The 144,179-nt window shown below is 41.7% G+C and overlaps 1 protein-coding gene across 2 annotated transcripts; it reads left to right on the forward strand.

The window, feature by feature from the left end:
- The first annotated feature begins 12,543 nt into the window (after window positions 1-12,543).
- slc35b3 (solute carrier family 35 member B3) lies at window positions 12,544-82,872 on the forward strand. Of its 2 annotated transcripts, XM_069920850.1 has the most exons (9): window positions 12,544-12,970; window positions 13,107-13,228; window positions 24,231-24,385; window positions 53,793-53,900; window positions 62,496-62,593; window positions 70,315-70,407; window positions 78,104-78,215; window positions 79,909-79,978; window positions 81,493-82,872. In XM_069920850.1, the coding sequence occupies exons 1-9, from the start codon at window positions 12,773-12,775 to the stop codon at window positions 81,638-81,640; spliced, it is 1,104 nt and encodes a 367-aa protein (XP_069776951.1). In that variant the 5' UTR covers window positions 12,544-12,772; the 3' UTR covers window positions 81,641-82,872. The 2 variants fall into 2 exon arrangements, with proteins under 2 accessions (XP_069776951.1, XP_069776953.1); XM_069920852.1 differs by lacking the exon at window positions 70,315-70,407.
- The last annotated feature ends 61,307 nt before the right edge of the window (window positions 82,873-144,179 follow it).

Below are 144,179 nucleotides of genomic sequence, written 5' to 3' on the forward strand. Positions count from 1 at the left end.
CTACCCTCGCTATCTACAAGGGGTCCAATTTTATCCCTCACTAATCTTTTACTTTTAATGTACCTATAGAAACCCTTTGGATTTATTTTTACTCTGTCTGCCAAAGCCTCTTCGTGCCTTTTTTTGGCCTTTCTAATTTCTTTCTTAAGATTGCTTCTACACTCCTTGTAGTCCTCCTTCAAATTCTCAGCTCCCTGCTCTTTATACCTCTTGTACACTTCCCTTTTTCTCCTAACCAAATTTCCAATATTCTTCAAAAACCAAGCCTCGCTATGATTTCCAGCCTTTCCTTTGATCCTCACTGGGACATATCTGCTCTGTACCTTCAAAATTTCTTTCTTGAATATCCTCCATTTGTCATTTACATCTTTACCTGAAAATATCCTGTCCCACTCAATACTCCCCAAAACCCTTCTTATTCCTTCGAAATTTACTCTTCTCCAATCCAGAACCTCAACTTTAGGCCCCTCTTTGCTCTTCCCTAAAACTAACCGAAAACTAACAGAGTTATGATCACTAGACCCAAGTTGTTCTCCAACATTAATGTCCCATACCTGACCTAGCTCGTTCCCTAACAGGAGATCCAGTATTACACCGTCCCGAGTCGGTTCTTCTACTAATTGATTTAGAAAACAATCTTGAACACATTTAACGAACTCTAGCCCATCCAGCCCTCTAATTGTGACACCTAAACAATGACACCTCTCCTACATTTCCAAGTATACAATGGACATTCACCACGTTGCAGGCAAATCCAATGTGGTGGCCGACGTGTTGTCCAGACTGGCCATCACTGCCACCTCAGGAGGGATCAATGTTGCTCAGCTGGCCAAAGACCAAGCAGAGGATGCAGATGCCCAGGCCTACCTACCGCCATCAACAGCCTGAAGGTTAGCAATTTCTATCCTTCACCGGGGAGCCCAACTTCACTGTGCAACATGTCTACAGGCTTCCCTAGACCCATCCTACCTAAAACCTGGTGATGGCGGGTGTTTGACCAACTACACAGTCTATCAAATCCTTCCATAAGGTCCAAAGTCTGCCTGCTGTCTGACAAGTTAATGTGGCATGCCCTCCGCCGCAATGTAACACTGTAGGCTAAGACTTGTTTGGACTGCCAATGCACCAAAGTGCACAGACACACCAAGGCCCTGCTCCAGAGTTTCGATCCAGTGCAGCGCCATTTTAACCATGTTCACGTAGGCGTCGTTGGTCTACTCCCCGTGAGCCAAGTTATGCGGCATTTAATCACAGTAATCAACTGTTTTAGCTGTTGACTGGAAGGGATACCCTGCCCACATGTTACACAGAGACTTGCGCCAGAGCTTTCTTGTCTATTTGGGTCACACACTTTGGAGTTCCGACCCACATCACTTCGGATTGAGGGGCCCAGTTCACGTCCTCGCTCTGATCCAACCTAATCAAGTTCTGCGGCAGCCATTTACACCACACCACAGCCTACCATCCTCAGGCAAACAGCCTTATCGAACGATTCCACTGCCACCTGAATGCAGCCCTGAACATTTGACTACAAGGCCTGAATTGGATGCACGAACTCCCATGGGTGCTGTTAGGAATTTGCACAGCACCAAAAGAAGACCTACCAACATCAGCAGCTGAGATGGTGTATGGCTTCCTGCTTACCTTCCTTGGGAACATACACTTCAACCCTCCCAGCCCGCAACCCAGTGCTCTAGGTATCCTTCAGCAATTGAGGGAACAAACAGGTAGACAGAAACCTCCGCCATCTTTCTGACATGGCCCGGGGGAAAGCACCACTTCCATGTTGCATGCCGCTGGATGAGGAGTGATGCCACGACGTGCTGACATCACTTCCTAGACCAGCACGCCCCTCACAGGAAGTGAGGGGGTCTCCTCGAGCAGCTCGAGGAATTCAAAGTTCAGTTATTGGTTCACCTCGTGCTATGTGGACCTCTCTCATTTCGGTAGCACTGTATTTGATCATCTGTTGTTTATCTTTGTCCTTAAAAGCTTCAGTAAGATTCTTTTGAAATGTGTCCAAGAGAGATCATTTCAAAATGCCCACTCACCATGCTGAATAAGTATTCCTAAATTCATGTGGCTGTTTCAAAATCACAACCGTTTTTAGTACTTACCACGTCCACATTGCTCGATTAGGACAATTTCCGTTCAGTGTGGTGATTGAATGGTAATCAAGCAGAATGTGTGGTTGTGAAATTCTTAGGTGTTGCTGGAGCTGCACTCCATTGAGAAATGTAAATCCTACTCCATGGACTCAGAGTGTGAATTTCTCAATGCAAAACACTCAACCTTTTACCTGTGTTGCTCCCACTCTTTCTGAGCCCTTGGATCAAAATCTTTTAAAGCCTGTTTTTCCCAGATGTTTTATACTTTATAGACAAAACACACCTCTGTCATAGTCCCAATTACTGCTTGGGGTTGTGATACGCACTATAAATGACTCTAAAGACTGAGTTAGATCTCGGCAGCAGCAGTATATACATATATACACATCACTACAGGCTCCACACTCAACTCCTGGACTCCAAGGTTCTCTGCTCTTTATGAAAGTTCGTTCATTCAATAACACCTATACTTGCCATAGTCTTACTGGCATCAGTTCCATGTCTGACTCAACTAGTTTATGCTACAAAATCCTGTCCAAGCTGTTCACAAGTCTGCAGACACTGCGGTTGAAGTAAAAACACAATGCTGGAGAAATTCAACTGGTCAAACAGTATCCTTTATTACAGCAAAGATAAAGGTACGTAACCAACATTTCGGGCTTGAGCCTTTCATCAATCGAGTCAAGTCTGCCTTGGGGCAGGAGATCCACTCAAACCAAACCGGCACTGTTCCAGGCAGGAAAATCTCTGACAGCCTCGTGATGCTCATAGATACTACCACCTACATGCAGAACAGGGGTGTGGACACTTGCCTGGTCAGCTTAATCTAGGAGAAAACTTTTAACTGGATATCACACATGTACATGACAGTCATGCTCTCCAAAATGGGCTTTGGGGAGGGAATCTGGAATTGGATTAAATTACTCTACATGGATATCCGTATCACAGTCCAAATCAATGTGTGGGAAATAGATGGCTACCCCATCAAGTCTGGAGTCAGGCAGGTTTTCCGCACTCCCCAGTGCTGCATAGACCACTTTGCCGAATCCATCAGAAAGGATGAGGGCATGAGGAGTGACGTTGCCAGGCAGTGGAGGACTCAGGTTAAGGCCTCTCTGTAGAAGGATGACATCGCCATCTTCTGTTCAGACAGAGTCTGTACTGGGTGCCAGGTTAAACTGGAATAAGAGCAAGGAAATCCTCTTCAGTAAATTAACCTGACTATCTGAAGGTGTTGAGGATCTGGTTTGAATGGGGTGAGGCATGCAACAAGAATTAGTTGGAGCAGATCACAAAAGTCCACTAGAAATTGAGTCTGTGGGCATGGCGCTCCCTCTCAATAACAGTGAAGAGCCTGGTTATTAGGTGCAAAATGCTCTCAGAATTGTTGAATGTAGCACAAATGTGGCCCATCCCTTGGCAGTCACTAGAGCCGTCTTCTAGTTCATATGGGGATCCAAAATGGCAAGGATCCAAAGGCTTACCATGCTCAAGTCGTCAGACAATGGCATACCCAATGTAGCCCTCATCCTGATGACCACCTTCATGTGTGGCTACATCAGGCTGTGTGTGGAACCAAAGTGTGAGGGCACCAGGTGTCACCAGGTGCTGAGGTTTTTCCTGTCCCAGGTGTTGAGTTGGGCCTGGTCCTGTTTTTGTACAATGCCCCATCAGCTGAACTTTGACACATCACCTATCCTTCATTAAATTTTTTTTCTAAAGAAACACCTTTGACCACAAGGCCATCTGGCAGACACTGAGAGCCAAGGACTCATGAACACAATGTGTGGTTATCAGAGCAGACCATTCAAGTCATCAGGTGGAATACCTCATTGCTATTGCTCACGAACAAGCACCAAGACTTGGCCTGGCTGGTGGTGGGAGGAGTCCTCCCAGTCAGGTCTTTCCTGTACAATCAGAACATTACCCACAACACGCATTGTCTCTGAGATGATTTGTGATGGGGAGGAGATAGTTACCCACATCTGTGCAAAATGCTGATTTGCTAAGAGTGTGTGGAGAAGGACACAAGAGAACTTGACATGGTTCATCCCCAGCAGCATTATTACAGAGGACTCTGATTTACCTACTGCTCTGGGGACACACTCAGCCAGACATCCATAACTGTGGGAAGACCATCAATGCACTTTAGTCTGCCTGAAACCAGTTGGTCTTTCAACACATGGAGATGTCAGTGAGGGATTGAGGTTGGCTGGCACATTCCAGGCTGCAGGAGTATGTGCTGAAAACCGCACTGAGGCTTGGTGCAGCCTATGAGACTACAGGCTAGAGTCCTTCCATTACCAGGCATTGAGAGGCTGAGACAGAGTAGAATCCCCTCAAACAACAAAGTGGAGAGTAATGACAAGGCACCAAAGTGGTGGTAATGGTGTAAAGAGAAATGAATGTAACAATGAACAGTGAAAGAAATGTATGGATACAAAACTAAAGGTGGCAAGAGACTATGAATGTGTCTGCTAATAGAACCTCCCTCAAAGCTCTATAGAGATGCCTCAGGTTTTTCTCATACTACTCTCAATGAGTCCCCAATTATGTCAACAAGATTCACCCATTGATCAAAACTACTATGTTTCGCCTGTCAGTAGAAGCCCAAGCAGCCTTTAACAGCATCAAAGATGGCATCGCCAAGACAACCATGCATGCTATTAATGAGTCCACACCATTTCAAGTGGTGAGTGATCCATCTGACCTTGCCTTTGCTGCCACACTCAATCAAGCGTGCGGACCTGTCATCTTTTTCTCACGAAACTTCCAAGGCCCTGAAATTTGCTATTCCTCCATCGAGAAGGTGGCCCAGGCCATTGTGGAGACTGTACGCCATGAGAGGCACTATCTCACAGGGAAACGGTTCCCTCTCCTCACAGATCAGCAAGCGGTAGCATTCATGTTTAATAACAAGCAAAGGGGCAAAATAAAGAATGATAAGATCTTCAAGCTGTCCACTTACAATTATGACATTCTCTACTGGCCCGGTAAACTTAACGAGCCCCCGGACACTCTTTCCTAAGGAACCTGTGCTAGTGTTCAATTGGTCAGACTGCAGGCTCTTCACAATGACCTTTTCTACCCCGGAGTTACTCATTTTTTTCAATTTATCAAATCTCACAATTTACCATATTCCATTGAGGAAGTCCGGACTATGACTAAAAACTGTCAGCTCTGTGCCGAATGCAAACCCCAATTCTACTGGTTGGACAAAACACATCTGATCAAGGCTACCTACCCTTTCGAGTGCCTCAGCATTGATTTCAGGGGACCCCTCCCCTCCTTCAACCAGAATGCCTACTTCCTTACTTGATGAATACTCCCATTTCCCCTTTGCCACACCTTGCTTGGATATGACCATGGCCACAGTTATCAAGGCCATCCAGAATATTTTCACTCTCCTTGGGTACCCTGGCTTCATCCACAGTGACCATGATGCATCATTCATGAGTGATGAGTTGCGGCAGTACCTCATTTATAACGAGAATAAGTGTGTGTTCTGGACAGCACGGCTAGCTATACTTAGCTGCGTGGTCAAGAACGGGGTGTTGTTACGAGCAGGGCCACCAGCTATAATCCTAGGGGTAACGGGCAAGTAGAAAGGGAAAATGCCACAGTATGGAAGACTATCTTCCTGGCACTGAGTTCATGGGGTCTACCTATCTCCCAATGGCAGGAAGTCCTCACAGACACACTTCACTCCATCCAGTCTCTCCTATGTATGGCTACCAATAACACTCCTCATGAATAGATGTTTGTTTTCCCTTGGAAGTCTCCATCAGGGACTACACTGCCCACCTGGCTTATCTCCCCAGGACCAGTCCTGCTTCGGAAGCACGTCAGGCCATCTAAGACTGATCGCTGTTTGAGATGGTCTGCCTTCTCCACATGAACCCCCATTATGCCTACGTTGCCTTCCCTGATGGGCGCAAAGACACAGTCACGATCTGGGACCTTGCTCCATCGAGGGCCTCCCTACCATCATTGACTTTCAATAGACAACCACCCCCATCCCCCACTTCAACCTTAGGGGTCCCAAAGCCTGCAGCTGACCACCGCCTACTCCAGGTCACTGTTGTCATTGATGTACCTGCTCCACACTCCCCCTCCACACCACTTATCCCCACCCGCAACTAACGGTTAAAAGATCCATCTTACAACCTGCTCATGACACTATGATGGACCCCCCCCCAACCATTGCCACATCACTCACTGCAGCAGAGGAGACCCCCGATAGACTTAATCTGTAAAATATATATATGTATAGTTATTTCACCTACTCCTTTTTTCTCACTCCGCAGGACTCTTCTTAAAAAGGAGGGGTGAATGTGGTAAACCACATCTTTCCCCTTTTTGAAAAAAAAAACACACAAACACAATACTATGTCTACATAACAAAACTATCTACATTCCATGGCCAGTCTCTTTCCACTCAGCAGCTTTCAATCAGTCTCTGAGATGGTTTAACTGTCCTTTTTGGTCTGGTATGTGTTTCCACCGGTATATTGCTTGCATTTGCTGCGTTAGTATTTGTGTCTTCCTGTGAACTCATGTTCCTTTTCTTCATGTGCTGGCCCGTTTTGTGCACTGACAGGTGACAGGTCACAACATGGGTTGGAGCTTGCAGTCATAGATCTATGCAGTCCCTTCTCAGAGATGTCCCTCCCTTTGTCTGGATCTGGTAGGATTGTGGATCTATTTCCTCTTGCACATATCCTTGCATGGAACATGTGCCAGAATTGTGATCTTGGATTCGCACTTGAACTCCAGGATTCAGGACTGTTAGGCTTTTTGCAGTCTTATCATGATACCGTTTCTGTTTTACTTTCTCTTCCATTTTATCCTGTTTGACCTTGTGTGCTTAACAGATTTTCATGCATCAGCAATGGGCAAGAGAAAGGTCATTCTGTAGTGGCACACTCCTGTGAATCATTAGACTTGTGTGGAAATCCTCTCATCAATCATTTGCTTTCTTCATGAGGCTCTTCACCGTCTTGATAGGACTCTCTGCTATGCCATTAGACTGAGTAATGTAGGGTTGAAGTCATATGTCAAAACCCCTAAGTATTGGCAAAGGACTCATATTCACTGCTCGAAAATTTTGGTCTCTTGTCTGATACTACTTCACAAGGAACTCCAAGCCTCACAAACACACTTTTCATGAAAGTGATAACTGCTTTGCTAGATGTTGGCTGCAGTGTTGCTATCTCTGGGTAATTAAAAAAATAGTCTGTTACTACCAGAGTACAATTCCAATTACCTGAAATGATCAGGGCTGGTCTTAAGACAGTGTTCAGATTCTATCACCAATGTGTCTATGTACAGATTGTAGTGTAGGATGACTGTGATTGGCTGAGAGCGTAGCCATACCTACTGGCAGGTCTTAAAGGATTGCTCCTAGCCAGACCAGGTCATTCTGGACTGGTCGTCCAACTTGTGATATGCTCCAGTCTTTTAGTTAATAAAATTGTAGAGCGCGTCAAAATAACCAAAGACTTGTTGATCCAAACCAAGGCTTTTATTAACTAAAAGACTGGAGCATATCACAAGTAGGTCGACCAGTCCAGAATGACCTGGTCTGGCTAGGAACAATCCTTTAAGACCTGCTAGTAGTTGGGGCTACGCTCTCAGCCAATCACAGTCATCTTACACTACAATCTGTACATATACACATTGGTGATAGAATCTGTACTATCACAGACAGATAAATTTTTTTTTTCAGATAACTGGTTATATTTTAAAAACAACCCAGTAGCAACAGAAAATTACTGTAACAATGTTTCTTCTTCTTTCTTTCTTTGGCTTGGCTTCGCAGACGAAGATTTATGGAGGGGTTAAACCACAACAAACAACAAGGGAAGGTTTTTTTAAGCACTCTTCCCTCTCACATACCACCTTAAGCAATCCCTTACTAATCACAGAGGACCAATGGTATAGGGATAGGGATTACTTAAAGTAGTATGTGAGTGGAAAGAAAAAGGTTGAGAAGCACTGGTCTATAGGTAAGGCATATTTTGCATGAAGCAGTGGTCTGGCTTATGTCTTAGTTCATTCTTGGCCAGTACGTCACCTCTTCAGCTCTACGCTTGCATGTTTCCTCACCAAGAGATCTTTCATGTATCTTCTGGAGCATTTTCTTGCTTAGCAACACTGGAATCACTAACCTTTAAAGACCATATCTTTCACAACTGACATTTCATCTCTGCATGCGCAATAATCCCAAATACCCATTGGACAATCATTCTTAGCTGCTGGCCGTCCTTTCTGTAGAGCTCTTTCATTGTTTCATCAGTCTCTGTTGCTTTTATCCTGGGATAATGGAAATGAGCTGAAAATCATGTCAATTTAGGCCTGTATCTCCGCATTAATCTCTTGGTTGCTCCTTTCTTACTTGTCAACTGCTCGAGACAGTGCATCAGCTGCAAAGATGTATTTTCCTGGCATGTAGATAATTTTTACATTGTAGTTCTGCAGCCTTATCAACATCGACAGTCATACAGTGGTTTGGACATAATTGAGATCAATGGTTTATGGTCTGTCTCCACTTCAAGAGCTTGTCCATAAATGTATGCGAACCTTTCGCTGGTCAGAAGCTTTTTTCTATCTGTCCATAGCTGGCTTCTGCACTTGTTAAAGCCCCTGATGCATAGGCCACAGGTTTCCATGTGTCCTCATGCTGCTGTACTGCTCCAAGGCCATGTTGGGGTACATCAGTGGAGATTCTGGTGGATCTATCCAAATCATAAAATTTAGGCTCTTCTGTTAGGACTTTTTTGAGTGCCTAGAAGCACTCTTCTTGAATGTGCGACCAGATCCATTCATTTTTCTCTGCTCAAGGAGTGACCCAAGCGATGCTGACATTCGACAGACGAGGGATGAACTTAGCCAGGTAAGTCACCATCCCCAAGAAACATCTCACCTCCTCTTTGTTTTGGGGCCTTACAAAATTCTCAATGGCTGATGCCTTTCTGGGAACAGGTTTCACTCTCTGTTCAGATAAGACATCTCCTATGAAGGTCAGTGTTTTTACACCAAACTAACATTTGTCTTTATTTAATTTCAAATTGACATTCGGTGCCATGTTAAGTACCAGCCTTAGATGCATATCGTGGTGCACCCTATTCAATAATGTCATCCATCATGGTCACAAATCCAGGTATACTTTCAAAGATCATGTGGATGGTTTTATGGTAGACTTCTGGTGCAGACAAGATCCCATATGATAGCCGAAGAAAGTGGTATCTTCCTTGTGGAATCTCAAACTTAACTCATCAAGCTTCATCTGCCAATATCCCAATGACATGTTGAACTTGCTAAACCACTTGGCACCTGCAAACCAGGACATGATTTTCTCCCATGTCGGTAATTTAAAATGCTCTTTCTTGATGGCTTTATTGAGATCTCTTTGGTCTATACATATACGCAATGCTCCATTTTTTTTTGCACGATGACCAGTGAGCTGACCCAATCTGTAGCTTCTTCAATTTTCTGGATGACTTTCATCCATTCCAAGCATGCTAGTTCTTGTTTAAGTTAGTCTCTTAGTGGAAACAGAACTTTACTGCATGCATCTATGTGCATCTTGTATACATCAGGTAAACATCCAAACCCTTTAAAGACAGCTGCTTACTCTTCCATGAGTGTTGTGTGCACATCTTCAGTCTTTGAGGCCGCTATGAAAACTCTTTCACCAGGTCGAGCTCTTCACATGCACACAGATCTAATATTGGCTGTATTCTCCTTTCTACAATCAGTAGTTGTGACTTTAGATGCCACCCTTTGTGTTTGTGCCCCCTTTTACTAGAACATTCTTTCCAGTTTAGCCTGTCACTTTTAATTTCACAGGATAAATCTTGCTCTTTATGGTGAGGGTATTGTAATCATCCATAGATGACAGATTCACCTGGTCTCCAGTGTTAAGCTTAAATGTAATTATTGTCTCCTTCACAGTCACTGGAATGATCCATTCCATTTTACCAGCAGCAGCCTGTAGTGAATCCACAAAAAAATCCTCAATTTCTTCATCCACTCAGTGCACCTTTCTGTTGGTAGCACCTGCTTTGCAGCACTTTGCAAAATTATTCTTCTTCCCATATTTATTGAAGGACTTTCCATAGACAGGACACCTCTTTGGAATATGTCTACCAGTTGCTGCATTTGTTGTTTGAGCTTACCACTTTGCTTTGCTGTAGCTTTGGGAAACTCCTAGTGCTCTGCCTCTGTTTTCACTGCATGCACTATTGTGTCTATCCTGTGCAGCTCCTTAGCTTGTGCTCATGTGATCTCTGCTGCCCTACACATAGTCACACCCTTTTCCTATGTCAAATCTTTCTCACTTAACATTCTTTCCCATTATCTGGGATTCCGCAAACTATTCTATCTCTCAGTGTGTGAAGTTTGGCTAAATATTGGTTGAAACTCATACCTTGTTTCTGGTTACAGGAGAAAAACTTGCATCTCTCAAATGCGATGTTTTTATTTGGAACAAAATACTCCTAAAATTTTGTCATCAGAGTGTCCAACATGAAAACTGTTATAGATGTCCAAGGACGCTTTCTGTTTTTCATTGGTTTCTTCTGCTCCACTGAAGCGTTTTCAGTTATCGGTTAGATTGGTGGTAAACTGCATTGGTGTGGGAGAACTTAACTTATCCATGATGGGAACTGTTGTCTTTTCTTACTTACTCACATACTTTTAACACTGTTATGTTGGTTTTTAAATTTAACATTTAGACATCTTTTCTCTCTTTTCTTTCTCTTTGGCTTGGCTTCGCGGACAAAGATTTATGAAGGGGTAATGTCCACGCCAGCTTCAGGCTCGTTTGTGGCTGACAAGTCCGATGCGGGACAGGCAGACACGGTTGCAGCAGTTGCAAAGGAAAATTGGTTGGTTGGGGTTGGGTGTTGGGTTTTTCCTCCTTTGTCTTTTGTCATTGAGGTGGGCTCTGCGGTCTTCTTCAAAGGAGGTTGCTGCCCGCCGAACTGTGAGGTGCAAAGATGCACGATTTGAGGCGATATCAGCCCAATGGCGGTGGTCAATGTGGCAGGCACCAAGAGATTTCTTTAGGCAGTCCTTGTACCTCTTCTTTGGTGCACCTCTGTCTCGGTGACCAGTGGAGAGCTCGCCATATAACATGATCTTGGGAAGGCGATGGTCCTCCATTCTGGAGACGTGACCTAGCCAGCGCAGTTTGATCTTCAGCAGCATGGATTCAATGCTGTTGGCCTCTGCCATCTTGAGTACTTCGATGTTGGAGATGAAGTCGCTCCAATGAATGTTGAGGATGGAGCGGAGACAACGCTGGTGGAAGCGTTCTAGGAGCCGTAGGTGATGCCGGTAAAGGACCCATGATTCGGAGCCGAACAGGAGTGTGGGTATGACAACGGCTCTGTATACGCTAATCTTTGTGAGGTTTTTCAGTTGGTTGTTTTTCCAGACTCTTTTGTGTAGTCTTCCAAAGGCGCTATTTGCCTTGGCGAATCTGTTGTCTATCTCGTTGTCGATCCTTGCATCTGATGAAATGGTGCAGCCGAGATAGGTAAACTGGTTGACCATTTTGAGTTTTGTGTGCCTGATGGAGATATGGGGGGGGTGGGGGGGGGGGGGCTGGTAGTCATGGTGGGCACATTTAGACATACAGCACTGTAACAGGCCAATTCGGTCCTACAAGTCCATGCTGTCAATTTATACCCCGTTAACCTACGCCTCCAGTATCTTTTGAAAAGAGGGAGGAAACCGGAGCCCCAGGTGAAAACCCATGTAGACACGGGGTGGGGGGACATAAAAATTCCTTGCAGACAGTACGGGATTCAAACCCAGGTCCAGTCCTGATCACTGATGCTGTAAAGGTGTTGTGCTGTCCTTGAAGAACAATCGGGCGTGGCTTTAACACTTAAACAACTTTAATTTTCCAACAATGCACTTGGCTTCTGCCAACCAAGTGCATTGCCTACGGGGGGGGGGGGGCAATGTAGTACTTTTATATCTTTGGCTTGGCTTCGCGGACAAAGATTTATGGAGGGGTATGTCCACGTCTGCTGCAGGCTCGTTTGTGGCTGACAAGTCCGATGCGGGACAGGCATACGCAGCTGCAGGGGAAAATTGGTGGGTTGGGGTTGGGTGTTGGGTTTTTCCTCCTTTGTCTTTTGTCAGTGAGTATATTGCACTTCTGTGTATGGCAATAAACTCATTCACTGTTCCAGTTTATCGATCACACCTATGCTCCAGGACACGTCACAGAAATCTCCTTCCCCCAAGCCGGCGCCAATGCGCAGCCGCAGCTCGATGGCCGGGGGATCGAGAGTCTGCGTCGACACGCTCCCCACCGACGGGGCAGGTCCACTCCCAAATGTGCACATCTGCATGGCCGTCCCGCCCCCTTTGGCCGAATGCGCATGCGCAGCATCGGCCACCTCTGGCTTCACCCGGGTCAAGCGAAGGGAGGTGGGCATGCGCGGCGGAACAGCGCTGTTTCCCTGATGATAACAGTTGACAGGTGCTGGAGAACCAGCAGTCACCACAACATTTGTGATCAATAGTCAGGACGGCTGGTGGATGCCTCCGTGATGCGGCGGTGAATCGTGGGAAGGCTGCAAGCTGTATTTCCATTTGGTTCATTTACGGGCGACTTCGAGCCTGCGGCCTGCGGCGCCGACTGGATGGCAACGATGAATGCCTCCAGGAAATATATCTCCATCAGTGTTCCCGACAAACCGGACTCCATGTCCCCGCACATCAAGTCGGCGGAGGAGCTGCGGGTGATCGGCTTTAAACTGAGCCACTTCCCCAGACCCGTTCAGTTCCTGATCTGTGTGGTTGGGGTCTTCGTCTTCTATCTCGTCTATGGATATCTGCAGGTCATTGGCAAATTTAATCTACAAATATCACATGCTTTTCTACACAAACCTGTCCCATGTCACATTCCATGCAGATTACGCCTGTTCCATTACATACTGTCGCATTTCCATTAACTTTACCTCTCTTGATTCCCAGGAGCTCATATTCTCACTGGAAGGTTTCAAGCCCTTCGGCTGGTACCTAACTCTGGTGCAGTTTGCTTTCTATTCTACGTTTGGACTGATAGAACTTCAATTTACGCAGGACAAGATGAGGAGGTAATGAATCATTTGGTGGTGGGTACATGTTGTTGTAATTGCTGTGACAATTTAGTCTGAAGACATGAAATAGAACCTGGTATTTGAGAATTGCAAAACAGATTGGCGATGTGTGTAAATGTAACATTTCATTGAAAATGTTTTAAATTCCAAAATGGTCTCGGTGGGCCGAGTGACATCCTTTCGTGATGTTACCATTCTATGATTCTGTTGGGTGTGTTTCAAGTTCCGTGTTTGAAATTCCAATATAGTCCGTTGGATAGCTTACAGAAATATGAATGTCCTGTGACACACTAACTGCTGGTTATGTCTATATTTGAGATCATGAGAAAGTACATTTTCCAATTATTAATTCTTTTTCTAGAGTATGTAGACTTACACTAGAAATGAAAATCAAAGAGCTGGAAATGTGAACTAAGAGCAGAAAATACTGGAAACACTCAGCAAACCAGGCAGCATCTATGAAAATAGAAACTTTTCAGGTCTGGGGTGTTTCATTAGAACAGGGACTGAAAGAGAGTTTTCCGGAAATGTTGAAAAAGAAAGTCTGCAGACAATTGATTGTAGTTTATATAAAAAAGTTGGAGAAACTCAGTAAGTTCTTAATGAAACAAAGATAAAGATACATAACCAACTCTTCGGGCCTGAGCCCTTCATCAAGGTATGAGCAAAAAGCAGGCAGGTGCTGGAATAAAATGGTGGAGTAGGGGGATGAGCACAGGCCCACAAGCAAAAGATCAGAGATGGATATGAGTAAGAGGTCACAAGGGAAAAAAAGCTGAGAAGTGAGGGGAGGGAATAGCTCTCTGAATGGAGAGGGAAGGAGAGTTAGAGGGAGTGGCCTCACGGAAACAGGAGAAGTGATGTTAATGCCATCTGGTTGGAGAGTGTACAGACGGAATATTAGGTACTGTTCCTCCATTTTGTGCTTGGCATCAGTTTGGCAGTGCATGAGGCCATGGGCAGGCATGTCAGCATGGAGTTGGGGTGCAGAATTGGCCACTGGGAGATTTCCGGCTATTGCAGAGGACAGAGCGAAAGTGCTTAATGAAATGATCTCTCTGTCTGTATCCAGTGTCTCTGACGTAGAGAAGGCCACAAGGGGAGCACAGGATGCAGTAGATGACCGATTCATAACTGAACTGTTGCTTTACTTGGAAGGACTGTTTGGGCCCCTGAATAGTGTTGAGTGAGGAGGTCTGGGTGCAAGAGCAACATTTACCAGAAATGTAATTGAGGTGTTGAAGGCTGTTCCTGGGTCACATAAGGGTACCATTCCTAAAAAATTGTTCAAAAACTAATTTTCTATTTGTGAAATCTTCAACTTCTATAACTACCAATTCTATTAATCAAATTGCTTTACATGCATCCTAATATTAGTCAGCCTGAAGAAAACTGAGGTCCTCCATCAGCCAGCTCCCCACCATGACTACCAGCCCCCCCACATCTCCATCGGGCACACAAAACTCAAAACGGTCAACCAGTTTACCTATCTCGGCTGCACCATTTCATCAGATGCAAGGATCGACAATGAGATAGACAACAGACTCGCCAAGGCAAATAGCGCCTTTGGAAGACTACACAAAAGAGTCTGGAAAAACAACCAACTGAAAAACCTCACAAAGATAAGCGTATACAGAGCCGTTGTCATACCCACACTCCTGTTCGGCTCCGAATCATGGGTCCTCTACCGGCACCACCTACGGCTCCTAGAACGCTTCCACCAGCGTTGTCTCCGCTCCATCCTCAACATCCATTGGAGCGCTCACACCCCTAACGTCGAGGTACTCGAGATGGCAGAGGTCGACAGCATCGAGTCCACGCTGCTGAAGATCCAGCTGCGCTGGATGGGTCACGTCTCCAGAATGGAGGACCATCGCCTTCCCAAGATCGTATTATATGGCGAGCTCTCCACTGGCCACCGTGACAGAGGTGCACCAAAGAAAAGGTACAAGGACTGCCTAAAGAAATCTCTTGGTGCCTGCCACATTGACCACCGCCAGTGGGCTGATAACGCCTCAAACCGTGCATCTTGGCGCCTCACAGTTTGGCGGGCAGCAGCCTCCTTTGAAGAAGACCGCAGAGCCCACCTCACTGACAAAAGGCAAAGGAGGAAAAACCCAACACCCAACCCCAACCAACCAATTTTCCCTTGCAACCGCTGCAATCGTGTCTGCCTGTCCCGCATCGGACTGGTCAGCCACAAACGAGCCTGCAGCTGACGTGGACTTTTTACCCCCTCCATAAATCTTCGTCCGCGAAGCCAAGCCAAAGAAAGAATACTATCATAATTAAATGAATGGAATATAAGACATAGGAGAAGAAATACGCTATTCAGTCCATCAAGTCTCCCCCACCATTTAATCATAAGCCAGTCCATTTTCCCACTCAACCCCCTGTCCGACTTCTCCCTTTGATGCCCTTGTTAATCAAGAACCTATCAATCTCTGCCTTAAATACACCTAATGAACTGGCCTCCACAACAACCTGTGGTAACCAATTCCACAGGTATAATACCCTCTAGCAGAAGAAATTCCTCTGCATCTCTGTTCTAAGCAGACGACCTTCAATCCTGAAGTTATGCTCTCTTGTCCTCAACTCTCCCACCATAGGAAACAATCTTTCTACATCTACTCTGTCCATGCCTTTCGAATACTCAGTGAAGTCTCATCAGTTCCTTATAAAGCCTCAATGTCACATCCTTGCTCCTGTATCCTAATCCTCTTGAAATGAATGCCAGCATTACATTTGCTTTCTTCACTACCGATTAAATATGCAAGTTTACTTTCAGACTATCCTGGTTAGAGTTATCATACGAGGACCATTTGACAGCTGTTAGCCTATACTCATTGGAACTTAAGAGAACGAAGAGGGATCTGAAATATTTTGAATGTTGAAAGGCATGGACAGAGTAGATGTAGAAAGATTGTTTTCTGTGGTGGGAGAGTTGAGGACAAAAGAGCACAACTTCAGAATTGAAGGTTCTCTGCTTAGAACAGAGATGCAGAGGAGTTTCTTCTGCTAGGGCGTGGTAAACCTGTGGAATTGGTTACCACAGGCCGTTGTGAAGGCCAGGTCATTAGGATATTTAAGAGATTGGTAGACTCCCAAATACCTTTGAATCTGGGTGTTTTCAATTTTCTCCCCATTTCGAAAATAGGCTGCTCATTTATTTTTTTGTACCAAAATGCATGATCATACACTTTCCAACATTGTATTTAATTTGCCACGTCTCTTCCCATTCTCCTAATCTCTCAAAGTCCAGCAGCCACGCTGTTTTCTTAACACTACCTGCTCCTCCATCTACTTTCATTTCAGCTGCAAATTGGCCACAAAGCCATTCATTCTATCATTGAAATCATTAACATAAAAGAAGTAGCACCATCACTAACCCCTGTGGAACACCATTAGCAACAGAATATGATCCCTATATTCTGACTTTCTGCTTCCTGCCAATCAGCCAATGCTCTTTCAACACTAGTATGTTTGCTGTTATACCATGGCTCTTGTCTAGTTAAGTAGCCTCATGCATGGCATCCTTCAAAGGCCTTCCAAAAATCCAAATACACAACAGCCTGCTTGTCACTTGTTCAAAGAATTCCAATAGGTTTGTCAAGCAAGATTTTTTCCTCAGGGAAACCATTCTGGCTTTGGCATATCTTGTCATATGGCTCCAATTATTCCATAACCTCATCCTTGATAATCAATTCCAACATCTTCCCAGCCATTGATGTCAGGCTAGCTGATCTATAATTTCCTTTCTTCTGCCTCCCTCCATTTTTGAAGAATGGGGTGACATTCTCTTTTTCCAGTCCCCTGGGACCATACGAGAATCTATTGATTCCTGAAAAATTAATACTAATGCTTCCACAGTCTCCTCTGCTACTTCTTTCCAAACTCGAGGGTGCAATCCATCTGGTCTGGAAGACTTAACCATGCTTAGATGATTCAGCTTTCTGAGCACCTTCTCCTTTGAAATAGTAACTACACGCACTTTCCTTCCCTGATACCCTTTAACATCTTGAACACTCACTTTGTTCTATTGCCATCTCCTTCTCTCACATTATTATTTCTCCAGCATTGTTTTCTATTCTCTTCTCACCTCTCTTTTATTCTTTATATACTTGAAGAAGCTTTTTGATATTATTTGCTAGTCTACTTTTCCCTCCTGATGAGTGTTTTTAGTTACCTACTGCAATATTTTTAAAACCTCCCAATCCTCCATCTTCCCACTTTGGTGGCCCCTAAATTGGTGGTTGATATCGACCCCTGGGGGTCAATGGGACCATCCAAGGGGTCGATAAATGCCAGGGGGTTGAATGGGAGTCAATAACGCCGGGGGGAGGTCAATTGAAAATAGCGCCAGTGGCAGTGTTGACCAACCAGTCTCGAAAGCGGGCTTTGATTGCTGCCATGTTGTATTTGATTTTGCCCTTGAATTAATTCAGAACGCATGAAAGGATGTAAAGAAGTATGAGTTCTATGTTTTATTCACGTGTAATCGTCGAATTTTATGGACCACTTTTTGGGGAAAAAAGGGGAGGTAAACTTTTACACCAGTTAAACATTTGATCTCATGAGTACCTGCATTGTTCAAGACATCAGGAGATCATATGCCAGGACTGGGTGGTATGTTCATGGTTGGGTAGCTCAGATGGCATCAGGGTGAGGATCTGCAGTTGGGAGTTCGGATGGGCAGGCTTCAGGGCAAGAATCCAAGGTCAGGAGTTTATATGGGTGGGCGTAGGGGTGAGGATCCACAGTCGGGAGTTCAGATAGGTGGGTGCTGGGATGAGGATCTGCGGTGGGGAGTTCAGATCAGCAGGCATCATGTCAAGGATCTGCAGTTGGGAGTTTGGATGGGCAGATGTTGGGGCGAGGATCCACAGTCAGAACATCAGGAGAACGATGGGCATGCGGCTGAAGCCAAAAATAGGCAGTTAACTTTAACATGGGATCGACTATTATTCGAGTATATACGGTACCAATGTTAGCTCCCCCCCCATCCAATGTCATCACCCCACCTCCTGCTGTCCAGCACCGCCCCCACCCCCACTGTCTATTCTAGCACAGCCACCACCACCCCCCCCCCCACACCATCCAGCATCCACCCCCCTCTACAGTGTCCCCACGCAACAGCACCCCACCCCTACCCTGCCCAGCACCAGGATCCCATGCCTGGGGATCGATGAAGGACAAAATATTCCACGCAGGGGGTCGATGGTCTAAATATTTGGGGATCCCTGCACTAATTTTTGTCTCCTTGCATACACTCTTTTGTTTTCATGTTGGCTTTGAATTCCCTTGTCAGCTACAGTTGTGACATTTTTTTTGTGACAATATTTGAACATTTTTTTTTTGCTGTGTATTTATCCTGAACCTTCCTCATTTCATGCAGAAACTCCATCCATTTCTGGTCTGCCATCCTTCCTACAGGTGCTCCCTTCTAATCTACTTTGGCCAGTTGCTCTCTCATGGCATTGTAATTCCCTTTACTCCACTGAAATACTGATACATCCTTGTTAAATATCATTTATTTTATTTTGTAAGATGGTTTATATACAGTGAATGTTTGCATTTTGATACTGCCACAAAATAACAAATTTTGTGACATGTTCATGACAAATTCTGATTCTGCATTGAATTCAATCATATTGTTATCACTGCTGCCTTATGATTCCTTTTCTCTAAACTCTCTAATTACCTATAGTACATTACACAACATCCAATCCAGTACAGCTGATCCCCTAGTAGGCTCATCAACAAGCTGCTCTAAAAAGCTATCTCATAAGCTTTCAACAAATTCCCTTTCTTGAGACCCTGTCCCAACCTGTGTGTTTTCCAATCTACTTGCATGTTAAAATCCCCCATGGCAACCATAATGTTGCCCTTCTGACACAGCTTTTCTATATGCTGTTGTAATCTGTTGTCCACATCCCGTCTACTGTTTCGAGGTCTGTATATAACAGCAAACAGTGTCTTTTTACCTTTGCCATTTCTTAACTCTACCCACAGTATTCTTCTAATCCTATGACACCTCTTTCTAATGATTTAATGTTGTTCCTTACCAACAGAATCATGCCACCCCCCCTCTGCTTACCTGCCTATCCTTTCAGTCCCATTGAGCCGCGCCCGGCCCATAACCCCCCCCCCCACACCTCTCTTGTGCATATACCTATCCAACTTTTCCTTAAATATTAAAATCGAACCCATGTCTACCACAATGGCCAGAAGCTCATTCCACACTCCCACCAATCTCTGAGTGAAGAAATCCCCCTCATGTTTTCCCTAAACATTTCCTCCTTCAATTTCGATCTATGTCCTCTTGTTTGAATCTCCTCCACTCTCAATGGAAAAAGCCACATTGACCCTATATGTCCCCCTCAATTTTAAATACCTCTATCAAATCACCCCTCAATCTTCCAAGCTCCAGGGAATAAAGTCCCTGCATGCTCAACCGTTCCCTGCATGCTCAACCGTTCCCTGCATGCTCAACCGTTCCCTGCATGCTCAACCGTTCCCTGCATGCTCAACCGTTCCCTGCATGCTCAACCGTTCCCTGCATGCTCAACCGTTCCCTGCATGCTCAACCGTTCCCTGCATGCTCAACCGTTCCCTGCATGCTCAACCGTTCCCTGCATGCTCAACCGTTCCCTGCATGCTCAACCGTTCCCTGCATGCTCAACCGTTCCCTGCATGCTCAACCGTTCCCTGCATGCTCAACCGTTCCCTGCATGCTCAACCGTTCCCTGCATGCTCAACCTTTCCCTGCAACTCAAACCCTGAAACCCAGACAACATTCTTCTAAATCTCCTCTGCATTCTCTCGATTCTGTTTATATCCTTCCTATAATTCGCCACCCAAAACTGCACACAATATTCCAAATTTGGTGTCACCAATGCCTTAGACAACTTCAACATGAGATCCCAACTCCTGTATTCAATACTCTAATTTATAGAGTATTAACATACCACATTGGACATTAAGCTCCCAATAACATCTGTCCTTTAGCCATGACTTCGTCATGGCCACTACATCATACCAATGTGTAGCTGTACTACAAGGTCATCCACTTCATTTCTTATGTTGCGTGAATTTAAATACAAAACCTTTACCCCTGTATTTGTAACTTTTTTTGACTTTGTGTCCCTGTTGCATTGCAATTCATCCCAATGGCTGCAATTTCGCCCTATCTGCCTGTCGTTCCACATATACTACCAGTTGACTTGACTTGTGCGCCAATCACTACTTCCTCTGTCTCTTCACTTTGGTTCCCACCCCCCTTGTGAATCTAGTTTAACCCCACCCCCAACAGCATTAGCAAACCTCCCTGCCAGATATCCAGTAATTATTGAATGTCACATTATTACTGCTATCTTTAAAAATTATGGGAGAATTTATGAAAAGTCAGATTTCTATTAGTTGGGTCATTACTAACCTGGGGACTGACTGAACTTTATTCAAGCCTTCTGAGCATCCCAATGTGTATTACAATCAATGAAATAAATGAAATGTATTCAATTATATATCAAAAAATGTTACAATGAGTTGTAAACAATAGAAAAAGGTTATTTTAACTTGTGTGCATGTGTTTTTTTCTTCAAATTGTTAAGCAGTCATTGGGATCAAGGATGAAGTGTTTCCACTCAAGTTCTTATGACTGATAAGGTTAATGTGGGATTGGTGAAGTCTGTGCTCATTAATCATCTCAAACAAAATCCACACTTCAATTAGGAGAACTGTTCCTTGGCCACTTTTTTTCTTAATCACCTTTGAGATGTGTTTGAGCATAATACCGGCAATTACTTTCCCTGTGGCAGGTGGCAAGGAGAGATTTCTCTGTGATTTCCATAAATCACATTTTTTTTCCTTTTCTGAAGTTGCCAGCAGTCATCTTTTTCCCAGACGTGGAAGTCAAGACTGTGAACATATGGTGGAAGTTTCTCTCTGGACAAGCTTTAAAGCTTGAGTTGTAGGTGGTCTCCACAGTGCTGAAGAATCTGGGCATATCATGATTTATCAGCAAGCATGCTTTCCACCTACCATCTGTTGGTTTTGTGGATTTTCTTTTGGAACTGAGTCTCTAGATCTCTTCCTTTTTCATTGAGAATAATCACCTTATCTCAAGAAAGGTGTTGCAAGATACACTTGGTGATGTATTAGCTATGGATTCTCTTCAAACTAGTCTGGTAGAGAAGCCAAGAATATTCAGTGGTGCTCTCCAGATGCCTGTGAAATTCTGTCAAAGAACCTTCTTTAAGAGGACCTTGAGACCCCAGTATTTTTCTAGTTCCAATTTGCCATTGCTTCTGCTGCTCTATGACCAGGCTGGTGGAGGTAACAGAATGGATTTGGTAGTGGTCATTGATGTCTTTCAGCAGGGAAGATGAGAACATGCTTGCACCCTCTCATGTAGAAGAAGATATAATTTAACAAGTGTCATGCATGGATGAGGTATGTTTCCCACAGTCCTGGAATTCCCCTTTGGGACAGCATTTGTTGAAAATATATGTAACTATTTTGTTGGGAGGAAGTTAATATCTTGAATTCAAATTTACAGCTACAGTATCCCTTATTTGAAATGTTTGCAACCACAGTGTTTTTCCAGAACAAAACCCAAAACAACACAGTAGCATCAACTTCTATCAGCAGTTAAATAACAATAACATGAACATTCACCTAAAATAATGTTTAATAGGTATCAAAAAAAAACCATGATCTCTGCCACTGGCCATCTCCCAACCTCTGCTGCCGTTTCCTGACTATGGTCTCCACTCCTGCCCCAGACCCTGAGGTGACTTCTTCAATGCAGACGGCTACCAGCCCCCAACAACTTCCTACTGCCGCCTCTGGTCCCCAATTATAGTCCCCGCTCCTGCCCAGGAACCCGAAGTCCCCACTCATGCCTGGGAACCCAAAGCGACTTCTTCAATGCATGCAGCACCGCACCCAATGTTGAGAAGGGAATCGCCAACTCCAGCTGCAACCGATGCTGAAGACTTGGACCCAGCTCCATTTGGCATCTTCCTGCCAGAAGCAAAGACTGTGTGGTTTTTCTTTAACTGCTTCCAACAGAGTATCAGAGCCCCACATGGGCAAGTCAGGTCTTGAATTTTTTTTCCACTTGTGACGTTATGCCGGTGCTAAAAAAAAAGTTCGGATTTTGGATCTTTTCACTATTCAGAACTTTGGAAATGGGGTACCCAACTTGTTCCACAAAATTTGGCAATGTGAGGAGTATACAATTTATAGAGAGAAGTTAATGGGCAAAAATTAGCATATGGAGCACAATTTGCAAATTGTGAAGTATTATTGGAAGAATGATAAAAGAGAAAGATGGCGCAAAGCTGAAATACATAAGATTTGGAGATCTGAAATGTAGAAGGTCATAGGGAAGCCGATTAAAATGTTGTCTATTTAAATGAACTTGGAATTTCAAAGCAGAGTCTTGCTGCAGCTATTGAAGGCATTCGTAAGAGCCTATCTTGAGCACGATGGGCAGCTTTAATCCTCTTATTTTCGGAAAGGTATTTTCATTGTAGAACAGAGAACTTTTACTAGAATAATCCCAGATGGGGAAAGATTGTCATTAGCATGAAAGATTGGACAAATTGGCTCTTGGTTTAGAAGAATAAGAACAATCTTGTTGAAGCATGTAGGGGGCTTGATTGGGTAAATGCTGATAGTTGTGGGAGGGTCTAGAATGAAGGGATGTAGTTCTCCGAATAAGGATGTCAAAGCTATTGATGCTCTGTGAAGTAGGAAGCATCGCCCAACTCTAAATGATGAAATGAAGGTGAGCTAATTATGCACCTTTGCAACCTCCTGAAAAAGAAAATAGTGGGAATGTTGAGCAGACAAAGAATTGCTGGGGGAACTCAGGACGTCAGACAGCATCCAGGCATAGAAATGATCAGTCAACATTTAGAGTCAAAATCCATTATCAGTCTTGATAAAAGGGTTCTGACTCAAAATGTTAACTGACCATTTCAGCGCATGCTGCATGCTGTCTGACCTGCTGAGTTCCTCCACCAGTTCTTTGCTCATCATTTTACCATCTACAGCTTTTTGTTTCTCTAGTAGGAATGTTGCCTGGACTGGATTGGCTGGGACTATTTTCCAGGTGCAGCCTTATCAAGGCCAACATAATGTTTGTCTTTCTAATTGCTCAGTGTTTCTTACAAGAACATATTAGTCCCTCTGAAAGATCAACATGTCGTATTCTGTCATCATTTTAAAAGTAACTTCACTGTCTCAAAGGATAGGGCCATGCACTTCTGATGGACAACAAAATAAAACAGATACGATGAAGGCCACTGGCAATCACCCTTCAATATATATAATTCTAAGCGGATCACAGTGATCTGAAATACGCCAGCACTCCAGACCCTGACTCTAGCTGTGCACTCAGCCTGTGATCTGGACCACTGTTCCAGTCCATACTAAGCTCTCTGACTCTAAACTATGCTCCAGAGCCTGGCTCTGGCCACACACTCTGGACTCTGAACCTCACTTCCCCATGTGCACCTGGCCCGGGCTCTGAACCAACATTATTCATGCATGTTCCTGCTCTTTTGACGCCCTCATAATAAATTTGAATTTGGTTGGTGTTTACCGTGCAAATGTTCAGTTCCAGAGATTTACGAGAGCATAATAATAATGCACTACTTGGAAAGAGGATATTTAAATTGAATTTGACCAACAAAGATACTTTGACAAGGAACAGAAAAACCTTTAAAAATAATCCCATAAATATGAACTTAAAATAAGCATAATGCAGCAAAAGATATTTTAGGATACAAGTGGAATTTTATATATGATTTAAATATTTCTGAAGCATTTTTGATTGAAAGCCAAATGAACACAAAATTGTGGGAAAATGTAGTGCATTGCTGTAATATTTAAACATGCTGAACAATGGCTCCATTACCATAGTTTACACATAAAGCATATTAAGATCCAGAATTAACTTAATTTGATTCTTTGTGCCTTTATTTTACAGAATTCCTTGGAAAACATATATGCTCATTGCATTTCTAACAGTGGCAACGATGGGTTTGTCAAATACATCACTTGGTTATCTGAATTATCCAACTCAAGTAATCTTTAAGTGCTGCAAGCTGATTCCTGTGATGATTGGAGGAGTCTTTATACAAGGTATACAGAAAAATAGTAAATTCTAGAATATTCTAGTTCTTAAATTCCCATTTTTATGAAGCAAATCTTGAATGCAGATCATTTTTTAGTCTCCCTTAGTGAATAAAGCAGTATGAAATGGATAGAAATACAAAAGTTGTTTGAATATGTTTACACTAACCTGATATCGTTATGTCATATTTTTTACTTTGTCATATTGCTAGCTGGTTCAAACCTTGAATTTTGAGCTTTTGACTGACAAAAATGCCTTTGATTTACATTAGTGGTTCTCAACCTTTTTCTTTCCACATACCACTTTAAGTAATCACAGAACCTATGGCGTAGGGAATACTTAAAGTGGTATGTAAGTGGAAAGAAAAAGGTTGAGAACCACTGATTTACCCCATTAGTGGACCTCATTCTTTTAAATGTGACTTAAGAATTTAGCAATTCCATGCAAACCTTTAAATTAAGATATCAATTAATATAGGTATATGTCAGATTAGTGTAGTTAATTGTCAACTTAAGGTAGCCACTGAAAAACTACTTTTGACTTTTCTATCCTCTTACTCCAAGTTGTCAAACAAAATATACATACAGTGGAATATATTCTATTCTTGCTCTGAAGTCTTCCAATTAATAGATGTTATCATGTAGTCCTTTTGCAGACTTGGTTTATTTTTGTTTATTTATATAGCACAATTAAAACAATTTACATTGATTACAGGGCTGTACAGATCATAGATTATATCTCAACTTAAGCAGCTATTTTCAGTGCAGTAGAAAGAAAGTACCCAAGATTCAGAATTGTACATATAACATGGTAACGATCAACAATCACCTCAAAAGAGGGGATGTGGCCATGCAAAGGACTTAGACAGGTGTGTTTTGATTGAGCTCTCTGTGAAGAGTATTAAAAAGATGGTTAAAATTTTAAAATTAAGAATTTTTCACTAAAAAATGGGCAAAATAAGTACTTAGAAACCAAGGTAGCAGAAAACAAAAAATGAAGAAGTTTCTACTCAGCCATAGACATCGAGTGTAAGCCCAAAAGGGAACAGCGTAAGAGTGGCCTCAGGACCAGATTTAAATATTATCTTGGAGAAAATGGAACACTTGAGCAACCAAAAATGTAATGAGAAACATGACTGAAATTAAAGAAATCATTGAAAATTTAATGGAAAGAATGACCCAAGCAGAAGTAGACTTGGTAAAAACACAAGATAAGCTAAAAAGCTTTAGAGAAAGATGTGAAGTAATGGGCGTCAGTCAGACACAGTCTGCTGGACAAGATCAACAACATGGAGAATTTTAGCAAACAAAATAATAAACAAATTATTGGGCTGAAAGAAGGAGGAGACAAATTCAGAGGAAAAACTGGACCCAACAGAGCCAGTGGTCCTGGTAAGACTTTTGAGTTAACGGGAACGGGAGACAATTCTGGGAGCAGCATATGAATAGTCTAAGCAAAATAATGGCCCGCCTGAGATTGACCATGAAAAAGTACTATTTTTCTAAGATTTAAGTCCTACTTTGATTAAGCAAAGGAAGGAGTTTGATGATGTAAAAAGACAATTACATTCCAAAAACTTGAAATATACCCCACGACTCTTAAGGGTCGAAGTAGCAGAAGGTAATCGATGATTTTTAAAGACTGAGAAAGAGGTGGAAGATGTCCTCCAAGGTTTATGAAAAAGCTAAAGTGCCAAAGAGGAAGTCTGTGAAAAATGTATACAATGGGACTAAGTAGAAGTTGTATTTTTTTAAAAATTCGTCTTGTATTTATTTTTGAAAAGTACATTTAATTGAAATGTTCACAGAGAGCTCAGAAATTAGAGAAAACTTGGGAAAAGTAATAGCAAGGTGGAGGCTCCATTCTAAGGGGAAGAGTGGCGCCTGGAGAGGAGTATCTATAAAAGATGGCGCTAAAGGGAGGAGTTCCTCTTCCTCGAGAGATCTTGCGGGGATTCTTGTTTACTTCACCATCAGGGCAGGGATATTTTATGTGGTTTTTTTTTAAAGGGGAAAGATCACTATTATTCAAACAATTGAAAAGGTTCTATTGTTAATCAATATTTGTTTAAAAAATCAATATGGATAGAAAGTTAAGATTTATTAGTCTTAATGTTAATAGTATAAACGGGCTGGTAAGAAAGAGGTGGGTCTTGGCACACCTAAAAAAAATTAAAGGCAAATATAGTCTTTCTACAAGAAACTCATCTCACCAAATCGGAACATGCTAAATTAAAAAGAGGATGGGTGGGGTAAGTAATATCATTCACATTTTGCTCATAAGCAAGAGGGGTAGCGATTCTAATTAATAAAAATATAGCAATAATAAATAGGAGAGACACTGACTGACCAGGCTGGAAAAATGCATCAAATTATGACGAAGAAGTCTTTATGAAAGATATTTTTAAAAACAGCAGAGGGAAGACAAAATATACTGGTCAGAGGAGACTTCAATTTCTGTATAGATCAGAGGAGTCATGTGATGGAGTAGTGGCCGGTAGGGGAATACCAGCCCTCTCCAGAAAAGAAGAAATAAAGAGAAGAAAATACAAAGTTCAAGAAATACAAAACATAACAAATAAAAGATAAAGTTGTAGAGAAAAGAAAGAAAATGGCACCTAAGAAGGAAAAAGTAAAAACAAAGGGGAAAAAAAAGAAAAGACACCGGAAGAGAAAGGAGAAAGCCTTACCTGCATGAAGAAACAGGGAGCCGTCATGGAAAAGAGAGCCCGTTCTCTGAGGTTGGTGATTACCTCGCAGAGTCGTGACCCCCCCCCAACCGCTGGACTGCAAAAATGGCTCACTGAGCCAAACAAAAGTGCGCAACTGTGCATGCGCAGTGCGCTTACTAAGGAGAAGGAGAACACAGACGGGAGGGGGGCTCAGCCGAGGAGCGGGCAAACACAACGTGACCGACTGAGGGATGTCTGACACCCGGGCTCTCAGCTGGAAGAAGAGGAAAGCGACAGGAAAGGGAGTGAAAGGAAAGAACAGTAGCAAGAGGCCCAAAAGATGAGTAGCCCAGAAGAAGAGGACCAACAGCAAGAAGCCAACCAAGAAGAAGCCCAGCAAAGTGAGACAAGCAACTCATCAGGAAAGTCAGAAGAGACACAGATACAAGGAAGAGAAAAAGAAGACACAAACACAGGTATAGACACAGAAGAAGAGGAAGAAGAAGACAAAGATCTGCACAGAGAAATAGAAGATAAAACAGATGGACAGAATATAGATAGTTTTTTTTTCCAAGAACAAATGAGAGCATTAAAAGAATGGTTATCATTAGAATTTAGTGAATTTTTTTTTAAATGACAGAAATAGGGAAAAGATTAGAAAATGTGGAAGTGAATGACTTAAGAAGAAAATTGGAAGAAAGTGATAAAAATCTTGGAATCACAAGAGTTGTTCGCTCAGAAAATTGATATGTTGGAAAATTATAGTAGGCGAAACAACATAAAAATAGTGGGCCTAAAGGAAGATGAAGAAGGCACAGATATGAAGGAATTTATAAAAGAATGGATCCCAAAGTCCTGGGAATGACAGAAATAGAGGAAGGAATGGAAATAGAAAGGGCACACAGAACACAAGCTCCGAAACCACAGTCACAACAAAAACCAAGATCCGTTAGTAAAATTTTTGAGATATACAACAAGAGAAAATATACTGGAGTGGACAAGAAATAAAATCAGAGAAGACAATAAACCATTGGATACAAGGGTCAAAAAATATTTTTTTACCCAGACATAAGTTTTGAACTCTTAAAGAAGAGGAAGGAGTTTAATACAGCAAAATCGATTCTATGGAAAAAAAAGGTTATAAATTTATGTTAAGACAACCAGCTATGCTTAAAATATTTATCCCTGGGGAGCAAAATAGACTGTTCTTGGGTCCAGAGGAAGCACGAGAATTTGCAGAATGCCTGCAGGACAGAAGGAAAGATGAAGAGTTGTAACAAGAATGAAGAAGGCAAATAAAATATATATAAAGATGTAAAAATAATGTATATGTAAGAACTAAAGAAGGGAAAGAGAAGGGAAGAAAGGAAGTAAGGGGGGAAAAAAAAGAGGGTGAACTTTGTTAAATGTGTATATAAAAAAAAAAAAAAAAAAATTTCTGGGGGTATTGGGTGGGAGAGAATAACTGGCACTGCGAAATCAGTTGATGCTTGTGAGCGGGTTCGTAATCCAAAAGGAGAGGGGAGTTGTGGTTGCCCGGCAAAAGATAAGGGGCAACTCAGAGGGGGGGGGACATTTGGGGCTAAGGGAACATTGGATGTGGGAGTTGTTGAAGTATTTTATGTTTTAAATGTGTTGTCATACATTGAGATTAAAAAGAGAAAGCTGAGAGATGAAAATGGGGAAAAGAGGGATGGTGGTGGTGGTGAGGAAGCAGAAATGAGGTGTAAACAGGATATGAGATGGCCATGTTGAATTATATGACTATAAATATTAATGGAATACATAACCAAATTAAACAGAAGAGGCTATTAAATTTACTGAAAATAGAAAAAATAGACATAGCATTTGTGCAGGAAACACATCTAACTGAAGTGGAACATAATAAATTAAAGAGAGACTGGGTAGGGCACGTAGCGGCAGCATCATATAATTCAAAAGCGAGAGGTATAGCTATTTTTTTCTTTGGCTTGGCTTCGCGGACGAAGATTTATGGAGGGGGTAAAAAGTCCACGTCAGCTGCAGGCTCGTTTGTGGCTGACCAGTCCGATGCGGGACAGGCAGACACGATTGCAGCGGTTGCAAGGGAAAATTGGTTGGTTGGGGTTGGGTGTTGGGTTTTTCCTCCTTTGCCTTTTGTCAGTGAGGTGGGCTCTGCGGTCTTCTTCAAAGGAGGCTGCTGCCCGCCAAACTGTGAGGCGCCAAGATGCACGGTTTGAGGCGTTATCAGCCCACTGGCGGTGGTCAATGTGGCAGGCACCAAGAGATTTCTTTAGGCAGTCCTTGTACCTTTTCTTTGGTGCACCTCTGTCACGGTGGCCAGTGGAGAGCTCGCCATATAATACGATCTTGGGAAGGCGATGGTCCTCCATTCTGGAGACGTGACCCATCCAGCGCAGCTGGATCTTCAGCAGCGTGGACTCGATGCTGTCGACCTCTGCCATCTCGAGTACCTCGACGTTAGGGGTGTGAGCGCTCCAATGGATGTTGAGGATGGAGCGGAGACAACGCTGGTGGAAGCGTTCTAGGAGCCGTAGGTGGTGCCGGTAGAGGACCCATGATTCGGAGCCGAACAGGAGTGTGGGTATGACAACGGCTCTGTATACGCTTATCTTTGTGAGGTTTTTCAGTTGGTTGTTTTTCCAGACTCTTTTGTGTAGTCTTCCAAAGGCGCTATTTGCCTTGGCGAGTCTGTTGTCTATCTCATTGTCGATCCTTGCATCTGATGAAATGGTGCAGCCGAGATAGGTAAACTGGTTGACCGTTTTGAGTTTTGTGTGCCCGATGGAGATGTGGGGGGGCTGGTAGTCATGGTGGGGAGCTGGCTGATGGAGGACCTCAGTTTTCTTCAGGCTGACTTCCAGGCCAAACATTTTGGCAGTTTCCGCAAAGCAGGACGTCAAGCGCTGAAGAGCTGGCTCTGAATGGGCAACTAAAGCGGCATCATCTGCAAAGAGTAGTTCACGGACAAGTTTCTCTTGTGTCTTGGTGTGAGCTTGCAGGCGCCTCAGATTGAAGAGACTGCCATCCGTGCGGTACCGGATGTAAACAGCGTCTTCATTGTTGGGGTCTTTCATGGCTTGGTTCAGCATCATGCTGAAGAAGATTGAAAAGAGGGTTGGTGCGAGAACACAGCCTTGCTTCACGCCATTGTTAATGGAGAAGGGTTCAGAGAGCTCATTGCTGTATCTGACCCGACCTTGTTGGTTTTCGTGCAGTTGGATAATCATGTTGAGGAACTTTGGGGGACATCCGATGCGCTCTAGTATTTGCCAAAGCCCTTTCCTGCTCACGGTGTCGAAGGCTTTGGTGAGGTCAACAAAGGTGATGTAGAGTCCTTTGTTTTGTTCTCTGCACTTTTCTTGGAGCTGTCTGAGGGCAAAGACCATGTCAGTGGTTCCTCTGTTTGCGCGAAAGCCGCACTGTGATTCTGGGAGAATATTTTCAGCGACACTAGGTATTATTCTATTTAGTAGAATCCTAGCGAAGATTTTGCCTGCAATGGAGAGCAACGTGATTCCCCTGTAGTTTGAGCAGTCTGATTTCTCGCCTTTGTTTTTGGATCATATAATTCAAAAGCGAGAGGTATAGCTATATTAATTAATAAAAATGTACCAATCAAAATAGAGGAGGAAATAATAAATCCAGCAGGGAGGTATGTAATGATAAAGAGTCAGATATACGCAGAATTTTGGAATTTGCTTAATATATATGTACCTAATAAGAAGGATCAAAAGTTCAAGCAAGATATTTTTTTGAAGATTATATGCAAGGGAATATATTGATAGGAGGGGATTTTAACCTTAATTTGGATCCAATGTTGGATAAAACTGGACAAAAGACTAGCAAAAAGAATAAAGTCGTCAAATTTATGGTTAAATCAATGCAGGAAATGAAACTTATGGATATATGGAGGAGGCACCACCCAAGAGAGAAGGAATACTCATATTATTTGAGTAGGCATAAAACATACTCAAGGATTGATATGTTTTTGTTGTTGTCCCATATTCAAGGGAGAGTTGGGAAAACTGAATATAAAGCTAGATTGCTATCTGATCATTCACCCCTGTTATTAGCAATAGAACTGGAGGGCATCCCACCAAGAACATATAGATGGAGGTTAAACTCCATGCTACTTAAAAGACAGGAATTTAGAGAGTTTATTGAAGGTCAAATTAAAATGTACTTTGAAATAAATACGGAATCAGTGAAAGACAAATTTATATTATGGGATGCAATGAAAGCTTTCATTAGAGGGCAGATAATAAGTTATGTAACTTAGATGAAAACGGTCAACCAGTTTACCTATCTCGGCTGCACCATTTCATCAGATGCAAGGATCGACAATGAGATAGACAACAGACTCGCCAAGGCAAATAGCGCCTTTGGAAGACTACACAAAAGAGTCTGGAAAAACAAACAACTGAAAAACCTCACAAAGATAAGCGTATACAGAGCCGTTGTCATACCCACACTCCTGTTCGGCTCCGAATCATGGGTCCTCTACCGGCACCACCTACGGCTCCTAGAACGCTTCCACCAGCGTTGTCTCCGCTCCATCCTCAACATCCATTGGAGCGCTCACACCCCTAACGTCGAGGTACTCGAGATGGCAGAGGTCGACAGCATCGAGTCCACGCTGCTGAAGATCCAGCTGCGCTGGATGGGTCACGTCTCCAGAATGGAGGACCATCGCCTTCCCAAGATCGTATTATATGGCGAGCTCTCCACTGGCCACCGTGACAGAGGTGCACCAAAGAAAAGGTACAAGGACTGCCTAAAGAAATCTCTTGGTGCCTGCCACATTGACCACCGCCAGTGGGCTGATAACGCCTCAAACCGTGCATCTTGGCGCCTCACAGTTTGGCGGGCAGCAGCCTCCTTTGAAGAAGACCGCAGAGCCCACCTCACTGACAAAAGGCAAAGGAGGAAAAACCCAACACCCAACCCCAACCAACCAATTTTCCCTTGCAACCGCTGCAATCGTGTCTGCCTGTCCCGCATCGGACTGGTCAGCCACAAACGAGCCTGCAGCTGACGTGGACTTTTTACCCCCTCCATAAATCTTCGTCCGCGAAGCCAAGCCAAAGAACTTAGATGAAAAAGGACTACAATCGAGAAATAGAACAGATGGAAAGGGAGATAGTAAGTACAGAAAGGGAACTAGCAACAAGGGATGATATAACAGAAAGAAGAGAATTGGCAAACAAAAAAATAAAATACGAAACATTGCAAGCGTATAAGGTGGAGAACATAATGAAAATAAAACAAAAGTATTATGAACTAGGAGAAAAAACACAGAAAATATTAGCCTGGCAACTTAAAACAGTACAATGAAAAAGAACTGTACTGGCATCAATGAAAAAGGACAAACAAATTACATATAATCCAATGGAGATTAATGAAAATTTTAAGGAATTTCATGAACAATTATACCAAACTGAGAACGAGGGGAAAGATGATAAAATAGAAGAGCTTTTAGCTAAAATTGAACTACTGAAATTGCAAGAAGATGAACAAAACAAACTGATAAAACCATTTGAAATAGAGGAAGTACAGGATATATTAAAAAAGCTGCCGAACAATAAAACGCCTGGAGAGGATGGATTCCCAATAGAATTCTATAAAACATTTAAAGAGTTATTAATTCCTCCTCTCCTGGAAGTAATGAATAAGAAACACAAAACTTGCCAGATTCATGTAAGACAGCGATAATTACAGTAATACCAAAGACGGGGAAAGATCCACTAACACCAGCATCATACAGACCGATATCACTACTTACTTCAGATTATAAGATAATAGCAAAATTATTAGCAAACAGATTGGCTGACTGTGTACCAAAAATAGTAAATCAAGATCAAACTGGATTTATTAAGAAAAGACGAACAGCGGATAATGTCTGTAAATTTATTAATTTAATTCATGCAGTTCAAGGAAATAAGATGCCAATAGTGGCTGTTGCTTTAGATGCAGAAAAAGGCTTTGACAGGGTAGAATGGAATTATTTATTCAAAGTATTACAGAGGTTCAATCTACCAGAAAAATATATTAATTGGATTAAAACATTATATAATGGACCATTGGCAAAGGTAACAGTAAATGGATATGTATCAAACCAATTTAAATTAAGTAGGTCAACTAGGCAGGGATGTCCATTTTCTCTCTCACTGTTCGCTTTAGCAATAGAACCACTGGCAGAACTGATAAGAACAGAAAATAAAATAAAAGGGATTAAAAATAAAGGTGAAGGAGTATAAAATCAGTTTATTTGCAGATGACATCATAGTATACTTAACAGAACCAGAAATATCAATAAAAGAACTACATAAGAAATTGAAGGAGTATGGAGAAATATCGGGGTACAAGATCAACGCAAATAAAAGTGAACTGATGCCAATGAGTAATGCGGATTATACAGAATTTAAAAAAGAATCACTATTTAAATACCAACACAAGCAATCTGATACCTAGGTATTAGGTTAGATAATAATTTAAGCCACTTGTACAAATTAAATTATCAACCACTAATAAAGAAATTGCAGGAAGACTTAGAACATTGGAAATAATTACCGCTCACGTTGATAGGGAGGGTAAATTGCATTAAAATGAATGTCTTCCCAAGGATACAATACTTATTTCAATCATTACCAATTCCCTTAATAGAGAAATGCTTTAATGAACTAAAGAGAATAATAAGGAAATTTTTATGGAAATGGGGGAAACCGAGGACAGCGTTAGATAAATTAACAGAGAGGTACAACCAAGGTGGTTTGCAGTTACCAAACTTTAAAAAATTATTATAGAGCAGCACAATTAAGATATTTATCAGACAAGGGAAAAACCAGATTGGACTAAGATAGAGCTAGATAAAATAGGGGAGAGGTACCAGAACATATACTTTATAAATGGGATGAAAAGCTGGTAGGATATAAAATCTCACCAGTATTGCATCATTTACTCAATATATGGAAGAAGATTCACTTAGAAAGGAAAAAAAACAAATTACCAAATACCAAAATTATTAATGACGCAAAATCAGCTAATCCCTTTTACAATAGATAACCTTTCCTTTAGAAAATGGGAGAGAAAAGGGATTAAAAGAATAGAAAATTGTTTTTTGGGAAATAATTTATTAACATTTGAACAGTTGAAGTACAAATATGGAATAACTCATGGTACAATGTTTGCATACCATCAACTGAAAGCCTACTTAAAGGATAAATTGGGAAACAGACTAAGATTACTAGAAGGAAGCAGCTTTTAATATGTGATTACAGACACAATGATAATTAAAATATTTATAACAAACATGTACATCAAGCTGCAAGATAAGGAAAATGATGAAATAAGCTATAAACCCAAACAAAAGTGGGAAAAGGATTTAAACATAAAGATAAAAAATGAAACATGGGAAAAGTAATGTTCTGGAACTATGAAGAATATAATAAACACAAGGTTACGCATGATACAGTATAATTGGTTACATAGGTGATATATCAGGCCCCAAAAGTTTAAAAAAATGGGATCCAACATTATCAGATAGATGTTTTCGCTGTAAGAAGGAAATGGGAACAACAGTACATGGAATTTGGGCATGTGAGAAAGTGAAAAAGTTTGAGGAAGATCTAAATCAGATATTAAATAAAATCACAAAAAACAACATACCAAAAAATCCAGAGATCTTTCTTCTAAGTAATATAAGAAGTAAAGAATTAGGCCTCAAACTGGATGAACCGCAAAAAAGATTTATTATGATAGCAGTGGCAAAAAAATGTATAATGTCAACTTGGAAATCGGAAGAGAGCCTGAGAACACACTAATGGTACATGGAAATGAATAAATGTATTCCATTGGAAAAAATAACATATAATTTAAAATATAAAGTCACATTATTTGAACAAATTTGGGAACCGTACATGGAACATAACAGAGAGGGCTTGCCTCGGATCTCCACCCCCTAAAATGATAAGAAGACTAAATGACCTGATCCAGTGTGTAAAAGTAGATGACACATTTTTCTTGTTTATTTTTTATTGTTTGATGACATTGTTTAATGGTTTTATTGTATTGTATATGTTGAATGTTTATTGGTTTTGGAGGGGTTGGGAAGGGGGAGGGAAGGTAGGGGGTGAAAAAAGGGGAGAAAATGCCACTGTGTATATTTAAGAGGGAAATGTTTGTATGTATTTTGGTTGATATGGTTCACAGTGTGAAAAATAAAAAAATATTTTAAAAATTTCTGCATTGATCCAATACTGGATAAATCAGCCAAAGCAGTAACAAGGGCAAAAGCTGCAAAAACTGCACTATCATTTATGAAGGATTTAAATTTGATTGATATATGGAAGCAGATTAACCCTGTAGAAAGAGACTATTTGTTCTACTTAAGGGTACACGATTCACATTCAAGGTTTGATTTGTTTTTAATGTCTGCCCAGTTAAAAAACAGAGTGGTAAGAATGGAATATTTGGCGAGACTTTTATCAGTTCATTCACCATTAACTTTAACCTTTGCAATGATGGAAAATCAAGAAAGTGTGTATAGATGGCATCTCAATGCCACACTTGAAAAGGAAGGACTTTTGTGAATTTATTGAGACAGATAGAACTATTCTGTGAAACTAGCCTTCTACTGATAATAGCTTTTTAAATGGAATATGCTTAAAGCTTATCTAAGAGGACAAATTATTTATTTTACAAGAAATCTTTTTTTTAATAATTTTTTATTTCTCACACTGAACCATATCAACCAAAATATAAAAAAACATATCTCATTAAATTTACACAGTGGTATTTTCTCCCGTTTTCCCCCCCTTTCCCTCCCTCCCCTCTACCCACCCCCTCCAATACCCATAAATATTCAACATATACAATACAATAAAACCATAAAACAATATTTTCACACAAAGGAAAATAAACAAGAAAAATGCATCATCTATTTGTTACACATTCAATCGAGTCATTTTGTCTTCTTATCATTTTCATTCTCATTTTAGGGGATGGAGGTCGTAGACAAGTTCTCTATGATATGTTCCATGTATGGTTCCCAAATTTGTTCAAACATTGTGACTTTATTTTTTAAATTATATGTTATTTTTTCCAATCCAATACATTTATTCATTTCCATGTTCCATTGCTGTATATTCATGCTCTCTTCCATTTTACAAGTTGACATTATACATTTTTCTGCTATTGCTAAGGCTGTCATAATGATTTTTTTTTGCACTTCATCCAATTTGAGGCCTAATTCTCCACTTCTTATGTTACTTAAAAGAAATATCTCTGGTTTTTTTGGTATGTTATTTTTTGTAATTTTATTTAGTATCTGATTTAATTCTTCCCAAAACGTATTTACTTTCATACATGCCCAAGTTGCATGTAATGTTGTTCCCATTTCCTTCTTACAGCGAAAACATCTATCTGATAATGTTGGATCCCATTTTTTTAAACTTTTGGGGCCTGATATATCACCTATGTAACCAATTATACTGTATCATGCGTAACCTTGTGTTTATTATATTCTTCATAGTTCCAGAACATAACTTTTCCCATGTTTCATTTTTTATCTTTATGTTTAGATCCTTTTCGCACTTCTGCTTAGGGTTATAGTTTATTTCATTTTCCTTATCTTGCAGCTTCATGTACATGTTGGTTATAAATATTTTAATTATCATTGTGTCTGTAATCACATATTCAAAGCTGCTTCCTTCAGGTAATCTCAAGCTGTTTCCCAATTTATCCTTTAAATAAGCTTGCAATTGATGATATGCAATGAGTTATTCCATATCTGTACTTCAACTGTTCAAATGTTAATAAATTATTTCCCAAATAACAGTTTTCTATTCTTTTGATTCTTTTTCTCTCCCATTCTCTAAAGGAAAGGTTGTCTATTGTAAAAGGGATTAGCGGATTTTGCGTCAATAGTAAATTTTGGTGTTTGATGATTCATTTTTTTCCTTTCTAAGTGGGTCTTCTTCCATGTATTAAATAAATGATGCAGTACTGGTGAGTTTTTATATTGCACCAGCTTTTCATCCCACTTCTAAAGTATATGTTCCAGTATCTTTTCCCCTATGTTATCTCGTTCTATTTTAGTCCAGTCTGGTTTTTCCGTTGTCTGGTAAAAATCTGATAAATACCTCAATTGTGCGGCTCTATAATAATTTCTAAAATTTGGTAACTGTAAACCATCTTGATTATACCTCTCTGTTAATTTATCTAAAGCTACCCTTGGATTCCTCCCTTTCCACAAGAATTTCTTTATTATTCTCTTTAGTTCCTTAAAGAATTTTTCTGTTAAGGGAATTGGTAATGTTTGAAATAAGTATTGTATCCTTGGGAACAAGTTCATTTTAATGCAGTTTGCCCTCCCTATCAACATTAGAGGTAATTATTTCCATTGTTCTAAGCCTTCCTGCAATTCCTTTATTAGTGGCTGATAATTTAGTTTGTACAAATGGCTTAAGTTATTATCTAACCTGATCCCTAGGTGTCGGATTGCTTGTGCTTGCCATTTAAATGGTGATTCTTTTTTTAAATTCTGTATAGTCTGCGTTACACATTGGCATCGCTTCACTTTTATTTGCATTGATCTTGTACACCGATATTTCTCCATATTCTTTCAATTTCTTAAGTAATTCTTTCACTGATACCTCTGGTTCTGTTAGGTGTACTATGATGTCATCTGCAAATAAGCTGATTTTATACTCCTCCTTCATTTTTGTCTCTTTTATTTTATTTTCTATTCTTATCAGTTCTGCCAAAGGTTCTATTGCTCAGGCAAACAATGAGGGGGATAGTGGACATCCTTGTCTAGTTGACCTATTTAATTTAAAGTGACTTGATACATATCCATTTACTGTTACCTTTGCCAACGGTCCATTGTACAATGCTTTAATACAATTAATATATTTTTCTGGTAGATTGAACTACTGTAATACTTTAAATAAGTAATTCCACTCTACTCTGTCAAAGGCTTTTTCTACATCTAGAGCCACTGTTGATTTATTTCCTTGAACTGCGTGGATTAGATTAATAAGTTTACAGACATTATCCGCTGTTTGACTTTTCTTAATAAATCCAGTTTAATCTTGTTTTCCTATTTTAGGTACACAATCGGACAATCTGTTTGCTAATAAATTCCCTATTATCTTATAGTCTGAGTTAAGAAGAGATATTGGTCTATATCACACATGTCAAACACTGGCCCGCAGGCCAAATTTGGCCTGCGGTATAATTATATTTGGCCCGCAAGATCATTTCAAAAATGTATTAGAGGTGGCCTGCCCTGCAGCGAGAGCCGATGCTGTTTTTTGGTAATGTCACCCCCACCATCCTCCCCCTTCATTGCACATCCTTCCCCATTGTAACACGAGAAATTGTAACACGAGAAGTCTGTCGATGTCATCAGCCGGCAAGCCAGTTGGAAGGCTCCCCGCACAACCAGTCACTTCTCCCACCTGTCGAGCGGTGCGGCGGATGGGCGAGCGCCTGTGATTGCCTGTCGGCGCGACGGGCATGGCAGGCTGCGCACGGTCCCCGGGCAGCGTGAGCCCCGCGCGACTGGCACCGGACAGCCCTTCCACAGCACGAGCGCACTTCTCCCGGTCGCCACGGCCTTCAGCGCTTGCACCCGCATGGACCCCAGGGACGGCTGGTTCGGCCCTGCATGTGAAGAGAGAGATGGTGGGTGTCCGCAAAGGCTGATCGGCAGCGCGCTGGGCCTGAGTGGGTGGGTAGAGGGTGTAGGTGAGGAGTAATGGACAGGGGAAGTTATGGTGGTGTGAGGGGCAGTTAGAAGGAGGGATGAGTAGAAGGAGGGGTGGATAGGGATGAGGTAAAAGGGGAGGGGCAGGGCGAGTAGGGGAGGGGTGATTAGAGGGTGAAAGACGGGTAGAGGGAGGAACAGGTTGAGGGGAGAGGCAGTAGAGGGGCGTGTATAGGATGGGGTGGGTAGAGGCAGAGCGAGTGGAGTGAGAGGTGAGTAGAGGTTGGGTAAAGGACTGGTCAGGTAGAAGGATGGTGGGTCGAGGGTGAATAGAGGCCTAGAGCCTGAGGAGTGAGCAGGAAATGCTGAGTCCTGATGCAGGCCAAAATGGACACAGCCTGTGAATGCTGACTACATCTCCACAGGGACCAAATATGTTTCCCTCAGGTCAAGCAAAGGGTGAACTTGAGCTACCTACTCCTGACCTGTAACATTATCCTCCTAAAGTTATATTCTAAAGTTTAACATTCCCACCATGACTACCAGCCCCCCCACATCTCCATCGGGCACACAAAACTCAAAACGGTCAACCAGTTTACCTATCTCGGCTGCACCATTTCATCAGATGCAAGGATCGACAATGAGATAGACAACAGACTCGCCAAGGCAAATAGCGCCTTTGGAAGACTACACAAAAGAGTCTGGAAAAACAACCAACTGAAAAACCTCACAAAGATAAGCGTATACAGAGCCGTTGTCATACCCACACTCCTGTTCGGCTCCGAATCATGGGTCCTCTACCGGCACCACCTACGGCTCCTAGAACGCTTCCACCAGCGTTGTCTCCGCTCCATCCTCAACATCCATTGGAGCGCTCACACCCCTAACGTCGAGGTACTCGAGATGGCAGAGGTCGACAGCATCAAGTCCACGCTGCTGAAGATCCAGCTGCGCTGGATGGGTCACGTCTCCAGAATGGAGGACCATCACCTTCCCAAGATCGTATTATATGGCGAGCTCTCCACTGGCCACCGTGACAGAGGTGCACCAAAGAAAAGGTACAAGGACTGCCTAAAGAAATCTCTTGGTGCCTGCCACATTGACCACCGCCAGTGGGCTGATAACGCCTCAAACCGTGCATCTTGGCGCCACACAGTTTGGCGGGCAGCAGCCTCCTTTGAAGAAGACCGCAGAGCCCACCTCACTGACAAAAGGCAAAGGAGGAAAAACCCAACACCCAACCCCAACCAACCAATTTTCCCTTGCAACCGCTGCAATCGTGTCTGCCTGTCCCGCATCGGACTGGTCAGCCACAAACGAGCCTGCAGCTGACGTGGACTTTTTACCCCCTCCATAAATCTTCGTCCGCGAAGCCAAGCCAAAGAAGAAAAAAAAAAAAAGAAGAACATTACATATGTTGAAAGAAGCGAAAACATGCAGATGTTGTTGAAAATTTCAATAAATATTTAGTTCGGCCCTCGACTTAGTCCAAGTTTTTAATTTTGGCCCTCCGTGAATTTGAGTTTGACACCCCTGGTCTATATGACGCTGGTGTTAGTGGATCCTTCCCCGTCTTTGGTATTACTGTAATTATTGCTGTCTTACATGAATCTGGCAAGTTTTGTGTTTCTTATATCTGGTTCATTACTTCCAAGAGAGGAGGAATTAATAACTCTTTAAATGTTTTATACAATTCTATTGGAAATCCATCCTCTCCTGGTATTATATTGTTCGGCAGCTTTTTTTAATATATCCTGTACTTTCTCTATTTCAAATGGTTTTATTCGTTTGTTTTGTTCCACTTCTTGCAATTTTGGAAGTTCAATTTTAGCTAAAGATTCCTCAATTTTATCATCTTTTCCCTCGTTCTCAGTTTGATACAATTGTTCGTAAAATTCTTTAAAATTTTCATTAATCTCTGTTGGATTATATGAAATTTGTTTGTCTTTTTTCCTTGATGCCAGTATCGTTCTTTTAGCTTGTTCTGTTTTAAGTTGCCAGGCTAATATTTTATGTGTTTTTTTTCTTCCAGTTTGTAATGCTTTTGCTTTGTTTTTATTATGTTCTTCTCCACCTTATACGCTTGCAATGTTTCGTATTTTAATTTTTTTGTCCGCCAATTCTCTCCTTTTCGTTATATCATCCCTTTTTACTAATTCCTTTTCTGTACTTACTACCTTCCTTTCCAACTGCTCTATTTCCCGATTGTAATCCTTTTTCATCTTAGTCACATAACTTATTATCTCCTTTCCAATGAAGGCTTTCATTGCATCCCATAATATAAATTTGTCTTTCACTGATCATGTGTTTATTTCAAAATATGTTTTAATTTGGCGTTAATTAAACTCCCTAAATTCCTGTCTTTTAAGTTGCATGGAGTTTAACCTCCATCTATATGTTCTTGGTGGGATGTCCTCCAGTTCTATTGCTAATAATAGGGGTGAATGATCTGATAGTAGTCTAGCTTTATACTCAGTTTTCCTAATTCTCCCTTGAATGTGGGTTGACAACAAAAACATATTAATCCTTGAGTAAGTTTTGTGCCTACTTGAATAATATGAAAATTCCTTCACTCTTGGGTATTGCCTCCTCCATATATCCATAAGTTTCATTTCCTGCATTGATTTAACCATAAATTTGGCGATTTTATTCTTTTTGCTTGTCTTTTGTCCAGTTTTATCCAACATTGGATCCAAATTAAGGTTAAATCCCCTCCTATCAATATATTTCCTTGTGTGTCTGCAATCTTCAAAAAAAATATCCTGCATAAACTTTTGATCCTCCTCGTTAGGTGTGTATATATTGAGCAAATTCCAAAATTCTGAGCATATCTGACACTTTATCAAATCATACCTCCTTGCCGGATCTATTATTTCTTCCTCTATTTCGATTGGTACATTTTTTTGTTAACTAGTATGGCTAAACCTCTAGCTTTTGAATTATAGGATGCTGCCGTTAAGTGTCCTACCCAGTCTCTCTTTAATTTGTTATGTTCCACTTCAGTTTGATGTGTTTCCTGCACAAATGCCATATCTATTTTTTCCTTCTTCAATAAATTTAGTAGCCTCTTCCTTTGAATTTGGTTATGTATTCCATTAATGTTTATAGTCATATAGTTCAACATGGCCATCTTATATCTTGCATACATGTCTTTGCCACCTCCATCCCCATTTTCATCTCTTAGTTTTCTCTTATTACACTTAATATACGACAACACATTTAAGACATAAAGTACCCCCACAGTTCCCACATCCACAAATACCTTAACCCCAAAAGTTCCCCCCCCCCCCTCTCTGAGTTGCCCCATACCCCTTACCGGGCAACCACAACTCCCCTTTTCATTTGGGTTGCGATCTTGTTCGCAGGGTCCACTGATTTTGCAGTGACGGTCATTCCACCTCCATCCAGCCCTCTCCAGAAAACACTTTTTTTAACACATATAGCAAAGCTCTCTCTTCTGTTTTTTTCCCCCTTCTTCCCTTCCTTCCCTTCTCTTTTTCCTCTTTAGTTCTTTACATATACATTGTTTTTACATCTTTATATATACTTTATCACCGTTCTTCATTCTTGTTGCTTCTCTTCATCTCTTCTGTCCTGCAAACGTTCTGCAAATTCTTGCGCTTTCTCTGGATCCGAGAACAGTCTGTTTTACTCACCGGGTATAAATATTTTAAGCATGGCTGGATGTCTTAATATGAATTTGTAACCTTTTTTCCATAAAGTTGATTTCGCTGTATTAAATTCCTTCCTCTTTAAGAGTTCAAAACTTATGTATGGGTAAAAAAATATTTTTTGACCCTTGTATTCCAATGGTTTATTATCTTCTCTAACTTTATTCCTTGCTCGTTCCAGTATATTTTCTCTTGTCATGTATCTCAAAAATTTTACTAAGGTGGATCTTGGTTTTTGATGTGTCTGTGGTTTCTGAGCTAATGCTCTGTGTGCCCTTTCTATTTCCATTTCTTCCTGCATTTCTGTTGTTCCCAGGACCTTTGGGATCCATCCTTTTATAAATTTCTTCATGTCTGTGCCTTCTTCACCCTCCTTCAGGCCCACTATTTTTATGTTGTTTCGCCTACTATAATTTTCCAACATATCAATTTTCTGAGATAACAACTCTTCTGTCTCTTTAATTTTTTGGTCACTTTCTTCCAATTTTTCTCTTGTCATTCACTTCCATTTCTACAGCCATTTCCCACTTTTCCACATTCTCTACTCTTTTCCCTATTTCTGTCATTACCAGTTCTAACCTTTGCATTTTATCTTCTTTTCATTTTCCTTTTAATTGCATTAAAGTCTAATGACAACCATTCTTTTAATGATCTCATTTTTTCTTCAGAAATGACTTTATCTTTATTCTGTTCATCAGTTTTACCTTCTATTTCTCTGTGAAGATCTTGGTCTTCTTCTTCCTCTTCTATGTCTGTATCTGTGTTTGTGTCTTCTTTTCTTTGTGTCTGTGTCTCTTCTGTTTTTCCTGATGAGCTGCTTGTATCTCTTTCTCGGCCCTCTTCTTGCTGGGCCTCTTGTTGCTGTTCCACCCCTCTTGGGCTGCTCGTCTGTTGTGCTTTTTGACATTGGTCTTCTTGTCGATCTTCCCTCCATCTGTCTTCCATATCTGTTTTGTTGCACCCTCTTCTTCTGTCTTCCTTATCCTCCAGCTGAGAGCCCTGGTGTCTGGCGTCTCTCAGCTGCTTGGTCTGTGACAGCCCGCTCCTCTGCTGAGCCCCACTCCTGCCCGTGTCCTCTTTCTCCTCTGATTGCGCACTTTTGTTTGGCTCCAAGAGCCATTTTTGTAGTGCACCAGCTGGTGGGTCGCGACTCTTTAGGGCAGGTACTAACCTCGAGGGTCGGGTGCTCCTCGTCACCACAGCGTCCTGTTCCTTCCTGGAGGTAAGGTCCTCTTCCTTCTCCAGTGACGTTTTTAACTTTTTTACCAGCTGTTCTTACTTTCTCCTTCTTGGAAGCCATCTTCTTTCTCTTCTCTGTATCTTTATCTTCTATTTTTTTTTACTCTATTTTTGTTATGCTTTGCTTTTCCCTAACTTTTTTTCCTATTTCCCTGGAAAGGACTGGTTTTCCCTACCGGCCACTACTCCATTACGTGACTCCTCCCTTTTACAAAAAATCTTGAGAGAATATGCTATAGAGCTGGATGTTCGAGAGAAAGATGTAATGAAATTGGTGTGGTGGTGTGAGCAGTGGAAGAAACATAGCCACCATGTTGAGGGTCATTAACGACTATACTTATTCAAATTCAGCACGCCCCTTTAAAGGCAGCATAAGCTCAGTCACCTGGTGTATTGTGACATCATAATCGCTGCCCAAGGGATGCTGGAGTCAGAGAGATACCTCTGACGTCGCCATTTCCCCATAGCAGCCCCACCATGTGGCAATACAGGTGGGGCCGGTTCACCATGAGGATGTGCGCTGCCACACAACCCCCTTCCCAGAACCAGCTACGCGTCCTGTCGCTTTGGTGGGCGGCTTGGGCTCGGCCGTCTGCACCGGTTGTGATAAGTCCAGATGGGCCACCTTCAGGCGGTCCACCATAAAAAGTTCCTTTCTCCCCCCAACGTCCAGGGTGAAGGTTTCGCCGGACCGGTGCAAGACTTTGTATGGCCCCTCGTACGGTCTCTGTAGCGGTGCACCTTGTGATCCGCTCCGCACAAAAATGAAATGGGCCGAGTTGAGCTCTTTGGGGGGGGGGGGTGAAACGTCCAGTTGCCGTGGCGTGCCGGGATGAGGGAGCTAGGGAGGCCAGTCGCCTGCATAGGTCTGCCAGGAGGTTTTTGTCAGTGGCTGTGGTGTCAGGGTCTGGGTCCAAAAACTCACCTGGCAGGGAAAGCGGTGCGCCATAGACCATCTCCGCTGCTGAAGCCTGCAGGTCCTCTTTGGATCCCGTCCTAATCCCGAGGACCCAGGGTAGTTCGTCCACCCAGTCTGGTCCAGAGAGCTTGGCCATAAGCGATGCCTTCAGGTGTCTGTGGAACCTCTTCACCAACCTGTTGGACTGCGGGTGGTATGCTGTGGTGTGGTGGAGCTTGACCCCCCCCCCCCAGGAGCTTCGCCATCTGAATCTACAGGGCAGACGTGAACTGCGCCCCTCTGTCGCTAGTGATGTGCGCCATTGGCTAACCAGAGTCCTGGCGCATGTCTCGGCGGAGGCCTCCTTTATGGGGACGGCCTCCGGCTACCTTGTGCCCCGATCCATCACCATGAGGAGGTAACGAGCCTCCTTGGACACTGGCAGGGCCCAACAACATCAATGTGGATGTATTGGAATCTGCGAATCGCCGGGTCAAAGTTCTGGATGGGGGCTTGCGTGTGTCACTGGGCCTTGGAGGTCTGGCACCTGGTACAGTTCCTGGCCAGTTCCACCACCTCCTTCTTCAGCCCGTGCCACACAAACCGTTCCATGATGTTCCACACGGTTCTCTTTACTTCTGGGTGAGCGAGGTCGTGGGTCAGACTGAAGACCTTTGCCCTCCAGTGCGGCGGGACCACAGGACGCGGTGTGCCTGTTGAGACGCCGCAGAGCAATGAGTCCGGGCTGCTGGGCACCCGGACATCCTTGAGTTTGAGGTCCGCAAGGGCTGCGTCTTCGCATCGTTCCTCTGTGCCTGAGCCAGTTGCTCGTAATCTAGGCTTGGCGTGAGAGTGTTGATGGCTGGACGGGAGAGCGCATCTGCCACTACATTGTCCTTGCCAGCCCTGTGTTGGATGTTGGTCGTGAACTCAGACACGTACGAGAGATGGCGCTGCTGTCTGGCGGACCACGGATCCTTGCCCATCGCCAGTGCTTGAATGAGGGGCTTGTGATCCGTGAAGGCTGTGAATGGCCTGCCCTTGAGGAAGTAATGGAAATGGCGGATGGCCAAATACAGCGCCAGGAGCTCCCGGCAGAAGGCTCTGTATTTGAGCTCCGGTGGGCACAGTTGCTTACTGAAAAAGGCCAGCGGGAGCCATTGTTCATCAAGCCACTGTTCCAGAACACACCCCCTCACCCACTGCTGTAGCTGAGACGTCCACGGAAAGTGCCGTGTGCGCCTCCGGCCGCGAGTGCACCAGCAGCATGGCGCTGTTGTTGCAATGAAAGCTCTGTCCACTTCCTCTGACCACGATAAAGTCTTTTCTTTGGTGGCCATGAGTGCGAACAAAGGGCGCATGGAGCGCGTAGCTCTGGGGATGAAACGATGGTAAAAGTTCACCATCCCCATGAACTCTTGGAGGCTTTTCAGGGTGGAGGGTTTGGGGAATCGTTGAACAGCCGCTACCTTCTCCGGTGCCGGTGCAGCCCTAGCCGCTGAAATGGTGTGCCCCAGGAACTGGAGGGATTCCTTGCCGAACTGGCATTTGACCGCAATGACTGTGAGGCCGAAGTCCGCCAACCGGGCAAAAAGTGTGCGGAGGTGGGCTTTGTGTTCGTCGCGGTTGCGATTGGCAATGAGAATATCATCCAGGTAAATTAATACAAAGTCCAGGTCTTTTCCAACCGCGTCCATGAGGCACTGGAATATTTGGGCCGCGTTCTTTCGACCGAAGGGCATACATAGGAACTTGAAGAGGCCAAAAGGGGTGATCCATGTCGTCTGGATACACCGGGATCTGATGCTATCCCCACACGAGGTCCACTTTAGAGAAGACCGGTGCGCCGTGGAGGTTGGCGGAGAAGTCCTGTATGTGAGGCACTGGGTACTTGTCGGGGGTGGTTGCGTCGTTCAACCGACGGTAGTCCCCGCACGGTCTCCAGCCCCACAAAACGATTTCGGGATCATATGGAGTGGCGATGCCCGAATGCCAGACGAATCCCAGTTCTTGGAGCCTGGAGAACTCCCCCTTTGCCTGCTGGAGCTTCTCGGGCGACAGCAGTCTGGGTCTAGCATGCAGCGGGGGGCCCTATGTGGCAATGTGGTGGAAGACCCCATGCTGGGACAGGGCGGCGTTGAACCATGGCTCTAAGATGGCGGGGAATTCATGTAGGATCTCATCCCAAACTCGTCCCTGGTGGTGATTTCGGGCCTGCGGACTTCTGCTGTGTCCAGTCGGGTGGAGTGGAACGTTCGGGCATTAACCAGCTTTTTGCCGTTCATGTCAACCAGAAGGCCTTAAGCTCTGACAAAGTTGGACCCTAACAGTGCAGTGCCCACGGAGGCTAGGACTAACCTCCAGTCGAACTTCTCCTTCCCGATCTGGATCTGTGCCTTGCAGGTGCTGTAGGTCCTGATGGTTGGATCTCGAGATCGGGTTCGAGTTTCTAATGCTATGGGGGGAAGGACGCTGAGCTCAGCCCCTGTGTCGACCAGGAATCGGCATCTGGTGGATCTGTCCATCACATGAAGGAGGCTGTTTTTGTGGCCAGCCGTCGTAGCCATCAACGGCAGCTGGCCTGGTCATTTCCCTGAAACCCGCAGGGCTGGCGGCATTTATGGGCTTGCGCTCCCCAGTGCTGGTGGTAGAAACACAAGGTCAACTGGCCCTCCTCTGGCTTGGTCTTGGGAGTGGCTTGTGGTCAGCTGGCTCCTGGTCGTGCCACCTGGTTGAGGGCTGCCTCGTTCTCCCTCTTCGTGCGCCAGAGGGTATCCGCACGAGCTGCTGCTCTCAGGTTCGAGAAGTCCTCATCTCTGAGGAGCAGCTGGATGTCCTCCAGCATCTGTTCCAGGAATATCTGGCAGAAGAGAAAACAGGCTTGTGGTTTTTTGCCAGGGCCAACATTTCGTCCGTCAGTGCCGACAGACCCCAAGCCCATTTAACGGTCCCCAAGCCCATCTAGGTGAAGGAGCCTGGAAGCCCGTTGCTGGGGAGTTAGCCCGAAAGTTCCAAGCAGCAGGTCTTTGAGGCCGGTATACTTGCCCGTAGCTGGAGGGTGGTGGATGATGTCGTCCACCCTCACTGCCATATCTTGATCCAGAGCGCTCACGACATGATAGAACATCGTGGCGTCTGAGGAGATGTTGCAGAGTTGAAATTGTGCTTCCACCTGCCCGAACCATGTTCTTGGTCAGTGGGTCCAAAAGGGAGGAAGCTTGATGGAGACACCGTTAACCTCTGCTGAATCCATGGTGTTTTGAGTCCAGAAAAACGTCTGGGCTTGTCAGGATCACCACTGTGGCGGTGTGAGCATTGGAAAAAACACAGCCACCACGTTGAGGGTCGTTAACAACAGTTTTTATTCAAATTCAGCACGCCCCTTTAAGGGCTCAGTCACCTGATGGATGTTGACATCATAATCGCTTCCCCGGGTGCGCGCTGAAAGGGATGCTGGAGTCAGAGAGAAACCTCTGACGACGCCATTTCCCCATGGCTGCCCTGCCACATGGCGATACAAGTGCGGCCGGTTCGACATAAGGAAAACTATATCAATCAGAATTATTAGGAGATGAAAATGAGATTGATGAATTTTTAACAAATGTTGAACTTCCAAGATTAGAAGATAGAGAACGAGTTAATAAAGATGCCTCTTTCAAAAGAAAAGAAATCGAGAAAGCCTTGTGTACTTTAAAAGCTAATAAATCTCTGGAGGAGGATGGGTTTTGTCTCGAGTTAAAATTTGTTGATACCTCTTGTGATGGGTGCATTGGACCATGCTGTGGAGACCCAGACCCTCCCGGAATCTTTAACTGTTATAATTACAGTGCTATTGAAGAAAGGTAGAGACCTATTAAAACTTCATAATTTCGACCTACATCACTCTGTAATGCTGACTATAAAATATTGGCAAAGGCATTAGCTAATAGACTGGGACAATATCATCCAAAATTAATACATGCAGATCAGGTGGGATTTGTCAAGGAAGATACTCTTCAAATAGACCAAGTAGATTATTTAATATAATACATGTCGCAAAATCAAAGTTGAATCCAAGTATAACCATTTCTTTAGATCAATGATCATTGTGTTCAATTGCTGTTTTGCTGTGTTGGCCCGCAGCTTACTCCGTGGGTCACTACACTACCCCCTCCCAGAACCGGCGATCAGTACACTGTCTTTTGGTGGCCGACTCCTGCGCTGTGGGGTTGGGTGAGTAACTGGTGTGGTGGAGTCGAGTCACCAAGGCATTTGCTAAGGCAGTCTACATGCTGGAAGAGAATTGGGCCCTCGTCAGATGTTCGGTGTTTGGGGTCCCGGAAATGTGCCGCCCAGGTGTTCAGTAATGCCCGTGTACATGTCTCCATAGAGATTAAAGGTAGCAGCACCACTTCTGGCCATTTAGTCATCCGGTCGATCATGGTCAAGAAATAATGTGCACCTCTGGATTATGAGCCCCATAATGTCTTTGTGCACGTGGCTGAAACAACGGTGTGCTGGTTCGAAGGGTTGTGGAGAGTTTTAATATGGGTCTGGAACTTGGATGCCTGGCACTAAGTACATGTTATGGCCCACTGAGTGACCTCTTTACAGAAGCCATGCCAGACAAACTTGTTGGCCACCATTCTAACTGTAGTCCTGATAGCGGGGTGAGTCAAATTGTGGACTGAATCGAAAACTCACCTCCTCCATGCGACCGGAATGACAAAACGCAGTTTACCAGTTGAGGTGTCGCAGAGCAGCGTGCAGTTACCTGGGGTGATCTAGATGTCCTCTAGTTGCAGGCCGGCACGCCGGTATGTCAGGGTCTGCCTGCTGCCCATCTGCCAAGGCCACAGAGTTGATACCTGGGGCGGGATTGTGTACCGCTAGGATAGCCGGACGGGATAGGGCATCGGCTAACACATTGGACTTGCCACCGATATGTTCAATATTTGTCAAAAATTCAGCTATGTAGGACAGGTTCCCCTGTTGCCTGGCTGACCACGGGTCTGACACCTTGCTGAAACCAAAGTAAGTGGTTTGTGGTCTGTGTAAATTTTGAACTTACTGCCCTCCAGGAAGTAACAGAAATGCTGAATTGCCAGGTATAGCGCTAACAGCTCCCTTTCAAAGGCACTGTACTTGAGCTCAGGTGGCCTGGGATGTTTACTGAAAAAGGCCATCGGCTGCCACTGTCCATTAACCAGTTGTTCATGTACACCTCTGACCGCTGTGTTGGAGGTGACTACCGTGAGGGTGGTCAGGGTGCCTGTCCTTGGATGCACAAGAAGGGTGGCTTTGGCTAGGGCATCTTGGTTGCTTGGAAAGCCTCGGTCGCCTCCTTTGTCCTTTGAATGTCTTCACTGGGCACTGCCATGGGGGAAATAGAGGGCTCATGAGACAGGCCACTGCAGGTATGAAGCGATGATAAATATTGACCATACCTGAGAACTCATGTAGTCTCTTCACGGTTGATAGTCTGGGGAAGGAACAAATAATATCCACTTTGGTGGGTAACAACTTTACCCCATGATGGTCAATGCAATGGCCCAGGAAATCAATTGTCTCTTGGCCAAACTGGCACTTGGCTGGATTGATAGTTAAAATGAACTCACTAGCCTGGAGAACAATAGTCTTCAGTGGGCGGCATGCTTGGTGCAGGTGTGGCTGGCTATTAAATTGTCATCGAGGTAGACCAAGGCAAAGTGCAGATCCCAGTCTACTGCGTCCATCAACCTCTGGCAAGACTGAGCCACATTTTTCAGCTAGAATGGCATGCAGAGTAATTCAAACAGTCCAAATGGGGTTATGATGGCAGTTTTGGGAATTTCATCAGGGTGGACGGGAATCTGATGAAAACCCCTGATGAGGTCCATCTTAGAGAATATCTGTGCCCCTTGCAGATTAGCAGTGATGCCCTGGATACCTGCCAGGCGTGATGGCCTCATTTAGTAAGAGGTAGTCTCCGCATGGCCTCCAACCTCCCGCTACCTTAGGTACCATATGGAGGGAGGAGGCCCATGGGCTATTGGAGAATGGCAAGTTCGTCCATATTTCAAAAACCTCTAGTTTCTCGGGGGGGAGATGCTGCGTCCTTGCATAAAGGGGAGGGCCCTCCATAATAATTTGGTGTCTCACCCCGTGTTTGGGGTGTAGTGATGGGGGGGAATTCCACTAAGACTTGAGCAAATTCATTGTTGGCTGTACTCACTGAGTGCAGATGGGAGTTAGTAAGTTCAGTGCCCTTGAGCAAGAGTATCTGAAAGGTCCAGGCGTGTACCAGCCAACATCCCTTAATGTCCACCAGTAGCGAGTTGGCTCTCAGGAAATCGGCACCCAGTAACAGTTGTTGTATGGCTGCCACCGTAAACTTCCAAGTGAATTTTCTCCCCAAAGCAGAGGGGAATTGTACAGGTGCCAAATGTCCGAATATTGAAGCCGTTTGTTGCTGGAAGCTCTCAGCCCACCTTCCCACTGCGAACCTCTAGGCTGGATGGAGTGGGGGAAGATGTTGGACACTGTACTGTGCTCCGGTGTCCACCAAGAAACGTCGGCCCAACAGGAAATCTTGGATGTGGAAGAGGCTATGTAGTTGGCCAGTCATCGCAGCTATCAACGACGGCTGGCCTTGGTGTTTCCCTGGAACGTGCAGAGGGAGTGGCTTCGACAGCCCTCAGTACCCCACCATTGATGATAGAAACAGTACTGCCCACCTGTGGGGTACGTCGATTAGGTGGTCGGTCGGTTGGCAGGCTTCCTGGCTGGGCATTGCTGACTCGTCGGGGTCACCACTGTTTTTCGCCACCCATACCATGTCTGCTCGGGCAGCCACCCTCCTGAGATCATGGAAGTCTTCCTCTGTGATGAGCAGCCAATCTCTTCAGGCAGCCACTCCAGGAAGATCTGCTGGAACAACGGGCAAGAGGTGTGGCCATCGTTCAGAAAGAGCATGACACTCGTGAGGGTGGAAGGGGTCCTGTCCCCCAAACCATTAATGTGCAGTAGTCGGGCCTCCCACTCACGCTTCGATAGCCTGAAAGTGTGGGTTAATAGCTCCTTGATGTCCACATACTTCTCTTGCTCTGGGGACTGCTGGAAGAAGTCGATAATGCGGGCTGTGGTGTCTTGATCGAGAGCGCTAACCACGTAGTAGTAGCATGTGTCGTCTGCTGAGATCTGGAAAATGGCAAACTGCGCCTCAGCCTGTTGGAACCACGCCCGTGGTTGCAACGTCAAGAAGCCCAGCAGCTTTAACGCTACGGCTTTTATTGTAGGCCGTTCCTCCATCGTTGGGTCCAAAACGCTGTTTGGATCGGTTGGGGTCACCACTGTAGCGGGATTGCTACGGTTATAGCTTGAGGTCGAAAGAGACTCGAGCAACAAGGGACTGTAATCAACATTGATTTTATTGGGCTGCAGCTCTGCCTTTTTATAGGCAGCCAGCCATGTCACCACTGGGGCATGGCTTGAGCGAGGCCAGCTGCTGATTGGCTGTCCCAGATGCGCAGGCCCGGATTGGACCCTCCTGCTAGCAGTGATTGGTCGATTCGACTGCTATTCCTGTGGCCTATGGGAGCAGTTGTTTCGTCCTGCATGCTAACTACCCGATCATCATGTTTGACAGCTGTTTGCAGTGTCAGCCCATGGAGTGACAATGGAATATTTTCTCATCCAACCTTTTATTGATCTGGTGTTGAAACATTTTCACCATAAACTCCCTTTTTAAAAGAAACATCTTATCACAACCATCAAGTATTTTTACTCTTGCATAAGTTGAAAAACATGTTGAATTTATCTTTACATGTTCTCAAATGTATAAATATCATCAACAGGAGATGAACCAATCACAGGAGAATTTGTATAGAATTTTTTTTAAAAATTTGCTTCAAGAAGTGGGTTCCAAGGAGAAGAAATTAAGGAAGTATTTAGTGAAGGGATACAGGAGGCAAGAACATTGGAAATAGAAAGTTTAAACATGGTTGGTGAGGCTGCAAGAGGCCATGATGAAGAACTATACTCAATAAAGAACTGTAAACAAAGATAAGGTAGTCATAGAGTTTTACAGTAGAACACAGGCTCTTTGGACCACAAAGTCCAAGTTGCCATTTATGCAGTACTTTAACACTAATCCATTTGTCCCCATTAGTCCACACCCTTCTATGCCAGTCTACATGTCTTCTGTATCTGACTGCAGTATCACCTCATGCTATAAAAAAAACTTCTCCATCAAATCCCCTTTAAACTGCTTCCTCTCACCTAATGCCCTCTTGTTTTGATATCCCTAGCATGGATAAAAGATTCTGACCATCTGCCTCAAAGACTGGGCTGCCGAACCAGACCTCTGAGGGCACTGATGGAAAAACCACCCCCAGCCCCATTCTAATTTAAAATGGTACTGTACCATCAGATGGAGCTGGGCAGTAGGAGCCCATAGAGGAGTCCTGAAAATCCCAAGCCTCACTCCTTTTTCTTCCCAGATCCACACCAGCTGCAGTTTCAATAGTTACAGCAGTACTGCCATCTTGATTTTATTTTAAGTTTAACAAAATCTTTCCTACAGCTAGGTGACCAAAACTGCACACAATGGTCTAAGTATGGTATCATCAATGTATTGTACAATTGTAGCATGTTGTCCCTAGTCCCAGCTCAATACCCTGAGAGATAACAGCAAGTGTTTTAAAGGCCATCTTCACCACCTTGTCTACCAGTGTCACCACTTTAGTGGAAATAGGCACCTGCACCCCCCAAGCCTCTTTGTTCTACAACACTCTCCAGGACCCTCCCATTCACCATGCAAGTCCTGCCCTGGTTTAACCTCCAACGTGCACACGTAACACTTATCATGAGTTATATTCCCGTCACCAGTAGAATATCCCTGCTGTTCACAGGATGGACTGATGAAACTCTTCAAAAATTATATCAATTTTCCTTTGTTTGTGTATGCATGCTGTGTTCTTTATTAACCTAGATAACACTTTACAAAGTTTGATTTGGAAAGTAAGATAGAAAGATTTGATAACTTTTTTGGTATTCTTATAAGCAATATTAGTTACAATTATTTTTTTTTTCAGATTGAAACTTTTTGTATTGGTTAATTCCAATAATCTTGCATCAATTATCCTTCCACTCACCTTGGTCCTTTGAATTCCATAGGTTTTATGGTTAGAAGTTTTATTTTTATATATCTCACCAATGTATTTTCTTGGTAATTTCTTAATCAAACCATTTGATTTCATTTTAACAGGGAAACGCTACAATTTTATAGATGTTTCTGCTGCTCTTTGTATGAGTTTTGGTCTGATTTGGTTTACTTTGGCTGATAGCAAGGTGGCACCTAACTTCAATTTGGCAGGTAAGGCATGTCATTACTGTTGGAAAGTACTCTTATCAAATACTTGGCTCTTGCTGCTCTTTATAACACTTACAAGCATATTTTCCCTCACAAATGATTATGTTACAGAGTTTGATATCTAGTAGTTGAGAACTTCAGACAAAACCACATGCATCTAAGTTTATGCACTTTGTTTAAGCTAATATCTTTTGAACTGTTTGTGGAACTGCCAATTTTCATTAAATTGACTATTACAATGACATTTTACCATATAAATCTAGAAAACTGAGTCAATATTATGAATGAAATCCAACTTGTACATTTTAAAAGCAATGATGTGCATATGTTCTTGTTATAAACAGAATTGGTGTACAATTAAACCATTGAACATTTTTCTTGCATAAAATATGATATTTTTTTTTAAATAGAAATTTTTGATTGGGGGTAAAACAATCCAATTCAATATTGGTTGTGAACCTTTCTGGTGGCTCCTTGTAATTTGGAGATTATTTATATAAACTGTTGTGATATACTGAAAATTAAGTTTTGTTTGAAGAATACACAAGTGGTCAAGAGCCTTAGGGTTGATAAAGTGGCTCACACTCACTTCAAAGACTAAATTTACTTTACTAACATTTATTTGTAACTTTTTTTGTATCTCCAAGCACACAAAATAACACAAAAATACCTTGATTTTCATTGACCAGCAGTTTCCTTGAAGAAGTAAAATGTTCTGGCATTCATATAATCCCAACTAAATTTGATTTGTACTGAACAATTTTACCTTGAGAAGCAAAATTCTTTCTTTCAAGTCCAGTAGCAAAATAAATATGAGGTAAAACTAACAATCTAGACAAAGGTCAGTTGAAGCAATAGAAACTAGTTATGCTAATAGGTCAGGGAATTGCAGTCACCCAGAATCTGATTAAGTTCAAGTTTATTATCATTTGATGGTACATACACAACCAAACAAAATAGTGTTTCTCCGGACCATGGTGCACACTTAGACACAAAATACACAGCACATAATAATTACATATATACATAAAGATATAATTTAAAATATATATAACTTATTTTGGGATGATTTACTTGGTTACAGGATACTGTTCATTAATTTCATAGCCCTCAGGAAGAAGTGATTTCCCAGTCTGGCAGTCCTGATTTTGATGTTCCTGTATGTCCCCTTTGATGGTAGTGGGTCAAAGATTCTGTATGCTGGATGGAAAGTGTCTTCTATAATTCTATGACCATTATTTAAGCAATGCTTTTGGTAAATGTTGTCAATTGAACAAACGCAGACTCCAGAGAGTAAAACATGAAAGTCTGCATCCAATCAGTTATGTGTTCACCCTGGATAGGATCTAAAGGCTTCTCCTGTGGCAGCGCACATAATTGCAGCAGTGAACCGGTCCCGCTGTCACGCACAGTGTGCAGGGCAGCCGTGGCAAAGATAGCGTCAAGAGTCCTTCTCTTCCGGTACAAACTACATGATGCAAGTTCCGGGATGCGAGAGGCAGGCTCTGGACGGCCTTAAAAGCAACAGTGCAAACTTCAAAGAAAATCAGTTGTGCTAAACAAGTTCACAGCCTGCTGTCTCAGTTCTTTTACTCTGCTTGCACACAAACCACTACACTTCAACAATTCTACACAGGAGTTACTGAGGTACAAGCCATTGCCTTTTGATGAGCAACAAAGCCCACAATACACTCTTTCCTTGGGGCTAATTTGTTAACCTATTCCTGTATTGATCATCAAGCTCCCCATCACATTGGTCTGTCCCAGAAATTTAAGACATTTTCCCCACTTCTCATTTCCATCTAGACCCTCTTTCTTGTGTACAAGATCATTGCTATTTACCTTACAATGAACAATACACATCATGAATCTTATTTTTGCTTAGGAGTACTGATTCCTGTGCTTTGCTTTAGAACAAGAATTCTACCAAGTGAGAGATGTAACTTTCATCAGCAAACTGTTCAACATTCCCCCAGTCCTCTGGTACCTTTTGTTTTGAACAGCTTGTTGTGTTCATTTAATCTTGAAATTCTGATTCTCCATTCACAATATTCCCATGTCAAACTTTTCATCTTTTGAGTTCACTACCCACTATTCATGTAAACTATGTTACCTATGAACATGGCCATTGCTTCAACTTTGTCTTCCCTGATATCTCATCTATTCCCACTTCCTTCTACCTCTCAATCTATCCCCTTCTTTAGAGAACTGTGCCTCTTCTATTTTGGAATCCATTACTTCCTCAATCACCCCTAACCCTCTGTCTTTGAAATACTATAATCTTAATGCCTATATTCTCTGAAGCCTTAAATGCATCATGTGTACTTCCCCTGCCAATACATCTCCGATTATATCTATCCTTCTGCTCCCATTTTGAATCTCTCTATCCAGGCTGCAGCAATGAAAGTGCCACCACTTCATAATTATATCAGCTCACATTATCTGTAATTAACTGTGGTGTATTGTCCTGATGCCCTTAATACATTAATTGAACGCAATACTGAAATTTTCAACCTAAATTCCTTCTGACTGTGTTTATTTTTTTTAAGACCACCTTTAAAGCCTGCTTCTTTTACGGACCACCATGTTAAAAATATCTTGCTATTGCTTTCATTTTTGTCAGACTATAATTCTAGGAATAGGCTTGGGATATATTCTATATATATAGTTCTTTGCCCTTATTTATATGTGCCTTTACCTAAAATTTTAAAAACCGCAAATGTTGCAAATCTGAAATAGAAAATATTGGGGTACTCAGCAGATCAAGCAATATCTGTGAAAAGAGAAATAGTTAAACATTTCATGTGGCTGTTTTAAGCAGTAGAGAAATGCATAGAGTGAAGAGAACATCGTCTCTAACAAGATGGAGATCTAGAAAAACCAAGTGCCAAAGAGGTCATCAAAGAGAGGGGGATGATGGCAAATCAGTCAGGAGAAACATGGGGAAGGTAAGGATGGAGGTGCAAAAGCAAATACCGTGTTGCTGAAGCTAAGAAATGCAGAACATGACAGTCACAGGAAATCTGAAATACAAGTGAATGCTGAACTGAGCAGGAGATTAGGTAGCATCAATGGTGAGAGAGAGAAAATTGAGTTGATGCTATTGTTGGATGACTTTGCATTTAAATCATTCCCCTCCCACCTTATACCCATGTCCTCTAATTTTAGACTCTTCTATCCTGGGAAAAAGACTGTCCCTTCTGATTTTATAAACTTCAAAAAGGTCAGCTCTCTGCCTCCTTCACTCTGGGGACTCTCATTTTAGTTTGGGTAACATCATTATAATTTTTTTTTCTGCATGCCCTCAATCTTAATCACATCATGGTTTGGCAACCAGAACTGCACTCAATATTTCAAATGCATTCTCACCAAATTCCCAACTCTTTTCTGCCCAGACACATTAAGGGGAATTTGCAGTAGCCAAGAAATTTACGACCTTGCATCTCTTTGAATAAACCTACGAGGTTACAGGGAGAATGTGCCAGCTCCACAGAGACATCATCAGAAGTCAGACTGAACCCAAGTGACCGGAGCAGTGAGTTTGCTGAAGTCTACTCTACTAACTACACCACTGTTTTTCTTTCTTTGGCTTGGCTTCGTGGACAAAGATTTATGGAGGGGTAATGTCCACGTCAGCTGCAGGCTCGTTTGTGGCTGACAAGTCTGATGTGGGACAGGCAGACACGGTTTCAGCGGTTGCAAGGGAAAATTGGTTGGTTGGGTGTTGGGTTTTTCCTCCTTTGTTTTTTGTCAGTGAGGTGGGCTCTGCGGTCTTCTTCGGCTGCCCGCCGAACTGTGAGGAGCCAAGATGCACGGTTGGAGGCGATTTCAGCCCACTGGCAGTGGTCAATGTGGCAGGCACCAAGAGATTTCTTTAGGCAGTCCTTGTACCTCTTCTTTGGTGCACCTCTGTCTCAGTGGCCAGTGGAGTGCTCGCCATATATCACGAACTTGGGAAGGCGATGGTCCTCCATTCTGGAGACGTGACCTACCCAGCGCAGTTGGATCTTCAGCAGCATGGATTCGATGCTGTCGGCCTCTGCCATCTCGAGTACTTCGATGTTGGTGATGAAGTCGCTCCAATGAATGTTGAGGATGGAGCGGAGACAACGCTGATGGAAGCGTTCTAGGAGCCGTTGGTGATGCCAGTAGAGGACCCATGATTCGGAGCCGAACAGGAGTGTGGGTATAACAACGGCTCTGTATACACTAATCTTTGTGAGGTTTTTCAGTTGGTTGTTTTTCCAGACTCTTTTGTGTAGTCTTACAAAGGCGCTATTTGCCTTGGCGAGTCTGTTGTCTATCTCGTTGTCGATCCTTGCATCCGATTAAATGGTGCAGCCGAGATAGGTAAACTGGTTGACCGTTTTGAGTTTTGTGTGCCCGATGGAGATGTGGGGGGGCTGGTAGTCATGGTGAGGAGCTGGCCGATGGAGGACCTCAGTTTTCTTCAGGCTAACTTCCAGGCCAAACATTTTGGCAGTTTCCGCAAAACAGGACGTCAAGTGCTGAAGAGCTGGCTCTGAATGGGCAACTAAAGCGGCATCATCTTCAAAGAGTAGTTCACGGACAAGTTGCTCTTGTGTCTTGGTGTGAGCTTGCAGGCACCTCAGATTGAAGAGACTGCCATCCGTGCGGTACCGGATGTAAACAGCGTCTTCATTGTTGAGGTCTTTCATGGCTTGTTTCAGCATCATGCTGAAGAAGATTGAAAAGAGGGTTGGTGCGAGAACGCAGCCTAGCTTCACGCCATTGTTAATGGAGAAGGGTTCAGAGAGCTCATTGCTGTATCTGACCCGACCTTGTTGGTTTTCGTGCAGTTGGATAACCATGTTGAGGAACTTTGGGGGGCATCCGAGGCGCTCTAGTATTTGCCAAAGCCCTTTCCTACTCACGGTCTCGAAGGCTTTGGTGAGGTCAACAAAGGTGATGTTTTGTTCTTTGCACTTTTCTTGGAGCTGTCTGAGGGCAAAGACCATGTCAGTAGTTCCTCTGTTTGCGCGAAAGCCGCACTGTGATTCTGAGATAACATTTTCAGTGACACTAGGTATTATTCTATTTAGGAGAATCCTAGCGAAGATTTTGCTTGCAATGGAGAGCAGCGTGATTCCTCTGTAGTTTGAGCAGTCTGATTTCTCGCCTTTGTTTTTGTACAGGGTGATGATGATGGCATCACGAAGGTCCTGAGGCAGCTTTCCTTGGTCCCAGCAGAGCTTGAAAAACTCATGCAGTTTGGCATGCAGTTTTGCCGCCAGCCTTCCAGACCTCTGGGGGGGATTCCATCCATACCTGCTGCTTTGCCACTTTTCAGTTGTTCAATTGCCTAGACTGCCATACTGCAATCCACTGAAGAGGTACAGGGCTTCTCCTCCAGGAAAAACAAGGACTGGTTCGACGAAAACAACCAGGAAATCCAGGAGCTGCTGGCAAAGAAGCGAGCTGCCCACCAGGCTCACCTTGCAAAGCCGTCCTGGCCAGAGAAGAAATGAGCCTTCCGTTGCGCATGCAGCCATCTTCAGCGCAAACTCCAGGAGATCCAAAATGAGTGGTGGACTAGCCTCGCCAAACGAACCCAGCTCAGCGTGGACATTGGCGACTTCAGGGGTTTTTACGAGGCTCTAAAGGCTGTGTATGGCCCCTCACCCCAAGTCCAAAGCCCGCTGCGCAGCTCAGACGGCAAAGTCCTCCTCATCGACAAGATCTCCATCCTCAACTGATGGTCAGAACACTTCCAATCTCTTTTCAGTGCCAACCGCTCAGTCCAAGAATCCGCCCTGCTCCAGCGCCCTCAACAGCCCTTAAGGCTAGAGCTGGATGAGGTCCTCACCCGGGAAGAGACATATAAGGCACACCACTGTACTGCCTTGTTAATCAGCCAGTCTACACCTGCTTTAAGTGGAAGAGAGGATAAAAGCATGTGTAGGAAATGGGTCAGATGTATTTGAGAATCCTATCAACTATGATCTAAAGAAATGAATGTTTAAGGGAAAAGGATGACCTTTTGGAAGCACTGCTGTGGTGAGTTGATCAACAGCAGATATGACATAACTGGAGAAACTTTAAATTGAAATTTAACTTTTTTAAATTCAGACATACAACATGTTAACAGGCCATTTTGGCCCACCAGTCATTGCCACCCAATTAACCTACACTCCCGGTACATTTCGAACAGTGGAAGGAAACTAGAGCACCTGGGGAAAACCCTTGCAGACATGGGGAGAACGTACAAACTCCTTATAGGCAACGTGGTATTCGAACCCTGGTCCCAATCGCTGGTGCTGTACAGTCATTGCACTAACCACTACGCCAACCGTGCCTCCCCAATAATAAATTCTGAGAGAAGTTGAGAGAATGGAATGTAGTCCTTGCAGGAAGAAGGATACAAAGAGGATTCTGGGCTTCTCATGCATATTAGTCAAATAGCAAACCCCAAGGTGGAGGTACAAAAGGAAAGAGACAAATATGGACCATGTGAAAATGAGAGTAGGCTAGATGTTGGCAGAAGAGGTAGTAACATTTCTAAGTTCTGTACAAATAAATGGATCAGTACCCTTGCAATCATCATTGTGCTAGAGGAAATAATTGAGGGATGAAACCTCAGTGGGACAGAAACAAGGATGATTGCATATATTCCACAAAGCAACAGACACAACTTAGGTTTGTTCAAGATTCTATTTATTATTATAGTAATAAAACAGTGTCATATTACATAAAATTTATTTTTCCTTGCTGCAAAGCATACAGATTTGCCACCGGTAGGAATTGCCTAAGTGCCTATTACAGTCTTGCACTCAGACTTGCAGTCAGAGAGAGAGAAGCAAAAGAGGGTCCCTCCAGAGTCACCAAGTGCCCGTAGATTCTCTTCCAGTGCTTCAACAGCCACACAGAGTCCAGAGCAAACCAGTGGCAATCCGAGCTCCAGATCCGAACCTCCAACATGGTCAGGATCCCTTAAGTGTCCTCAGCACCTGCTCGCATCCCAGTTCCAATACCTGATAGCCCTCCAGTCAGTACGAGCCAGTCTCCAGCAGTCCGCAGCCCAGTCCAAGTCTCTCAACAGCAGTCTCCAGCAGCCCACAGCGTCCACTGGTCCCTCTGCCACAGAGCCCCCTCACTGGTTCACTGCCGTGGTCACCATCCCCACGGGTCGTCTCCTCTGCTTCTTCTCAGAATGTGATTTTTCTGTCCTCTGGTGCCCTGCTCAAGTCCTCTGCTTACCCGAAGTCTGCAGCCCTTCGTGGCTGTTGCCAATTAATACATGCCATCATCTTGGGAGCAGACCCACGGTCGCGGGATTTAAATTAAAACCACCATTGGGTCCTTCAACGGCTGCTTAAAGCCCAGGTGGAACCGACAGCACTCGAATGGGTGGCTGCACCCCGCTCTGCATCTCCTCTCCCTCACTCTCCGCGGGTCTGCACCAGTGACAGCGCTGCAGGGGGTCCAGCAACGTCACCATCATTTTGTGTGTTCCCGTAACTATACATTTGATTGGTATAAAAAAAGCAATGAGTGAAGTTAAAGGAAAAGTTGTTCAATGACAAGCAATTTGAACCAGGCAAATGAAGCTGATTTGAGTAATGGGACTGTTTGGGTCTCTGTTCAAAAAGAACTGAAAGGTAGTCAGAATAATCTGGATCAGAGTGGAGTTTTGGTGAAACCAAACCAGTTGGGACCATGAAAATGGAAATTGTCAAACAGGTGCGGGACATCTGATGTGTCGTGAATGTAGGTGAAGAGGAACTGTATAAGGGGAGAAAAAAATAAAGTCAAGGCAGGAAGATGATGAAACATGTGTTTACCAGATCTTGGGAGGAGGCACATATGGAATATGTAAGCCTGGGAGCTATGAGGCTACAGACGAAAGACTTCTACTTCGTCCTTGGGTGTTTCAACCAAAAGACTATCAGGCTTTTGACTCACAGATTGTTATTGATTTAATTTATTTTGGACAACTGTACTGTTTAGTTTGTCCCACAGTGACTGATTGGAAGGGTGACCATTATCATTTAAGTCATCTAGATACTCTTTGTCTCAATCAGATCATCCATCCTTCCCTTTTCTCTGCAACTTTAAAATATATTTTTTCTCAATTTTCCAGTTCTGATCAAAGCCATTTATTTGAAACATTAGTTGTTTCTTTCTCATGGTTGTTTATTGAGTTGCTGAGTATCTCCAGATTTTTTTGTTATTTTTTCATGAATCTATACAGGTTAATTAGTTTAGTGTCGAAGTGTGCAGTTTTTTCCATGAATATGACATAATTTTTAAACCTGTCTGTTCACGTTTATTCCCACAGCCAAGGATGCTAATTTAGCTGGACTATTTGCAGGCAATTTAGCCTGACCGAATATTAAATGCAAAATTAAATTAAAATTCTAAGTTGCATAAACATTATAAAGTCTGTTTTCGACATACTGAAAAGCATTGGTCCTGTCAATGAAGATGAGATGTATTAATACTTTCAGCTATTGCTCCAAACTGTTGCAATCTTGAAAAACTTGATCAAGTCATTCTTATGGCTTTTAATATCAGAAATTAAAAGATGCTCATCATACTTCTTTTGACATGGTCATTTTGGAAATCTGTGTTCTCTAGGAATAGCACTTATATCAATGGCGCTCTGTGCAGATGCAGCTATTGGAAATGTACAAGAGAAAGCAATGAAATTGCATAATGGTTCAAATTCAGAAATGGTAAGTAATTTCAATCACTTCTTTATTGTCCTGTTATATCAGTAGCTTTATAAAAGAATTGCAGTGCATATCAGTTTCAACTTTAATGAAATATTATTAAACTTGTATTCTGCACTTTGTTTTCTGACTAGGATGTGTAATTTAAAGCTGAAACACCCAGTTGGTTAGTTTTTAAAATCACGTTGTTGCATAATTCCCATTTTTTTCTCTGAAGAATTGTCTTTTTAGCTTATGATGTACAATTGAATATGTACATTCCATTAATAAGCTATAGTTCTATGAATGTTAATCACTGGATCAGTTTTTGCAGGGAATTGTTGGCAAACAGTCAAAAATTAATTGACAGTAACCATATTACAACTTATCTCAAGAAGTCTGTTACTTCATCGTCTGCTGTGTTTTGATGCTAGCCTCTTTGTGAAATTGTGTGTGGAGATGGAACTTGATCAAAATGCCCACTATTCATCTTGTGCCACTGAAGAATCCTCTATCAAGAAAATGAAAGGGCAACTGATCTTGCTCTCTTGTTTTCAATGAAAAATTAAGCCTGTGGGTCCTAGTTAAGGTTGTTAATACAAGAAGGCATGTAAACCAGTTTCCAATATAAAAATGATCTTTAATTTTCTTGTGTTTTTTAATAGATTTTGGGCAATGTAAATGAAAGTCAAAAAAGAGCACTATTTTTGTACCATTTTAGCCAATTTTCCCAGTTCATGCTGAAATTGATAATGTCACTTTCAATGCAGCATTCCCTATTGATGTGTTTGTTACAGGTCGTATCTTTGTTGGTTAACTCTTAAAGGGCCATGCCACATTACCAGCATTACTCCTACTGCTGCAAGGAAGCTTTTGAATGAATGAATATTGCAATAATGAGAGTGAGCTAAGGGAGTATCCCCAGGGTACTGAGAGATTTAGACAAGCTTGGGAAAAGCAGTGACAGCAGCTATGGTCTGTAATAGGATGGATAATTGTGGGCAGTCTGGTTGCTACAACATAGGAAGGATATGATTAGGCTGGAGAGAGTGCTAGGAGATTCACCAAAGGTTGCCTGGATTGAATGGCTTTAGTTATTATAGAGAGAGTCGATAGACTGGGCTTGTTTTCCCTGGATCAAAGTAGTATACTTTGGTATTATGTATAAAGATCATGAGGGGCATAGATAAAGTATACAGCCAAAATCTTTTTTCCATGATAAGTTTATCATTAACAATGTGGAGCAAGAGATTGAAATGAGATCTTAGAGTAAGTTTTTTTTTTACACAGTGGTTGATATCTGGAACATGCTGTCAGAGAATGTAGAACCAGATGCAATTACTACATTTAAGAAGCATTTTAATGGACACTTATATAGACAAGACATAGAAGGATATAGTCCTAACATGGCAAATGGGATTAGTGTAGTTATGCAAAAAACGTTAGCATGAACATGGTGAGAGAAAGGACCCATTTCTGTTCGATGACTCTGACCAAGAGAATCCAGATAACAGAAATGCTGCAAGTAGCTAACGCCAGAAACTGTCGAGTGACAATCCTGATAGAAAATTGTCAAGGAGTTCGCTGATTACATGTAGTCAGGTAAATCCCTTGATGCAGCCATATGCCTGTGTTTGTTCCTATAGGATAAAGGGAAAGAAGATTTGGCCATGGAGTGAGCAGCTGTTATCAGTAAATTGAAAAATGTGATATAGGTCTGCAGCAGACCATCTTGGTCTGATTTTGAAGCTTAGGAGCTAATTACTCCATGAGCAAACCATTCAAGGGGAAAAGTGAGGTTACCGGTATATTTGAAGTTGTGGGATATCAGAATTTTCAAAAGGAACAAAAAAGACTGAGTGCTGTCCCTTTCAGTGTACCATTTTGGGAAAATGGGGTTATGCTGTTAATAAATAAGAATGATTGTTTATCAGACTAGTGAGGTTAAACATCTCATTGCAGATAAATTTGTGTTTGCCTCCTGTTATGCATTTGGTGGAGAATTGTGTAAGAAAAGTGCATATTTTGGAAAATGAAAATCCTGCTGAGAAACGTCAAGATAAATTTCCATACTGGTACTGAGGCACCCAGTAATAAGCACTAAATTGCCCTACTCCAACCTAACTTAATTTTCAATAAAAAACACATTTTTTTGAGTTGTCTGAATGAATCTCTAGTTCCACATTGATCATTTAGCTATTTTTTTCTTAAAGGAGCATTTTTAAACACTTCTGAGCTTATCCTTAAAACTTTTTGACATGGGTACATCAGAGGACCAGATTTCTGGTATGATTTCCATTTTCAGCTTCAGAGATCTTTAATGGTTTTATTATGCATGATTAGGCTTTCTTAATTACAAAATACATGTAATCAATTAAGAGCCTTTTAAAAGTGAGATAGCGAGAATTCAGGGCCAGTATGCTCCTATTAAAGAGAAAGTCAAGGTTGCTAGGACACTGGGAATCTGATTGAAAAGTGATATTAAACTCTGATCAGGATTTTTTAAAAGGAAGCATATGTCAGCTATTGACAACCAGAATCAAACAAACCCTTTTTTGGAAGCAGAGGAGATCCAAGAATAGGCAAGAAGGAAATTAGGAGGGCAAAAAGAGGATGTGAAATATCCTTAATACACAAAAGATGATTAAGAAGAGAATATGTCCCGTTAAGGATCAATGTTAGGTCAATACTTTTCTGTATTTGTCGTGGAGAAGGTCATGAAAACTGATGAGTTGAGGGAAAAGAACAGTGGTATGCATAATCAGCTATGAAAGAGGATACGTTGGCTTGAGCACATTGAAAGTGAATAGATCCATGGAACCTGACCTATGTATTGGAGGATACTGTATGTTAGGAAGCAAAAGAAGAAATTGTTGGAGCCACAACAGAGATTTTTCCATCCTGTTAACCACTGGCAGGATACTGGAAGATTGGAAGGTGGCTAATATTGTGCATTTATTCAAGAAGGGCTGCAAGGACAAGTCAGGAAACTACAAAATGATTAGCAAGTTTGCAGATAACATCAAAATTGGTAGTGTAGTGAAGAGTGAAAAAGGTTGTCTTAGGCTACAAGATCAACTGGGAAAGTATGCAAAGGAATGACAGATTGGATTCAACTAAAACGAGCATAAAGTGATGCATTTTGGCAAGTTAAACTGGGACAGGATATACACGATAGGATATACACAATAAATGGCAGAGCTCAAGCGAGTAATGCCGAACAGAGTTCCCAAGATACAAGCGCATAGTTTACTGAAAGTGGTGACACACAAAAGCAAGGTAGAGAAGAAGGCGTATGGTACAAAAGCTTTCCTTGATCAGGACATTGGATGCAAGAGGTGGGATGGCATGTAACAAACTTAAAAGGCATTTGAAGTGGCTAGAAAAGGTTGAAGAGATCTAAGCCAAATGGGGCAAACCCAGGTCCATTGGTGACAATGGACTGTATGACTCAGACTGAGGGACATATAACCTCTCTGCTGTAATAAATACCTGCTATTCAGAACTAGCTATCTGTAGCCCGTACAGTTTCAAAATTGCCAAGGAATATTCTATTCATTAAAAACTAGAACAAATCCAATACAATAGTGTTGCTTCTTATTCAGCAAAGTTGTGCAAGGTGTTTTTGACTATGCTATCAGTGGTAATTACTTCCTCATGGTCTATTCATCAAGGCTCATTTTGGCTTTCACCTAGACTGCTCTGCTCCAGACTTTGTCATGCTATTAATCTAGACATATACGAGAGAGCTGAATTCAAGAGGTGAGGTGAGATTGACTGCTTTAGACATCAAGGCCATGTTTGGCAAGAGTGGATCAAGGACCTCTGGTTTTAAAACTGATCAATGAGAATCAAGGGGAAAGCATTCCCAATGGTTGGAGCCATATTTTGCAGAAAGGAAGATGGTTATGGTTGTTGGTGATCGGTCATCCCAATCCAAGGACATCACAGAAGAATTCCTTGGGCAGTTTTCCTGGAACTATTTTCAGTTGATTCATCAGTGATATTGGTAATGGTGCTGATGACTGCATTATAATCAATTCCATTCTCAGCTCCACACCAAATGAAGTAAACAACATTCAGGCACGAATACAGTGCAGCAACTTTCGAACAGCTTGAGATCATCCAAGATAAAGCAATGTGCTTGAATGGTACCCCATCTATCACCCAAAATCTTCATTTTTCCATAATTGCACACCCAGACCATAGTAAGTGCCATCTACAAAATCTGCTGCAGTTGTTGACATTCGCAGTGATTAATCTGATAGCACCTCCCAAACCTGTGACCATTGCAAAAACAATAACTGGTTTCAGGTTCATGAGAACACCATCCCCCTCCAAGGTGCAATCCATGCTGACCTGGAATTTTTTTGCAGTTCCTTGATCACTGCTGAATCTAAATCCTGAAACTTCTTCTCCAACATAAGGGTTGGAAGAAGTTTACCAGAAGGGCTGCAACAGTTCAAGGAAGAAGCTCATCAACATGTTTTCACTGTTGGTTAGAAATGACCAAAAACAGTTGGTCAAGCCAGGAAAGTACAGGTCTTTTAAAATCAATAATTAAAAAGTTAAATTGAGTTGACCAGAGTTGTACCATCAAAATCTGAGATCAGCCTTGAATATAGCTATTACAAGTTTCAAAGTAAATTTTTTACAGATTGTGGAAATGTGAAATAAAAACAAGAGATGATAGAAATGCTTAACAGGTCGGGCAACAACTGTAAAGGGGGAAGCAGTTAATGTTTCAGATTGATGTCTCATCGGCATTTAAAAAGGTTAAAAATTGCAGCGCCATAGCACAGTCAACATTACTGACGCCTAATAATTTTGTGTGTGGAGCTTTCCCTTAGGTGCTGGAGTTTCCTCCCATTATCCCAAAAACTTGCGAGATGGTCACTTAATTAGGGACTCTAGATTGCCCCTCGTATAGGTGAGTGGTAGGTGAATCAGAGTAGAGTCGATGGGCATTTGAAAGCAAAATATGAGAGGGAATGGGATTTTAATGGGAAAAGTAGACTAAGTGAGAATTACACAATATGATCAAATATGATATTCCTTGGAATATGTTATTTTGTTATTTTCAGCTAAGAGCCTATTTAAGAAAGAAATTAGGATCTGATATGGTTTTAGAAGATCTTTCAAATTTGGAGCAAATTGTAATTGATGGAATGACTAAAAAATTGATTTCAATAGTGTATATTTTGTTACAAGAACAAACACCTAAAGTAGGTTTGTTTAATTCAAAAGAAAGATGGGAAGAAGATCTAAACATGATAAAAGATCAATAGGTCTGGCAAAATCTACGCAAAGAAGTTATGTCTAATACTATTCATGTAAGATATAGATGACTTCATTATAATTTTTTACATGAATTGTTTATCACACCTCAGAAACTGAATAGATGGAGATCGAATTTATCAGATCAATGTTTTAGATGTGGAAAAGAAATTGGACACTTTTTTTTCATTCTGCATAGTCTTGTTTGAAGGTTCATTCTTTTTTGGGTTTCTGTTAGAACGTTTTTACAATTAATAATTTTCTGTGAAATCCTGAATTATTGTTGTTAAGAAATTTTGAAAGTATTACTCCTAAATTACTTTTGTCAGATTCTCAATTAAAATTTCAGTTAGCCTTAGTAATAGCAAGGAAATGTATTGCTGTTGCATGGAAATCTGATGAATCATTAACATTAGAAAGATGGCATGCAGAGATTCAAAGTTGTATTCCTTTCGGGAAAAAATTACATAACTTAAAGGGTAAATATTCCTTATTTCTACAAATTTGGAGCCCATATGCTAGAATTATGAAATTTAAATTATTATTTTTTTAATCCTCCTGATCAGTGAAGTTTTTCCTGAATGAATAATAGCTTTATGATATTTTTGGGATCCTTGAGTGTCATCTGATACAATCCAAATCAATATGCAGTAGTGTTATTATGTATTTTAGTTATGGGATTAGATTAGGTTTTGGGGGGGGGGGGCCGGCGGTAGGGTTTTAGGCCTTTAGTTTTGTTTCTTTTTAGTTTTTAGATTTTTTTCTCCTTTTTTATGTTTTCAGCATATATCTGTTAATATTGTGATTATTATCGTTTGGTTTTATTATCTTATAAATGTTGATTAAATAAAATATTCAAAAAAAGAATTAAACTTTATTTGTGTATGTTGCTGAGTAATGGAGGAAGGTCAGAGAGAACAAAAGAAAATGTTTGTGCAAGGGTGGAGTCTAGGAGAGACTGAATGACGTGATGTTGATTCAATTGAATGATTTATTGTGATATGTTCTAAGATATAGTGAGGAATTTTGTTTTGTGTTTCTTTACAAAATATAGCAGGAAGTGCAAGAATTAAAATCTAGTGTTACAAAAAAATATGCAAGGTCAAATTTCACAAAAGACAAATGTGCAGTATATAATGTTAAAGATAAAAATGCGGTTAAACAACCCAAGGCATTTTCTTATACTAATGGGAGATCCATTCAAGAGTTTATCACAGCTGAAAGAAGTGTTAAAGATGTAAATGGGAGGAAATAATTGAAGTCTGAAAACCAGAGAGTCAAAGGCTAATTCCTGGAATGTGAGATACAGGACTCCAGTAACTAATTATTTGAAATTGTAGCATTTTATTTTGAGTTCTGCATACTGGCATGTTTATCCATAACAATTTTATTGCTTTCTCCCCCAGCGCCCAAATTATACCTGTTGAATGCCAGTCTTGGACTTGATTCTGAATTTGCCGCTCTCCTCTAACACTAACCCACAATCATCAATGCCCACCTCTTCTAAAATGCCTGTTTCCATTGGGTAACTTTAACCCACCTCTTCTTCTCACTAACAACAAAGACATTGCACAAGATCAATTGGGCCAGCAGCTATTGACTCCCAGAAATAAAATTCTCATTTGTATCAAGCAACTGAAGTTTTCAGAAGGGACCAATGGTAGTAACCATAATTACATCAAAACCATAATGCACTGTTGCAAAAACACCAGAACTTCAGGGTGCAGGTATCGTATATGCCAACGTACAAGGCAATTCATGTATAAGGCATCCCCCTGAATTTCCACCTAAATTGTAGGTTTTGAGCAATACTCACTGAATAAGACTACCCCAAGTCTGGCACTTACCGCGCTGACCAGTGGAGTGATGTTGCTAGGCATATTATATTAATTCACAATATTTTAAAAGCAAATTACCCAGTAAAGGTTTAAATTTTATTAGCATATTTTAAAATACCCCATTGTTGGCTCCTTTAACAGGCCATTTAAAGCCTGTACTGAGCTGATGGCAGTGGGACTGAGCGGATGGACCCCACAAGGTAGTGCTGCAACTTTGCTTTTAAGGTTAGCATGTTACACATGGCGAGGGGGAGTGCTGAGACTTTGCTGTTAAAATTCTTATACTTGCTGTATAAGATGACCCTGCTTTTGGGTTAACATTTTTAATGTTCAGGCCCATCTTGTACATCAGTCCATTTGGTCATTTAAGATGTGATCTACCAGTTAAGCATAAATGTGTTCTATTAGTCATTTTATTCGTCAAAGTTCTATCCAAAATATTGTCCCTTGTATTTCTCAAGTAGCTCTTCCCAATATAGCTTTCCTGTACTTTTTTGCAATTTGACTTTATGGCCTCACACTTATCACTTGCACTGTTCTTTGGTTTATATACCAGTGTATGTAACTTCTTTCTTATTGTACAGCTGTGCATCCAGGATTGTTAATATACATGTTTTCTTTTGCTCCTAGGTTTTGTATTCCTATTCAATAGGTTTTCTGTATATATTAATGGGTTTGTTTTGTACCTATGGACTGGGCCCCGCTTTTGTCTTTTGTTCCAGGGTAAGTGTGCTTGGCTATATATATATATATGTGTCTGCCTTTAAACCCAAGTTTTTTTTTAAATGCAATGTTTATGTTCATCTGATTGAATACGCACAGTTACAGGAACAGGACTGCTCTACCCATCTCACATTTAAAGAACTTTGTGTTTCCATTCCAACATGTTTATTTTGGCTTACTTCTATGCAATATAATCATTGAGTTGGATTATGGATATTAGTTTTTGTTTAATTAGAATACATTTGTTTTGCTTTCTTTTCCCAGTTTCTGGTATTTAGAAACTCCCTACAGAGAGGATTGATGCACCATGGATAAAACTTGACAGAACAAGTGAATGTTTGAATTAGTTAAATTAATTGAACCAGTGATGCAGTGTTTTTCCCCCTTCAATGTCCTTCTAATTAACTCTCCTTTCTTCTGGTGGGCAAGCAGAGTTTTAAAGACTTTACATTTCTCCATTACTTTGCCAAACTGACCATATTAAACATACGAAACTTGGAGGTGTGTTTGGGGGGGGGGGGGGGGGAGATTTTCAGTTTGGAAACGATAATTGCCCTCGTACGTCCTTGTGCACAAATAAATAAACAGAATGGAAATTATTGTTGGTACATACAGATAGATCGTGCCGCCTTGTCTCCGTGTTTAATTCTGGTTCTGAACCATTGTTGAGAACTCTTGCATAGTATATTATGAGCCCCCATTAATATTTAAATTCAGATTAGGAATGCTTGTTCATGCAATGAAACCTTTAATGTTAGATTTTAGTGAGGGGTAGATTTGAGCTCAGACTAACCAGTGTGCAAACTAAGTTTAAATTAAAAAGGAAAATACTGCAGATGTTGGATACTCTTCTATGATATTTATTTCTGCAAAAAAGTTTCCTTTTTTGTGAAACTGCATATACCAATATTTTAAAAAAAACAATTTTTACATTTTCAAAAGAATAGATGTGTTTTAGTAATCTGTAATGCAAATGCAGTTTGCAGTCATTAAACAAAAGTAAATCCATAAGTTGAGATTTTAGATGACAGCATTCTGAAATTTGTTCACTTTTAGTGTAGAACTAACCTCCTATTCCTGTTCTCCTTTTCATGGTGTACAGAAATATAGATTATAAAAACTTGATTCTGAGTATCAAGTCTCTTAGCCTCTAAGTATTAAGTTTTTTGCATATACAGTATAGCAAAGGTTTTTTAAACAGCTCTGAAGATACCACAGGCAATTATTTCAAAGTAATTGGGTGAGGAGATTTGAGCTCTGATTTTGAAATTTAAGAAGTTCCCAAATTCTGCTATGGTTCTCATCAGAGTAATTTAAAAATAAATATCTGTCCTTGCTGAAGTCAAGTTAAGTTTATTGTCATCTGATTGAACACATACAACCTGATAAAACAGTGTTTTCCGGTCCAAGGTGCAAAAACATATAGACATACAACCAGATACAGACAAATAATACTTATGCAGGACAAGTATTATATCTATAAAAATAAATAAATATTGTTTTATAGAAACCAAGAGTCTCAGATGTTTAGTGTGCGCCGTTCCTTTGGTCATTCAGCATTTTCACTGCCTTTAGGGTAAAAACCTGTTCCTCAGCCTGGTGGTGCTGGCTCTGATCCTCCTGTATATATTCCCCGAAGGGAGCAGCTGAAAAATGCTGTGTATAGGGTGGAGGGGATACTCAATAATTTTGCATGCTCTCTTCCGACAGCGATCACGTCAGTGGAGGGGAGGGGGCTCCATTGATCCTCTCTACCACCCTTAAGATCCTGTGGATTGACCGCCGATCCATTTCTCTGCAACAACCGTACCACACTGTGACGCAGCCAGCCAGGATGCTCTCGATAGAGCTCCTATAGAAGGTTGACATAATGATAACCAGTAGCTTTACCTGTTTCAATTTTTCAGTAAGTGCTTTTGCACCTTCCTGACAAGTGAGGAGATGTTGAGTGTCCACGATAGGTCTCTAGTTAAGTGAACTCCAAGAAGCTTGGTGCTCCCCACTATCTCTACTACAGAGTTGTTGATGTGTACTGGAGGGTAATTGTTCCTGGTCCTCCTAAAGTCCATGATCATCTCCTTCATCTTGTCCATGTTGAGACTCCAGTGTCATTCTCCAGGTGGACTAGGACAATGTGAAGCGACAGAGCTATAGCATCATCTGTGGAATGGTTTCTTCTATAGGAAAATTGCAATGGATCCAATGTCCCTGCGAGTTCTGCTTTGATGTTTTCCATCACCAGATACTCAAAGTATTTCATAATAATAGGGGTCAGTGCCACAGGGCAGTAGTCATTGGGCCCTGTTATTGTCGCCCTCTTGGGTACCGGGATGATGGTGGCTGTCTTCAACCCTGCGGCAATGATGGACTGCTGCAGTGAGGTGTTGAAGATGTCCGTGAAAATCTGTCAGTTGGTCTGTGCAGACCATCAGTACCCGACCAGGTATGTTGTCTGGTCCCACCACCTTGTGTGGGTTCACCTTGGATAGGGTTCCCTTCACCTCAGCTGCAGCTATGCAGAGGGCCCAGCCCATTCATTGGTCCAAATGTTCCTGACATTTTTCATTTCTACAGTAGTAATATTCAAATGTATAGTACTAATCTGATTTAACCATACATATTTTTTAAATTATCTGATAAAGACAAACTGAAATATGGAGCCTGTTTCATTCCAGCATTGTCACTTTTGTACAACTGGTTCCTCTTATATCATTTTCCTCTTGCATGAAGGTGATGTTTCTCATGTATTGAACATCATTCTATTTTGTAATGACTATAGAATGTAATATTCTGCTCTATTAATGCTACTGGTACAAGTTTCAGCATGGCTATTTACATGTTAACAGTGTCTAGCAGTTGTTTAATTTTAGTGTAATTTCATACATCTGTGAACTTTTTAATAAAGATTTATATTTGTATGTTTCCTTTCAAATTATGTATGTATGGTAGTTTTTCTATCAGCCAACTCACTTGGCACTATTTCGGACATTAAATCAACTATGTTTATGATTCGTAACAATCAAGTTTTACTCTAAGTAAAACAGAAAATGCTGGAAGCACTCAACCTGTGGAAAGAGAAACAGTTAAACTTTTCAGGTCGAATGCCCTTTGTCAGAACTGGGAAAAAGAAAACCAGTTGGTTTAATTAGAGAGAGGAAAGGGGAGGGATAGATAGGACCAAGGGAATATCTCTGATAGAATAAGGCCAGGGTTGCCATGGGATAACTTATAAATTAGGTCACCTGGTTTAATCATTAAATAAAAACTGTTGGGCTTGTCTTGCAGCTTTCTATTTTGCAACTTTCTATCTTGCAACTTACATGTTCCTTTGTGTTCACTCTCTGTAACGTATCCTTATTTCATATACAGTGCCCTCCATAATGTTTGGGACAAGACACTTCTATTTTTCCCTTTGATTACAAATTTAAATCTGTGGAGCACAGGGGTAAACAAACAATTCACACATGATTAAAGTGTACATTCCAGATTTTATTCAAAGTTAATTGTATTCATTTTGGTTTGACCATGTAGAAATAACAGCACTTTTTAAATATAGTTCCCCAATTTAAGGGCACCATAATGTTTGCTTGGCTTCATAGCTGTTGTGATTCAGTGCTTCATTGGTGCAGGTATAAAAGAGCTAGGCTTGCTGCTAAGTTTTTGGTCACCTTTGGAGACTGTAAATGCCATTTTTCCATGAGGACCAGAGTTGTGCAAATGAAAGTCAAGGAAGCCATTATAGGGTTGAAAAACAAGAATAAAATGGTAAGAGATATTGCCCAAACCTTAAGATTACCAAAATCTGTTTGGAACATCATAAAGAAGAAAGTGTGTACTGGTGAGCTCAGTAATCGCTAAGAGGCTGGTATTCCAAGGCAGACCTCCCACTGCTGATGACCGAAGAATTCTCATCACAATGAATCCCCAAAAGCCTGTCCGACAGATCAGAAACACCCTTCAGGAGGCAGGTATGGATGTGTCAAAGACTGCTGACCGCAGAAGACTTCATGAGCAGAAATGCAGAGGCATTTGTTCTTGCCATCACTCTGACAGGTTAATCTTGGCCACATCTGTCAATAAGACCTTTTTCCAGGATTGTGTTTGCTCTTTTAAATATTGGCAAACTGTAATCTGGCCATCGTGTTACTGTGTAACATGCAAACCTCTAATTAGCCACAGTAACACGATGGCCAGATTACAGTTTGCCAATATTTAAAAGAGCAAACACAATCCTGGAAAAAGGTCTTATTGACAGATGTGGCCAAGATTAACCTGTCAGAGTGATGGCAAGAACAAAGTGTGGAGGTATACAGGAACTACTCAAGATCCAAAGCATACTACCTCATCTGTAAAATGTAGGAGTATTAAGGCCTGCAAACTTATGGATGCCACAGGTACTGGCGCACTTCAATGAGGATGTAACTGCTGATGGCAGTAGCGAATGAATTCTGAGGTGTGTAGAAACATCTTATCTGCTCAAGTTCAAACAATTACCTCCAAACTCTTTTAGACAGCACTTCATCCCACAGCAAGACAGTGGTCCAAACCATATTGCAAAAGCAACAAAGGAGTTTTTCAAACCCAAAAACTGGAAAGTTCTTGAATGGCCAAGTCAGTCAACCAATCTAAATCCAATTGAGCATACCTTCCATGTGCTGAAGAGAAAACTTAACAGGACAAGCCCCTGAAACAAGCAGGAGCAGAAGTTGGCTCCAGTAGAGGCCTGGCGGAGCATCACCGGAGAAGATGCTCAGCACCAAGTGATGTCTATAAATTACAGGCTTTAAGCAGTCATTGCATTGCAAGAGATTTGCAACAAAGTGCTGAACATGACTAATATACATACCATTACTATGTCCCAAATATTATGGTGCCCTGAACTGAGGGGACTATGTATTTTTTTAAAATGCTGTAATTTCTTCATGGTCAAACCAAAATGTACACAAATATCCTTTAATAAAATCGGGAATGAGCACTTTATTCACGTGAATTGTTTGGTTACAAATTTAAAACTGGACCACAGAGGCAAATCTAGGAAAATGTTTTTGTCCCAAACATTATGGAGGGCACTGTATCTTGTGCTGTTTTGTTCAGTTTATATCTCTCTAAATACCCCCATTAATGTCCCATCCAGATGATCTAATTTACAGATTATCGCACACAGATTAGCCTTGACTTTGCCTTATCAGAGGAACTCCCTTCCATTCATCTCACCCTATCCTGTCTGCAATTTAAACTTGTAAATTGTTTCTCTCATTTCCAGTTCTGATGAAGGGACTTCAACGTGAATCACTCTGATTCTCTTTCTGCAGATGCTGTCTGATCTTCTGAGTGTTACAGCATTTTCTGTTTTTATTTCAGATTTCCAGCATCTGCAGTTTTTGATTTTCAAATACTAGGTAAGTGTCTTTATCACTCTGCTTGAAAGCTAGGAAGAATAGGAGTGCTTCCTCTCAACCTGCCCACCCCATCCAGCCCATAACCCATTGAATGTGTTCTATCTTGAACCCGATTAATGATACTATTACACAATCTTGATTCCATACCCTCTCACACACAACTAACAATAATGTAGTTGCAGGTTTCACAAATACTTTTGCATGGCTTCTGCGTAATTAATGTCCATTCCTCTTTTAAAGCACAACTTAAAATCCATAACTTTCAATAGAATCTATTTAACAGTAATGCACCTGTATGTGTGTTTTTGTGTATGTATATGTGTGTATGTATGTATATATATGTGTGTGTGTGTGTGTGTGTGTGTGTGTGTATATGTATGTATATATATGTGTGTGTATGTGTGTGTGTATATATGTGTGTGTATGTATATATATGTGTGTGTGTATATATATATATATATATGTTTGTGTATGTATATATGTATGTGTGTGTGTGTATGTATATATATGTGTGTGTGTGTGTGTGTGTATATATTAGAGAAAAAATAAATATTTTTTGCATTAAATTGCTAAGTTGAAATAAGACCTCTACATCTCAAATCTTTGGTAAATTCTTGCCAGTTTCAACAAAATAAAATGACCACTTATCTTCTTTCCTACTCATTGAACTGCTGTATGATTACATGATAACCTTGCCCCTGCAAACTGGATATTTATAGTTGTTCAGTTGTATCTTTATTTTTGTAATTTGTGATAGATAGCACTGTTATAACAGTTTTTTCTTGCTCTACATGAAAACTTTTTCTTTTTCAGATTGTTTTTGTTCTGCTCAGTTATATAAAGAACTTTATTTTGTTTAGTTCATTTCATATCCCTTTGCATAATGGGTGTCCATGCAGAAATATTGTGCAGTTTGAAGAGAGCATGAATAAACTTGACTACATCACTCATTTACATTTCGTACACATCTTTGCCCTTTGACAATGATAGATTTATTCCTCCTGTCTGAAACATTTTTATGAATTTGTGATGAGGTGTTTGTGTTGAGTATTTCAAGATGACTTAAAGTCAAGCTTTAGAAATGCTTGTAGCTTTCTATTATTTTAAACCTTATGAATTTGGCTTTCTCCATGTGACGGTGAAGACTTCAGCATCAATTAGTCTGCATTGCTCAGGTTCATTAAACAATTGGGGGGCACGGGCTTATGGACTGGAAGGGCCTGTTCCCATGCTGTATCTCGACATTTAAATTGGCACATTCTTGTCAAGAGATAACGTCACTTTCACTATGGCTAAGTAACAGTGGGATGAGAAAAATATATTACTGACATAAATGTGGATTGTAATTGAAAAGTTATAATTTCCCAAAGTTGTCCCAGCTTACTCACTTCAGTTTTAATAGATCCAAAGAAGATGATGGACATGCAGTTTACTCTGGGAGGTGGGTTAGCCATTTTAATTTTGTAGTGATCTTTCTTGCCTCTTATTGATCTTTTCTTTCAAAGTTAACTTTGTCCATCCATTGTTCCCTGCCTTTCAGTTAAAAGGAGGTCGGAGCTACTTCATATGAAAATCAGTGCTTTAGCAGCTGTGATTAAGAGTCATGGGTGCAAGGCATGCTTCTCCACTAGCCCACCAAGTATACTTTCTGTCATCTCAGTATAATCTGTCAGAACCCACTGCAAAATGTTCATAATCAGTTTTGGAATACAACCTAACCACGATCAAAATATCTATTCCTGATGACTGAAATTCCTAATCTCAAAGGAGGTGGTTTTAAAGTTCTTTGGTAGTCCCAAGTGTTCAACATGCAAATTTACAGTCAAGTAGTTTATTGAAGTTCATCCAGAAAAGGGGACACTGAATGTCTTCATCCTTTGGACTCGCCCTCTCCCACCACACCCTCCAGTTTACAGTTCTATCCTACCCAAACTGTCCTCCCTTGTTCCTCCTCTGAATTGATAAATCCTGTTTTGTCACTCCATTAAATTCAAGAACCTCTGTACAGTTTCTTTTTTTTTTTAAAACTCTGATATCCTACTATTCATAACCATCAAGACTTGATACCAATTAATCACTAATTACTAATTTGTCTAGTATTTTGTTTTCATTGTGAAGAGAAAGAATGAATACTCATTGACTAAGTTTGGAAATGTTACTCTGGCCTAGACTTATTTTATTAGCTTTCAGTTTGCTTAATGGGCAGGGTTAATGCACAGTATAACATTATAGAAAACACTGTGTAGTTTGGAATGATTGATGACATGTAATATTTGGTTTCCATATTTGTTTTGCAGCATCCAATGCAGACATATGGATATGCATTTATGTTTTCATTGACAGGATATTTTGGAATTTCCTTTGTATTAGCCTTGATAAAGCTCTTTGGTGCATTAGTTGCTGTAACAGGTAATATGAATTTCATCTTGGTTTTCATTATTAAAATTTATTCTTATTACAAATTGGTTGAAAATATAAGGTTGAAATCTGCCAGCCTGCTGTAATCTTAAATCAAAGCTTTCAAAACTAAAATTTCAAAATTTCTTTCTTTAGTTTATGCATGCAAACTGACCATCATGGGGAAAATAGATCAAAATCAGCAAATAAAACACAGACCAGTTTCTTTTAAGCGATTAAAGTCACAAAATAATGCTGGCTTATTATAAATGTAGCAGTTCAAAGACTGGGTCTGGCAGCCAGTAAACAATTTTTGTGTTTATTTTTCACCAAGATGGAAAATGATCATCTGCATATTTCATAATTGTATCTGCTCTTCACAATGTGAATGACCTTGTGGAAAAAAAATAAAATCCACTCCATCTAAGGCCCCACTATGTCTAGCAATATGTACCTGGAATGTATGGTCCCAGATGTGGCCAGTTACTGATTACTCACTCATAAATTTGACACTTATTCATCAGTGTAACAGTCTGCTCCAAGTTCCTTATCTCCTTCTCAATACTATTTAGTTCTGACCTTGTATCCACCAATGAGTGATTGTTGGTTCCTATTATCACTAAATATTTTAGAAGGAAACTGACACTACTTAAAAGCGAATTTATTGAGAAGCCTATTTGCCTGAAAAATAAACATTGGAGTGGTGAGGAAAGTTAACTTTTTTTGTTTCCCACATGTGGCTACATTGGAAGTTACTCGTATAAATGTAACCTCAAGGAGTTAACACCTGGAGAAGTAACTCATGTTGACCATATTGTTCATGAAAATTGAATAGTTTATTGCCATGTATACCAAGATGCTATGCAAAGCTTCGTTTTACATGCTATCCAAGAAAGTCAACCAGTGCAATAGCGCAATAATAAAACTAAGTGCAGCATATAGTGTTACAATAAGTCAACCTTCTCCCCAATAGTGTGAACTATTAATATGTTGAACCCTAAATCCTTTATTCTATGTTTGAGATTGGTAGAGTTGATTTATGCAAGTTTGAAAATTGTGAAGTATTCTTAGCTATTGAGAAGGTGATTCTTTAATTCAAGATAATCCTGTGAGGCTTTTTTTTATTGGAAAAAGTGAATTTTGAATCTAAATCACCCATATACTCTTTTATCTGTGAATCAAAATATATTTGCTGAATCACATGTAAGCTCAGTCACATCTTTTGTCTGTAACAGTCAGCTAAGATCCTGCTCAGGTGGAATAGCTCTCTTGAAGAAGAGCAAGAGAATTATTCCCAGTATTTCTCTCTCAATTAACAACAGTAGAGTGATGTATCTCTGTCTATCACATTCTCCGTGCAGCCAATTTGTAGTTTTACAGTAGTGATTACACTTCAGCGAATGCTTTGGGAGATCATGCAAGCCATTTCATTCATTAGCTATTTGTGCTTCTTTAATCATTCAGTCGAATACTGATCTGCACAGTAGAGAGTTTGTTCTAATTTATCCCTTTATATCTTCTGTTGTAAACTGTATGCACAGATTTTTTTTTCAGTAAAATGTGATGTATCAGATTACTTAATTATAATTATAAATGGATTGTTATTCCTGGAGAAGCATTCTGAATGTTGCTTTTTTTTAATTCAATGGCTTAGAAAGTTCTATATATTTAATGGAGGTGAACATCTATATTTATTTATTTGTAGTAACCACTGGAAGAAAAGCAATGACAATTGGCCTTTCGTTTCTCTTCTTTTCAAAGCCTTTTACCTTTCAGTAAGTAAATCTTCATGTACAAAAATGGCAGGTGCAATGTGAGTCCTTGGAAGTGGTAAAGTAGTCTGATATCAAAGCTGATGTTCTTCCACGTTGTTTAAGTAACCCAGATAAGGTTGAGTGGTTTTAGTCAAGCAAGGAGTGGCATGGCTTACATGATCACTTTTTTTTCTTCCATAGTTCTGCTTTATTAATTTTGCCAAATCTCTTAATGAAGTCATTTATTCTCCTTCAAAACCACCCAAAGCGTCTTACACTAGAAACCTTTTGCAAATTTGCCTTGAGGATGAACATGTTGCACCTTGGCCACTGACTGCACCTAATTCAAAACTTGTCCTATGGTGGTTAACTCTGTTTCATATTTAGATAGTTTTGTCAATTTAATTATTTTTTTCTCCCAAAGTAAAAGCAATCTTACAAGCTTACCTGTTCTGCTAACTTTAATTATTGATGCAAGGAATAAATTTTGTTGCTCATATTGGAAGCAAACTTAATCTCATGACCAATAGCTCACACCATTTAGGATTTGCATTTTGTCACTTGTTAAACAACACCCAGTATATTATTTTTAATTTAATTGATATAAAGATACAGAACAGTTATTGGCCCTTCCAGTGACTAATTCACTTACTAACTCCCTCCATTCACCTTTGGAGCATGGGAGGAAACCATAGCACCCAGAAGCAACCCATGTAGACACAGTGGAGAATGTACAAACTCCTTACAGACCAGTGGATTCAAACTCAGGCCACTGACACTCGAATGGCATAGTACTAACCACTACCTGGATTGGTAAATTTAATGGTAAAGGTTTCATTATTGTCACGTATTACTACATTCAGAATATTAAATACATGAAATTCTTTAACTCTGTCCATAAGGAAGACAGAATTGCCATTTTATCCAGTGCTCCTCACAGAAATAAGCCCCCAGTGAAGAACAAACTTGTGACCCCTGGTTTACAAGATCAGTGCTCTAACCACTGAGCTATCAGAGCATGGCAACTCCTGAGCTGATATAATTGGCAGATTATATTATTACTACTGTTACTATAATGTCCCTCTTTTGGTTTATGTCTCCCATGTTAATTTATGTTAAATATTTGGAATTGTATTTCTCTATCATTCTCGGGGCACCAAAAAAATACACGGTGGTAGTTTGTCTATGCAACAGCTCAGGATTTAATTTGTAAGTTAGACTAGGAGCAGAAAATGTGGTTCATTGGCATTTAGAATATTTTCCTCCTGAACTTAACATTTACTTAGCTTCCTTTTTGATTTTTTTTTTCTCTCATTCAATTCCATTTGCTTTGGGGTGCTTAGGATAAGCTTAAAATTGGGTTAATTTAATTTTTATTACTATCATGTTTAAAAACAATAAGTTTGAAGGTTGTTCTGAGAAGTAAAACCAAGTTCATTTTTGATGCAAATTTTAAGTGTGGTCGTAGTTTCAAAACTCTGGTAGATCATGAGAAATCTTACATTACTAATTGTATTTTTTTCTCTCTCTTCAAGCTATTTATGGTCAGGTCTTCTGGTCCTCATTGGAATCTTCTTAAATATTTACAGCAAAAATAAGGACAGAATTAGGCTGTCCTCACTGCCTGATCTTTGGAATAAATTCCAGAAAAACCAAGTGAGCTCAATGTCACAAATGGTGTAGAGTCCACAGTAACTTTTGTTTCTCCAGAATCCATTGAACAAAGGAAGGCAGCATTGATTGGCCTTGAGAGGACATTCTGCTGAAGTGCACTTGTGATGTCTGCCTGTTCCTTGTGTAACCAATAACTATAGATGTATGATAAAGCATATTTGATCAAGCAAAATTGGGGAAAATATGAATAATACAAATGTGGTAAAAGGGAACAATGCAAGGCTTGGGCAATGTTTTCCTTTATTATCACAATAATTACTTATTAATAATGCATAGAAAATTCCAGATTTATGAATTACAATTCCTTCATGGTCCCTCTGTACTTTGGTCTTGGTTTGAATTCTGAGCAGTGACCTGTGGTTTTTAAGTTTTATAAATGAATCAAATGTGTTTTGCTTTTCCTTTTATTCAATTGAAATTACAAATTGAGATCAATTATAGCCAAATAAATGTGTGCTGTTTTTCTTAAATCACGTGGATGCACCAGTTTAAATGATGTAATTGTAGTCTGGTAATATTTATAGTTATTTATCACGATTGTGCAATTTTATATCTTTCAAGTATTTTTGATGCAACTTGATCGACTGAGTTCCTAAGTCAATCCACAGCAAGAGTGGGGTATGCATTGGGAAAAGGTGCATTAAACAATACAGTAGTGATGAGATATATCATGGAACTTTCATTATTGTTCTATTTCCATTGCAACAAAGATGACATTGAGACATGACCGTACATTGCCAGAGTATGTTTTATCACTCAGTGCCTCAGACTGAGTCTACTGTTAACTTTTTTTAAGGAGCATGAAAAAAGTCAAAAGACCAGGAAAGTCCAAGCACTTTTCACTGGTCCCCAAACAATCCCAACTTTCCTTTATGATCTTCACATCATTCCATTTTTGCGCATCTTTTTAATCTTTAATTATGTTTTGAAATTAACGTGTATTTTCAACATGTTGGAGTTGAGATATATTTTATTACAAAAAGAAACTAAGTAAAGCATATTGCTAAAATGCAGTTTGTTTTTCCTCAGACATGCAAGTTTATAGAAAAAAAATGACATTCATTTCGTCATAAATGTTTATGTGGCAGATGTTTTTAATGCAGGATATGAATGGGTTTATGTATCAGAGGGTTTAAAATGTTGATGAAATTCTTCAGTGAGTGGATCTTTAACAATGACTATATAATGTGGTATTTGTGGATAATATACAATTACACATAATTAAATTATATCTTTGTGAATGTTGCTGCATTTTAAGTATTTGCAGTATGGATTGAATTCAGTGGACTATATCTGTGGCAATCCTGCATTCTGACTGGCTGACAATTTAACAGGAATGTCCATTAAATATCTATTTTTGCATTTTAGAACTTAATCCAAAGATGGCAAATTCATGTGTCAGGAAAATGTCTAAATATAAAAGTTGCATTACTGATGTAAAGGCATTTTGTTTCCATCCGTTGTGATAGGAAAGTTCAGGTGCAAATTTGCACTGGGTAAGCTTCACAAATATGCCTTATTCCACACTATAGTAAGAATAATTATATTTCTATCTTTTTAAAAATATATATTTTTAGCCTTTTGACTAATTTTCTTGGGGGGGGGGGGGGGAAATAAAAATTTAGATGTGGCATTTATTCAATTTCCAGTAATATTAGAGCACTTTTTTAAGTTTTGTATTTTTTAAGATACCTTTCATATAAATTTTCATAATCATCCATGATCCTCAAATAACATGTTAATCACTGATCAATTTTATAAAAGAAGAGTTATTTGCATCTCCTATTCCTACTGCTCACATTGAAGATTGTCACAGTTTTCAGCTTGTAGTTGCTCCCTGGATCATTTTACCAAAGCCGATTACATCCTTAGAAGCTAAATAATCAAAACAACTGAACTTGGAATAACTTGGGCATCTAAACAATATTTACTTAATAGGCTTGCCAAAATAATACCATTGTCTTATATTTTGTTTCATTCAAAAACTATCTGAGCATTAGATCAATGGAAAGAAGCTGAAGCTCTTTCCAAGTACTTCCATTAACTGGGTGCAGATTGGGAAATCCCTTTGCTCTGTCCACATCAGTGACAGATCTCCCAGTAGCCAACCATTTCAGTTCTGTGTCACACTCCCATACTCTTACAGCTGCACTGTTTTATAACAGCTTACAAACAAATCAAGAATTCACTCATTTCTTCCAGTACATCATGAAATCGGCTTTCTTTTATTCCACTAGAAACAACACTGAATTCTTCAACTCTCCAAATTACCACCCAGCCACACTCCTCTGACCTTATTAGATCACTGCCACACAACCGATCCTGACACAATCACTCTCCTACTCCTGCAACTTCACTTCCCCCCCCACCACCAACCACCCAACTTCAGCCTCCGAGCCATGCAAGGAGGCATCGGATTGGAACTGTCCCACTACGTAATGTTCCGGAGGGCTGACAGTTTGGCCTGACCTCGTACAATAGTGTAAGATGGGTGATGGATGCACAGTTCGACTGGCAAGAGTGCGACTGGTCCTCTGACTTTGGCCAGTGTAACTCTGACATGATCACTCTCCTACTCCTGCAGTCCCATGTCTGTCCATAGCTTTATGTACTGTCCCACCAAGACCACCTGTAAATTGGAGGAACACGACTGATTTTCCATCTGCGCACTCTCCAGCCAGATGGCATTAACATTGACTTTTCCAGTTGCTGCTGACCTGCTTTCCTCTTAACCCCCTTCCTTCTCCCCCTTCCCTTCCAGCTCTCCTCTCCCTTCCCTCTCTATTCACCCAGCCATCCTCCTCCCCTTTCTTGCTGCTGTCCCCTCCCTCCCTCCACCTATTACTTCCTTCCCTTGCAACCACGTGATTCCTCCCCCCCCCCCAACTTTTGTTCAGATGCCCGCCAAACATTTTCCATACTTTGATGAAGGGCTCAAGCCTGAAACGTCGGTCATGTATTTCTACCTTTGCTATAGAAAGGTCTCTCTTTGACGTGGTGAGTTTCTCCAGCATTGTGTTTTTACCCAGACTGATCTATTTAGTCCAGATATGAATTCCATTTCTAGTAATGAAAGGCCAGTTTGATAAGTAGCCAAGTTGCTCAACATAAAGTGATTTCACAACTTTGATCAGCTTTTGTGAAGGCACCAAATCAGATCCTTGACTTGCTGTTTTTCTGCAATGACTGTCAAACATTCATCTGCATCTGCACTCATCCATATTGCACTTTCCTTCCATATTTTTTCTGCATCCTGTTTTTCTTTCCATGGGCATAGGTAAGGTAGACAGCCAATGCCTTTTTCTCAATACCAGAGGTCATCTGTGCAAAGTGAAGTGAGGAAACTTTAGGAGAACCATCAGGGGTACTTTACACATGCTGGGGGTGGTAATGAAGCCTGGAACATTAGGGGCATTTAAGAAACTCATAAGACCCCTTAACACTTGCATCCCACTAAATTGGCTGTTCAGTGTCCTAGAATAGGAATGATGGTTTGGCTTTTCACACTTACCATTCTTAATAGGACACTGTAGCATTCACACTTGCAAGGAGCCATCATCAGGGTTAAGACTTCTACCGGTGACGTCATGATGCATCGAGCAGTGGTGGACCTGCCCTAAATTCTGATCTATGTATAATGATCTTATATTTGAACAAAATTAATCATGCCTAATTACAACATAATTAAGTTTTATGTACAGGACAGTATTATCCCTTCAGCCCCTGTTGTTGTTGTGCCAACCTATATAAACCTTTATAAGGGATTGTGAGACAGTGTTAGCAATAAATAGCAATAGTGAACAATTTTTAAACAGTGTGGGAAAGTTGGCTAGAGTGCACAATATAGAAATAAGTGATGTCAGACCTGTGCGCTTATAGCCTACCAACTTTCCCACGCTGTTTAAAAATTGACCACTATTGCTATTTATTTCCTCTCTCTCTCCCGCTGCAACTTTCCCACAGCAAAGTTTGTACCTTTGTTTTAATCTTCTTCCTTCACGTTCCTGCACTCATGCAAAAACTTCGATCATTTCTATCCCAGAATGCAATTGCCCATTCTACACTTGCCTGATTGCAATGCTGGGTCGAAGACGATCCCTGGCGTAAGATGACGTCATCTCACGCTGGTGTAGATAATATTTTGCTTTCACATTAAACCTTTTTTAGGCTGATTGGCCGTTAGTTCCTGGGACCACTTGAAAGTGTGAAAGGGGCTATAGACATGCATATAAATGAAAGAAAAATAGAGGGTTATGAAGTCAGAAGGGTTTTTTTTTTTGGTAGGAATACAGTAAAATCACCATTCTCTGGAATTCAAACAACAGACAAAAAAAATTGTGGAAAATAAATAGGAAAGTTTAAAATTGGCACCCTTATCAGTTAGTTTGCCAAACATGCAACACACGTAGCAACTGGAAAATTTACTTAACCAGCATCTACCAATCCCCAAAGGTGCCAGATACTGGGGATTTTACTGTATATAAATCTTCGCACCTTCGAGAGCCGAAGAGCCTTAGCGTCATCAAACAAGCCCTCCTACCAATTCTCCCACTGCCAACCCGCACTGGAAGTCATTTACAATATCTAATTTGCCTATTAACCATAAAGCAAGAAGAAACCAGTCTCGGGGAGAAGATGCAAACTCTGCATGAGCGCAACATTTATACTGATAGTACTGTTTAATCATTGGACAAGTTACAGAACTTTACTGTCCTGGTTGCACTGGTAAGGTTCATAGAATTGTTCGGCCCATTGTACCTCAGTGGCTCTTGAAAAATATATCCAATAAAATTTACTTTCAGGATTTAATGATAATGAATTTATTGTCAAACACATTGTACCATTTACATGGGCACCAAAATTCTTACTTGCTGCAGCCAAACAGGTACTTAATTTAAAAAACTAAAATAATGTGCATAATTTGAATTAAAAAGAGAATAAATTTAAAAGACACTTAATTAAGATTCATAGTTATCCTTGTGCAAGATAAACAAATGATGTCAAATCATGCAGGCAGTTCTTTTGTGGTGTTGGAGCAATCCCTGATATGTGTAACAAGGGGTGGTTCAAGGGCCTGATGGCTGTTGGAAAGAAACTGTTCTCAAACTTTAAGCTGCAGATCTTCAAGCTTCTGTACCTGCTGCCTGAAGGTAGCAGTGAGAAGAGGTTGTGACATGGGGAGTTGGTGTCCAATTGATGGGAGGTGATGGACCTGTCTATGTTTGTTAATTTCTTAAGCCTTCCATGTTAGTGGGCAGTCAAATTCCCAAGCCAAGGTATGATACAACCAGTGTACTGTCTACAGTGTACCTGTAGGAATTTGATAGAGCATTTACCAACGTGTCAAATCTCGGACTCCCTCTGGAGCCAACACGTCAATACCTCTACTAAGGTTTTCTGAAATATGGGCTTCCAGGAACTTAAAGGCACTTGCACTCTTCACCAACCTTCCATCAATGCAGAGAGGTGCAAGGTCCCTCAACCTCCTCTTCTTAAAATCAACGGCAAGTAACTTGGTCTTGGTGAGGCTGAGAGTAAGATTGTTGTTCTGGCTCCACCTGCCAGATTCTCTATCTCTATCCTGTATTCTGACTCGTCATTTCCAGTTATTTGCCCGCAGTGGAGTCCTCAGCAAATTTGTAGATTACTCTACATCTCTGCAGTTTTATAGAATCAAAGAATAGGTCCAATATGGAAGGAAGCCATTTGACCCATCATCTCATGTCAGCTCTCTTCCAGAGCATATCTATATTTACACCAACTGGCCCTTCCAATTTATCCTTGGAAAATTTTCATTAGTATGCATTCAATTCACACTTGAAAGGCACAATGAAATCTGGCTCCACCACATGGTGCAATTCCAGCCACAAGCTGCATTAAAAAATCCTAATGTTGTACTTCATTCTCTTCCCGAATACTTGATCTCTCTACCAAAAGAAACAGCTTCTCCAATCTCATCATCATTTTATATACTTCTGTCAAAACTCCCCCACAGCCTTTCCAAAGAAAAATATATATATTCTCTTATCTGCAGTTTTTAACCTTAGGAAACATTCATAATTAAAATTAAAAACATCTTCTCTTGGCTTCATAATTTCCTACAATAGGTACACAATTTGATGCTGGACCGGAATTGTTAAAAAAAGGATTCAGGATCATGACTTCTCCCACCACCAAAATAAGTGTAATAGAGAAATTCATGAGGGTTGGTTGTCATTTCGAAGTTCACCAGGTTTCCTGCTGAAGCAATAAAACACAACGGTGTTTACTGCACACTTTATCAATGCAAGTAAAATTGATGAATTTGGGGTTTTCAAATACCTAATTTCTTTAACGAGAAAAATTTAGACAACCACTTAAAAATATAAATAACAGTCTTGTTAATTTCCCTATTTTTAAATTCTCTTCCTCTATTTACAGAAATGTGTGCCACTTCTTAATCTCATTTTAAACCCCCTTTCAATAACTAGGCACATTACTCCCATTGTCCCTCTTCCTGCACCCTTTTGGACAATATTCTATATTTCACCATATTGTACCCAGTGAAATGCATCACTTAATATTTTCCTGTAATAGATTCCATCTACAATTCCACTAGCCTGATTATATCCCACTGCATGCTAATTCCACAGTTCAGTATCATCTACATTTTTTCCTTATCGGGTATATTTTGAACTTCCAGAGCTGTTTTAGCCATTCTTTTAGGCAGCCACATTCCATATTGCAGCAGCTCTGTCTTTAAGATGGATTTTTACAATACATTTGAGCCCTTTGGTTACCAACCTTCCTACCAGTATAGCCCACAGAATTGTTTCTAAAATAGCGACTGATGCATTAAACAATTTAAAATTGTATCAGAAAACCTGGTCAAAGAAAAAGATTTTTTTTTACAAAAAAAAAAGTGAGTGGCACATTCTGTTTCCTGTTTGTCCAATCAGGTGATGTTCAACACTGCAACGTAAGCAGTGAAAGCCCATTGATGTTCTTGATTACAAAATGCATTTCAAGTTTCATTATCAAATGATTTTGATATGGTTTGTCTCTTTTAAAGCCCATGGCTCAAATTTTTAAATATTAGTAAATTGAACCTTCCAAAAATGAAATAACTATTTTTAAGGGCAGCTATTAAAACCAAAAAATCTCATTTTCAAAACAAAAAAAATGTGTTTTTTTTTAAATCTATGCCCAGAATGTACACTGGGGATGTTGTACAGAGGCCACCCTCTCCTTTATTATTGTCAACTGTGTCAGTTAGATCAGTGACCTATTTTTTTCTCCACCATTTCCTTGCAATAAATAATATGGATGTCTGAAGCTCATCACAACCACAAATAGGGTGGTATATAATATGTCGCCCTCTCAAAATTGCCACAGCAGGAAATTATGGCAGCCCATCCATTATTTGGCTATTTCAGGCAAAAGCTTTATTTTTCCCCTGTCCTTAGACTTGAAATGGGTCCTGCAAAGTTCAGTTTTATTAGAGAGCCATTCTGTAAATCTTTTGAACTTGCAGGTTTCATCAGAAAGTACTGATTCAGGATCATGAGGTCCTTCATGACTTCTCCCACTACCAAAATAAGTGTAATAGAGAAATTCATGAGGGTTGGTTGTCATTTCAAAGTTCACCAGGTGTCCCGCTGAAGCAATAAAACACAATGGTGTTTACTGCACACTTTATCAATGCAAGTAAAATTGATGAATTTGGGGTTTTCAAATACCTAATTTCTTTAACTAGAAAAATTTAGTCGACCACTTAAAAATATAATGAACAGCAAAATCGTTAATGCTACAGTCACCTGTTCTGTGGCATTGAGTATTTCAACAGAATAGGTGATGAACCTTTGTTGGAGATGTGCTCTGTCAGCATGCAACAAATGAGCTCTATCCACTTCATTCATGTCAAAATTCAACAGCTTGAGTTGCATGAACATCCTGCAGTCACTCATGAAGAGAAATTTTTAATAATAAATATATAATAATTAATGGCCTAGTAGCTGTAGTTGTCTTCAGGGCATAATATCTAATTTCCTCGCAATGTTTCATATTGTTACTTTTCACGCTGCAACAGTCTATCATTAAAACCAAATGCAGGTTTCTATCACTTTTATTTATTTTTCAAATCAACTTATAAATCAGTGCCAGGGCTTGTTACAGATGAGTTCCAATAAATTCCGAATGTTAAATACTTTCTTTTCAATGTAGTTATAGCAAGTCCTCAGGGTCTAATTTGTGTAGGTAATTCTGTCTGTTACAAAGCCATACATTAAATTAATATTACAAATAATGTATGCAATATTTTATGGATGAAAATGTTAGATTTATTTTGGTTATGAAAAAGTAAAATAGGAAGTTTTTTCAATGATTCCCAGAACATAAATAGAGTAATAACTTTACCAGTTGTGTCTTTTCCACAAAACAAGAAGCAATTTAACGCATCAGTGGCAATTGCCTATTAATTTGACTAGAAATACAGAAGCCTGGAAGGGTGGATTTAAGGGACAATATGGCATCAGAAAGTATTATGTATTACTTCTGATGTAAACAAGCATCATTGATGCAGTTATAGTCCAAAGCTGCCATGGGTTTCTGCAATGAAAAATTGTTCCAGAGAAGCAATAAGTAATCAAACCAATGAGTGCAACGTCAGGATCTCTTCACTTAACCCTTCAGTCTGAGCCTGAAGGGTTACAACCAATAGCAGGGGTTGTAACCTTGAGGTTGAAAGGGATCTCATATGTCTGTGTGTTTTGCCTTCTATAAACAATTTTTTTTTTATATCGTGTCCTCTTAAAACAGCTTTTGGATTAGTTTTGAGTTACTTAAGGGTAAAGGAGGATCCTTGGGACAGAATTTTTTTTCTGGAATGAACCATCTCAGGGAGTAGCAGGAGCAGATGCTCTCACAATATTCAAGAAATATTCAGATAAGCAATTGGAACACAATCACACAGAAGTCTACAGGCTAAGTGCCAGAAAATAGATCAGTATTGTTGGGTTCTCTGTGGCTGGTTCTGAAATAGTGAGCCATAGAACTTGTTTCTGTGTGGTGTGATTAGAAATCCATTAGAATGTCTTAACTGTACTTGAGAACTGATTACTTATACAACCTTTAAAAAGACTATGATGTATGCAGAACTGTACAATAAACAATAATGAATTTCTGATGGTTAATAAGAATTTTTAATGCTAATCAACCTTTTCCAGATCAGCTACTGCTTTGATTTAAGGTACAGTACCAAGTTCAACTTACTTGGTATAAGTTAGGAGAGGTGCTTTGGGCACAACAAATTTCAACCTAGGACCTGGTGCCATTGGGGCTATCTCTTTGAAGCTGTTATTCTGGATTTGAACCAACAACCATTCACTATAAGGTGATCAGTTAAATATCCAAATGTGATCTACAGAGTCAAAAATATTTCCCAACATGGAAATGGGCCCTTCAACCCAACTTTGCAAGCTGACAAGGTTGTCTACATGAGCTGGTCCTATTTGACAGCATTCAGTCAGTAGCCCTTGAAATCACTTGTCTCCATGTACCCATCAAAATGTCTTTTAAATGTTACAATGGAACCCAACTTCAAAAGACCAGTCATACCAGTTCCCAAGAACAGTGAGCTGCCTCAATGACAATTGCCCTGTAGCACTCACATCTACTGTAATGAAATGCTTTGAGAGGTTGGTTATGGCCAGAATTAACTTGTACCCAAGATCTGGATCCACTGCAATTTGCCTTCTGTCACAATCACTCCACAGCAGATGCAATGTCACTGGCTCTCCACTCAGCCCTGGACCACCTAGAGAGCTGCCAAGTTCATCAGGCTACTTTTCATCGACTACAGCTTAGCTTTCAACACCATTATATCCTTAGTACTGGTCAACAAACTCCAAAACCTGGGCTTCTGAACTCCCTCAGCAATGGCATCCTTGACTTCCTCATCGAAGACCAGACAGTATGAATCAAATACAACTTCTCCTTACCGACAATCAACACAGGGACATCTCAAAGACGTGTGCTTAGCTCACTGCTGTACTCAAGACTCTGGACTGTGTGGCTAGGCATGATTCAAATGCCATCTACAAATTTGCCAGTGATACCACAGTGATCAGCAATGAGGAAGCATACAGGAGTGAAATAGATCAGGTACTTGAGCGGTGTCACAACAACAACCTTGCACTCAACATTAGCAAAGCTATGGAATGGATTGTGGACTTCAGGTAAAATCAAGAGAACACAAACCAATCTTCATTAAGGGGCCAGCGTGGAAAAGGTTCAGAAATTCCAATTCTTAGATGTCAACATCTCTGAAGATCTATCCTGGGGCTTCCATGTCAATGCGATCATGAAGAAGGCTTGTCAGCTGCTAGACCTTGAAAGAGTTTGAGGATATTTGGTACGTCACCAAAAAATTTCCAAATTTCTACAATTTTGTACTGTGGAGAGCATTCTGACCAGTTACATCACTGTCTAGAATGGAGGTACTTATGCACAGGACAGGAAAAGACTAGCAGGTTGTGAACTTGGCCAGTGCAATCATGGGTATTTGTCTTCACTCCATCAAGGACATCTACAAGAGGTGGTGTCTTAGGAAAGAAGCCTGTATCCTCAAAGGGCCTTACCACCTAGGCTATCAGCGGGAAGGAGGTACAGGAGCCTGAAGACAAGCACCCAGGGGTTCAAAAAAGCTTCTTCCCTTCTGTTGTCAGATTTCTGAATGACAATGAGCCACAGACACTACCTCACTTTCTCTTCTTTTGACAAATTTATTGATTTTAATTTATAACAATATTTGCACCTGTCTTTGGCTTGGCTTCACGGACGAAGATTTATGGAGGGGTAATGTCCACATCAGCTGCAGGCCCGTTTGTGGCTGACAAGTCCGATGCGGGACAGGCAGACACGGTTGCAGCGGTTGCAAGGGAAAATTGGTTGGTTGGGGTTGGGTGTTGGGTTTTTCCTCCTTTGTCTTTTGTCAGTGAGGTGGGCTCTGAGGTCTTCTTCAAAGGAGGTTGCTGCCCGCCGAACTGTGAGGCGCCAAGATGCACGGTTTGAGGCGATATCAGCCCACTGGCGGTGGTCAATGTAGCAGGCACCAAGAGCTTTCTTTAGGCAGTCCTTGTACCTCTTCTTTGGTGCACCTCTGTCTCGGTGGCCAGTGGAGAGCTCGCCATATAACACAATCTTGGGAAGGCGATGGTCCTCCATTCTGGAGACGTGACCTACCCAGCGCAGTTGGATCTTCAGCAGCGTGGATTCGATGCTGTCGGCCTCTGTCATCTCGAGTACTTCGATGTTGGAGATGAAGTCGCTCCAATGAATGTTGAGGATGGAGCGGAGACAACGCTGGTGGAAGCGTTCTAGGAGCCGTAGGTGATGCCGGTAGAGGACCCATGATTCAGAGCCGAACAAGAGTGTGGGTATGACAACGGCTCTGTTTACGCTAATCTTTGTGAGGTTTTTCAGTTGGTTGTTTTTCCAGACTCTTTTGAGTAGTCTTCCAAAGGCGCTATTTGCCTTGGCGAGTCTGTTGTCTATCTTGTTGTCGATCCTTGCAGCCGATGAAATGGTGCAGCCGACGAAATGGTGCAGCCGAGATAGGTAAACTGGTTGACCATTTTGAGTTTTGTGTGCCCGATGGAGATGTGGGGGGGCTGGTAGTCATGGTGGGGAGCTGGCTGATGGAAGACCTCAGTTTTCTTCAGGCTGACTTCCAGGCCAAACATTTTGGCAGTTTCTGCAAAACAGGACGTCAAGCGCTGAAGAGCTGGCTCTGAATGGGCAACTAAAGCGGCATCGTCTGCAAAGAGTAGTTCACGGACAAGTTGCACCTGTAATGATGCCACAAATCATCATGTTTATGACAGTAAATTCAGATTCTGACTCCACCAGCTCCTCTGGCAGCTTGTTCCATGTACCCGCTACCCTCTGAGAATGTGCGCCTCTGGTTCCCTTTAAATCTTTCCTCTTTCTTTTCACAACTATGTCCTCCACTTAGAAGGTGTAAACCAGCAAAGTTCGATTATGTTATGATTTGCTGATATGGTTGCCTGAATATTAGTGCACGATAAAATGAAATGGGGTGTGGCACTGTAACGTATGAAAGATTGGAAGAGATTTCAATCCTCACTTTAATCAACACTACCTCATTTATCCCCACAATATTCAGGAACATGTGAAGAAATAAAACTGAGCACAATGAAATTTTATTCACTTTTTACCATTGTACGTGGCTTATGATTTTGATCATTTAAACATTGAACTAGGTGTAAAATGGCTGATTTCAACTTCGATATTTAGACTCCTTAAACAGCACCTTCCAGAACCACTCCCACTTCCAGCCAGAAGGTCAATGGTAGCAAAAGCATGGAAAACCACACTCCAGAGTTGCCTTCCAAGCTACACACTATCTTAACTTGGAAATATTGCACTGTTCCTCCCTTCAAAATCCTGGAATTCCTTGCCAAATAAGCACTCTGGGTTTACCCACAACTCAAGGACTGCAAGTGTTCAAGAAGGTCGTTCTCAAGGGCAACTGGGGACAGAAATTTAAACGCTAGCTCAGCCCGAAAAGCCCACATCCCTTGAATTAATAAACAAACAACAAAATTGCCATCAGAATGCACAAGGTCCAAGCAGTAAGTACCCCCCTCAAGGCGAGGCACCCCACCCCTTGTCGAGGCACCCCCCTCAAGGCGAGGCACCCCGCAGCTGCTGGCTGAAAGGGATATTTCAAGAATCTTCTACAACTGGTTTCTGCCAGTCCAACATTATCTCCACTGTGAGGCTAGACTTTCCGTCGAGCTCGGCCCGCCAACCCCCAGCCTGCATTATCCGGTCCATGTTGGCAGTGCCAACATGAGTCAAAACACCCCAACTGCAGGAAGCTGGCTGGCACATCCGTGCTTTTCTCAGCAATGAGCAACTTCTGAAAAAATTCCTCTATTAGGCTCTAATGATGTGGTTGAGCCTTCATTTATCTTTATGTATGATCTGAGTTAACCCCAACCCGAAATGTTGATTGATCTTTTCTCTCCCATGGATACTGCCCAGCCTGCTAAGTCTCTCCAGCTTCTCTTTGTTCACTCAGGATTCTAGCATATGGAGTTTTGTGCATTTGTTCAGGAAAACACAGCAACATATTTCTTTTAAATATATTGGCCAAATTTGTAGATGGTGTATTGTCGTACCGAGCTACACAGTCATAGGTCTAAAGTGAATAGAGCAGGGGGCTAAGAACACAGCCCTGTGTTGCTCTTACACTGATGGGGAGGGACTGTAGAGGAGATGTTCTTACCAATCCTCACTGATTGTGGTCTGGAGGTGAGAAAATCCAAGACTGAATTACACAATGGGGTGTTAACTGATTGTCAACTTCAGGTGAAATGAGGACACAAACCAATCCTCATTAAGGGTCCAGCATGGAGTTTGCTGATCATTTTCGAGGGGATGATGGTGTTAAATGCCAAACTGTAGACAATAAAGAGCATCCTGATGAATGCATCTTTACAGAACAGATGTTTCCAGGTTTTGTGCAGGGCCAGTGAGATGGCATCAGCTGTAGACTTGTTGCTGCAATACGTGAACTAGAATGGATTCATAACTCCACTCAGACAGGAGCTGATACGCTTCATCACCAGCCTTTCAAAACACCATCACAGTTGATACAAGTGCTACAGGTTGCTAGTCGATAAGGCAGTAACTGCACTCATCTTGGGCACTGGTATGATTGACACCTGTCAAAAATAAGTATACTGTATTAGATACTGTTGGGCAGGACGATCTATCAGGGAGATCAAGGTGGTCACTTCTCCAGCAAAGAAGCTGGTCCCCGGCTCAGAAAGGAAAGGGGAGGAGAGATATGGTAATTGGGGACTCATGGATTAGGAGAGCAGGTGGGGGCTTCTGTGAATGAGATTGAGGCTCCTGGATGGTCTTTTGCCTCCTAAGTGCCAGGGTCAGAGATATCTCTTATCGAGTTCATAGTATTCTGGAGAGGGTGGGTGAGCAGCCAGGTGTTGTGGTCCGCGTGGGGACCAATGACATAAAAATGAGTAAGGATGAGGTTCTGAAGAGGGAATACAGGGATTTAGGAAAGATTAGAAAGCCGAAACCTCAAGGGTGGTAATCTCAGGATTGCTGCCTGTGCCGCACACTAGAGTGGGTAGGAACAGGAATTTGTGGCAAATGAATGCATAGTTGAAGAATTGGTGCAAGGGGCAGGGGTTCAAATTTCTGGATCATTGGAATCTCTTCTGACCAATACAAAAAGGACAGGTTGCACCTGAACTGGAGGGGGACCAATATCCTGGCAGGTAGTTTTGCTAGAGCTGTTGGGAAGTGTTTAAACAAGTTTGGCAGGGAGGTGGGGTGGGATGGGAATCAGAATGTGAGTGCAGAGATTACAGTAGAAGGACAAAAGCATGATGCTCTGTGCTCTGAGTTGGTGAGGAAGGACAGGCAGGGGACAAAACATAAATGTAGCCAGTTAGAAGGATTGAAATGTGTCTATTTCAATGGGAGGAGCATTAGGAATAAGGGGGATGAACTTAGAGCATGAATCAGTACCTGGAACTACAATGTTGTGGCTGTTACTGAAACTTGGGTGGAGGAAGTGCAAGATTAGCTGATGCAGGTACCTGGGCCTAGATGTTTTAAAAAGAATAAGATGGGAGGTTAAAAAAAGGTATGGGGGAGTAGCATTACTACTCAAGGATGGTATCACAGCTAGTGAAAGGGAAGATGCTGTCGAGAAAGTGTTCACTGAGTTGGTGTGAGTGGACATCAGAAATAGGAAGGAAGCTAGCACTGTGCTGGGAGTAGTCTATAGGCCCTCAAATAGCCCTCGGAACACCGAGGAGCAGAGAAGCAGGCACATTTGGAATGGTGCAGGGAATATAGGGTTGCAGTTATGGGTAATTTCAACTTTCCTAATATTGACAGGCACCTACTGACTGCAAGAGGGATAGATGGGGCTGAATTTGTCATGCGTGTTCAAGAAGGATTCCTGACACAGTAGGTGGACCGGCCAATGAGAGAAGTCATATGGGATCTGGATTTGGGGAATGAACCTGGTCAGGTGGCGGAGCATTTTGGTGAGAGTGACCAACATAGCTATGGAAAAGGATAGAAACAGTCAAAATGGGAAAGTGCTTTACTGGGGAAGGGGTAATTATGAAAAGATGAGGCAGGAAATAAATTGGAAACAGATGTTTAAGGGTGAGAGCACAGAAATAATGTGGAGGAAGTTTAGGGATCATTTGTGCAGGTTTCAAGATAGGTTTCTCCCACTGGGTCAAGAAAAGATGGTAGGAAAAGGGAACAGTAGCTGATGAAACAGGTCAGGCAACTAGTTAAGAGAAAGGAGGAAGCATATATTAGATAAAGGAAGCAGGAAACAAAAGGCTCATGAGAAATATATGGAATCCAGGAAGGAGCTTAAGAAAGGATTTAGGAGAGCGTGAAGCGGACATGAGAAGGCCTTGGCATCTAGAATTAAGAGGAAATCCAAAGGGTCCTATGCATATATGAAGAATAGACAGATGATGAGAATGAAGGGTGTGGCCTCTAAAGGAACTAACGTGCCTGGAGGCAGAGGAGCTTGGGGAGGTCCTAAATAAATACTTTGCATCAGTATTCACAAAAGAAAAGGATCTTGATCATGTTGAGGTCAAAATTGAACAGGCCTGTGTGATCGACAATGTGGAAATTAAGGAAGCGGAAGTGTTGGATCTTCTTAAAAACATCAAGATTGATATGATTGCGGGGCCAGATGTGATATACCTCAGGCTGCTGTGGGAGTTAAAGAGAAAGGTGAAGCAATAGCTATGATCTTTGTATCCTCTTTGGGTACAAGGGATGTGCCAGAGGATTGGAGAATGACAAATGTAGTCCCCTTGTTTAAAAAAGATAATAGGGAGAATCCTGGGAATTATAGACCTGTGAGTCTTACGTCAGTGGTGAGTAAACTAATGAAAAGGATTCTTAATGATAAGATCGATGGGCATTCGGAGAAGTACAATCTACTCGAGGATAGTCTGCATGGCTTTGTGAAGGGGAATATCATACCTCACAAGTCTAATTGAGTTTTTTGAGGAGATAACAAAAGAAATTGATGCGGGTAGGGTGGTAGATGTGGTCTACATGGATTTTAGCAAGGCATTTGACAAGGTCCCCATCGAGAGACTCATCCAGAAAGTCGCAATGAACAGGATCAGTATGGCTACGTGGATAAAAAAAATTGGCTTGCAGGAAGAAAGCAGAGAGTAGTAGTGGAAGGAAAGTATTCTGCCTGGAGGTCAGTGATTCGTGGGACCCCTACTCTTTGTTATTTTTATAAATGACCTGGATGAAGAGGCAGAAGGATGAGTCAGTAAGTTTGCAGATGACATGAAGGTTAGAGGAGTTGTGGATGGAGCTGAAGGATACTGAAGGTTACAAGAGGATATAGACAGGATACAAAGTTGAGCAGAAAAGTGTGAGGTATTGTATTTTGGAAGGACATACCAAAAGGCTGAGTACATGGTTAATGGTCGGTTACTTCAGAGTGTGATAAACAAAGGGACCTTGGGGTCCCTTGTTAGGATTCTTTGAGGATATAATGGGTGCGGTGGATAGAGGGGAACAGGTTGATATTGTATATTTGGATTTCCAGAAAGCGTTTGATAAGGTGCCGCACAAGAGACTTATCAGTAAGTTACAGGAAAGTGGAGTCCGGGGAAGTATATTGGCCTGGATTGAAAATTGGTTGTCTGACAGGAGGCAGAGAGTCAGGATAAATGGGAGTTTTTCAGGTTGGCAGAGAGTGGTAAGTGGGGTGCCGCAGGGGTCAGTGTTAGGCCCACAACTGTTCATCATTTACATTGATGACTTGGAGGAGGGGACAAAATGTGGTGTAGCCAAGTTTGCGGATGACACCAAATTGAGTGGAAGAGCAAATTGTAATGAGGATGTGGAGAGTCTGCAGAGGGATATAGTTAAGCTGGATGAGTGGGCAAAGGTCTGGCAGATGGAGTGCAATGTTAGTAAGTGTGAGGTTATCCACTTTGACAAGAAAAATAAAAGAGTTGAATATTATTTAAAGGGTGAAAAACTACAGCATGCTGTTGTGCAGATGGACTTGGGACATGAATCACAAAAAGTTAGGTTGCAGGTGCAGCAAGTTATTAAGAAGGCAATGTTGGCCTTCATCGCTAGAGGAATTGAATTCAGGAGTAGGGAGGTAATGTTGCAATTGTATAAGGTACTGGTGAGACCGCACCTGGAGAACTGGACACACAGTTCTGGTCTCCATATTTGAGGAAGGATATACTGGCTTTGGAGATGGTCCAGAGGAGGTTTACTAGGTTGATCCCTGGGAATGAAGGGGTTGACTTATAATGAAAGATTAAATCGTCTAGGATTGTATTCGCTCGAGGTCAGAAGAATGAGAGGAGATCTTATAGAAACATATAGGATTATGAAGGGTAAGGATAGGATAGATGTAGGAAGGCTTTTTGAGCTGGCCGGGGAAACTAAATCGAGAGGACACAGTCTCAAGATTCGGGGGAGTAGATTTAGGACAGAGATGAGGAAAAATAGTTTTTCCCAGAGAGTAGTGAATGTTTAGAATTCTCTAACCAGGGAAGTGGTTGAGGCTGCCTCATTAAACATATTTAAAATTCGGTTAGATAATTTTTTACATGATAGAGGAATTAGGGGATATGGGGAGAAGGCAGGTAGGTGGAGTTAGGTCATAAGTTAAATCACCCATGATCGTATTGAATGGCGGAGAAGGCTCGATGGGCCATTTTTGGCCTACTCCTGTTCCTACTTCCTATGTTCCTATGTCTAAATCCATACACGCCTCAAGGTCACTACAGAGGTTGATAGGATAGTTAAGAAGGCCTATGGGATGCTGGACTTCATTAATATGGGGATTGAATTCAGAAGTAGAGAGGCCATGTTACAACTCTACAAATCTTGTGTTCAGTTCTGGTCACCTCATTATCGGAAGGATGTGGAAGCTATGGAGAGGGTGCAGAGGAGATTTACCAGGATATCACCTGGATTGGAAAATATTCTTATGAGGCAAGGTTAGCAGAGCTGGGACTTTTCTCTTTGGAGCATAGAAGGATGAGAGGAGACTTGATAGAGGTCTACAAGATTATGAGAGGCATAGATAGGGTGGACAGCCAGCACCTACTTCCTAGGGCAGGATCAACAAGCACCAGAGGATATATGTACAAAGTTAAGGGAAGGAAGTTTAGGGGAGACATCAGAGGTAAGTGTTTTTTTTTAATACACAGAGTTGTGGGAATGCCTTGCTGGGGATGGTGGTGGAGGTTGAAACATTAGGAGTATTTAAGAGATTTTTAGGCTTGGACGGAAAAAAAAGAGGGTTATGGGGTAGGGAGGGTTTAATCCCTTTTCTTTTTAGGGTTGACACAACATCAAGGGCCAAAGGACCTGTACTTATGTCTATGACATTCTGCATTGAGGTCTCGTGTGTTGAAATGTTTCTAAATGCATGCTAGGCTTCCTGATTATTCAGGAATTGTGGTTGGCCAGATCTTGGAGCTGTTCTGAAGGTCTCATTCTGGTTGTGGGATGATGAAGGAGGTACATTCTCAGACCATAATCTTGCTGTTGAGCTATCAAAATGTCACAATGTAGGAAATGTTTCGATTGTAGCCGACTGCTACAAAGAAACACACTCTCGCAGTGTGGGAGATTAAGCTCTGAGATTTATTGAGGTTGAAAAGGCTCCTTTTATACAGTTGGAGTTCCCACCGTTTGTTTGATTGGCTGACATCAGCTGCATGAATAACAATAGCGGGCAGGATCATTCTTGCATGCGAATAGCCTTCTTCTCCAGCCTGTTATTGATCTGTTATCTTGGCAGCTTAGCCAGTGCCATTTTTGGGCTGCTGATCTTGTACTGCTTCAGCTTTCAACCGCACCGGTTCTCTGTGTTAAGGGACAGTGCTGCTGTTTACCACGCACGCGCCGCGTGATGTGCCGGCTCAATCTCCATAGTGGCAGGCCGCCACACTATGTTCAAATCAGAGTTGGAACCTTTGAGTCAATAACTAGCTTTAATTTGTTAAATTCATGGAACTATTTTATATATATGTATTTTTCTAAAATACATCCTTTCACATGAGAAGCAATAAACTGTAAAACCCCTGTTATCAGATTCAAGCAACAGGCAACCATAAGGAATGGTAAAAAAAAATCAAGAAAAATAAATATTTTAAACGAATAAATAAACCAACAGACAGACAAACAACTAAATAGATAAATAGATAAATAAATTTTTGAAATTGTAAAAGTAAATGTTCTCTAAAGTAACAGAAGATGGGAGCAAATATTCAGCCAACAGATTGCCTTGGCTGTGCTTTGCTCATAGCAGTGGTTTGAATAAAACTGCATTGCCCAGGATGAAGAGTTGGTTGATGCCACTCGTCGCTTGGGTAGTTCATTTAAAGTGTCTCCCTATTGCTGCTTGGTAAGACTATCTTTATGATTATGTTATTAAATACATTAATAAGGCTTTATTTGTAAATTCGTGGAAGGGAGGGGTTGATTATGATGGTGGCATAATTAGCTTAGCGTTAGCGCAACGCTGTTACAACACCAGCAACCAGGGTTCAAATGTAAATTTAAATTCTGTAAATTACAGGAATTAACTGATTAAAGTGATCTTTACATAATTAAGGACAAAAATATTGATTTTTTTTCCAATTATTTTACATTTTGCACTGTATTTTGACTTTTAAACTGCTTATTCTTGGATTAGTTAGGCATTGTAAGAGTGAGCCTCAAGCAACCGGAAAATTTGCATTTTTGGCATCTACCAATCCCTGTAGGTGCCAGATTCCAGGGGTTTTATGCTACTTTGATTTGCATTGAGACAAAAATTATCCAAGTGGGGCTGATTATTAGGAAACCTACCAGGAAAGGTTTTTTTTTTAAAAATACCCATTTAGTAAATAATAAAACATTGCAGAAGTTTACCAAGAGTTGGATTTTTCTTGGCAAATCCATAGCAAACTGCAAACAAATACTGTTTAAATGTTGGAAAGTTCAGGATTTGATAAGTATGTGGGTGTTTAAATACTTGGCCAAATAATAAATTCAAGACTAATTTTACCTGTGTATCTTACTTCTCCCAGCCACTTCCAATAGAACCTATGATTTGATCCGTTTTAGTGTTGATGTTGCATTATTGCTGCTATGGTGCTCAGAGAGTTAATCACAGGATGTGAATCTTTTATTTCTCTTTCAATCAACCATGCAGCACAAGCATCTTCCACCAACCAGCTGCTTTATCCCCAAAATATGTGCCAAGATTAAAGCATGTGGGGTCATCACTGAAACAGTTTCTGTACTGAAATTCCAAAGTGCACGACAAATGAAAAGAAAATGCTGACCTGGAGAAGCATCAGTAACTTTAATTATCATTGTGCCTCTTTTAATTACTTCTGTAGTTTGATGCTACTGTCCAAATGCATACAACTAAACAGGCATGCAAGTGTTTTCCTGCAGAGGATTACATTAATAGAGAGTGGGATGAGATCCTGTGAGCAGATTGCTGGGGTGTCAAGTGTACTAAAACCAGGATCACCTCCTGTGCCATATGCCAACGAGTACAGAAACAGGAAGGTAGAGAAAATGAAAGGGTAAGGGAGAGTGGACTTCAGATTTCCAACTTTCACTTCACTGGAAAAGATGTTTCCCTATTCCTCAAACTCCAAAGAAAATTGTTATAGTAGAAGCAAGGAGATGTTGAGTGTCTATGATATCACTATTTAAGTGAGCTTGGTGCTTTCTATTCTCTCCACCACAGATTTATTGCTATGTGGTGTAATCACCTAAATATAAACAGAATGATGAAAATACTCATTTGTGGAAATATTTTCAATCACAGTTTATTATTAGTGAAAGTGACTAACCACTGAATGTAATGGATATCCACAGAGTAAGTTAACATGACTTCCCAGGTCTGTTCTTGATTTTAATGTAAGGAAGAAGACAGCATTAAAAAGACTTTCAATTTGGCCAGCCATATTTTGTACCTGTACAATGGTAGTTATTGGGAACTAACAAAGAACATTACAGACCAGTACAGACCCTTCAGCCCACAATGTTTTGCCGACATATATAAACCCACTCACGATCTTTCTAAACTTTCCCTACCTCATACCCATAACCCTGTATTTTTCATGCAACCATGTGCCTGTCCAAGAGGCTTTTAAATGTCCCTGTTGTACCAGCCTCCACCACCCAGGCAATGCATTCCAGGCACCCACTTTGGCTTGGCTTCGCGGACGAAGATTTATGGAGGGGTAAATGTCCACGTCAGCTGCAGGCTCGTTTGTGGCTGACAAGTCCGATGCGGGACAGGCAGACACGGTTGCAGCGGATCCCCCACTACACTCAGTGTTAAAACAGACTTCACGAACAGAAATGCAGAGGCTACCCTGCAAGATGCAAACCACTAGTTCGCCACAGAAAGGATGGCCAGATTACAGTTTGGCAAGTAGTATTTTAAAAAGCCTGCTAAATTCTGGAAAAAAGTTCTTGTGGACAGATGAGACCAAGATTAATCTGTATCAGCAAGATGGCGAGAGCAAAGTATGGAAGATGTAAAGGAACTGACCAAGATTCTAAGCATACCAGCTTTGCCATGGTTCGCATCTTGTCGTGTATCCTATAGAATTCTGGAAAAGGTCTTGCAGACAGATGAGCCAAAGATTAAACTTTACCAGGGTAATGGCAATAGCAAAGTGTGGAGGTGCAAAGGAACTGCCGAAGATCCAAAGCATACTACTTTTGCTATGCTTTGCATCTTGCAGAGTAGCCTCTGTATTACTGTTCATGAAGTCTTCTACAGACAGTAGTCATTGACACATCCACACTTGCCTCCTGAAGAGTGTTTCTGATCTGTTGGACATGAGTTTGGGGATATTTCTTCATTATGATGAGAAATCTGGAATGTGGACTTTAATTACATGTGAATTGTTTGATTACAAATTTAAAATTGTGGAGCTCAGGGGAAAATAAAGGAAAAAAGGTGTCTTTGGCCCTAACATTATGGAGGGCACTGTCTATACCATGTCACTGTGAGCAGGTCTTGTAGGGTATCTTGTGATGAGTAACTCACCTTTTAACATCAAAAAAACCTTTTCACTAACTGCAAGTCAAAAACATGATGGAATACTCTTCAGTTGCCTGGATCAACGCAGTTCCAAACACTCTCACAACGTTCAACGCTATCCAGGACTTGCTTGATCATCGTCCCATCCAGCACCCTGAGCATTCATTCAGTCTGTAACATCTACATAACACTATGCAATTACTCATCTGGGCTCCTCTCAAACCCACTCCTCTGCCACAGAATGAGATCTTTGAGAACACCATTATGGTGTTTGAGAACACCATTATCTGCGGATTCTTAAGATCAGAGAATCTTCCACCAGTCCATCATCATTGCTTCCAAATTATTAATTCCCCTTCCCAACAGCACTGCCACAACCATGATCACAGTTTAACTTGACATCCTCTCAAGGGCAAGTAGAGATGGATAGTTAAGGCCATAAGACACAAGAGCAGAAATAGGCTATTCAGCCCATTGAGTCTGCCCCAGCATTTAATCATGAGCTGTTCTATTTTCCCACTCAGCCCCATAGCCTGTCCTTCTCTCCACAACCTTTGATGCCCTGGCTAATCAAATCAATGTTGATTTTACTGGGGATGCTCAAATTCTGGAAAAGATAATTAAATAACTTACATTTATGATTGCACATTAGTCCTGACATGGGAGGCATGTGCTCATGTCCTTAAACTGCAGCTCCTAACTGGACTGAACAGTGCTGGGGAAAGGAAATTGGGGAAGGGAAGAGATGAAGGAGCAAGGGCTGATCATGTTAACAGGAAATGGAGAAAAGGTCCAAATAGCTGCTCACAATAATTTCACATCAGATGGAGCCAATTGATAGTGAATTTGAGATTCTTTAGAACTTTCCAGGCAAATAAATTAACACAAGATGATATTTCCTCATGAATTAAGAACTGCAGCTCGATGACCTCACTTTGGTCAGGGAGAGTGAGGCCATTATAGATAGGAGTTAGAGCCAGGTGGTCTCACCAGGGCCATGGGAGGAGGATCAGTGGGTTGCATTTAGGAGAGTGAAAGAGAAGAGGCAGGTACAAGAGAGGTCCTCTGTGCCTGTAGCCTTCAACAATAGGTGTTCTTCCTTGAGTACTGTTGGGGGGTTGGGGATGACAGTCAGGCTAGGGAAAGCATCAGTGGCTGAACCTCTGGCACAAGGTCAGCCTCTGTAGCAGAGAAGGGTAGGGGGAAAGAAGAGGATTCTGTGGATACGATAAAGAAAACCGGATGCTGGTTTGCCTCCCTGGTGCCAGGGTCCGGGACGTAACTGCTTATGTCCATGACATCCAAAAGGAGGAGGGAAATGAGCCAGAGGTCATGGTACATGTTGGTACGAATTACATAGAGAGGAAGAGTGAAGTTCCTAAAAATGAATATAGGGAGTTAGGTAGGGAGCTAAGAAGTACCGCAAAGGGGATAATCTCTGGATTACTTCCTGTGCCACATGGTAGTGAGGGCAGGAATAGTATCAGATAGAGGATGAATGGGTGGCTAAAGGAGTAAGGGGCAGAGATTCGAGTTCTTGGATCACTGGGATCTGTTTTTAGGGAGGTGAGACCAGTACCGAACAGATGGGTTACATCTGAATCCCAGAGGGACCAGGATCCTGGTGGGGGCATTTGCTCGAGCTACTAAGGGAGCTTTAAACTAGTACAGTTGGGGGAATGGAACTAAATAAAGGAGAACAACAAAAAGGTTTGTCTGCAAATAGAGAAGGCTTGTAGATAAAGTTTGAGGGGTGGAAAGACAGATGATTGAGAAGGAAAAGGATCAGTGCCATGATGGAGGGGAGATGATGGTAATAAATAATAGAGTTGTCCTTAAAGATGGGGACAAGTAGAAGATGTAGGAAGTCTCTGAAATGCATTAACTTTAATATTAGGAGTATTGTAAGGAAAATGGACGAGCTGAAAGTGTGGATAGACACTTGGTAGTATGATGTGGTGGTGATTAGCGAGACGTGGTTGCAGGAGGGATGTGACTGGCAACTAAATATTCCAGGATTTTGCTGCTTTAGGTGTGATATAATTGGAGGGGTAAGGGGGGGGGGTGGGGAGGGGGAGAGTGTAGCATTGCTTGTCAGGGAAAATATTACAGCAGTGCTGATGTGAGATAGATTGGAGGGCACATCAAGGGAGGTGGTATTGGTGGAATTAAAAAATGTAAAAGGAGAAGTTACAATTATAGGGGTGTATTATAGACCACTTAGTGGGGAGCAAGAAGTAGAGGAGAAAATGTGTAAGGAAATAGCTGAGATTGTGTTAGTGGGGATTTTAATTTTTCTAATATTGATTGGGAAATACATTCTGTGAAGGGGCTGGATGGATTAGAATTTGTAAAATGTTTGCAGGATAGTTTTTTTGCAGCAATATGTTGAGATACCCACTTGAGAAGGTGCAGTATTGGATCTACTGTTGGGGAATGTGATAGGGCAGGTGTCTGAGGTGTGTGTTGGGGAGCACTTCAGATCCAATGATCATGGTACCATTAGTTTCAATAAAATTATGTAGAGGGATATGTCTGGTCCAAAGATTAAGGTTTTTGAGTGGGAGAAAGCCAGATTTGATGAAATGGGAAGGGATTTGCAAGGAGTAGTTTGGGCTGATTTGTTTTATGGGAAGGAGGTTGAGGAGAATTGTAGGTCACTTAAAAGTGAGATTTTGAGGGTGCAGAATCTTTATGTTCCTGTTAAGATAAAAGGCAGGGCCAAAAGTTCAAGAGAGCCATGGGTTTCAAGGGAGATTAGAAAGTTGGTTCAATATAAAAAGGGAGATCTACATTAAATACAAGAAACAAGGTATGGATGAGATGCTTGGCAAATACATGGATTGTAAAAAATTTAAGAAAGAAATTAGGATAGCGAAAAGAAGGTACAAGATGGCTATAGGGAACAGGGTGAAAGTAAATCCAAAGGGTTTTTACAAATATGTAAATAGCAAAAGGAGAGTGAAGGATAAAATTAGAGAATCAGAGCGGACAAATGTGTGCAGAGACAAATGAGATTGGAGAGATATTGAATGAGTTCTTCTCTTCAGTATTCACTGAAGAAATGGATGTGGAATCATGAAGGATTTTACAGCAAAAGGGGTAATTATGGAAAATGTAAGGATTAGGAAAGAGGTGGGTATTGGAACTTTTGAAGCATATAAAGGTAGATAAGTCTCCAGGTCCTGACGGAATTTTCCCCAGGATCTTGAGGGAAGTCAGGAAGGAAATAGTGGAGGCTCCCACAGCGATTTTTCAACAGTCACTGGGGGTGGAGGGGGGGGGGGGGCATGGTGCCACAGGATTGGCAAGGTGCAAACGTGGTTCCTTTGTTTAAAAAGGCTCCAGGAGTAGGCCCAGCAATTATAGGCCAGTAAGTTTGACGTAGGTTGATGGTATTCTAATGGAAAATATTCTTTGAGATAATATATATTAGTATCTAGAGAGGCAGGGACTGATCAGGGACAGTCAACATGGGTTTGTGTAGGGAAGGTCATGTTTGACAAATCTTGTTGAATTGTTTGAGGAGGTGACTAGAAATGTTGATTAGGATAGGGCAGTAGATGTTGTCTATATGGATTTCAGTAAGGCCTTCGATAAGGTTCCTCATGGAAGGTTGGTAAGGAATGTTCAGGCACTAGGTATTAATGTTAAGATAGTCAGATGGGTTCAATGGTGGCTAGAAAGTAGATGCCAGAGAGTCATGGTGGATAACTGTCTGTCAGGATGGAGGCCAGTAACAAGCAGTGAGCCTTAGGGATCAGTATTGGGTCCCTTGTTGTTTGTTATTTACATTAAGGATTTGGATGATGGAGTGGTAAATTGAGTTAGTAAATATGCAGATGATACAAAAATAGGAGGAGTTCTGAAAGTGAAGAGGGTTTTCAGGGACTACAGAAGGATTTGGGCTGAAAGGTGGCAGATGCAGTTTAATATCGATAAGTGTGAAGTGCTTCAATTTGGGAAGAATAATTAAAACAGGACATATGCAGTGAAGGGGAGGGTATTGAGGAGCGTAGAGGAACACAGAGATCTTGGAAGAATAGTTCATTGTTCATTGAAAGTGGATTCTCATGTAAATAGGGTGGTGAAGAAGGCTTTTGGTATGCTGGCCTTTATAAATCAAAGCATAGAATATAGGAGCTGGGAGGTGATGTTGAGACTGTTCAAGGCATTGGTGAGGCCAAATTTGGAATACTGTGTGAAGTTCTGGTCCCCAAATTATAGGAAGGATATCAATAATGTAGAGAGGGTGCAGAGAAGATTTACTAAAATGTTGTCTGGATTGCAATATCTAGAATACAAAGAAAGATTGAGTAGACTGGGTCTTTATTCATTGGAGCATAGAAGATTGAGGGGGGATTTGATAGAGGTATTTAAAATTATGAAAGGGTAGATAGAGTAGATGTGAATAGGCTCTTCGCCTTGAGGGAAGGTGAGATTGGAATGAGGGGTCATAAGTTAAGGGTTAGGGGGCAAAAATTTAGAAGTAACATGAGAGGGAGCTGTCACATTTGTGGCCCGAAATGTGAAGTTAATAAAACATTAAACACAAGTTTTATCAGGTAAACTTCTTAGTGTCTTTATTCTCCCGTTTCCTTTGTTCTCCTGCTTGTGCTCTTATCTCTCTCTCATACCACGTGACTTCCGGTACATCTCATACATATTCATTATCATGACATCCCTCCTTTAATCAGAAATAAACTTTACCTTCACTTACCAATATCCCTCGGAAACATACAAACATCGTAACTAATGGTAATACTATAACTCAACTACATAAAATTTACTTCCTACAGCATTCATACATGCACTTTATGATATAAGATTAAAACACTGTCCCAAAGTTCTTATTAAAACTATGGCACAAAGTCTTCGTATCGTTTGGGCACTTTCCGGTTTCGTTTCGGCCTGCCTGCGATATTGTCGTCACTTCTCGGTTGTTCACTCTCAGCGTCGGAAATACTGCTCGCCACGGCTTCGGGTGTTTCTAGCGCTCTAGTCACTTCATCAGGAGTGCCTCTGGAACATCATCAGGTCTCTCAGTTTCAGCATCTCGTATTGGCCTTTCAACCTCTTCGCTCGATGTATCTCTGGACTGGTACCTTTTTACACCTGATACATTTCTCTTAAACAGTACTCCAGTCGGAGACTTGACTGTCACCATACTGCCACTTCTGGATACGACAGTATAGGGTTGATGGTAATAAGGTGTGTCTAGCTTACCACCAGTTTCATGCCTCACTAGAACATTATCTCCTGGCATGATGTCTGAGTACTTGGCTCCACGTTTCGAATCTGTGTACAGCTTTGCTGCACCTTTCTTTTCAGCATCGTGGTTCCTCATCTCCTGGTCGTCTCGGATTTCCTTTATTTCTGGCATTTTTGTGCGGATTTTTCTCCCAAAAAATGCTTCTGCAGGACTATTTCCAGTGGTTGCATGAGGCGATGCTCAATAGACAGCCACATAAGATAGCAATGCTTCTTGCCAATTTTGTCCTTCTGCGTGTGCAATCCTCAATCGTTTTTCAATGGACTGATTTTGTCTCTCTACTTCTCCATTGGCTTGCGGCCATTTCAGAGTTACTTTATGATGGTGGATACCTGTGGTCCTCATGTATTCCGCAAATGTCTCTGAAATGAATTGTGGACCATTGTCAGAGTATAATGTAACAGGTAATCCATATCTTGCGAATATCTCTGCTAATGCTTGTATTGTTTTTTCAGTGGTTGTGGACTTCAACACCACGTACTCATAGTATCTGCTGTAGTAATCTATCACTACCATAATTGATTCACCCGTCGGTAAAGGTCCAAGAAAATCAACAGCTACGTCGATCCATGGTCCTATCGGAAGTTGCGTACTCCGGATCGGTTCTGGTGGATTACTCCTACTTGTGATTTGACATCCGTGACAAGTTTTAACAAATTTCTCTGCGTCTTTATCACAACCTGGCCACCATACCTTGGTCCTGAGGTTTTGCTTGGCACCAACAATGCCTAGGTGTCCTTCGTGCGCTAAGGATACGATCTTCGGTCTCAATCTTTGTGGTATCACCAATCTGCAACCTCTTAATACACACTGTCCGATGCAACAAAGTTCGTCTCTAATGGGAATGTAAGCCTTGTGAGTACACTTGTCCCATTGTCCACTCTGTATGCATTCTCTTACTTCCATGAGTTCTGGATCACGTTCGGATTCTCTCTCGACTTCCTTTGTAGTCACAGCATTCGGTGTCGCCTGAATAGCTACGAAGCGTACAAAGCTCTCTGTTTCTGTTCCCAATTCTGACTTGGATTGTGGACCACCATCCTTCACCAATCTGGACAGCGGATCAGCAATGTTTGTTCTCCTGCTTGTGTTCTTATCTCTCTCTCTCATACCACGTGACTTCCGGTACATCTCATACATATTCATTATCATGACAGGAGCTTCTTCACTCAGAGAGTGGTGGCTGAGTGGTATGGCCTTCCAGAAGAGGTAGTTGTAGCAGGGTCAATTTTGTCATTTAAGGGAAGGTTGGATAAGTGCATGGATGTGAGGGGATTGGAGGGTTATGGACGGGGAGCAGGTAGGTGGGACTAGAGGAGATCACTTAAATTGATGTGAACTAGAGGGGCCGAGATGGCCTGTTTCCATACTGTAATTGTTATATGGTCTAGAGAAATATTTCAGAGATTTTTGAAGCAAAAATGTGAGAGTATACGAGCCTGTTGTCTTTGGAAGAAAGGAAGATGAGGGCATTCTCTGAGCTCTATTGGTCATTGAAAGGATCAAATCAAGTGAATATTTCCCTGGGCAGGGAGGTATTTAGGTAATAAATCATGTAATCCACTGAAGAGGTACTGGGCTTCTCCTCCAGGAAAAACAAGGACTGGTTTGACGAAAACAGCCAGGAAATCCAGGAGCTGCTGGCAAAGAAGCGAGCTGCCCACCAGGCTCACCTTACAAAGCCGTCCTGTCCAGAGAAGAAACAAGCCTTCCGTCGCGCATGCAGCCATCTTCAGCGCAAACTCCGGGAGATCCAAAATGAGTGGTGGACTAGCCTCGCCAAACGAACACAGCTCAGCGCGGACATTGGCGACTTCAGGGGTTTCTACGAGGCTCTAAAGGCTGTGTACGGCCCCTCACCCCAAGTCCAAAGCCCGCTGCGCAGCTCAGACGGCAAAGTCCTCCTCAGCGACAAGATCTCCATCCTCAACCGATGGTCAGAACACTTCCAATCTCTTTTCAGTACCAACGGCTCAGTCCAAGATTCCGCCCTGCTCCAGCTCCCTCAACAGCCCCTAAGGCTAGAGCTGGATGAGGTTCCCACCCTGGATGAGACATATAAGGCAATCGAACAACTGAAAAGTGGCAAAGCAGCAGGTATGGATGGAATCCCCCCAGAAGTCTGGAAGGCTGGCGGCAAAACTCTGCATGCCAAACTGCATGAGTTTTTCAAGCTTTGTTGGGACCAAGGTAAACTGCCTCAGGATCTTCGTGATGCCACCATCATCACCCTGTACAAAAACAAAGGCGAGAAATCAGACTGCTCAAACTACAGGGGAATCACGTTGCTCTCCATTGCAGGCAAAATCTTCGCTAGGATTCTACTAAATAGAATAATACCTAGTGTCGCTGAGAATATTCTCCCAGAATCACAGTGCGGCTTTCGCGCTAACAGAGGAACCACTGACATGGTCTTTGCCCTCAGACAGCTCCAAGAAAAGTGTAGAGAACAAAACAAAGGACTCTACATCACCTTTGTTGACCTCACCAAAGCCTTCGACACCGTGAGCAGGAAAGGGCTTTGGCAAATACTAGAGCGCATCGGATGTCCCCCAAAGTTCCTCAACATGATTATCCAACTGCACGAAAACCAACAAGGTCGGGTCAGATACAGCAATGAGCTCTCTGAACCCTTCTCCATTAACAATGGCGTGAAGCAAGGCTGTGTTCTCGCACCAACCCTCTTTTCAATCTTCTTCAGCATGATGCTGAACCAAGCCATGAAAGACCCCAACAATGAAGACGCTGTTTACATCCGGTACCGCACGGATGGCAGTCTCTTCAATCTGAGGCGCCTGCAAGCTCACACCAAGACACAAGAGAAACTTGTCCGTGAACTACTCTTTGCAGATGATGCCGCTTTAGTTGCCCATTCAGAGCCAGCTCTTCAGCGCTTGACGTCCTGCTTTGCGGAAACTGCCAAAATGTTTGGCCTGGAAGTCAGCCTGAAGAAAACTGAGGTCCTCCATCAGCCAGCTCCCCACCATGACTACCAGCCCCCCCACATCTCCATCGGGCACACAAAACTCAAAACGGTCAACCAGTTTACCTATCTCGGCTGCACCATTTCATCAGATGCAAGGATCGACAATGAGATAGACAACAGACTCGCCAAGGCAAATAGCGCCTTTGGAAGACTACACAAAAGAGTCTGGAAAAACAACCAACTGAAAAACCTCACAAAGATAAGCGTATACAGAGCCGTTGTCATACCCACACTCCTGTTCGGCTCCGAATCATGGGTCCTCTACCGGCACCACCTACGGCTCCTAGAACGCTTCCACCAGCGTTGTCTCCGCTCCATCCTCAACATCCATTGGAGCGCTCACACCCCTAACGTCGAGGTACTCGAGATGGCAGAGGTCGACAGCATCGAGTCCACGCTGCTGAAGATCCAGCTGCGCTGGATGGGTCACGTCTCCAGAATGGAAGACCATCGCCTTCCCAAGATCGTATTATATGGCGAGCTCTCCACTGGCCACCGTGACAGAGGTGCACCAAAGAAAAGGTACAAGGACTGCCTAAAGAAATCTCTTGGTGCCTGCCACATTGACCACCGCCAGTGGGCTGATAACACCTCAAACCGTGCATCTTGGCGCCTCACAGTTTGGCGGGCAGCAGCCTCCTTTGAAGAAGACCGCAGAGCCCACCTCACTGACAAAAGGCAAAGGAGGAAAAACCCAACACCCAACCCCAACCAACCAATTTTCCCTTGCAACCGCTGCAATCGTGTCTGCCTGTCCCGCATCGGACTGGTCAGCCACAAACGAGCCTGCAGCTGACGTGGACTTTTTACCCCCTCCATAAATCTTCGTCCGCGAAGCCAAGCCAAAGAAGACAAAGAGACATGTAAGGCTTGGAAAAAAACAGAAGTTTGTTTTTGTCCAAGCAGTGCCACAATGCACTGTGGCACAACCTATAGAGATGCTCACACAGATCCAGTGATCCAGGTTCAATTCTAACCTCCAGCATTGCCTGGGTGAAGTTCGCACTTTCTCTCTGCAACTGTGTGGGTTTCCCCCAGGTGCTCTCCTCTGTGTTGTGAGTGAGGAAACAGGTTTGGTGGGTCTCAAAGGCAAGGACTCTGAAGTCATTTTTGATGGAGAAGGATTTTATTTTCAGAAGGCAAGTGTGGGAAACAGTAACCGATGCAGTATACACCCACACACTTTACAGCAACTGTGGGAAATAGCAGACGGTTAATAACATACATGGGGAAAATAGCATGGGAACAAAATACACACACATACAATGAACTGGTACATTCAATGATCAAGGAAAAATCACTATGATGCCACATTATCCCTTGACTCAGTGCAGACACGGCTCTGTGCTACAAGCAACATTAATTAAATACTCCCAACCCTTTTAACAGCGCACATTTTACCAACATTTTTGGGTCCTTCCACATTTCTAGGAATGGGGTGAAGCAGGGTGATCACAAGATGGCAAAGAGAGAGAGTGAAGAACACATGATACTTTAGTGCTGGAAAGTCCAGCCCAGATCATTAGCAGGGACCAATGGCTCGGTTCCAGGAGAGTTAATACAATTACAGCAGCCAATGGCCCAAGGCCAAGTACAGGCAGGCTGGAGAGTCCAGGTAATTTACATGGTCCCAACAACAAGGTGTGCACTAATGGGTGGGGTGGAACCAAACCTTGACTGGCAGCTGGTGTGCCCTCTGACTAGTTAGAGAGAAGAGTTGTCATGTGACAGCCACAACCCTTCCCAGTACACAAGGGTATACTGGTTGGTAGGTTAATTAGCTGCTGTAAATGTCTGCTGGTACACAGGTGAGTGGTAGAATCAGAGAGGAACTAATAGCAGTAGTGGGGAAAATGAGAGATCCAAGTAAATCAGTGGAAAATGGTCAACATGGACTCAAAGTGCTGAATGGCCTGGGTTTTATTTTTGGCTGCATGATTCTGAGGCTTAAATTGAAAGGTTGGTGAAAATATAAACTCTAAATTATATTGAAGCAGCACCTGGGTAAGCATTTGGTATTCAGAAACCTTCAGAACTATGAACAGGAAAATGGGATGAGTCTGAGTAATTAATTCTTAGCAGGCATAGATGAAGTAGGCTGAAAGGCCTCATCTATGCCATAAACCATTACAATACTATCCTGTGAATCAGTGGCACTTACTAGAGAATTAAATGTTCCATGTTAAATTTAGGTTTGTATCAATTATACTTTAATATTTTATTGCACAAGTACAAACAGATTATATTTCACCATATGTTGCCAAGCAGTAATAACTTTCTTTTGCCACACTAGCAATATTTCATGTCCTCTGGTTTGCAAAGCCTAGTTCATGAAATCACAGATTGGTTGGTAACCAATGGTGCCTTGCATGGTTTTTTTTTTGGTTTATCAAGCTGTTCTACGTCAATTCAATGCCCTTGTAAAAATGCACAGCTTCAAGGTTGTCAGTGATTGTTCAGAGGTGCTCTCATCAGCAAACCACTCACTGCTGTTGTTTAGGTGCTCATTCACATTAGATCGAAGTCTGGTCAATGGCAGGAAATCTCGGTCAGGGAGCCAAAGTTGTTTAATGTGCCACATTAGCATATTGCTGGCAGGGCTGCTAGTGGGTGGGCCAGCAGTATGAGGAAGCATCAAATTACCTCCATCAACTATGATTTTAACCATTTGAAGGATAGGATATCACAAGGTTGAAATTTTCCAGGGGATCACACATCCAAACAATTTTAGAATTATTCTGCACCAGAACTTAAAATGTCAATATACTTTGCTTTGAACTCCGATATGCTATAAATTAAATTGAATTGTTTTATTGTCACTCTAATAGAGTAAAAAGCATCATTTTGCGTGCTATCCAGGCAATCCAACTAAAAAGCAGGTAGTGAAATAATAACAAATAAATAAACAGGCAAATAAGACCATAGTGAAGGGAGTAATGTTACAGTAGTCAAATAATGTAGGGTACAGAGAAAGTACAAATCAATGTATCTCTACAAAAGGGAAATGAACCCACCAGCATACCTTGGAATGTGGCAGGAACCCGGTGTATAAATTCTGCACCCAAGGCCAGGACAACCATCTTGCTTTCAATTTCAATAAGATTCCACCTGCATTGAATTCGCCCATCATTATTGAATGAAGATCTACCGGGACCAATGCCTGAAGAGGGCGCACAAACTCAGTGAACCGGTGCGGACTCGAAAGGCCATCGTGGCCTGTTTCCGCTCCGTAAATGGTTACATGGTTATGTTGCTGATAATAGAAATTACTCATTATAAAAGCCAGGTCAATGGCATATAAACAGTACTTTTCCAATTGTAATTTTTTTTGGCAAACATTAAATAAAATTTGCATTAAAAATGTATGTTTTCTGCAGTTTAGGGTTGGTATCTACAGTAGAAATGGAAGTGTGGGGCGTAAGACACAGTTACATTCTTAAAATTTGTATCGAACATCAGAAAGCCTGTTGGTGCAACGTCACTAGCCTGGATGCTGAAGAATTTGTTGATATGCTACTGTATAGGGATATTGTGTCTGGCTATTCCATCTCATTGGGGACTCTGTTTTATTGCTGTAAAGTTTGCAAGATAACTTGTGCTCGTCTTTTGCATTGCTGTGCTCATTTAACTATGTATTATTTTGGGAGTTGTGGACCAATGGTGAACTTTGAACTCAACAGCAGGTCTTCATTAGAGGCTGGAGTTTGTAGAGCAGGTTCTTAATTGGAGCCAAGTTGAATGGCTCGATAGATGTGAGAGCTGACACCTTGCTTTTTCAATGCCTGTCAGATAATAGACCAAGCACTAAATGGGCCCAGGTCCAAAAAATACTGTAGATTTCATCAGGATAATAAAGTTTCTTGTTCCATCAGATATGACTCATCTGCCAGACTGCCAAAGATGCAGGTAAAATATATCCGTTTAAGATTCACGTGGTCAACCTCTTCTTGCTAGAGTTTGTTTTCCAGACCATTGAACATGCTGTTACTTTCTCAAATCGCTACAGTCCAACATGAAATGTCAAATATACATTGCACTGTGATTGATGGCACCATTGTTAGCCCAGCACCCTTAATGCAAAAGCACAATTCAAAGTTTCAGTGCAGGATATTCCATTCATTCTGCCATCAGTAAAAACACATCAGTGAATAGAAAGCAATTGAATTTCCAATTGTGTTTACCCAAGGAAAGAAGCGAATTTTCCAATTATTTAAGAAGTTTGGATTAGGAGTACACATGTTTATTGTTTCATTATTCACTTTTTCATCAAGTTTCTGCCAGAATCCCACTGTAGGTGGCATTCACGAAGCCACAGTACTTGAAAGTAAAACACCAAAGTCCACAGAGACCATGGTTGAAGTAAAAACACATTGCTGGAGAAACTCAGGATGTCAAACAGTGTAATTTATATAGCAGAGATAAAGATTCATAACCAATGTTTCGGGCTTGAGCCCTCAAATTTATAAATTTAGACATACAACATGGTAACAGGCCATTTCGGCTGACAAGTCCATTCTATCCAATTTATACCCAATTAACCAACATCTATGGTACATTTCAAATTGTGGGACGAAACTGGAGCCCCCGGGAAAACCCACATAGACAAGAGAAGAATGTGCAAACAGACAGCATAGGATTTGAACCCCAGTCCTGATTGCTAGTGCTTTAAAGACATTGCACTAACCACTAACCGTGACAGAGGTGCACCAAAGAAAAGGTACAAGGACTGCCTAAAGAAATCTCTTGGTGCCTGCCACATTGACCACTGCCAGTGGGCTGATATCGCCTCAAACCGTGCATCTTGGCGCCTCACAGTTTGGCGGGCAGCAACCTCCTTTGAAGAAGACCGCAGAGCCCACCTCACTGACAAAAGGCAAAGGAGGAAAAACCCAACACCCAACCCCAACCAACCAATTTTCCCCTGCAGCCGCTGCAACCGTGTCTGCCTGTCCCGCATCGGACTTGTCAGCCACAAACGAGCCTGCAGCTGACGTGGACTTTTACCCCCTCCATAAATCTTCGTCCGCGAAGCCAAGCCAAAGAAAGAAGACTAACCACTAAGCTAACTGCGCCGCCCCTTCATCAAGGTATGGAAAAAATGTCAGCAGGCAGCAGGGGGACAGGGGTGTGAGGAGGAGAATGTTTCCAAAGGCAGGAAGTAATGGGTGGTGAAGGGAGGGAGGGCCCAGCAGCAAGTAGGGGGAGGAGGGAAGTGGGTGGAGATCTGAGAGAAGGAAAACAGGGAAAGGGGAAGAGAGGGAGAATGGAGAGTTGGTTAGCAGAAACTGGAGAAGTAATGTTAATGTCATCCATCTGGAATGTGCTCAGACAGAAAATCAGGGGTTGTTCTGATTTACAAGTAGTCTGGATAGGATAGTGCATGAGGTCATGGACAGACATGTGATTATGTAGTGGGATACAGGACTGAAATGATTGGCCACCTGGAGGTCTCTGGGAACAGCACTTCACTTGTGTAACCACACCTCCTCCCTCACCACAGATCGGGACCTAAACAGGCCTTTCAAGTGAAGTAAAACAGGAGCGATCTACTACATCCGGTGCTCTCTTTGTGGCCTTCTTTACATCAGAAAGACTGGACGGAGACTTGGAGATGGCAATAACAGGGACTTCCCAATGGCCAACCATTTCAGTTCTGCATTCCAAGACAAAGGAGGTGATCATGGATTTCAGGAGGACCAGGAACGACCACCCACCACAACACATCAATAACTCTGTAGTGGAGAGAGTAGAGAGCACCAAGTTCGTTGGAGTCCACTTAACTAGTGACTATCATGGACACACAACATCTTCTCACTTGACAGGAAGGGCAACAGTGAATCTACTTCCTGAGGAGACTGAAGCGGGCAAGGCTATTGGCCACCATCACGTCAACCTTCAGCTATATCAACAGCGTCCTGGCCAGCTGGATCACAGTTGCTGCAGAGAAATGGATCCGAGATCAATCCAAAGGACCATAAGAGTGGCAGAGAGGGTCACGGGGAATCTACTGTGATTGTTGTGTGAAGAGGGTGTGCAAAATTGTTGAGGGCCTTCTTTCAGCTGCTTCCATCAGGAAAGAGAGACAGGAGTATCAGAGACAGCACCACCATGCTGAGGAGCAGCTTCTCCCATGGGCAGTGAGACTGCTGAACAACAATAACCATCCAAGACTCTCATATTCACAAAATAATATTTATTTATTTGTATATATGAATACTTGTCCTGCAAATGTATTGTTTGTCTGTATGTCTGTTATATCTGTTTGTGTGTCTGCATGTTTTGCATCGAGGAGCAGAGAAAGTTGTTTCATTAGGTTGTACTTAAATAATCGGATGATAATAAGCTTAAATCACAAATCAGATACCATAAGAAATCCAGTTCCAAAAAGCTCATTTACTGAAAAGTGTTTTTACTGAACAGTATCGGTGTTACTGAATAGTATTTGAGGTTTTCATTTTAACGTGAGGAGAAAATAAAATCCCAAACATTCTGCAATCTCAGTGAAAGATCATTGGCCTCTGGTTTCTTCTCCATGGATGCTTCTTGATCTACTGACTATGATTGAAATTTTTTTTTCAAAGGCTGTTTCGTTAAATAATTTCATATGCACAGACCCAAATTACAAACATTCCAAAGCAATCTTTACAGACAGGAGTTCAAATTTGTGTCCATGTTTACCAGCAATCGTTTCCTGTTTTTGCAATTCATTTATTTCCAGGAACTTTTGAGCACTTTTGCCAAATCTCTGGTTTTGTGTTCTGTAGCCTTATTATGTCCTTACTGGTCATGCCTACCTTTATTCTCCATCTGGCCCAGAGAGCCATTTTTCTCATCCTTGGCAGTTTCAGACAAGACCCTGCTTGGTCGTGCCATGCAGATTTGCTGCATTTTCGCGAGTCGCAAATGTCTCACAAATCCCCTGATAATTTGCATCGAGGTTTTTGTGATTTATCTTAAAGCCTTAATTGTGTAACCTGTTATTAATTAGCTTTTGCCCGTCTATCGTTGCACATCTAAGAGGTTATCTTAACAAATGTAATAAAATGTTTAGTGATGTCTGCTACAATTACAAGAAACATTCATTATCTAAATAGTTAACTCATTTTCATTTTTTCTCTGATGTCTTACATTTACCTAGCCTGTACATTAACCTTTTGGCTTTAAGAAATAGTCCTATATTCTTTCCATTTAATTTTAGTTAATTGAGTGCCATATTCTCTTTTTCTTCCACTCAGCATAAAATTGCTTTCAATTTCCCAGGCATTTGTGGATAGGAAAATCTTTTCAGAAATCTCATAAATGGACCACATTTATTACAGCAGTGTATTAATAATGGATAAATGTCTATGCTACTGGATGTTGTTCAAGATGCGCATAAATGTCAAAAAGAGTATTTTCATATAACGCATGACTTCAACAGGCAGCATATCATTGTAAAAATAATATTACACAGGCTTTAAAATTAGAATATGTACCTTTAAAACATTCCACCTTGAAAATGATTCCTCCATCAAGGAACCCACGAAAGCTTGGCAATCGTATGAAATTGAACTACTGGATTGTAAATCTTGAGTTAGTCAGACCGAACCCCATCTTACTGTCTCAATAACCTCAAACAATAGAATCGGTGGTTTGTTTTGCTTTCCTCATCTGCTGCCAGGGACATTATTTTAATCATCTCTGTGGAGGTCAGGAATGAAATAAATGGAGCAATAATTGCTGTCTTCGGCAAGAATAACAATGCTACATCTGAAATGCAGAGGCTGCCATCCCCAGATGTTGCAGAAACATCAACTATAGCCAAGAAAAATTGGATTAGTCACATTCTTGTCTTCTAATGGACACACTCTGTGATCTTTAGAGCTTCATTTACTGGGTTAATAGTGCTTTGCCTGAGTTCCTTTCAGAACCTGTAGGAAGAAATATTCCTGTTCAGGCCAGAGTCACTGACACGAGTAATATCATATTCATCACAAGCGGAACTCATATCTCATTACTGCACGAAGAGTTTGCCCCAGGGCATTTTAGCTCATTCAGGCCAGACCATCATGTGGAGTCAAACAGGTATATTGTGAAATGATTTAATACGATAATAATGTCCACTTTGTGAGACAGATTGTGTTTTTTATAGTAGCTGATGGTTAATGAAAGATACATTAGCAAACACACTAAAACATTATTGGGAAATGTAGATGAAGACACGCTCTTCTTCTCTGAATAAAAAATGAAAGTCAAGACAGTCGAAACAGGGAGATTGCTGGGCTTTACTTGTGAAATGTGTCCTCAGATTCACTCAGGAATACGAATATAAAAATGCACTAAAATTATTATCGACATAGCCTGATATTCCTCATCTTTAATCAAATGACAAGCAGCACAACGGCAAAGTGAACAATGCCACTGCATTGCCTGTTTATTGGATCGACATTTTTGTGGATTAATCTGCCTTGGTCTTTATCTAACACTGCAGTGAACATACTACTAGACTGTGAAATGACTTAAGAAGAGAGATTTCTGCTCCAGCAGCTCTCTTCCAATGCAGAAGAAATTATACTAACCCATTATTTTGAACAGAATCTCTTTATTGCAGTTTTATGATTGAAAGAACAAATGTATCTGCTTGCTCTTTAATATTAACAGCAAGCAATGCCAACAGGGTAAATTTGTATAAAATTACTGGAGCCCTGTGAGGGCTGTCTTCACAATTCTTCATCAGATTCAAGAAAATCCATCATATTTAAAATTGTTTGATTTATTCAGTGGGTGTTATTAGGAAATGAGTATGCCAAATTCCATTGATTTCAATTTCTCATTCCTCATAAATCAATGATACAGGATATATGTTTTAGTGTGCACACAAATGTGAGTGAGTGACAGGATGTGTGTGTGTGTGTGTGTGTGTGTGTGTGTGTGTGTGTGTGTGAACTTATCAAATTTATAGAATCAGATGAATTTACAAATAAATTGTGAATCTTCTTTACAAAATTATTGTTATTTTTAAAAGCCATTTGACCAATCTCATGATTTAATGTGTGAATACAGTTCAGAATATCACATAAACATCCCCCCCCCCCTCCGTCAACACACTTCCTGCTATCATGGAAAGGCAGCCATACTGAAGGACCAACCCACTCTCTTCTCCCTCCTCTCATTGGAGAGAAGGTTCAATAGTGTGAGAATATGCACCAACGGGTTCAGACAGTTTCTTCTCTGTAGCTATCAAGTTCCTGAATTCTGAGATCAGAACAGTGATCTCATGCTGCCCTTGCTACATATTAATTGATCTTTTCACTACAACACTACACACTGTCTTGTGTTCTTGCTATTCTGATTTGTAGTGCTGTGTGCACATCAGAATGACTTGTTCGTCTGCTCACGAAATGAAATCTCATTATACCAGGTATGTGACAATAAACTTGAACTTGAGCACATATCAATGTTAGTCAGCAAAGAGCTACCCATCTTTATTCTTCCTATCACTAGCTTTGTAGCTCTGCCAGTTACTGCTCTTCAAGTGCACATCAAAGGACAATTTAAATGTTGTTGTTTCTACCTTTCTATCCTTGACTTCTTAATCACTATCTCTTCTGGGTGTGGTAATTTCCTTCTCTTCCCTCCAATCCTTCTACCATTCACTTCCAATCTGTGCCCTTTGATTCCCATTTCTTCCCCACTTCCTCTTTCTCATTTACTATTTCTAACCCCAAATAATTTTATCCAGCATTTTATACTCCCTCCAGATTCCACTCTCCCAAGGATATCAATCCTTGATTTCCTCATGAATGATGAAACCTTCCACAACTTTGTGTATGCGGGCCTGGGGATGTGTGTATAAGTTGTGTGTATGTGGATGTTTGTCTGTGAGAGTGTAGATATATGTGCTTTGTGTGGATGTGTTAGGATGTTTGATATCTATGTAGAAATACATAGGTGTGGATGAGTGCATAAGTGTGTGTGTATTTGTACACATGGGTGAGGATGGGTGTTCTTGTGTAGGGAGTGTGTGTGTGTTTGTGTATGTATGTGTGTTTTAAAAAAAACCTTTCTATGCATCAAACACAAAATTAAAGCCTAACAAAGGCAATATGTTCAACTACAACATCAGCATACTAAAGCTTCCACCCCCCCCCCCCCCCACAATAAGTGCTCTGATAGTCACCTTGTTTTTCTGTCTGCAGAATGAATTATGTAAAACCTCTCAACCTAAAACTGTTTCAAGTCAATTAATTGTTGTAATTACTTAAGATTTCTTCTTGATGAATATTGCTCTCCAGGGATTAGATGATAACCTGTCATCTTTCTGCCTGATAAATTAGACCCGATTTGTGCATGGCTACAAGTCCAACCCTGCACATGGATGCATATAAACACAGAAGTGAAAAGTCCTGGGGTAAAAAGTCACTTAATCATTATGTTGATTTTAGAAATCAATCTTCCCTCGTAGGGCTTACCTACACAAATGGACACCACGCCACATGTCCATTCACTTTCTGTATATTCTTTTCAACCTGAGAATTTAATAGAAAAACAAAATGTAATCACTAGGATTAAAATCATTATATTTTGAGTGGGAGGAGGATTCAACGATGGACCCAGCTCTGGGCTTAGTCTGTTGAAAACTTGGTCAAACTTCCTGCTCTACTCCAATCCCTGCTGAACCATTTGGAACACATATATTCAGTCACACTGCAGCTGTGAAGCCATCCCCAGTCAAACAACTGTGCAAGCTGCTATTGAAGAACGATCTTGTAAAATCTTACAGGATCATTGCAGAAATTCCAACACTTAAAATATTTAGCATCCTGGTTCATTATTGGTTTTCAGTCACCAGATGATCTTTAAACATTTGTTTCATGCTGGACATGGAATTTGGTTGCAGCCAAAAACACGTGCAGAAAGAAGTGAGGAGATGCACAATTCTGCTAGACACATTTTGTACCTTGTACAATGGCAGTCATTTTGAACTATAACTATCTCTGTAAGCCTGCCTAACCTGCCTTATATTCTTGGCTACATTCATAATAATGTGATATTTTTTGTGAAGAAACTTCAATACTTTCCCCTTGAGGTGGATCGTGCAAAGTTGAATTAGTGCTCATATTGAAACTTTTGGCTTTCTACCTTTGCATCTTCAGGAAATCACTGATTTCGTAAAGTCACACAGGCTGCACCACCCACCCACCCCTCCCCACCATGTCAACACCCATTACATTAATTCTACATTAACCCCATTTTAATCTTCTCACATTTACATCCACTCTTACCTCCCCACTCCCCCTTCAGATTTTACCACTCAACTACAAATTTAAGGCAGTTTCCAGTGACCAGTCAGCCTGCCAAATGACGCATTTTTGGGATGCAGGAAAAATGTGCAGCACCCAGAGAAAACCCATGCAGTCACAGGAAGAACATGCAAATTTCACACAGAGAGTGCCAGAGGCCAAGTGCTAATAGAAGCAGTGAGGCAAAAGCTGCACCAGAGGGCACCTCTTCTGCATTTGTGCAGATTAGTCAAGTTAAACAACAGGACTCGTTTTAGAGGACTTCCCCTACACTGAGGTGCTGCACCTAAGTTCCACACCAAATCAAATCAACCATTTAGCTGCATCTATGGAAACTTGGAACCAATGTTGTTAAAGTCATGACACCCTCGAGGAGGTCAAAAAAGATATAAAATGTGCATCAAAGAGCTTGCCTCGACAGAGAGATGGGGAATGCAAGATGGGGGGAATGAATTCAAATAGTCCATTCACTTTAAGGTTGGATGCAAGCAGAGGGAAAAAATCATGGGAATTAAACCTATACTCAAATATTTTGCCTCTTTTTCCTTAACCCTAGATTTGTTATAAAACAGCTTTATGGCTGCATGGCTTTATCCATGCAGACTGAACAAGACTGAACAGTCTCCCACCTCTTGTACTACATTGGAAGGGTTGTTAGTGTGGCTTTGTGTTGGCCTTTAGTGTTTGCTTGTTACCTGGAGCCTTATTAACCTTCAGGGTTGATATCAAGTATGGCAGCATGACTTGAATTTCAGGTCAAGTCCAACAGTAGCCCTGGAGTGAATCCAATCATTTTCTCATGCTTTTATTTTGCACTGAATCTCATCTCCCTGATCCCTTTATAAGTCATTCTTTAAAATACTGCAGTCAAGAAATTGAATGGATGGATTCATGAGCAACAGACCTGGTCGGGTACTGAAGGACTTCACAGACCAACTGACGGAGGTCCTTACAGACATCTTCAACACGTCACTGCAGCAGTCCATCATCCCTATGGGTTTCATGACAGCCACCATCATGCCGGTACCAAAGAGGGCAACATTAGGACAGGATAAATTCCCTGAAGGTTTAATACTGGAATGTGCTCATAGAGTTTTAAGAAGAAAATCTTTTTCAGGACAGAATCCAAGACCTGTTCTGATCCGTTGTTTAAACTATTGTGACAGAGAGACAATTTTACGTACGGCTATTAGAAATGCCCAGCAAAATAGATCTCCTTTGATGGTTCAGAATAATCCTGTTTTCTTCTATCAAGATTTGAGTCAAGAAATTATGTTTCAATGACGCGAATTTAATTCTGTGAAAGAACGGTTGTGGAAAAAAAGACATAAGGCAACATTCAGGTATTCTGTGGTACTGAAGATTTTTCAGGATGGAAATCAGCCAAAGTTCTTTGACAATCCTAAAGAGGTTATGGACTTTGCTCACTCTCTACCAATCATGCAGTTTCAGGAACGATGTAGTCCTTTAAGGTCTCCAAAGAGTAGAGATGTAAGGTGGGATCCAGATTTTTAAAAGAAATGGAAGCAATGGTGACCGAAGTGGTAACGTTGATTTAAAAAAATAAATCTTTTATCTTTTTTTTGAGAAGAGTTTAAATAGTTTAAATAATGATGATAGTTTAATGAAATGGGAGTTGGGAGAGGGAACTGGGTGGGCACTAGTTTCCAGAAGTCATCAGCTACCTGTGAGTTGTCTCACACCCAATATTTTGGGGGAGTTACCACTTTGGGCGGTTTAAACAGGAGGAGGTAGTTGTGACCTCCGACCTGGTTTTTTTTTCTTTTTAATTTTTGGGTTAAGAAGTGAAGGTTTTTTTTAATTTTTTTTTAATAAATATTTTTTTTAACTCTTTTTGTTTTCTGATTGTAATTGAGAGGGAATTAGGAGGTTTTATTTCTCTCCTTTTTTTTCTCTTTTTGGGGGGTTTCTCTTTTTTCTCTCTTTTTTAAGAGGATGATGTCACAGAAGATAATAAGTCAAAAATTGAGGATGTTGAATTAGATGAGGGGAAAGGTGATAAGAAGAAAAAGAAGAAAATCAAGTATAAATACATTGAGGGAGAAGAGTTTAATAAAATTAAGTTAATTTCGATAGAGAATTTTGAAGATGTTATAAATGAAGAATATGGAGAATTTTATAAGAGTTTGAACTTTTTTTTCTTTTTTTTTTTCTTTTTTATATAAGGGGAGGGGAAGGGAATAAAAAGTTTATCTGATTGTTTTTCTAAGGGATGTTTTTGTTCTCTCGATGAATTATAAAGGAATCTTGGTATTAATGGAAATTCTGTATTTATGTATTATTAATTATGATTTTTTCTATAACAGATATGTGGTTGATATATGATTTTAATATTTGAACTTAGTTTTAAAGTGGATTTCATTTGTTAAATATATGTATTATGTTTGATTTAAATATATGTTTAAGGGTATTATTTTAGTATTGATATTTTTTTTGTTGTTACTAATTTTTTTTGTTGTTAAGTTTTATCCTTTTTTTTGTAAGTGGGTTTTTTTCTATTTTATTTACAACATTGTTAATTAATTCTTCACTCTTTATTTTGGGGGGAGGGTTGGACTAATTTTAAATTAGACAATTAATGTTGTGTTATAATTATTGGGGGGGGTTAATTTGTGTAGTTTAATGATGTAGTATTCTAATTTTTATTATCTTATTTTTTATTATTTCTTTAAATGTAATTTTTATTTTATTCATGTCATAAAATTTTAAATAAAGTTTAAAAAAAAAACAAAGAGGGCAACATTAACATGGCCTCAATGTCAGGGCACTGACCTCCACCATTATGAAATGCTTTGAGCATCTGGTGATGGCACGCATCAAAGCACACCTCCCAGAAACGTAGGACTCATTTCAATTTTCCTACAATCTGAACTGTTCCACTGATGATGCTATAGCTTGTCCTCCAGTTCATCCTTTCTGACCTGGAGAACGATGCCTCAAACTCCAGGCTGCTGTTCATCGACTCATTGTTAAATACAATCATTCCTCAGAGGCTGATGGATATGCTGTCCTCACTGGGACACCACATCACTCTCTGTAAATGGATTCTGGACTTCTTAACAGAAAGACCAGTCTGCCCAAGTTAGCAACAGGTCGCCATGCTGAGCACTTGCACACCTCAAAGTTGTGTGCTCAGCCCACTCCTGTTTATACTACTGACCCACAACAGCAATGCCAGATCCAGCTTCAACGGAGTCATCAAGTTTGCAGATGACACAGCAGTAGTTGGCCTCATCAGCAACAATGCTAAGTCGCGCTACAGAGAGGAGGTGGAACATAACCTGATGGTGCGAGAGTAACAACCTGAGTCTCATCGTGGACAAGATGAAGGAGATGATCAATGACCAGGAATGGCCACCCTCCACTACACATTAATGAAGGAACTGCTCACACTAGCCATCTGAGATTCTCACATTCACAAAACAATGTTTATTTATTTACTTGTATATATGAATACTTGTCCTGCATTGTTATCTGTATGTTTGTTATGTCTGATTGTGTGCCTGTATGTTTCGCACTGAGGACAGAGAACACTGTTTATTTGGGTTGTACTTGTGTGATCAGATGATAATACACTTGACTTGACTTACCTGAATAACCCGATGGTGGAGAGAGTAGAGAGCACCAGGTTCCTTGAAGCCCACTTAAGTGACCTATCCTGGATACAGAACATTTCCTCACTTGTCAGGAAGGCACTTCCTGAGAAGACTAAGTTGGGTAAGGCCACCATTCTGTAAATGTTCTACAGGAGCTCTATCGAGAACGTCCTGGCTGGTTGCATCACAGTATGGTGAGGTTGCTGTAGAACATTGGATCAGAGACCCGGGGTCTCTCTCCTCCCCTCCCCCCCATCAACGTGATCTATCGGGATCATTGTCTAAAGAGGGCGCACAAAATCACTGCTCCTGTCAGGAAAGGGATAGAGGAGTATCAAAACCAGTACCACCAGCCTGCAATACAGCAGTGAGATGCTGAATGACCAAATTAACTGCTCACACTAACTCTCTGAGACTCTGCTATTCATTAAACAGTATTTATTTATTTTTATATATGCATATTCAATTATGTAACTTCAAATTCCTGGGTGTCAACATCTCCAAGGATCTGTCCTGGAGCCTCCATGTGATCCAATCATAAAGAAGGCTCGCCAGCGGCTATACTTCGTGAGGTGTCTGAGGAGGTTTGGTATGTCATGAAGACTCTTGTAAACTTCTACAGGTGTACCGTGGAGAGCATTCTGGCTGTTTGCATCACTGCCTGGTACGGAGGGGCCAACTCGCAGGTCAAGAATAAACTCCAGAGGTTGTTAACTCAGCCTGTGACATCACAGGCACTGGACTTCTCTCAATTGAGGACATCTACATAAGGCAAAGTCTTAAAAAAGCAGCCTTTATCCTCAAAGATCCCCAGGCCATGCCCTCTTCACTCTGCAACCATCGGGGAAAAGGTACAGGAGACTAAAGACGAGCACTCAGTGGTACAAGGGCAGCTTCTTCCCCACTGCCATCAGATTCCTGAATAATCAATGAACCAAAGACACTGCCTTACTTTTTGTGCACTAGTATTTTTTATAGTAATGTTGTAAGATGTTTGCACTGTGACGCTGCCACAAAACATCGAATTTCATGACTTGTTCATGACAATAAATCCTGATTCTGATTGTTCTGTATACTTTTCCTGTATTGCTTGTCTGTATTTGTGTTATGTCTAGATGTGTGTTTGCATGTTTTGCACTGAGGACTGGAGAACGCTGTTACTTTGAGGTGTACTTGTGAAATTGGATAATAAGAAAACTTGAACTTGAATTTGAACTTGATGCTTTGTGTATATCAATTCATGCATCAACTTAAAAATTAATTTATTTTTGTCTCTTTTCCATTTTTGGAAAAGGGCCTTCAACCTGGAACATGAATTCTGTGTATCTCTCTCCACAGACACTGCCTGACCTGATGAGTGTTTCCAGTGTTTGGTGCATAATGGTTATTTTCCCAAAGCTAATGGTACTTCTCAGTGGAGCTGTTCTAATTGGAAAACTAGTTGGGCATTTCCATGTGTGCTCCTCTGTAATATGGCTGATGTTCCCAAGCATCAAATGCACATTGGATATTTTCTCAATCGATAGCATGTTCTGGTGCTTTTGGGTTTAGCCAAGCACCTTCATTGAGTCCATCATGCAAAGCTTTGCAGTGAGATGGCAATTATCGGACCAGCACTGCTGTAGCAATGTCTTGTACAGACAGTTCCCAGGTTATGAACATCCGACTTAAGGACAACTCATACTTACGAAATGACTATCCGTGACTTCTTGTGTGTCAGCTCGAGTAAAGAGAATGCCATCCACATTTTAAGTCGGATCACATTGCCGTTAACATTGTGTTGAGTGTGCCTACTTCAAGAAATTGACTCCAATAGTTTTAAATGCATAGAAAGGTAAAATACATACTATATGCTAAGAACATTTGACTAACATGCTAAATAAGAACCTGTTCCGACTCACCTACAAATTCGACTTAAAGACAGACTTAGGAATGGATCTCGTTCGTAACCTGGGGGCTGCCTGGACAGAGTATTTACCAGTGTTCAATGCTGGGGATCATGAAAACAGCCTGTTGTACTGTCATGAAAGCCTCAAGCTGAAATCCTTGTCCTCATAATCTTTTCACACCTCACACAGATGTGGAGCCAGGAGTTGACCAATGTAAAATATCTCGTAGGGTAGAACCTCACACACAACAGACATTCATGTCACTCAACCCATGCATTTTCCTTCATTGCTATGGCAGTATTTTCTACAGCAGCCAAGAGGTGATTCCTTTAAGCTCAGACTCACCTCTCAGTGATTGATGCAGCAGTAACCAGCAATAGCAAGCCATGCAAACAGCTCCCACCAGGATGCATGATTCAGTGGCACTGCTTTTAATGTACTTTTTACTCCATTTCCCCAACCTCTGCAGCAGGAGCGTGGATTGGCATGAAATTCGTGAAACACACTGCAAGAGGAACTCAGTGGGTCAAGCAATATCTGTGGAGGGAAAGGAATTTTCTGACGTTTTGGGACAAAATTCTGATGCAGGATCATAACCAGTAATGTCGACAATTCCTTCCCCCTCCTCCCCTTCTCCCTCTCACTGCCCTCCAAGCACACGCTGAGCTCTTCAAGTATATTATTTGGTTAAGATTCCAGCATCTGCAATCTCTTGCGTCTGAAAATCCAATTTCTAGGCACATTACCTCAATCAAGCTTTTAATACCTTGCATGGTTCAGTGTCAAATTCCATCCCAGCATATTTTACAGCCGGAAATAACAATGTAAAAGCCCAGCTTGTTGTACAGCTGGTTTTATGACACAACTCATGATGCTGGTCCTTATATCATTAAACCTGGTTGAATTAAAGTACGTTCTGAGCCCTTTCTATTGTGCCGACCTGCTTTGTTTATCAACAGTCTGTAGTCCAAGGTTTGTCTGAAGGAATGAAATTTCCCGACACGCTGTTCACTTGGAGCATCTGTTTCCTTTCACAAGATCAAATCTCTTCTGACTATGCTGTGAGTCCTGGACCAGAAAGCCCATGACCTCCTGTTACTTAGCAACCAGAATGCTCGGCAGCCAGTATGGATGAGGAAGATGAACTTGCAAAGGTCAATTGACTGTGGCTGTCTTGTCATTGCATGATATGTTACTGCTGACACCTTTCTTCCAATTTTATACTAATTCACCGTGATTAGTCTTTATTTGTGTTTGGGTTCCATGGTTTACTTGGTTAAAAAAAAATACAAGCAGGACTTGAGGGGAAATCTGAGTGAAAAGCATCCATGGGAAAAAGAGCTGAAATCATTGAAATGCTGCCTATCTTGCTGCGTTGCCTCGGGCAGTAACACATTTCCATTGAGTTATTTTATGATCAGGCCAGTATGTTATTGAAATATTATCCCTTTAGACGAGCTCATTCTGGTAGAAGATGACAGATTCTCAGCACGGTGATTTAGTCCACGGACTCAAGGCAAGACTAGCCCAAGCACAGTTTGAGTGGTTTTGCCCAGCACATCCGAATGGGAACGCCCAAGTTATAAAAGTTTGCCATTCCCTGTTAGTTTCCAGTGACAAAGCAAATATTAAAAATATGTATTTTAATAATCTGCATCAGGTTATTTTATTTAATATTTTTCTACATTATAAATATGTCATGGGATTATCAAGCTTTTGAATAGAATCCAATGGTAAACTGAGTTCATCAAAGATGGACCAAAATGTTCAAGGACTTTGCCATCATTTCTCAGGGAATAGATTATCCGTTCACTCACCTGTGTTGTCTGAGGGAGTGGGGAAATGGGCACAAACTCTTTTCTCTCTCAGTGCAACATCATTGAGGGGCGCTTCCACCCTGCACACAACATCTTTCAGCTGCTCCCGTCGGGGAAGATTCAGATTTCAGCTTTCATATTTATTATCAGACATCACAGACAACCCTGAGATTCTTCTACAGATGATGCAGAATTTTCATTTATTAGTAGTGAAAAAGTACTGTGCACAGAGATAGAGTATCAGAGCCAGCACTGAGAAACAGCTTCTTCCCACAAGCAGTGAGAATGTGAATGACCAAAGGAACTGCTCGTATTAACCATCCAAGACTCTTATTTGTTCAAAGCAATATTTATTTATTTATATAGATAAAATGCTTATTCTGCATATGCATTATTTGTCTGTATGTGTGTTATTTATGGGTGTACATCTGCATCGAGTCCACGCTGCTGAAGATCCAGCTGCGCTGGATGGGTCACGTCTCCAGAATGGAGGACCATCGCCTTCCCAAGATCGTGTTATATGGCGAGCTCTCCACTGGCCACTGTGACAGAGGTGCACCAAAGAAAAGGTACAAGGACTGCCTAAAGAAATCTCTTGGTGCCTGCCACATTGACCACCGCCAGTGGGCTGATAACACCTCAAACCGTGCATCTTGGCGCCTCACAGTTTGGCGGGCAGCAACCTCCTTTGAAGAAGACCGCAGAGCCCACCTCACTGACAAAAGGCAAAGGAGGAAAAACCCAACACCCAACCCCAACCAACCAATTTTCCCCTGCAACCGCTGCAACCGTGTCTGCCTGTCCCGCATCGGACTTGTCAGCCACAAACGAGCCTGCAGCTGACGTGGACTTTTTACCCCCTCCATAAATCTTCGTCCGCGAAGCCAAGCCAAAGAACATCTGCATGTTTTGCAATGAGGACTGAAGAACACTTTTTCATCTGGTTGTACTTGTACAATCGGATGACAATAAACTTGACTTTTTAAAAGTTTTATTTAATTTTTAAGATTTTGCATATATATACTTATGCAAAAAGGACTCAATGACTGTGTATATGAAAATATTAAAAAAAAAATATATCCTTAAAATGCACATTAAGCCTACAACTAACCTTCCGTACCTTAAGAGAAAGGAAAAGAAACAGTAGACAGAGGGGGTGAAAAAGAAAAAAGATAAGGGGAAAGAGCTGGCATAAATATTTAATACAATTTTTTTTTAATTAGGCATTGAAATACTTCAAATAAGACTGCTAACTATCTATGAACACGCTATATTCATTTCTAAATTATAAGTAATTTTCTCCAGGGGTATACAACTTTGCATTTCCATATTCCAACATGTAAGAGGGAATCGGATTTCCATGTTAATGCTATACATTTCCTGGATATTGCCAAAGTGATTTTAATAAATTTGGATTTACTTTTGGGGAAGTTAACATTCATAGGAGCCAAATTCACCAAAAGGAACAATTGCAGATCAAGAGGGAAGTCCACCCCCATCATTTTCATTAATATTTCCTCCAAATTTATCCACAGTCTTAATTTCATGCATAACCAAGTAGAATGTATAAAAGTACCAATATCTATGCCACACCTAATACACAGATTTGAGATTTTTGATTTGTTATTATGTAACTACTGAGGTGTAACATATAGTTGATGTAAAATATTGAAATGTATAATTCTCTATCTTGAATTAATAAGGGTTGTCATACTATCTAAGCATAAATTTAACCAGCATTGTTGATCAATTACAATGCTCAACTCCCATTCTCATCTCTCCTGAGATCTATGTTACCCAATTTTTGGGCTTTAGTCTTGGAGCAGGAAATACAGAGTAGAAAGAAATTTAGTTGCATTCCCCTTTTGAATTAGAACCTCCATGTCTGTGCACATTGGTAGTGCCTATGTTGGTCCCAACTTATCCCTTAAAAAAGATTGCAATTGGAGATAGTAGAAGAATGTTCTGTTAGTCAAATTATATTTATTTTTTTCGTTTCTCAAAAGACATGAATTGCTTCTGTTGATTGTAACAATCCTCAAAACATCTAAATAACATTTTGGTACCAGATGTTTAAATTTTATTCTCCAAAGTCATGAATGTAATATTATTTTGAAATAAAGCCATCTTTGAGGATAATCCCTCTTTTAGTGCCATAAATTGTTTGATCTTGTCCCAGACATAAAATACATGCCTCAATAGAGGATTATTTAGTTTTTTTCCTGATTAATTTGGAGTCCCATTTATATATAATTTCTTCTGCCATCTCATCCCCTACCAAGCACAAACCAATTGTAACCCAGGAAGGAATGACCATCTGATTAACAAAGGAAGCAACAAATCCAGTCTGTGCTGCTAAATAATATTTCTTAAAATCAGCTCGTTTTAACCCTCCCAATTTTTAATCCCAGGTCAATTTTGACAATAAACTTGACAACTTAAACTACTTTACATGTGGAATGATCTGGAGCACTCTCAGGTTGGAATGGCACCACATAACAGGCAAAGTTCTCAAACAAACTGCAGGGATATTTCTGATGATTATACATGCCAATCTTTGCAGAGAGAGAAAAAAATGGGTTTCGGGCTTTGTTGCAGCAATTGTAATTTATTATAAACTTCTGCAATATTAGGGGAAACTGGATTCCAAGGACTTCTCTGAGTAAATTCATTATGATAGGGACTTTATAAAATCAGAAGAATCAAATGATGAATTTAATAACAATGTAGATTTTAGGTCCAATGGATACAGAAATAATCCTAATATATTCTTACTTAGAGCTTTAACTTTGACAATCTAAACCAATCTCTCTCACTCCCTTTATCTATCTGCTTGTTTCTTATCATGCACAAATTCATAGCTAAATTTGTGTATGAAGACTGGATACCACAAAAGGAATGTTTTCCAAGGGACACAACTTATAGGTGAAGTAGGTGAGGTCTTGATTGAGCTTTCTGTATCACTCTTCACAGAGGAAGTCATCAGTAACATGTCAAAGATTGATGTTAAGGAGGTGATGGGAGGATATCTTATCACTAAAGAGGCAGCGCTGGAAAACTAGTGGGCCTAAAGGTAGGTAAGTCCTCTGATCCTGATGGAATGCATCCTATGGTTCTAAAAGAAATGATGCTGCATGGCCAGCTGAGTTTCTCCAGCACATTTATGTATTGCAGGTTGTCTTCACTGGTTTGTTTGTCATCTATATCAATGATAATGTGGTAAATTGGCTTGCAGATGACACAAAGATTGGAGGTGTAGTGTACAGTGATATGACTTTCAGAGCTTGCAGAGGGGTCTGGACCAGCTTGAAAAATGGGCTGCAAAATGGCAGATAGAATTTAATGTGAAGAGCTGCATTTTTGAACGACAAACCAAGGTAGGACATACACTATAAATGGTAGGCCACTGAGGAGTGTGGAAGAACAGAGATATCTGGGAATACTGATATATAATTCCATGAAAGTAGCATCACAAGGTCATAAAGAGAGATTTTGGCATATTGATTGTTCATAAATCAAGGTGTTGAGATGTTATGGTAAAGTTGTATAAGATATTGGTGAGGCCAAATTTGGAGTACAGGTACACGATCCTTTCTCCTTCATCTGGAACCCTTGGGGGATTTCGGAAAGCCCACCCGAATTGTGCTGCCGTACCCTCCCCAACCCCTTCCAGTCGCCTGGCCTCCTCCCCCAACCGTGGTCCCTCGGCTGCCTCCCCCAACCGCTGGTCCTTCGGTCGCCTGGCCGCCTCCCCCAACTGTGGTCCCTTGGCCACCCGGCCACCTCCTCCAATCGCGGTTCCTCGGCTGCCTCCCCTAACTGCCGGTCCCTTGACCGCCCAGATGTCTCCCCAGACCGCGGTCCCTCGGCCGCCCAGCCACCTCCCCCGACTGCAGTCCTTCGGCCACCCAGCTGCCTCCCCTGACCACCAATCCCTTGGCCACCTGGCCATCTCCCCCGACCGCCGTTTTCTCGGCCACCTGGCAGTCTCCCCCTGCTGCCTCCCCTCACCACCGGTCCCTCAGCCACCTCCCCCGACTGCAGTCCTTCGGCCACCCAGCTGCCTCCCCTGACCACCAATCCCTTGGCCACCTGGCCATCTCCCCCGACCGCCGTTCCCTCGGCCACCTGGCAGTCTCCCCCTGCTGCCTCCCCTCACCACCGGTCCCTCAGCCGCCTCTCCTGACTGCCAGTCCCTTAGCCACCTCCCCCGACCACCGGTACCTCGGCTGCCCAGCCATCTCCCCAACCACCAGTCCCTTGGCCGCCCGGCAGTCTACCCCAACTGCCTGTCCCTCAGCCGCCTGGCAATCTCCCCCGGCCACCTCCCCCAACCATCGGTCCCTCGGCCACCTTCCCCGACCGCTGGTCCCTCTGTCGCCTCCTCCAACTTGCCAGATTTTGGAACTTTCCAGATTTTAAATGTTCGGATAAAGGATCGTGTTCCTTTACTGTGTGCATTTTTGGTCTAATAACTATAGGAAGGATATCAACAAGATTGAAAGAGTGCAGGTTTACAAGGATGTTGCCGTGGCTTGAGGGAACTGGGTCATAGGGAACTGGTTGATAGGTTAAGACTTTATTCGCTGGAGTATTGGAGAATGAGGGGAGATTTGATGGAAAATACAAAATTATGAGGGTTATTGATAGGATATATGCAAGTAGGCTTTTTCCACTGAGGGTAGGTGAGATATAAACCTGGGGACATGAGTTAAGGGTGAAAGGGGAGAAGTTTAGGGGAAACATTAGAGGGCATTTCTTCACACGGGGAATGGTGAGACTATGGAATGATCTGCTGCTGAAGTGAATGCGAGCTCAATTTCAACATTTAGTAAAAATTTGGAGAAATACATGGATGAGATGTGATCTGCTAGGAGATGGGCTGAGTGCAGATCAGTTGGACAAGGCAAAATAATAGCTCACCACAGTCTAAAAGGGCTGAAAGACCTGTTTTCTGTGCTGTAGTGTTCTATGGTTCTATGGCTGGTGAGGCTAGAACTATGGGAAATTACCTCAAGATTCAGGGGATCAAATTTAATACACAGACAGACAGACAAACACACACACACACCTTTACAGCCACATAGAGTCAAACAACATGGAAAAGATAGTTCATTGATCCAAGTTGACCTTCGCTGATCCTCCATTTTATTTCTCCCCATGTTCCCATCAATATTCTGCCGCTCTCCTATTTATCAGGGACACTTGCTACCTGCCACCACTTCTGGCAGGTCATGCCGTGTCCCCGTCACCTCCTGTGTAAAACAATTTCTTCTCACGTCCCTTTTAAATCGTTCCCCACTAACCTTAAACCCATCCCTTCTGATTTTAGATTCCCATACTCTGGGAGACAGACAACTCTGGTAAAATGGGGTTGGAGGGTAGATTCAGAGAACACTCGAAATCCACAAGCGCATTCTTAAACCAAAACAAATGAATATGTACGTTCTGTACAGTTGTCTTTAATTGCTGGCATGGTTTTATATTAGTGAAGAGCTGTGGCGTATCTAGGTAAAATAACGCCTATGGCAAGCACTGAAATTGTAAGCCCCGTTAAAAAATCGCACATAAAGTTGATAGTTGGGCAATTTTCACGCACAATTGGGTTGGCGATAATTGCTACACGAACCATACTGCCCAACATATCCTTGTAAATGTCACATTGTGTGGTAATTTATTAGAAATGAACCAGTGACCTCTAGGCAGAGCTTTAGTAAGGGAACCCCCCCCCTCGATCCCCCCACCTCTCTTGCCCTCCCCCACCTCTCGCCCCCCCCAAGCTCCTCCCCCCCCCATTAACAGAACCCTCAACTGCAAACCACGCCACACCACATTGAGGTTTATTATTCCCAGTCGCCAAGTTGTGGGATGCTCCAGCCCGTGTTGAAGCGATCCAAGCCTTGTGTTTATTACCTGCTGTTCCCAGCTGGAAGTTGCAGCCTCCACAGGCAAAATGGCTGTCTTCCTTTCCCATAATACCCCAAATAGCTGGAACCGCTCTGCATTTCCCTGGTGCTGGCAGAGCGGTTCCAGCTGCATGGGAGATTATGGGTAAAGAAGACAGCCATTGCTCAGTTTACTCATGCACAAGGGTATATGAATATTTCAATTCAAAACTTAAAAATCACAGACGGATACCTTTGAATTCATTTTTTTGTCTTTTCAATTCTATGCTCTATTCTCTAATGTACACACTTTGATTAGGAATGCATTCTAACAATCCGTTCACTCACAAGATGACCTGTGCCTGTGTGTGCGATACTTAACCATGTGAAAATACATTTTTAAAAAATTGTTTTGCGCAAATATAGATTTCTTCTTGTTGTCATAAAAAGCCTATTTTATAACAACAGACAGCTCCCATGAAAATCATTTGCTGGTGCTCGCACTCAGGAACACTAGAAATGCAAGTGTAGTCAACGGAAGAAATGACAACACCCTCCACTCACCCAGCACCACGGCAGGTCAGCTCGTATTCACATGGTGCCACAGAGATGCTGAGCCCTTGTCAACAAGGGTGGGGGGGGGGGCGGCGATGCCAGCAGCCGGCAGGACGCGCACACACACACACACACACACACACACACACACACACACACACACACACACACACACACACACACTGGGTGAGCTTGACGATCATGCTCAGGTAGGGAGCAAGGGGCGGCTGCGGCATGACCAACACCGCAACTAAGGCCGAGCTCTGCAGTGGGATACACACGTGATGGCCCACGACCCTTCCATAACCACACCAGGCTGTGGCAACTCGAGCCATCCCCAGCACCAATCACCATAGGAACCCTGGATGGTGCTGCCCCTGGGTGCTGACGGGCCTGGGTTGCTGAACAAATCAACAGGCAAGATAAATAAAAACACCCTCCCTAGAGTAAAACTCCAAAAAGTCTGCAGACACGACGAAACAATGCTGAAGAAACTCAGCACAGCAGGTTAAAACAGTGAGCAAAGGTATAGGGCAGGCGAGATGAGGACAGTGGCGCCCCCCCACCATTCAAGTGGCACCCAGGGCATGTGCCATGGCTGCCATACCCTAGATACACCTATGGTGAAGAGCAATCTATTCTCCTGACAGGCCTTTGTGAGTGTTTTCTTGGACTTTATTACTTAAACTTGAAACAAACATAGAACTTAGAACAGGTCCTTCAACCCACAATGTTGTGTTGACATTTATGTACCTACCCAAAAAGAAACTAAGCTTTCCCTACCTCATAACCTTCTATTTTTCTTTTATCCATGTGCCTAAGGATCTCTTAAATTCCCTTCTTATTTCAACCTCCACCACCATCCCCGGCAATGCATTCTAGGCGCCCATATCTCTCAATGTAAAATATTTTCACCTGATGTCTCCCTAAATTTTTCTCCCTTCTCTTTGTACAGATGTCCTCTGGCTGGCTGCCTTATTATGCCTCTCACAATCTATTAAGGGACCTTTCATCCTTCTTTGCTCCTAAGAGGAAAGTCCCAGCTCTGCTAACCTTGCCTCTTAACTTATTTTTCAATCCAGGCAACATCCTGGTAAATCTCCTCTGCATAGATTCCACATCCTGCCTGTAATGAGATGACCAGAACGGAATACAATATTCTAAATGTGGTCTCACCAGAGATTTACAGAGCTGTAACATTTCCTCATGACTCCTGAACTCAATCCCCTTAAACTAACGAAGTCTGACATACCCTAGGCCTTCTTAACTAAATGCTCTAGCTCTAATAATAAAAGGGATCTCAAATTGAATAACACACTAAGCAAGAGCAAGGAGGTCTGGCCAATATAAGAGCTGCTTCAGCAAATAGTCTTCTGTTTTGTTTCCTAAAATCAGCACAGCAGGAGACCATTTGGCCCAAAGATTCCACAACAGATCTTTGAATGATATGCCCAACTAGTCTTTGCTCTACTGCTTTCTCCCAGACTCATGAAATGCTCTTCCCTACAAGTACTTATCCAATCCACCTACTGAAATGTCATAATAGTGATCTCATGCTGCCCTTGCTGTTGTACTACATAGTGAAATGGGCTCTCCTTTCTACTTTCTACTGCTCCGTGCATGTTAGAATTGACTTGCTGGATAGCTCATGAAAAAAAATCTTCTCACTGAACAGGTATAATAAGACAATCAATTTAAACTTGAAAATGAACTTGAACTGTATTTGCATCCATCAATTTTTTTGTTGTTACATTCCACTGAGTACTTTTTTTAAAATATATCTTTCTGTCAACTTCTATTAACTTTTTTTAAAAGTTGTTCTCTTATTTGGTACTTGGAAGTTTGTTACAAACTAAAGGTGTTTGCCAGGTGCTCTTGGCTTTTGATTCAAAGGCTGTGGGTTCATATACAAAGCACAGATACTGTGATGAATACAGTGGGAGTGGTCTACTCTCTCATATTTCAGAAGGAACTTCTTCCTCAAACAGACTCAAAGAGGCTTAGATTTAGACAACACTGAAAGAGGACATTGGGCCCATCAGGCCCATACCAAACATCAAACACCCTTTTACATTAATCTCATTTTATTCTCATCTTATCCCCAGCAAAAAAAAACAGATTCTACCAGTCACCACATGCAGAGCAATGTACATATTCATTTGTTTTTGTTTAAGAATGCGCTTGTGGATTTTGAATGTTCTCTGAATCTACCCTCCAACCTTATTTTACTAGAGTTGTCTGTCTCCCAGAGTATGGGAATCTAAAATCAGAAGGGATGGGTTTAAGGTTAGAGGGGAACGATTTAACCTGTCAATTTGTGGTAAGTTGTGTGAGAGGAAACTGGATCACCCCATACCTGTGGGCCATCCCTGAGGATTGACCTGATGGCAGGTTGGAGACTGCTGTTCTGGCTGCATCATGGGTTACAATGACCCTCGACACTCTTCCATTGCCAAGTCCCATCCACCCCCAGGTACCTATTCTCGCAGTGTTCCCAGGACACTAGAGCATTACGGTTAATGGTGGTGTCCAGTTGGGCTACGAGGAGCATATCTGCATGGCCCGGTCTAAAGGCCCTCCTCAGTGTCTCGGGAGGTGTGGACATCCAAGTGGTGGAAGGTGATTTCACACTGTTGTGCCTCCCCCTAGATGAGTTCCCAGTGGAACTGACCCCAGAATTTCTCATGCTGTCTCATGCCACTGGGCCATCTGGAGGGCCATGCCATTGGCAGTGGCCCATGAGTCAGTGTAGATCAGAATGGGCCTGGTGGTTTCTTTGAGAGTTAGGGCTACTACTGCTCATTCCGCAAGCTGACTGGATCCCACACCTCCTTCCATGTCAGTACTGTTTCCCATTTCTCCAGCGACTGGAGCTGTCAGTAAACCAGGCTTGGTGTTCCTCTTCAGGAGTCAAATCGTCAAAGGATTTACCTCAGGCGCAGGTGAGGGACAGATGATGGGGACTTTGATGTCACCGTCGTCACTGTCGACCAGGGCTATTACCAGCTCGTGGAGGTGGCTCACCACCTCCAGTCATACTTTGGCGATATACCATTTCCACATGACAATGGAGGACCTCTGGGCATGGCCCTACTTGTGGGTGGCAGACGTGGACTTGACCCAGGGCATGATAGAGAGATATGGCCAGAAGATCACAGTTTCAACGGTGGTCTGTTGTACTGTGGTGAGGAAAACCCAGTAGCATGCGATTAGCTGCTGCTTGAAAGAGCTGACGTGGACATTTACCCCCTCCATAAATCTTCATCCGCGAAGCCAAGCCAAAGAAGAAAAAAAAAGAAAAGAAAGGGGTGTAGCAAGTAGCTGCCTCAGGTAGGGTACAGTTACAAATTCTGAGGGGCAGCCTCGTGGTGCTTGCTAGAGGCTCCGATCAGCCACTGTTTGGGTCGTAGAGAACTGTAGGTTGAACAGGATGCCGCTTTATCAGGGGGCTTGTGGGAGGACTTGCTCTACCACTTTCTTGTGCATTTCGAAAGCAGCCTAAAGTAATCTGCAGTTCGGCCCCACTGGAAGGCGGCTTTCTTCTGAAAGACACTATACAGGCACGCCGCAGCGTAGTCAGGTGTGGAACAGTATATGCTGATGTCAGTAGCCCACTAACCTGATAAATTGTTGTATCTCCCCCTTTATGGTGGGGACTGCTGCGCATTTTGTTCTTGTCCATGGCCGTGATCTCTCTTTGACCTGAGTGCCACTGAATCCACTGTCTAGCTGGAACCTTGGACTTTGTTGCAGTTGATAGCCCAGTCCCTCGCCCGCAAGGAAGTGGTCAGGGTGTCTAAGGCTTGTGCCATTGCCTCCTCGAATGGCCCTTGAAGGAGCACATCATCAATGTAGTGTGCTAAAGACACACTGGGGTTGAGCTTGAAACTCTCAAGATCCCCGCAATTAGGCCGTGGCACAATGTAAGTGTATGTATATAGCCTTGGGGGAGACAGCAAAAGGTGTTCTGGTGCCCTTCCCAGGTAAATGTGAACTGGTCCTGTAACTTGAGAATAGAGAAAAAGGTATTTGCCAGGTTGATGATGTCATACCAGCGCATCCTCTCTTGTCTCCCTATACTTTTGACTGGGGTGAATATGTCAGGGACTGCTGCTATGAGGGGGTTGCATGCTTGTTGAGCTGCCAGTGGTCTATAGTCAGGCACCACATGCCATTCTTCTTTATCATGGGCCAACTGAACTATAATACACAGTGGGCTGTATGACCCCATCCACAGAAAAGTGTTAATTGCCTCCCTGATCTCCTGGCACCACTGGATACCCAATATTGGCAGGTGCTAACCACCTTTGAGGCGAGTGGGACCATAATGGGTTCCCACTTGATGGTCCGTACCTGACTACCCCAAAGATTAACTTTGCCTTTTTAGTCCAAGGGACAGGACATTAAGCACATTCATCTCCAGGCTGAATTCTAGGGAGGTGGAGTGGTTGTCATTTAATTAGGACGGAATATTGTGCCATCTCCTTCTGCTCAGGCTCAGGTGCCCAGGTCTATGCAGTGCTGGCGGCTTCCCTAATGAGACAGCGCAGTTGTAATGTGTTCACCTCACAGCTGAAATGGGAGCTTTCCTGCTAATACCGCCAGCATAACATGCTGCTGCAACAGGATGGCGCTAACAGCCAGAAAGCACTTCTCTGGATCCCCTTTCATGCTGGCAATCCCAGCTCTTTAAGGAGGGAGACCACGTGGTCTCCTTCTTTCACCCCATGGGGATCCCAACACTCAGACCAGTAGACTGGTCTCCCGTGGTTGGAAGTAGTCTTGCCAGTTTATCAAAACTGGCACAACAATCAGTCTTAATCTCGTCGGGTGGGGAATCATTTTTACGGCTCCAAAACATTTCCCTTAACTTATGACCAGCTGAGACTCCTCAGACCCTGCTCGCAGCACCAATTGTTATGCAAAGAGCAAGTTCAACAGGTCCAAGAAGCAACAAGTCTGACACAGATTAGTTGTTTAAAAAAAAGTCTTTATTTGCCCGTGAGGGAAATTTGCTGCAGGGTATCACACTCACTCACACAAGGTACATGCAGCACCCATATCAGATACAACTAAAAAGGAAATAACTACAAACCATGCTAATAATATAAAAGAAAGACACAACAACATTACGCACCACCCCTTGACCCAGTTCAGGTACAGCACTGAGATTGAGGAAGAAACATAGTAAAATAATAGTTTGTTATGTTATGAGCTCAAAGGATGCCAAAAACCCAGCAGCAATAGAAATTCACCAAAACAAATGGTTACTTAAACAAAAGTTTATTTTAACTTTCTTTAAACATGAAAACAGGATAAAACTTTGACTTATTACTTACTATTAACTTAACTTAACCTAACCCCCTTCTAATTCTAAGTGCATGTGTATGCAATGTGTGCGTAAATTCAGAAAAGTTCTTTAATTCACAGTCCAATCTCAATTCTCACTCCTCCAAATTCACCAGTATCAGGCAATTCTTATACTCTACATAGAATTTAACATTTATGAATCTTAACCAGGCTTTGGTGCTTAAAAGATAAATGGTTACTGCTCAGGAAGGTTCTTGTCGGTTTTCAGAGAGAGATTTATTGCTCGTTGGATACAAACTGATTCCTTCCAGTCAGCCACTTCAGTGTCTTGCCGAAGAAACTTGTCCCCTCAGAATTTTCCAGATGATAACCTTTTCCTTCACAGAGTTCCTTTTCTGTTTCCCTTATTTCAAGTGAAACATTATACAACCAGCCATTTCCTCTTGTATGGTCCACAAGGGCTTTGAACAGGCTGAACTAAAAACTCACTACCCATCTTCCAAAATGGGGTTTTCCACAAGTTTGCCAGCTTGTCCTGTTCCAGTCCCAGCTGCTGCTGCTGAACCGTAGAACTGAATTCTCTCTCTCTCAGAGAAAACCACAGCAAACTGCACTCAGACAGACCTAATCAGTCCGTTCATCTGTTGCTTTCCAAAACAATAATCAATTACTCCACAGCATGTCAAATCAACACCTACTTGTGAAGTTCTTCAATTAAGCAGTTTCCATTGTCTTTACAAAGGCATTGGGAGCCTGAATTGTCTGCCTTGAGCAGAGCTCTGGCATTTTAAATCAGATCTGTGTCTTTTTGTGACCTAAAAAACCCCCACAATTTATCTCCTTTAAAACATATCTATATACAATATAAAATATAACATAATCTGTCACGTTAGTGTACACCACAAAAGCCCACACCCGCTATTGGCACACACTTGACACCTTAATATGGATTCTCCAGCGTCGGCTCTGACTTATGACCTAGAGCGGTACTCGGGTTTATTCCTCAGGGAAAAGAGACCAAGCTGCTCCGTATTTTGGACTTTATTACCCCCTGTTGATCAGTGGGGCCATCCCAGGCGTTAACAGAGCCAGTAGTGACATGTGTGGTTTTTTGAAAAGGCCAATTACAAGGTTTTGACCTTGATTGACAGATGTGGAGGCTTCCGATCAGGTTCCTGCCGGAGAAGTCACATGACCTTCCACACTACAATTGGTCAGTCGTTTAGCCACTGTAAAATTGTCCCCCCTCCCCGAGTGTAAGCGGGGGATAGAAAAATTGGGAAGAATTTTAAAAAAAGATATTAGTGTGGGTAAATCGGAAGTTGCTGATCAGTGCAGACTCAATGGGCTGAGGAGCCTGTTTTTCTCCATATCTCTCTTTGGCTCTATGACTATTTCTGGACAATATTTTTGCCTCATTCAACATTGTTAAACACGAAATGAAAGCAAAAAAAATGCTGGAAACATTCAGCAGATCAGGCAGCCTCTGTGGAAAGAATAGTGTTAAAAGACGTCAGGCTGGAAATGTTAACGGATATCACTGGAGTTTCCCTCCCCCTCCATTGACGTGGTCTACTGGGATCGTTGTCTGCAGAAGGCGTGCAAAATCATTGAGGACCCCTTCCACCCTGCACACAGCATCTTTCAGCTGCTCCTGTTGAGGAAGAGATACAGGAGTATCAGAGCCAGCACCACCAGGCTGAGGAACAGCTTCTTCTCACGGGCAGTGAGAATGCGAAACAACCAAAGGAACTGCTCACACTAACCATCTGAGACTCTCATTTGTACAAATCAATGTAT

This window comes from Narcine bancroftii, chromosome 2 (assembly GCF_036971445.1).
Source record: "Narcine bancroftii isolate sNarBan1 chromosome 2, sNarBan1.hap1, whole genome shotgun sequence".
NCBI classification, from domain to species: Eukaryota; Metazoa; Chordata; class Chondrichthyes; order Torpediniformes; family Narcinidae; genus Narcine; species Narcine bancroftii.

What these genes read in the sequence shown, in the direction of transcription:
- slc35b3 (XM_069920850.1), top strand. Translation starts at nt 12,773, where the DNA reads ATGGCAACGATGAATGCCTCCAGGAAATATATCTCCATCAGTGTTCCC. An exon ending in TCGTCTATGGATATCTGCAG is followed by an intron (nt 12,971 to 13,106) that starts GTCATTGGCAAA and finishes CTTGATTCCCAG; the next exon opens with GAGCTCATATTCTCACTGGA. An exon ending in TGGAGGAGTCTTTATACAAG is followed by an intron (nt 24,386 to 53,792) that starts GTATACAGAAAA and finishes TCATTTTAACAG; the next exon opens with GGAAACGCTACAATTTTATA.